Source organism: Camelus ferus, chromosome 16, assembly GCF_009834535.1.
Source record: "Camelus ferus isolate YT-003-E chromosome 16, BCGSAC_Cfer_1.0, whole genome shotgun sequence".
NCBI classification, from domain to species: Eukaryota; Metazoa; Chordata; class Mammalia; order Artiodactyla; family Camelidae; genus Camelus; species Camelus ferus.
Window position 1 is genome coordinate 50967203 of NC_045711.1, and position 144179 is coordinate 51111381.

Consider the following 144179-nt stretch of genomic DNA (forward strand, 5'->3'; position numbering starts at 1 on the left):
TCGGGATGTACAGCTGAACATAAAGAAGAGGTTGATACCAGGGTCCAGGTTGTAACCCTAACCACACTGAGTTAAGGCTACTCATCTATCACATCTTGGAAGTGATGGGACTCTGTTTACTAAAACTGCTGCTACTCAAACATGCGGTTTATTTATGAATGTCCAGGTCTTTCTTCTCCAAAGAGAGAAACAGCTTTTTTTTTTCCTGATTATAAGGCTAAGTTCAAGTCAAAAAAGTTTACACACTAAGTGTTTCCTGTCCAATTCCTGCACTCTACTCTTCATTAACAAGCTTGACACTATCTAACATAAGGAGAAGATACTTATTTATTTATTCCCTCAAATATAATGATTGTATTGGCCCCAATCTTCACAAGCTTCAAACCTGTTTGGGGAGCAAGAATTATACACAAAAAATGTTACAATTTGCAAATAAAACAAATGTTATTTTTTAAAGGTGCCATGTAATTATTTAAAAGAGCAAGAAAGATGTAGAAGGGACAGGCTATGGAAGGCCCTGTGAAGAGCATGAGAGCTGAGCCAGGTCCTGAAGGATGGAGGGGTCTGAAAAAGCAGGGAGGAACTGAGGAGACAGGCTGAGGAGAGGGCTTTGTGAGTAGGGCTGTCATTGTGAATAAGCAGAGCATACTAGAGGTAAAGACATGGGTGCAGCAGAGGGATCTTCCCGGGGGGTTAGTCAGTGGTAAGGTTATAAATGGAGAGTAGAGACAGAAAATGGAGGGTTTGATTGGAGAGCGAGAGAGATGGGCATCACTAACAGTGGCGAGAGAAAGCCAAAAAGTGAAATCAACAGATTTTCCTCTTTACATGTGAAGGATAAAGAAAAAAAAGTATCAAAGATGATTCAGACAATCTGAACTTCCATTCCTATATCTAACAGGAAAACACACGTGGAAAAGCACATATTTTTATTACTGTTAACACGATCAGATTCAGAGACCTTATCTAGTTCTATCTTTTGCACAGTGAATAGGTAAGGTTTTTTTTTTTTTTGCTAAATATTCCTAAAATTCCTTTACAACGACAAGCACTGCCAAAAAATTAAGTCCAAACCTCCTTCAAGATTAGACCCCCTCACTTTACCTTTCTAACCTCATTTTCCTCCACATCCTTCCACAAACCCTATTAGGGTCTGTCTACTCAGTGTCCCCTGAGCAAGCCATGTAACTCTCATGCCAGTCACTTGTGTATCCTGCCTTGTCAGCCAAGAATGCTTTCATCTCTCTCAATATCAACTGAATCTCACGAATCTCTCAATATGCAGTTCAAACACCACTTACACTTCCTGAAATTCCCCAGCTCCATCACTTTTCCTGTGTGTATTTCCACCATACTTCTCCTGGTTTTATTATGTTTATTTCATCCTATACTGTATAAAAATTATTTATATGTCCACATATCCGTTGCAAGTGATTGGTTTAGAGGTGGGCCCATGATTAAGTTTTGGACAGTGAGACTTAAGTGGAAGTCAGTTGGAAGGCTTCTGAGAAGATTCCAAACTCTTAAAAAGCATAAGAAAGCACTAACCACCACCTTCTGCTGGATGTTGTCTTGTCTGGATATGATGCTTGGAACCGTGGTACCCATCTTGCATCCATGATGAGGGTTGGCTAAAGGACAAAGCAGACACATCCAAGTGGCAGAGTAGAAAGGTGGAAAAAATGTGGGTATTTGATGATGTCACTAAACAACAGATTTAAACCAATCCTAGACTGAGACATCTTGTTACTTGTTCTGATAAATTTTCCTTATTTTCAAATTATTTTGAATTGGATTTTCTATCATTTGAAGCCTAAGACATCCTAATTTCTACAGTCATGTTGAGATACATATTAGACATCTAAGCAGACATGTCAACTAGTCAACTGGACAGAAGAGTGTGACGATCAGGAGAAGTCAGGACTGGAGCTATATATTTGGGAGACAGCAGCACACATGGAAAGAATCAAATTTGAGGGCTAGGAAGACAGTATAGAGAAAAGAAAGCTTTAGGGCACCCTAAGGGCAGAAGAAAAAAGGCCAACAAAGAAGAGAGAAGAAATTAACACTGATGTAAGACAAAAACACTCACCTGCAATGCACAGAAGCCAAGAGATTTAAAAAAATATTTTTTCAAGAAAGAAGAACTGGTCAACTATATCAAATGCTATTATAACACTAAGTAAGACACAGAAGAGTGACTACTAATTTAGTGCCAAATAATTCCTTAACATGAAGGCCCTCTTGTCCTTCCAGAGCCTCCTTCTCCCTGGAAAATCAGCCGTCCTGAGTTAATTAGTATAATGGTTAAGGGCTCAGACTTGGGCCGACTTCCAGAGCTACCACTCATTAGCTGTGGATCTACTCAACCCACTGGCCTCTCCTGTGAGAGGAAGCTGGGATGGGACTCCAAATGGAGAACAGGTCTGAGTTCAGTTTAAAGCGGACAGACCTGAGTGTGTTTAAATGCTGGTGGGAAGGAACACCTTTTACCACACACACACAACACACACAACACAACTCCATTACAAGAAAACACTTTGGAATCATTATAGTAGAAGGTTAGTCCACTAAGCTTTAAAAATTACATATAGAAGAAAAAGTATGATAAATACACAATCTTAAGCTCTACCTCATTGTAGAACATATCAACCAAAAGAAAAAAGATTATATATTACAATAATAGTCATTGTAAAAAGCCAATGAAAAGTGCCTAATTTTCTCTTGGTTACACTATGAAGATGATTCCAATACTAAAACACAAAGTACTAAACCAAAAACTTTCAGTTTTTTTAAAAGCTAAGGAAATCTATAACATAGCTACCTAAAATCATTTGGAATATCTTAAAACACTTTCAGTCTTTAATATAGTCTCAAGTTTATATATTCTGAAGTATTTTTCCCCTTTGGTTTGCTGAAGAAATATGCTATCTGGACATAAGCTTTCTATAGACTTGTGTACAACAACCACATAAGAACATACTAACACATTTTAATGTTCACTTCAGGAAATTCTAAAATTTAAAACCACTCCAAATTAAAATATGACCACTTCAAAGAAAAGGGGATAATTTCAAAGTTAAGACCAAACAGCTTTTGATACAAACCACTGCATGTTGCAGAAACAGTAACCTACTTTCATTTTGAGTATAGTGTTTGTTGCCCTCAAGGGATCTGCAACTTTCGAGCAAGATTTTTTCATTAAATGCCAGATAACAGGTAAAACAGAGGAGAAAAAAAAACCAATACATCTCAACTCTTCAGTTTAAGGGCGGAAAAGCATGGTCCTTAAGAACACATGCAAACACGTATCCATGTATGATATTGCAAGCTTCTGTTAGTTATTGGTGAGATAACACTACAATTTTAACTCAAGGCTCAACTGCAGTACCTGTGGCAATTTAACAATCTGCTTGTGAGGAGCAAAAATCCCTCAGCATCAAGCAAAATTATTCTTGGCTATCTGCTCTGTGGCCCAATAATTGGTCAGTAACAACCTGAGCAGAGAAAGCTGAATTCTTAATTACCAGTTCCCAAAATGTGGTTCTCTATATTGAACTGTGAATGACTGTGCATATTTCAGAGACAAAAATCCCAAACATCCACATTTCTGAGTGGACAACCTGTTTGTTCCAAGACACTCTCTCCCCATAAGCCCAAGAGAAGTTACTTTAAGGGTATAAAATAAATTAATTAGTCTAACAATACACACTTTAGACATTTATATTTTAACTGCCCTGGAATGTCTAAAAAAATGAGTCTATGAGCAGCAGAGGCACCGAGTCCAAGAGGAAGTGAACAGACTCCTGGCTTGCAGACAAATGAGTGAGTAGGTGGAGGAAACATTTATGTGGGGAGGATGATTTTTATACGATGCTTTGCTTAATCTAAAGAAAACCACAGCTCTTCACAATATATGCTATAAATAGATGTAATCGGTCAAAAACTTGAATAAATATTTGCCTGCCTGCTTGTTTTGTTTTTAAATAACTTTTGTCATAAACCAAATCCAGTGAGTGAGCAAGATAATCAAGACAACATGACCAAGCAGGTTGCCCAGTCAAAGGCCTGGGGACTGGGGACTAATTCCCCTTTGTTTATACTGAAGAAAAGATTTTAATTAGCATGTGGGGTTTTACTGTAATAGCTTTAAATATATTTCCCTTACCAAAATCACAGTTTTCACACTGGCTCACATCAATGCAAAATTTCTATCACCTACTTTTGGCAATATCTTAAGAAATGTGACTAGAGCAACCAAAGATAGTTTGATCACAGAAACATTGTTCAAGTAATTGCTCCCTCCTTCCCAGCTTCTCCCCACTAAAACCCACATTTACCTAAGAGTTACAAAGTTCCTGTCAAATAAGTGTTAATCTTTTATAAAGAGGAACTAAGGCCTGCGCCTAAGGACAATGAGAGGGGATTCCGAGGGAGGAAGAACTAGTTGAGTATATAACTGCTATACTCTTTCACCCTTCAAATAAAATCTAGCCAGAAGATAAAAGACTTCTTTTGGGACTGAAGGAGGATTGCTGGTAAAGAGGTAATTCCAGAGCTTCTAGTATTTTTACAACAAAATGTATTATCTGTAATAAACAAAGAAACTAATCCTGAACTTAAAAACTAAATGAATTCATCAAATCTATTCAGATTCAATACGTAAGATCTTCTGATGCAAGTGTTGCTGAAAGACAGTTGGAAAAAAGTGCAAACATAATTTAACCAAGCATAAAAAACACTTAAATCTACACCAAGCCTCAAATATCAGCAGATTTTTAGTAACATTCAACAAATTGAGCACCTACCATGGGTGAGGTGCCACAGACTAACTATGAGCATGACAGATACGCTCCCTGGTCTCAGAAACTCACAATATTGCCAAATAAATAGGGTGACTGTATATCCTACTTTGCTGGGCAATGTCCTGGTTTATACCTATTTCTCCCAGAGTAATTATTTAATAATGCCCCTCTCACATATCTCCCATCCTGGACAATAAATCATATGGTTACCCATTTATGCAAAACCAAACATACTACTGTACGTACATGCCAATAGGTTTGTAAACTATGTATCACTTCCAGGTTTTATCTTTTTTAAATTCATTGTATTCATTTTTATTATACATTATATTTTCTCAAATTATAAAAAGTAACTTATTTTGAGGGGGAGGCTATAGCTCAAGTGGTTAGAGCGCATGCTTAGCATGCACGAGGCCCTGGATTCAATCCCCAGTACCTCCTCTAAAAATAAAGAAATAATAAACCTAATTACCCTCCCTCTCCCCCAAGAAAAAAACTAAAAACAAACAAACAAAAACCCTTATTTTAGAACTTCATCTCATTCTGATATATACCTGTCATACAATAAAACCAAAGATCTGCTTTAATCAAATAAGGGAAAATCAAAACCTGATTTTATCATATCAAAATGTATACAAAGTAAATAAATCAAATGAATAAAAAATAAAACTTTTAAAGACTATAAGCCCCTGAGAACAGGTAGTTCTTTCTAAAATACTACTTCAACATTCCAGCCTGTGTCTAGCTCAGTACTGAGAACATATTATGGTCCAGATATTCCACTAAAAGGAAACAGGACAGGAAACACGTAAGTCTGGAACATTTTATCATAATGGGAAAGCAAGGAAAGCTCTCAACGACCACCAAGGTTGTGTCAAAAAGACTCAGAAGCCAGGCTGATAAGCTCCCTAACGGATAAAAAACAGGACAACTGAGTATTAACAAGGATTAATAACAGTAGTGGGTTGAAACACACCAAATAAGCTTAAATACAATGGTCACCTTTAGAGGCTACTAAGAGAACCAACTCATTCTTTTAAAACTGCTAAGTGAAGGGCAAGAATCAAGCATTTAGTCTGCCATTCCTATCAGATATGTACCTTAAGGAAAATAAAACTGTTCTTTCCATCAGTGATCCATAACAGTACCAAAAAAGAAACAACCAGTGCTATATGTCTCCTGGTAGAATTATAGACCACCACCAATTAGTCTGGCCCCACATCTATGTATGAGAAAAACTGAATCTTAATCGGATCAAGCCTGCAAATCTAAAAGCCAATTTACAGGAAATAAAAGAGACTGAGGAACATGTTAAATGATACCACGTGCATACAATCAGCACAATCCTGACTACTGAAAACTATACAACCAATGATATGGGTTCTTCAACAAAAACCACAAGGAAAAAGAAAGACAGGAATCGGGCAGGGGCGGGGGGAGGAGAGAGAGAAAAAAAAAAAAGGAAGGAAGGAAGGAGGATCTATAGATTTAGAGACTTAACAGACATATTTACCAATCACGTTTCTTTGGACCTTAATTCAACATTCCAGCCTGTGTCTAAATGTTGGAAAAACAAACTGAAAAACAATTATGAGTCAACTGGGAAGTATAAACACTGACTGAATACTTAATGATGTTCAGAAGTTTTTTAGTGTAAAAATGGTATTTAGTTGTCATTTTTGAAAAAGAATTCCCATAAATAATATGATATGATGTCTAGCATTGCTTCAAAGTAACTGAAGGGAGAGGGGGTATAGTGAGGGCAGATACAAGATTAGCCGTGTGTTAATAATTGTTAAAGCTGGAGATGGGCATATTAGGTTCATTATACTATTTTTCTTTTTTATATTTGAGAATCCTATAATATCAAAGATTGTTTCCAAAAGCTGTATTACTTCCTTTGAAAGACTAAAAATAATAACATAATTTAGAAACATATAGGTCACTATAACTTGCCAACAATGAAGAAAAAAATATTTTCTATTAACTATAATTGATTCTACATTAACCTTTTGATATGACTAGGAATTACAAAAGAAGTAAAATACAGTTTGAAAATCCCTCCATATGTATTATGACTACATTTAAAGCATGCGTTCTGGGCTTGTATTGTTCATTTTATGAGGGGGAGGTAATCAGGTTTCTTCATGGATTTCTGCTTGGAGGAGGTACTGGGGATCGAACCTCTGACCTGCTGGGTGCTGAGCATGCGCTTACCACTTGAGACATACCCTTCCCCTATGACTACATTTAATTTTCTCTTTTCACAACTTAAATTTCATACCTCTAAAAACTATAATGTAAGCAATATGATATATTTCTGGTTTAATAAACTTTAATCCCAAAATATGCCAACATACAATGATCAAAAGTATAAAAGAAAAGTTAAACTTGTTAGCAGTAAAACAACTTGCCTGGTGAGATCATCAGTCAAGATAAGAATCCAGCCTTCTAGATAGTATCCACTACTGTATCCCAGATACTCATTTAGCTTCTAATTTTTCAATGACAGGACAATAAAACTGAACCAAAAACTTTTGTCTTCATGTGGAACTTACCATGTAGATCGGGTAGGGTTTTAGATCTGATTGCTCTTAAGTACACAGCCATTGTTTTAGTAAGAACTGGAATTAAGGCTGCTTTATATGTGTTCTCCAGCTGACTCACTACACAGTATTCTCTGCTACCTTCATATATACAGGTCCAACCAAGAAAACCATTATCCAAACAAAGTACATGCATGTTTACAGGAGAGAGGCTTAAGGGTGAGCAGAAGACCATTTCAGATGGTTTTCTAAGCTGGCTGTTACTATGAGGTAACCAGGATTCTCTTCTTACTCTGTCAGTGCTGTGGCGCTGTGTTACCTTAAGCACAATGGGCTGAAGCATTTCGTTGTATCAAAATCAGATGTAAGCACAGACCACGGCAATGGTTCTTACCATTAAAAGAAAACTACCTTCTTCTTCCCTGGTTTGCTCCCTCCATCCTAAGTCAGCAAATATCATGTATTCTTAGTTCTAAACTGCACATTTCATTGTTTCTAAATCAAGAATGCTACATACTTTTCCTCAGTTCTAGGATGCTACTGATTTAAGTTCTTATTTTATGGTCAAGTTTATGGAAGATCCAAATGAAGCAGCTATAGTCTCTGACCTCACGTTTCCAACTACATGTTCATTTTTGGCTGTTCCCTCTGCCTTACCCCAATATCTAATGAACCAACAAGTCCTATTTTTAAAAACTGTCCTTCCTGCTCTAACTGCTTACATAACCTCCCAGTTTAGGCCCTAATCACCTCATACACAGATTACAGCAGTCATTCTGCCTCCATCTTTCAAATCACTTTACACAGAGATCATCTAAAATACATTTTTTCTAAAGAATTTGGATCATGTAACTCCCTAGCTACAAAACCTTTATTGGTTTCTTGAGCCCTGGAATAAGTTTAACTTCTTAGCAAAGTATTCAAAAACCTCCACCATCTGAACCCAACTGACTTTTTCAGTCTTGGCTCCAAAGTCCTCCTCTCCCACCTAACATCCTCATGCTGATTTCTCAAATGCATCTTGATTTTTTCCACCTTTAAACATTTGATTATGTCATTCTTTCCTTTTACCTACTCACTGTCCCCTCTACCACCCACCCCAATATGACTATAAGATCCTAGCCATATTTCAAGACCTAGCTTAAGTACCTTCTTCATGAAGCTTTTCTTGACCACCATTTTTGTTTCCTAGAATGCTTAGGAGGATTTTTTTGTTCTTTTAAAAAAAAGTGTAAGCTAATGGGGGGAATACTCAGAAGTTCCATTTAAGCTGGGAGGAAAGTGATTTTTAAAAGTCCGTATCCATATGATGTTGCAAATTTCTTCCTTCTCTTCCATAACTAAACTATTTCAAGAAATGATTCAAATTAATATAGTGAGTTTGGATGCCATGGGTTGCCTCGGGAGGGATTCTTTGTATTAGTAAGTGCAGAGTGAAAGATATCCAAGTACTACCCTATATATAATAGAACTCTGCCTTAAGATCAGCAGCTTTGTCTCCTACAAGAACTGCCTAATACTAATATTCTCTCAGAACCAGACACTGTAGACAGTGAAACCACTTGGCAGAAGTTAATTTCCCAGTAAACAAAAGGCAGCTATTTCCCATGTGCTCCTGGAGATAGGGACTGGTAACTACTGAGAAGGGTACCACTGTGCAAGAGCTACACTCATGATGTTATAAATCATGTTTCTGCATGGACAAAAGGGGGTGGGGGAAAAGATCTTCAACCCTACCCTAAAAGGGACTTGGCTGAATGTCTGTGAACATCAAGAGATAACTTCTGAAGACAATAACGTCAAAGACAAATCTGTCTAAACAAATATAAAGATCCAGATACATTATATATAGTACATACATATGTACAATGTATGACTAAAATTAATCTATGAAAAGATATTCAAGCTTAAGAATAGAGTTTAAAAGCCTGAGTTAGGATATTTTCAAATAGTAAAAGAATGTCAGTTGAAAAACTAGTGAAATTTGAATTAAATCCGGTGTTAAGCTGACAGTAATGTACCAGTGCTGATTTCTCAGTTTCTGTAAGACTTTATTTAACAATAAGGGAACTGGATGAGGTGGTATATATGTAGGTACTCTCTCTGCAACTTTTCTGTAAATCTAAAATTATTCCAAAATTTTAAATGTCTTAATTTTAAAAAAGAGCACTTACAAGATAACATAAATTGAGCTGTAATCAACATTAATAGATTTCTTTGAATCAAAAATGTGAGTTGCTTCATTAGTTTTCCTCAAAAGTGAATTTTTTTTAATTGACTTTTTAAAACTTTGATGTTTTTAAACACTCTCAAGTTTACTTAGTAAAGACTATCAATTAGCAAATGGGCTGGGTCTTTTTCAGCAGGACCCATGTACAAACATGTTTAGATATGTTTTATGGCTTCAATCTTAAGCTGGCAAATGCCAAGGTAACCTGACTGACTTCTGACATCAACTGGCATGGCTGACTACAGCTCAGAATGCTGTGTCAATATGGAGTAACCTTCCTTAGAGCCGTTCAGCGCTATTTTCCTAAGTGTGAAGTATGTGTATTTTGGGACCCAGCCTTCAGGAATTTCCCATTAGTTGTTAATGACACAGGATAAAAAGATGTGTATACAAGGGCATTCATAACAGCACTGTTTAATATAGCCAAAACCTGAAACAAATAATGGTACACACAGACACCGGCATACCACATAGCCATCTGAATTATGACATAGATTTATATTAACTGACACAGAAGTATGTCCACATTAAAAAAAAAAAAGACTAAAGAACATTGTGGGAATAGAAGCATGCAATCTCATTATGTATAACTAGGTACATACAATTATGCATATATAAGCTCCTATTGAGAGATATCTCAGGAGAGGGTTAAGGGTTGGGGAGGAGATCTTTTATTTTTCCTTTATATTTTTCTGTAATCCTTAAATAATTTTGGATAAGCATGTATAATTTTTTAGAAAAATAATGAAGCTATTAAAATAATAATGTTATATAGAAGCAATTTATTTCACACTCAAGTCAGATATTAAGGACAAGCACCCAAATACGTAACCTTAAAAAGTGATCCCCAGTCACGACTGAAAATGATGAAGTATCTGTTATTAAACTTACTGTAGACTATAACCCTAGAAAACTAAGAAACAGTTACAAAAATATCAGATATTATCCAAAAGACTCTAGGTTGTCAATGCTAACCGTAACATTAGGTGTATAATTTTAGCTTATAGATGGACACATGTTACAGTATTATTATGCTTAGCTAGAGCTAAACTATAGTTATAAATATCAAGTTATTTCATATGAATTCTATTTATAAATACATATATTGCTTATACTGTTTGTACTTTAGATGAGATCAGTCAATAGATTTTTGGGGGGCACAACCAAGACAAATCTGTCCTCTTGCCAAGGATTTCTCTCCATACCAACAAATTGAGGAGCTGCAAGAGAACTTACGACACATTCAATATTTTCTATTATATAAGAGATGAAGTAAGAAAGAAGCTCAAAAAAGTTACAAGGTTCCTGTAAAATCAACAGCTAGTTGATGGCAGAGCTGGGCCTACCACCTAGATTTTAGTCATAAGACTCAAAATGAATTAGTACTACATAGCTATTAGGATGGCCAAAATAAAAAATATTAACAATATCAAGTGTTAGCAAAAAGCAGAACAAATGGGACTTGCAATGTTACTGGTGAGATGCAAAAGAGCACACAGAGCACAGTCTGGCAGGTTCCTTTAAAGTTAAACATACACACCATATGACCAAGCAATCCCATACCTAGGTGTTACTCTGGAGAAGAGTAAACTTAGACTCACCTAAAACTGTAAACAATCCAAATGTCCTTCAGCTGATGAATGAATAAGCAATCTGTGGTACATTCACAAAGTGGAACATTACTTGGCAATAAAAAGGAACAAACTGATACACACGAAAACTTGGCTGAATCTCAAAGGCATTATGTTGAGTGAAAGAAGCCAGTCTCAAAAGGTTACATACCGAATGATCCCATTTATATAGCATACACCAAAGATAAAACTACAGAGACAACAGATCAACAGTCACCAGAGTGCAGGGTGGGGAACAGTGTGAATGCAAAGGGATTGCAGGAGGGAGTTTTTGGGTGATGAAATTATTCTGTATCCTGATTGTGGCAGTGGTTACATGAATCTATACAGGTACTGATACTCAAAGAGCTGTATACATGCCAAAATGTCCATTTTACTGTACATCAATTTAAAAATTAAAACAAATTACTTACTCAGTCTCTGGTTTCTAAAAGCCAGAAATACTTATGAATTTTTAAATTCAATTTTAAAATTAATTTTTCAATTAGCAAAATAGAATGATTTGATGGGTCTTTTCTTACAAAAATCTCAATGCCAAGAAAAGAATACATTCAACTTGGCAAGTTACATAACCTCACTTTGTCTTAATTTCCCTGTTGGTAAAATGGGGATAATACCTACTTCAAAGGATTCTATGAGGATTAAATGATAGACAAATAAAATATAGACATACACATAGTATACATAACTTTGGGTATAGAAATGGAAGACAACTCCAACCAGGGAACTTTTAAGTTTTGCCTTTTTGGAGAACTAGGTTCTGACAACTGCTTTTCTGAGAGCCATCTCTGAAATACAGTCCAAGCCCAGAGTCTGATTTTCACACAGAAGTAAAAAATTCACTACTGAGTCCTTGACGTATTTTTATTCTGTAGCACTCTACACAAGTACATTGTTGTTTAAACCAGGCTCTGTGTTAAAGGTTATGCTATAGAGTTTATTAAAAATCTCTTTGTATATATTCGTTAGTCCCCTCAATTCTATCTAACTTAATGAATAAACAGGTAGACAGTGCTTACGTGTGTGTGTGTGTGTGTGTGTATTTAGCAATAGTAAGTGTACAATTCCTTAGAAGAACATAGCTCAAATGCTAAGCAAAATGAGGATCCAAACTTAACCCTTCCGGAGTTTCAGGTCTTTAAGAATTACTGCTCTAAATGGAATAAGTAAGGTTATAAATATGATGATTTTCTTCATGCCACATTTCTTAGCTTTCTATTTTAAACTCATACCTCTAAGCACAGCATTTATCATTCCTCCTACCCCCATTTAATCCAGTAAACATTTGCTTAGCATCTACCTCAAGAAAATCAGTTTTGTTAAGCTCAACTTAGGGCAGTGATTTTCAAACTGCCTGGCCCAATTCAATTTTTTTTCCCAAATGAAATAGAATAAAATAACAGACTGTGTCACAGATAGTAAGGGTAAGTACTGTTTCATGACGCTCCTGTTTCAGTTATGGGTGCGGGTGTGTATGTGAGTGAACACATGTGGGCATGCACACACTGCTTCTTACTGTGGATCATGGTCCAAAAGTTTGAAAAATGGTGCTATAGGGAATTAAATAAACAACAGTTCTAGATTTAGAACAGTCCAACCCTGCAGCAGTTGGCTTCTGTGGACATGTCTTTTAGTACTCACTGTATCACCTGACCTTAGAGACATAAGTCAACTTTAAAGAAAAAAAATCTCACTTTCCATCTGAGGTGATGAAAAGGTTGAAGAGACTGAAAGGCAGAACAAACTATCTTTTGGGTATTGTCATAATTCCTGACAAGTTAAAATGGATGCAGAAGTGTATACCTTCTTTACTACAACCTGACAGGAGGAAACTAGCCATTTGAAAATAGATGATTTTTCTACCATACATGTATTTTCCATATTCAATTTAACCATTTTCTCACTTAGAAATATTAAGGTTTTTTTTAACTTACCATATTATACAAGATTTAAATATACCTTATGTCAAACAACCAAATGTCTTCTTTTATTAGAGCAGAGCAAGACACACATTAGTATCATAAAAGTAAAAATGTATCTGCTTTTGAAAAAATTATACTCCTAAAAGTTTTTCTTGTACTTTATATATATATGGGGGGGGGGGGAAGGAGGAGAGAGAGAGAGGGAGAGGGACTTTTACTCTTTGTGAATAACTTTTTTATATAAAAGCTGTATTCCAAAATAATCTGGCTTTACCCACTAGGAGACTATAAACAGCCAATTAAAAAACCTTATACTAAAACTAGTATTCATATTTAAAATCCTATTACTATTTAGAAAATTACCTAGCTCATTTCTTCTCTAGACTAGATAAACTACTGAGTTTCACATGCCAAATCTAACAAAGCCAATGCTAAAATTGCTACCTGTACTAGGTAGCATCAGTTTAGTGAAGCTGCTTTCCAAAAGGATTTCTCAGAATCAGCACAGCTGACATTTTTGACCCAATAATTCTTGGTTGTGGGGGGCTGTACCGTGCATTGCAGGATGTTTCGCGGCATCCTTGGCCTCTACCCACTAGGTGCCAGTAGCACACCCTGAGCACCACTGGTGACAAAGATGTCTCCAGACATTGCCAAATGACTTCTGAAGGCAAAAATCGCCCTTGGTTGAGAACCACTACTATACAGGTTTATATGTTAATCATTATTTCCATTTTTGGGCAAAAAGAGGGGGAAATGGCATTACTGTAATTAAAGCAAAAAATCTGATCAAATGCAGTTTTTAATAGAAACAATGATACCTCAGCAGTTACTACAGTGCATGGGTACACAGAATCACATTTCACCAGCCAACTGGTTGGCAGCTCTACCAAATTTCAAAATATTCAAGACAAAGTTAATTATATTTAAGTTTAAGTATAAGTAAGTTTTTCAAGTCGCTAACTTGTTTAAAAACTTGGGTTTCCAAAACATTCAAATATATGGCAGTTATAAAACCTGTATTAAGTAAAAAATTTTAATAACTAGCAAAATAAGAATTTCAATATTACGAAATGAGGCAGTAAAAAGAAATATTTAGCAGTTACAAAAACAAATATTTCAAGAGCTGCAATTATTTTAGCGACATTTTCCATCATATTTAACCCCCTTTCAAGGATAAAGAATATGGGGTTTGCTCTTAGGTTGACTTGAGAACTCTCTAAATATCATGAAAATCCAAGCTAGATCTTTGAGAATGTACTAAAAAAAAAAAATGGTTTAAAATTGCTTTGCCATACTGAATATTTCAATATTTAATTTGAAATAGGTCATTATAATTCTCCTATGGATCAGCTGGGGGATACTTTTTAAATTAAAAAAAAAATCCTTAGTAGATATATGCTTGAAGGATCAAAAATTTTATGTACAGAAGAGAATATAGTGACTAGAGGAGCATTATTCTAATAGCTACACCAGAAACAATTCAAATGTCCATAAATGGTAGAATGGAGAAATAAACTACATATATGCATACAATGGAGTATTATATGAGATAAACTAATTCCTGTTATACACAATGATACGGATGAATCTTATAAGCCAAACACAAATGAGTACATACTGTATTACACTTAAATATAGCTTAGAGATTTTCCACAGCCGTATATAGTTGCTTCACTCTTTTTCGTAGCTATACAAAATACATTCTATTGCATGAATATATCCTAACTTATTTATTCAATTCTATACTGATAAACATTTAGGTTTTTCCCAAATTTTTGCTGAGTTAATTTAAATGGCTTTATATGCTTGGTGTGCTAGAAATAAGATTCCCTACAAGGAGGATCTTTCAGGCAAGGGAACTGCAAACCCTAGCTTCTAGGATATTAACACGGGAAAAGCCCCTGGGCATCTGGGTCACAGGAACTGGGATAAAACACAGGTTAATCCACAAAATTGAGAATATAAACACTCTCCTTGCCACCCTCTCAAAAAACAAAACAAAATAACACTTTGCCATGTATTTCAACATAGACAGGCTGCTGATACTGCTCTAGATATGTTAAGGCGATATATTCAAAAGGGTGAAAACAATTCATAAGGGCCTAGTTATGAATCTAATTTTATAGGTTACATAACGTAATTAAGAAGTCATTTTCCATTGAATTCCCCAAACTGAATCAAAATTCCAAAGCTGAAAAGTATAAATGTGTTAAAGACTATATTCTTCAGCAGCATTAAAGACTAAAGGAATCACCTGACACTATATACCTTTGTGAAATCCAGCTAGTTATAACCCTCTGCATAGTAAGACCAAGAAATCCGGCTAAGGAGCCATTCTTTGCATCATTTCCATTTCTGTTCTCTTCCAACAATCCCTTCTCACCACACATTGACTGGTCTACCAACAAACGAAAGAAGCAACTAGCTATCTGCTAAACCATTTGACTCTAGTAAACTGGAAAAAATAATTTTAAAAAACAGCACCCCCTCCCAAGAAAAAGTTTACTTACCAAAATGTATTACAGTTGAGGAAAAAAAATATGTAACTCAATCACCTAAATTGTGTTTGTTAGTCAGTCTGGGCACACACAGCATTAGTGCTGTTGCTATTATACATGCTGGCAAGGTTGTTTTTTCAAGTGTTCTGCAAAATCTAAGGCAAGTCTAAGACCATTATTTGCCAGTCCCTCTTTATCAGCAATCCAATACTGATTCCACTGACAGGCAAGCCCTTAGGTGGCTCAATAATAAAAGAAAATAAGGCTTAGCAGATTCCCTTGAGGTAAATCCTAATGCATTACTGATGTGTCTACCTTACCTGAAAAGTCTCTAGCTAACTATTGTGGGTTCATGGACTTATCACTGCAAAATGGTATTTTGCAAAAATGACAAGAGTAACTTAATTCTATAGAGCCCAAGAAGTCCTATTTTAAAAGCTCTATGTACTGAATAAACCTATATACATGTCCTTGAATCTACTTCTCAAAGTAACCACTCTATTGAAATATGTTTAAAAGAGGAAAAAGATAATGTCATATTTCACCATAAAACTGCCTTTTTGAGTAAAAACAGGGCTAGGAACTACAGACACAATTTAAAGGTATAGGCCCAAAGTGGAGAGCTGATAAAATCTGACAGGTAAAGGGAACTTGCTTTTCTTCCCTTCACCCACCAAAGCAAAAATGCCTAACGCACTCAAACTTATAGCCCTAATAGCAGTTTATGATCAGAAGAGAAACGGGAATTCTTTAAGAAAAAAATGTTCATAAGTGTTTTCAAAAGTCAAAGATACCTGCTGTATAAAGAAACAGATTAACTAAAAGAAGCATCTGATGTCTTCACTGATTCTACCAAGCACTTCATGGCTTGCACTAACCATGAAAATTTACACAAGGCTTTGCACATGATTCAACCCTGGACACAGAACTCACTGAGCTACGTTAATGTCCTAAAACACCCCTTTCACCGCATAAGCTCTGAATAGGCTCAAAACAAGCACAGCCTGTGGGTAACACTGTAGAATTTGGAGCTAAGTTTTATTGTCTCCACCAAGTTCAGCCAGCCACAGAGCAACAAATCAAAGTTCCAACAAGCACACTGCATCTGCAGGACTTAGGTGTGCTCCAAGTCAAATATTTGCAATTTTTTCATCCCAAATCTGCACAAATGAGAGTATGCAGCTCGCAGCACCAGACCTCTAAGTCCTGTAAGCCAAAATGATCTGTAGTTTCACTCCCATGTCACACACATGCTACCTTTTACTGACTCCTTAACATGTATATGCGACAGGAATTGTTCCAGCAGTTTGCATATATTATATTTACTCCTCATAACAAATCCCACTCTGCTGATCAGGAAACTGAGGCTAGAGAGGTCAAGATGACTTGACCAATGCCAGAAAGCCAGTGGAGCTTTAGTCAAACCCGGCTCTGCCTGGCTCTAGGGAGATGGGTTGTTTCCCAGATCCCCCTTCAGCTATCGTCACTAACTGCAACACCGGCTCACCTTCATCAAAGTAAATCCAAGTGCTAACAGTCTGAAATGATGACAAGAGATGAGAAAAATATACCTTAAACCATAGCACAAGACCCAGGATTTCCTAGCGAGGAAATGCAGTCACCTTCTTTAGCATAACTAATTCCAAAGGCTATGGCTCAAAATAGAAGACAATCCACAGTTGGGTTTTTTTTTTGTTGTTGGCTGTCTCTCAACTGACTTTTTAGAACAAGGGAAGTGAAACGCAAAAGTATACTCACACTTTTGGCGAAATTTTCTAAAACTCTCGAGAAAAGAGTGATTTTTAAAAACAGTTTACCTTTACAGTTTACTTTGATAGGCTCCAGACATTCAAAAACAAACCAGCAGCAGCATTACTGTTGAAAGTTGAATCAGCAGCATTACTGATCAACTTTCTTCTACGGACTTGAAAAGTATTTTCTTACCACACTACAAGATTACTTCCTGTACTGAGAGCAGAAATGGAAACAGCTCTGGTTGTCACAAATCAGATCTTGAGGCCACAGTTGCAGAAAGTGCTGTTTCCCTTGAGTAGGAGCTGCTGATCTGAAACCTCCTAAGGGAAGGGTGTCTGAAGAAGAGCACTGAAAAAAACTAAAGCAAGCTGTTTGTACTAATGTACAGACAGTAGCGGTGGCTGGCACCACTACTCCTTAAGTGTTTCACTGCTTTGCAATTGTTTTCCAGCTTCCAAGCTCTGAATCTGGCAGAGAGAATGCTGTTCTCACAGTCATACGAGTTATATGATCAGCTGCTCTGTGGTGTGTGGGTGTTGACCTAGGTAAGTGACTGGTTACAAGAGGTTCTGCAATACTAAATCAAGGAAGTACGCTGTCCCCTGAGATTTTAACAATCTGTCACTATACTATGCTGACAAAGAAAAGTAACATTTTTGCAACTTTGAAACAGTTTGGGTTTAGGATTCGCAAATAACTTCTGACAGTAAAACCTTAGGCACTACATGAACAAAAAATATAACCTATAATATAAGCCAGTTCAGTCATGTTTATTAGATAATAAAAAATGCAATATTTGCCATCTCAGCGTGCTTTCAAAGTTCACAGGTCCACTGCATAATTATTACAATAAATGCTATTCTTCAGGTGTATAAAACACGTTCTATGCAAGATTCCAAAGCTCCCTTGCCTTCCAAAAATCTGTTAATGCCATAAATTCCTTGGTTTCTCAGAAGTCTCAAAATATGAAAAAAAAAAAAAAATGAAGTCGCCAAGGGATTCTTTAAGTGAAAAGTATCATCAGAACTATAAGCTCCTGGAGAGCTGGCGACTGTGCTTCTTTTATATCACTGTCCATCACAACACTATCACACACTGGAAGAAATGTCTCTTGATTTAAATATGATCAAAAGGCAAAGGCTGGATGCAGAGGGATTTAACGAATAGCTGATATTTATCCCCTGCTTACTGATAGAATGGTGCAACATTCATGCCTACTTCTAGATTTCAAACATGGAGACTGACTTCCCTAGTTATAATTAAAATTCTTCCATTAAAACAAACATTTTAAATGGATGATTCTGATGGTAATATCACCCTGAACAAAGAAATGAAATCATATTTAATAAAGCTGAAAAATCTTCAAGGAGCAGGTACTCTACTACAGGAATGATAAAGCCTTAAGAGATCAGATCAACCTCAAACAACACGGAACGATTCCAGATAGGCACCATAAAACAGACCACTGACACCCCTGCTGAAATCTGCTACATTTAGAATATAGTGCAAGGAACATACATTATCAATTGGTCAGATTTAGACCAAGTTATTTTGACTCCAGTTTTAACTTTTTCTGAAACTTTCACATACATCTTTCTACTGGAAGACAGGAAAATGGTGCCTTACAAATGTCTAACTGTAATCAAAGAACAAAACATAAGGATACATAGTTAATCTACTTTGCTGCTTACTGCTCAGGACCAGAGTAATGCCAATCCTTAACAGAAAAACAAAACAAAGCAAAACACGAAATTCAAATTCCTTTCACTTTTGCATAATATAGATCTTAAGCTGAGGTCCCAGGACCAGGCTCAAGATGACTGTAATTGCATACAAATTTATGTGTGTCTGTTTATTGAGAAGAGGGCCCTAAAGGTGTCCATGACCCCAAAGGAAGGTTAAGAATCACTGAACTAGATATTTCCAGGATCCCTAAAACTCAGCAGTGAACACTTTAAACAAAATTACACTAAAGGTAGTATCTACCCGAATACATGTGCACAGGTCCTGATACAAACAGCCAAGATACCTGCCAGCCCTATCACAGTACACCACTCTCAAATCAGCCCTATATGGGAACATCACCTGCATTCAGGGCATACACTCACACATGCCAGCCACAGCAGCTCTTCATTCCCTAAGCATACACATGTTGTCAACAAAGCATGTGCTAGTTCCCATTCCCAGAACAACACGGACCTAGCCATCTCTGGAAAAAAATACACAGACATTCTTCCCAAAATACTACCCTATGTATTTATCATGCCTTGACCATAGATGTTAAACATTACAACAAAATAAGTGAAATTCCCACACAGCATATGTATATAATTAACTGGGAAAAAAGCATCACTCAGGTATTACTCAGGGTCACAAGAGATGCATATAAGGGAAACAACTACAATAATGATGCTTGAACACGGGGACAATCTGCGGACAATCAAAGACAGACTCACACAGCAACGTCCTGATAACATGGTTGTGGAAAGCACCCTTCTCCAAAGGCAAAAACATATTCCTTTGATTGGCACAAGCCATTTCTGACAATGCATCCGCGATGAGAGACACTGTTCGGCAATGAGGGTGGGTGGGTGGGTGTGGGGGTGTGTGTGTGTGTTGTGGGGGAGGGATGTGCTAGATGTGATCAAAGACTGGCCCTCTCCAAGAAGAGCATATGGGATCTTAAATCGTGAAGACGGTCTTCGAGGGTGAGGTAGGAGCATTTATCATTTCTACAGGAGACATCCCTCGACAATGGACATGTTCTGTGCAGATGTAACTGGGGTGTCACTACCTTTAGTGGCTCCCAACTAAGAATCTTAAGCAGAGCCTGATTGGAGGGGAAGAGGAGGCGGGCGGGTGGACAAAGGTCTGCATTACCCTCTGGATGAGTGTTAGGCGGGTGTACACTGGACGCATTTTATCTCGGGCGGCACAATACTCCCGGGGGTTGGAGGTTTGGGCGCAACCGCAGGGCAGGGGAGGCAGTGGGTGCAAGCCACTAGCTGCAGGGCAGGAGAATGCTCGCAGGACGAACCGGTGCAAACCTCCCCTGGGCCCGCTAACCAGTGCGACCCCGGCCTCCCCCTGGGCATCGGGGCGAGCGGACTCTGCAAAACTGGAGCCTAGCTCGAGTCCGGGAAGGAGGGGACGAAGGGGCAGAAGCGGGCGACCCCGACCCAGGCTCGGGACTAGAAGAGCGCAGCGCCCGGGGCCTCCCCTCCGAATGGGGGCTGCTTCGGCCTAGCGCACGCAGCTGCCTCGGCGAAGGGTTAACCCGGCACCCAGAGCCCCGGTCGGCTCGGCGGGTGGCGGAGAGGAAGGGCCGCTGCCAGGCGCGCAGCAGCGACTGTGGCGTGTGCGTGGGGGGCAGGGGCCCCTACTCACCCGGGCCGGTCGCCTCCGCCTCCGCCTTCCCGACCGCCGCCTCGGGGGTCCATCCCTGCGGCGGGGGGCCTGTAGCCGCGGCGCTCGAGTAACAACCGCCGGCCGGGCCGGCCCCTCACCCCGCCCAATGTCTGTCCTGAGGGCCGCTCCGCAGACCCGGCCTCGGCGACCGCCGCCGCCGCCGCCGCCGCGGCGCTACGTGGCCGCCGCTCCGACGTCTCGCCACTGCCTTTCGAGCGCGCGAGGGCGAGCGGGGCCGGCGGGGCGGGAGGCGCGCGGGGAGGGAGGCGGGGGAGGGGGTGTGCGTGTGTGGTTCTGTGTGCGGAGAGGGGGGCAGGGAGGGAGGGACGAGAGGCGGCGAGAGCGCGCGCGCGCCCGCGGCCCCTTCCCTCACCAGGCCCCCTCGCCCAACAGGGAGCCCGATACCTCCCTCCGCCCGCCCCCCTGGCATCTCGGCCGCTGGGCGCGGCGGCTCGCATGCGCAGCTCTCGGGGCCGTCCCCGGCGCACCTTTTCTCCTTCCTGCCACTTCGTGAGAGCTCTGCCGCCCTTGTAACCGCCGACTCCCGCTCCACCCCCGCCTCCCCTAAGCCAACACCCGAGCGCCCAGGTAAAGGCATGGAATGCGCGTGCGCACCGCTCTCCTGGGGTCTGGGGGCGTGGTTGCTGAAAGGAAGCCAAACCGTAGAGTGCGAGGGAGCTTTGGGCTGGCTGTAGGGTAGGATTCCACAAAGTAGGGGGCAGTTTAGGATTCGGGAAGGTTGAGGTGAAGAAGAGGGGGCCAAAGTAGAAAAGTAGGCCCAAGTGATATTTAGAAAGTAAAAGAGATTTTTTGGTTTATGAAATACGGTATAAAAAAAAAAAAATCTTGACTCCTGATCTCGTTACTGGAAGGCAGTGTGAGTGACAGAGGACAGAAATAAAAGAGGCAAAATATAAGCAGTGTGGTCACTCGCCAGATGAATGGGACAGCTAATAAAAACTGGAGAAATTTAAAGATTGCCAAAGTGGTCAGAAAAACAAATTTAGAGACGCACTTGTTCTGTGGCCAGGAAGGGGGGGGGGGTGCGTGCTCATGCGCGCGCGCTTGAGCCAGAGCTGCTCAAAGCCTCCATTTAAGTATTACAGCTTTATGACTAATTAGCAATTAATCATTAATATAATTAATGGTCCTATTAGCTAACAAGTTAACATTTATCCAAGTTCAGAGCCAAGAGAGGGTGTCCATAATTGAAAGGGCTTGGAGTACCGAGAGGGGAAATGAACAAGGCAAGGTGAAGGCCTAGGGTGGAGTAGAACCAAGGCACGACCTTTCCCATCATAAACCAAATTTCCCTGATGTTTTCCGAATCTTATCGTAATTGGAACTCCTTATTCTCCCTCCATTATTAAAAGCACACTTAACAAGTGTTCCTGCACTGAGGCAGACCTCTCTAAACATTTTCTATTCAGATGCAGGTAATTCTCCCCAAAATAGCACCCCCCAAAAGAAATTCCTGTGGGAAGTAAAATAACCTGAGTCTGGGAAAAGGTTAGGGATGAGACTGAAACTTTATAAAGGGATTCAAGGACTGACTCTATTCTTGGCTCCTTCCAAAAACTGATGCTTGGATTTAATTACACTTGGACTCCAGACCCCAGGAATTGCAATTTAGCAACTGTGGGTCATGTTCTTCAATAGTGAGTGTCTTCCATGGATAAACACTAAAAATGATACCATATTTCAGCAGGTAGAGAGAAAATCTTCAGGCAGAAGAGGAGGAAATAAGCATAAAGTAGTACAAGGAAAAACTTAATTCAATGTGAAAAAGAACTTGGCATCTATGGGGGCCAGTGAGCCCAGAACATCTGAGATGTCTAGCTTTGCCTTCTCGGACATTTGATCCATTCCCCACCCTCTGATTGTGAGGGCCATCCTGCTTGGAAGGAAGGTATGCAGAGTGATGACTAAGGAAACAAGGTGATCTTCCAAATCTCTGGGACTCTTCACCCACAGGCCAACCCTCTGAAGGGCTCCTAGTAATTAGAATAGTAATATGATTACCTGCCCTTTGAGGAGTGCTTTATGGCTTTTGCAGAGAGGTTCTGTCCATTATCTCATCAGATCATCCAACACCCCCACAAAGCAGGCAGGACAGGTGGTATTCCCAATGAAGGAAGTTCAGGCCAAGGTAGGTGTATGGGCTCAGCCCAAGTCACCCAGTCCAGTCAACTGTGGAGGCAGAACAGGACCCGGTCTTCCAACTCCCAGGGTGCTGTCCTCTCAGAGGGTTTGAAAGGCTCTAGAAAATGACTGCATATTCCTGTGGAGTGAAAACAAGTAGTCTTGGCATGTGAGGGAGAATAATTCTAATATTCAGTTCTAAGACTGCATCTCCTTTATTTCATGTTTTTCCCCCCTCCTTTCTCTCTCCAGGACCCTGGGACTTGCCCGATGTATCTGAAGCCTTGGTGACTGGTTCTCTGGAAGGCCTTGGGCCTGGCAAGGCGATCCCAGTTCCTCTGCTCCCCCTTAACTCTTACCCTTCAAGAACCTACCAAGAGAAGGGCGTCATCCCTTGACATGTCACAAGAAGAGGGCGTTTGCTCTCAGTCAGCCTGCCTTCTTCAGCTGCGGGCACTACAGCTTAGCAGTCATGGCAGGCAGGGCTTAGCACCCACACTGGCCTTGTTGAAAGACAAGGCTTCTCTCATCCTGGTTTCCCGGCCCCGGATAGTTCCTCACCAGCTTTTTCAGTAAGTGTGGGCAGAAATCAACAGGACCCTTTTTTTTTTTTTAATTTAAAAGTTTTAGTAAAAAGTTCTGTATACTTTGACAGCTCTGAAAACTTCACAGATTTAACTGAAACAGCAGCAGAGCTATCTGGTTTCTATAAGGTGAGCTTGATGACCTGGTACAAGCTCCCTATTCACTGCATTTCTTTGCTCCCCAAGTTTCCAGGGGTGTACCCCTAGTCAATAATAGTTCTTAACACATGTACTTATGGAGGGGCAGTGGCCGTGGCTCCCTACCAACATCATTAACTAATATAACCCTGTCCTGCTGCCCCAGACTTGGGGCCAGAGCTTGGTCATGACCTTCTGGGTCCTCATACTTGTAGTGTTGTGACCTTTGTTCAATCACTTCATCTTTGAGGCTTTGTGAAAAGAGGGGATTATATGATTCTTAGAACCTTCCAGATCTGATACCTAGGATTCTACTCTAGAAAGCTGACTGTGTTTGTTAATACCTTGCAATTCCATTCTTTTCCTAAGAGTTACTATCCAATTCTCATCTCTAAGCCCTTCCTATAGGAAACTGCCCCTTCTACAGAGTGGATAAAGCTGTCCTGGTCTCTCCTTTCGTATTCACTTTCCCCCCCCTCATGTCTCTAAGTGATAGTGTTTAGAGACAGCCCAGAGAGCTGGACTCTTGGCTTGTCTGCCACAGGGCTTGTCTGTAGACGCACACATGCGCTCATGTGTATATGTGTATTTCCAGTCTTAAAGGAATGTGGTCCATGGGCACTTTCATTCTGTGCCCCTCAGCTCCCACCACCCCTACTTAAATTCCAGTGAAAAGTTAAAATAAATGCCAAGGTGCTCTAGAATAAAAAAAGAGGATTCACTAAAAGACCAGATCTGTGAGTAGAGCTGTTTTGCTTTGGGGATAGAGATGAGGGAGGCTACTGAGACAGCCAGTGTCACTTCCGTCTCAAGCTTGGTTTTGGCTGTAACCTGGACCCACCATTTGGTTCACAGCTCCCTACAGCTGTGGTCTCTGTACATCACCTCTTCCATTTGGAACATCTCAGAGCTTGGAGTATGATTACTCTGGTGTCCTTGTCATCAAAAATTTTTATAATTTTTTTCAAAACAACAGGTATGTGACCATTTGTACAAGTCTTTCTTCTCCAGTAGTTTATTTACTCCTTCCCTCAACCCTGGGAGGTAGGAAGGGCAGGAAATGTTCTTCCCACTATTTTTTAACAGCGAATTAAAACCAAGGTCCAGATTTTAAGGGCAGCATGGCCAGAACTAAAATCTGGGTCCCCGCAGTCCAAGTCCAGCACTTCTCTGTGACACGATACTGCAGCCCTTTGCTGGACACCATACAAAGCAAATTGAACAGATGTGGTCTCTGTTCTCTGGAAGTTTGGACTCAAATGGACAGCCATGATTCTGGCAAACATAAAGGGACAAAAGTGACTCACAGTCAACTCACCTATGCCAATAAATAAATGAGTTAAATAGATAAGGAAAGTCATGTTTACCTGGCCTACTAATTTTTTTTTAATTCCAATTGAGTAGAAAGGACAGTGTTAGTGAGGCTAAGGTTTTGGTCCAGTCCCATCTACCTACTTGCTTTGCACATGGAAAACTATTTGTAGCTGCACTGCATGTCTCTTCCCCTCCTTGTCTTCAATGTTCTATCAACCTTCCTGAAGCTTCTACCAAGTGTCTGTCGAGCAAGGTGGGAATCAAAGACCATTAAGAAATCATTTCTGGAGGGCGGGGTGGGGCCTGGGGGCAAGATGGTGGCCTCAAAACGAGGGAGAGCTTCCTCCACGCTGCATCCCTGGGTCCCTCGGTCTGCCGAAGATGCAGGCCTCCGAAGGATGGATTTTGCTCCTTTAAACCCCCTCCCACTACCCCCACCTTTTCCAAGAGTCCTGAGTGGTAATTCCACTTCTAAGTGGGACGAGTGTCCACTAACAGATGTAAGGAATTGATAAAACTTCCTCCAATAGAGCATGCTGGCTCCCTCGCGCCCTTCTGCCCAGCCCTGAGCCTCGAGCGGGTGGCTGCCTGTCTCCCACCCACCCACCCAGGGTAGGCAGGAAAATGCAACCCCCTCACCGTAAGCTTATAGACTCATTTTAGCATGAGCAAATATGAAGTGTTCAGAGATCAGGAAGGTTGCTAGTGGATGTTTAACTACCCCCTCAAAAAGAAATATATTTTCTTTGAAAAAAATGCAAAATCATCTCAGCCCTCAAGCAACATCTTTAACCATTTTCCCAATTCAAACCACTGTGAAAGCTTTCGCTAACCCTACATCAACCATCTCTATGGATGGAAGGACAGATCAACTCAGTCCCTGTCATGTTGTTAGAGGTCCTGCAATTCATCATTATCGATGCAAGATGGTCAGTTAAGACAGTGGAGAGGTGGGCTTTGGAATTTGAGGGATGTCGGTCCTACCCCAGAGAAACCAGGGCACCACACCACCTGCAATAGCTTAGCTTCCTGGATATCTAAGCAAAGGCGGAGAGGACCCCTGGGGTTAGGGAGCGTGGGCGCTGAGGGAGGCACCCACAACAGGAGAACATCTCCCATCTCTAAGTGGACTGTTGCCACCCAGTTCCTACCCTGGGGGTGCTGCCTCAGGGTCTGTCTACAGCAGAGTGATCTAAGGCAGTTAGGCCCGAATTGTGTTTGAGTCTTTAAAGAGGCTCAGAGATTCTTTTAGGCAGCACGATTAATTGTTGTCTTTAATTGATGTGACATATGCCCCAGAGGCATGCACTGAGGTCCAATTGAAGAGATGGTTTTTTAAAAATTGGAATTAATTAATTAAAGAAGGCAGCTGCACGGGACTGTGAGCTAGTGCCAAACTCCGTAACCCTAAACCAGCCAACCCACCCAACCGGCCTCGCCACCTGAAGAACAGGCCCAAAGTTCTCACAGAGGTGGGATCGGAGACCTGGGGTGCAGTGCAAGACATGGGGGCTGCAAGGGGAAAGGACGAGGTTCAGGGAACCCTCTCTTAGCTTTTATGACCCTGCAAAAGGCTCAGCCCTGGAGAACTATTTGGGCCAAAAACTGTGTTGGGGGGCTGGGAAACGGCAGAAAAGGGAAGGTACAGGGAGGGGCGGCAAGGGGGAGGGGGAGGATATCTGGAGTGAGGGGGCTGGAATGGGAGCTGGCGTTGCTAGCAGGATTGAAGAATGATGGAGCCGCTCCAGGGAGGGACTGGGAAGATCTGGTGGTGGAGGAGACCCTGTGAGCGGGGCTCAGAGGAGGTGGAGCCTGCATGTTGGGGCGGGAATGTGGTGCCTGGGGCCTCTGGCATTCAGAAGAGGTATTAATTAAACCCCTGACCTAAGGTCAACAAAGCTGTGGCAGCTTTTCACAGGAGCTGGGCTAAGAACGACAATAACAATAATAATAACAGCAATTAACCATAATGAGATCTTATCTGCAGCAGGTTGTTCCTGGAGATTTGTTAGGCATTAAGTCATTAATTCTCCTGGCCCCTCAGGGCCACATTTTTCTAGAAGTAACGGGAGGTGAAAGAGGACACAGTTCATCCTTGTGCAGTTCGGATTCTTGCCATCGGCTGGCAGGTTAGTTCACACACAGAGGGGTAAAATCCAGGGCTCCTTTACGTTTTCATAAACTGGTATCATCTTTTGCCTTTATTTAGAGTCTCTAAAATAATGCTTAAAAGGGGTGAGTACAGAAATGTAGGAGTCCACCACTACTAGATGGCTAAACCACTTCGATGGGAGATCTCAAGTCCCACCTGACAGCACCAGACTGCACAATATGCTGCAGTGGAGAGAGGCCTGGAGATGACCAGGAAGTGACCTGGAAGTGACCATCTGCTGGAACCCCTAACTGGTGGCAGGGCTGAGCCTCAACCAGCAGACAAGGTAAGTTGGAGGACTTCAGGTGTTTACCCCCCACAGAACAAGGAGGGAAGTTTGGAGTGAGGGCTAGAGGTGAGTAAGAAGAGGAGGGTCATTCTAGATTGGAGCAGTCACATGGGATGGCGCCTGGGAGCCAGACCTTGAGCAAACCTTAGTACCAACAGTGACTAGCCTGGCAGATTTCAACCGTTCTTTCCTGTGTGTGTTTCATGTAACAATGACTGCAAATTATACACACCCAATCTGAAGACAGACTTTCCTTCATATCCCATAGATGGTAAGAGTCAGCATCGTTATCCTAGTCAAGATCAAAGAGGTCTCAAACTTAAATAGAACGGGTATGCTGGTCACCATTAGGTTGTGGAGTAGCAGGGATTATGTGCCCCATTCATGAAGAGGAGCTGAGTGCCTTTGAATCTCAGAGGTGGGCAGGAGAAGAAATTGTCACAGCTGAAGTGCCATCACCATTCATGTCAAGGAAATAAGAGGGACCCATCCTCACTATTCTGACCCTTGCCGTCCCTCGAGAACCATAGCCTTCCCTCCCTTCCCTGTGTTACTACAAAGAAAGTCACCTGTAAGAAGGTCCTCGAACTTTCAGGGCTTGAATACCAATTGACCTTGTTAATTGCCTCAAAGAACATACATAGTGTTACACGGTGAATTTAGGGAATGGGATGTTCTGGTTAGTCAAATAATCTGGTTTTGAAAGTAGCTACTAAACATACAGTAACATTTGAGACATACTAAAATTGTTCATCACTTATCTGAAATTCAAATTTAACTGAGTGTCCTGTATTTTATCTACTTGCTGGTAAATCTTAAAGAGATCCATAGCCACTTTTTTGGAGCTCCTTAGAGAAAAAAGCAGCAGGAAGGAGAGAGATACTTTGGTAGCCTGCATTCATTGGAACTAGGAATCAGGGACAGAAAGGATAGGGGAGCAAGAAACCCCAGACCAGGCGCCCGTTGACTCTGAGAAGCACACTTACCATCACACTAGATGTGGCGGAGTCTTTGGCCCCACATCAAACTAAACAGTTCTTTTTTTTTTTTTTTTTTTTTTTACAGAGATCTCAGGGAAGAAAGCCTAAGACAGAACATTACCTACTCTCTAATATTATCCAACACTCAGATGGACCCCCAGCTGAGAGTGGGAACAGACAGGGGCAACTTCCGTCCCTCGTTTCATTTCGCCAGCAGAGAGGAAGAGGTGAGTGCTCCATTGAGAAACATCGTGCCGTTCAGAGGGGCTGCTGTGTTCCTCCTGTGCCAGAGAATCCCCTGGTGCCTGGGGACCTCCTTCCCTATCATGTTGGGTGTTGATGGTCCTGTGGAAATGGACCCCCTATGAAGCTAGGTTCTGCTCTGTGTGGCGTTGACCACGAATGTCTTTTTCCTGACTGGGTTGTGTTCTCAGCACGTACTGGGCACCAAGATGTTCCCAATTTATTGAGTACTTTCCACTGTCCTGTTTTACCTCTTATCCCACGCAGTCCTTCCAACTGCTCTTTGAGTAGGTATCTCCATTTCACAGATGAGGAAACCGAGAGAGAGAGAAATGAAGTAGGAAACGATGTAAGGTCACATTAAGTCTCACGTGGCAGGCTCAGGATTGAACCCAGGTAGTCAGACTCCTAAGCCTGCTCTTTTAACCATAATGCTATACTGCCCAGAACTCCAATTCCGTCACCGCACTCTCCTGCTCAGAATTCTTGAGGTGGGGAGGGTATAGCTCAGTGGTAGTGTGCATGCCTGGCATGCACAAGGTCCTGGGTTCAATCCCCAGTACCTCCATTAAAAAAATAAAGAATTCTTGAGTGGCTTATCCTGTGATAAACAGGTTAATGGAGCCCTAAAGATGTCCACATCCTAAACCCTGGAACCTGTGAATATGTTACCTTACCTTGGTGAAAGGGACTTTGCAGCTGGGATTAAGTTAAGGATCTTGAAATTTGGACCTTAGCCTGGATTATCCGATGAGTCCAATCTAACCACAAAGGTCATCCAAAGAGAGGCAGGAGCATTAGAGTCCTGAGAAGGAGATGTGACCATGGAAGCAGAGGGCAGAATGGTGTGGCTGCTGGCTTTGAAGATGGGAGAAGAACATGAGCCAAGAAATGTGGGCAGTTTCTAGAAACTGGAGCGGGTGTAGAACTGACTCTCCCCAAGAGCCTCCAGGAGGAACACATCCTACTGATGCCCTGATGTTGGCCCAGTGCAACTTCTGACCTCCAGAACTGTCAGTAAACCTGTGTTGTCTGAAGCCACTAGGTTTGTGGTTATTTGTTACAGCAGCAGCCAGAAACTAATACAGCTCCCCTTGCTTAAAGGGAAATCTGAACTGCTTTGCAAGGCAATCAAGGGCCCCGTGTTCTCTTCCCCTTGGCTGACTGCCTAGCTGTTAGCTCATGGCCACCCCACTCCCACCCCCACCACGCTCTACACACTGAACTTCGTCAGGATCCTCAGCAGGCCGTGTCCTTTCTTACGTCAATGCCTTCGCTTGTGCTGTCTCTTCCACCTGGAACACCCTCTTCTCACTTGTTTGCCTGGCAAACTCCTCATCCTTTATGTCTCAGCTAAAACAATACCTCCTCTGTGAAGCTTTTCCTCCTTCCCCCAAAGGAACGTAGGGCTCCTTTCCTGCATTTCATGCCTCTGCCTCATTTCATGTGCACTCCCATCAAAGCCGTATTTTAAGGGCCCATCTGTTCCCTTCCTGAATTATAAGCTATTTGAGGGCACAGGACCTCTCTTTCCACCTTTATTCTCCCTTAGCACCTAGCAGGGTCCCCAGCACCTAGCAAGGTGCCCAGCACATCAAATAAAGGTCTCCAGAGACTAGAGCTCCTTTTGTGACCTGTGCCCTGGACCAGTGATGCAGCTTCCCCAGCCCCATTTCTCCATCGATAACAAGCACTGGGGACATCATCCCTTCCCTTCTCTACTGAGAGATGAAGACAAAGGAAAACAGACATGGAAGTGTTTCAAATTCAAAAAGAAAAGGTGCTAATCAAAGTTTTGTAATATTCCATTTGTACCTGCAGTGTACCATGCTTCCTCTCCAAGTCTCAATTTCTTCAGCTGGGAAATGGGTCTAGAGGCAAGCTGCACTAAAGACAGGAACTGTGGCCGCTTCCCCTCCCTACTGTATCCCCATCTACACTGCTCTTTACTCTCGGGTGAATTCTCTGATGTTGGTTGGTGAAGACCCTGAGGGAAGTTTCTCCACATTCTTCGGATTCATGGTTCTGTCTAATGTACACGCCGATATTGGGTATTGTCTTGAGCGGAGAGTTCCCCACAGTCACCTTCTCTGTAACAGAGCTCTGTGACACTGAGTCACATGTGCCTTCCAAGCCTCCAGACTCACCTGAGGGTTCTCCCATGGACGTCAGATACAGGTTTCCCTCCGGCAGGAATTCTCTGACGTTGTGTAAGGTGGTTGCATAAAGATGGTGTATAAAGGAAGGCTTATTCACATTTATTACACTTACGAATGTTCTTTCCTGTTTGAATTCTCTGATGTGTAATGAGAAGTAAATGGCTAATGGAGGTCTCAATAAAGTCCTATTACATCTCCAGCCCTGGGCTGAGGGGCTCCAAGATATAAAGAATGGCCTCTGCCCTTTAGACACTCGCCAACTGACTTGGGGGACAAGATTCACGTACATGAAACAGCTGGGGAACACAAGACATTGTGTAGTCGTGCCAAGCTGTAGAATTTAGCAGAATTCAATGGGAATTCAAAGAAAGAAGCAGACAACTGGAGACTGACCAGATGGGAAACATGCATGGAAGAGGTGAGCCTGTAGCTCGACCTGAAAGGATGGTAGAAATGGTAGAATTGACATATCAGAAATTGACACATTGTAACTGACTATACTTCAATTAAAAAAAAAAGAAATGGTAGAATTGAGGCTGGAAGAGAGAAGAGGAAGGTGTTCCCATTGAAAGGTGGAGGGTGGAAGAAGGACAAAGGAAGGAAGGGAGGGAGGGAGGAAGAAGGAAGGGAAAGACACTCAAATGTAGGAATTTGCCCCTTGATTTAGGAAACTACCACAAATTTAAGGCAACAGCCTTTGAAAACTGTGCTTCTCTAGTGCTTTTCTTGTTTTAGCGCTCAAGCCACTTTCATTTCTACCAGGCACACCTAAAAGGGAAAGCTCCATCACTGCATTTTATATGCCAGCTCCGCCCCACCCGCCACCCCCACAGCATTCTTGGGGCCCATTCCACTTCCACAGCCAGGAGTGTCACCCCCCAGGGTGACAGAGGCACCAAAGTGGGGAGAGAACCCCACCTAGGTGAGGGTTCCAGGAAAGCACCCGAGAGGCTTATATTCGAGCAGGTGGGAGCTCTCTGTCCTCCACCCCACCCCCGCACCCCCACCATCACTTCCTCTAAAAAAATTTCCATATGGGATACTGACACTTAGAATGAGGGCCATCAGATCCGAAGGCCTTTCACTCATGTCAGTTTTATAGAAGTTTTGTGGAAACACTCAGAGTTTTCTTGTTTTCCCCATTCCACAGAGGGCGGCAGATGAGCCAGAGGGTGGAACTTGCAGTGTCTCGTCTTGGTTAGACAGTTGGAGGACTTTTCTGCCAATTACAGTGCTTAAACACTGACTCAACATCCAACAACTGCGTGAGGGGTTAGAGCCTTCATTCAAGGACAAGTTTCAAAATGAAACACAGGGGCACCACTTCTCATGGGCAATGTAGTCAGAGGACAGAGCAGAGTGTGGATTTCATCCTTAACAAGGCGGCTGCTTTCTGGAGAGGTGGTGGAATCTGGTACTTCCCAGCACAGTGAAATTGGGAAATGCCTTTGGCAGACCTTCTCAGCTTCATTGCCCAAATGGTTTGTACATGGAGTTTTAGGCTCTTAATTCTGTCCCTGCTTCCTGTGTCCACTTCCTTAAGAGACTGAATTCAAGAAGGGTGGGGCCTCGCTCCCCTGCCTCCATCTCGGGGGAGAACAGATTGGGAGCTGGTGCCTTGTAGGTCTTACCATGTGGACATCCTGTTGGAACAGTCTCCACTCCTCCCCAGCATGGCACGCTCTGCAAAGAATCCAGGCAGGAAGTAAAAGAAGTATTTGAGGACACTGTGGAAATGCCCAGACTCCCAGGGACCCTAGGTGGTTGTCCAGTCAGACCACATGCCCCATTTTCATCATTAGTGTCTGTCCTGCCTGTTGGTTCATGGGCTCCCCCAGGAAAGGAGGCCTGTCTGCCCTTGTCACCATCAGAGCCATCTCAGTCCCTGTCACAGTGTCTGATACACAGCAGCTGGTAGTAAATATATGTTGAATAAACCAACTATAAATGTGAAAGTGATTCCCTTAAAGAGCTCTCTGCTCTGGTTCAGATGTAGAGTTACACTATTAGATGGGGGCACGGGAGGGGACACTGGTAGGTAATAATAAAAAGAGCTAGAAATGCGTGGGAGGGCTCTGGAAAATAGCCCCCAAATTCCAGGTGTGTCTGCCAAGCAACAGGGGACACTGCAGATTCTTCAGCTCACGGACAGGAGGAGACAGGCAGGCGGGGGTGTTACAGGGTGTATTTGGTCTGGAACAGGGTAGGGTCCCTGGAAAAACAGTGCATCCTGGAGCAGCCTAATCCCAGTGGCAAGCTCAAAAAATGTCTTAGGTGGCTGAAGGGTGAATGTTTCAGCCAGGTGAGTATCAAGAAAGTGGTAAGAAAGGATCTGCTGTATAGCACAGGGAACCATATTCAATTTCTTGTAATAAAATATAGTGGAAAAGAATCTGAAAAGAAAATGTATATATGTATGTATATGTATAACTGAATCACTTTGCTGTACACCTGAAACTAACATTGTAAATTAATTACACTTCAATTAAAAAAGATTTTTTTTTTAAAGCAGCAAGAATTCCAGGAGCATTGATCCTGTGTGAACTCAGAGCTGGTGGTTGGAACAGAAGCGAGGGCCTGAGCTCACGGCCACAAATGGCCAGGGAGGAAGAAGATGCCTCGGGACTCAGCCCAGGATGCTGGCGTTGCCCTGTGTAAAGTGGGGCCGAAACCAAACAGGAAAATGTGTCTTTCTCCAGAGAGCGCCTCCTGAGGGCAGCGCCATGTCTGAGGCATCTCCACCCAAGGCTCCAAGCACAGCACCTTGAGCAGAGTAGCTACTTATTAAATTCTTGATAAATTGAGAGCTTGGCTGGTTGGCCGGCTCTGGGAGGCACTGAGGAGGTGAGAACTTGCGGAGGTCCCCGAAGCCCTGTTGACTGACTTCTCTCCTCCAACGTCCTCAGCCTCTCTTCCATGTTGTCCCACCTCAGCTTGAAGCCAGAAGATGCAGTCAAAGATCTCTACTCTCTAGATGGACAGCGCAAATGGGGAACGTGAGTCTAGCACCTACCAGCTGGGTCTCAGCCTCAGCTGGTGGGGCCACTCCCTCCCTTCTCCTTGGGTTCCCCACTGCCCGCAGGCATCTACTCAGTGGCCCCCCTGCCCTACTCCAGCCCCAGTCATCAGGTTGTCATTCATATCTCCTCCTTGTCAGTCTTTCTTTGATCTCATCTGGGCAGGCAGGGACATGTCACCAACGAAAGCCTGGCGTTAGCAAATGTACACACAAGCGCGCACGCACGCGCACGCGCACGCGCACACACCCCCTTTCCCCTGTCTCTGAGCCATCATCTGGCCCTCTGCGCCTGGCTTGGCTCATCCTCTCCGGGGTGCTGAATGCAGCCTCTGCCTCTGATGGGAGACAGTGGGACATTTTGCACAGCTGCGTCTGTGGCACTGGCCTCCCTCAGGGGCTTGGGGAAGCTCCACCCATGAGGAAGGACCATCCAGAGAGATGCGAAACCAGCAGCCTGACCTCATGATGCCCGAAGCACCTGGCAAGGAGGGTACCAGTTCTGTCATCCTGGACCCAACCCAGTTTTCTCTTCTATGATCCATACCTTCCCTGGCTCTCTTCCAGGCCAACAAGATCTTCCCCAATTGGGGAAGGATAAACGTGGTCTAGTGAGTAGGGGTTGGCAGGAGACGGAGGTCCTCCAGGACCTCGGTCAAGTCATGCCCTGGCTCTGTGCCTCAGTTTCCCCCTTGAGAAATTCTGCCCATGCTTCCAGGGTTAGGAAAGTCCCTGAGCTGACTGGGGAGGAAACCCACCATCATGTGTGTTCCTTTGCAACCAGGAGCCGCCCGCCCTGCCCCACCCCACCCCAGGAGGCCTTGCTAGCTGGTGACGCCCCGGCCAGCAAGGCAGGGTCCTGGAGGATGAAAGCTCAGAGAAGCCAGAGCAGGAATAATAATGATAATCATCAGCTGTGTCATCTCAACCATCCAGGAATGCGAGGCCCCACGCCCTAAGTGCCCCACACCCCAGGACACTCCGAGGGCTCCTCTCCCGTCGTTTTACTGAAGCGATCCCACACTCAGCCATTCCCAGCCCAACCCATCTGGGTTCCCAAGGACTGCAGTCCAGCCACCGGCTCATCCATCACCCAGGTTCCATGGGAAGACTGAGCTTGACAAGACCCAAGCCAGCAGCAGGGGAAGGTGTGGGCAGATTTGGTGTCTGGTGAGAGCCACAACTGTCTTCTCACTGTGTCCTCAACATGTCAGAAGGGGTAAGGGAATTCTCTGGAGTCTCTTTTATAAGAGCACACAAAAAAACATAAACATGTGAGGGGATAGAGGTGTTAACTAACCTTATTGTAGTAAACATTCTGCAATATATACATATATGTAATCATCACATTGTATAGCTTAACTTATGTATGTTATATGTCAATAATATCCAAAAAAAGATGGAAAAAATAAATTTAAAAAATTCTCCCCAAATTAGTGAACTCTGCATAGTTTCTAATCCTTGAGCTAAATAGAATAATTTATATTTGCTGAGTAAATCATGTATTACTTTTAATTTCCAATTTGTTCCTATGTAATCTACAGATTCAATGCAATCCCTATCAAATTACCAATTGCATTTTTTCACAAAACTGGAAAAAAATTAATTTGTATGGAAACACAAAAGACCCCAAGTAGCCAAAGCAATCTTGAGAAAGAAGAATGGAACTGGAGGAATCACGCTCCTTGAACCTAGAGGGTAAAGAAGAATGGGGTTGGAAAAATGCATTTGAACCAGACTCTCAACAGCCACATGCTGGACCACGAGATTCAGGGTTTCTCTTCAGTGAGCAAGGGGGAACCTTGGAAAGTTTAGGGGCAGGTGAGGAAGGGAACTCAAAGAAGTTAAAAACCAAATGAAACTTGCCCAGAGTCCTACGGTGAGTTAATCTGTGGCCCAGCCAGGACTTGAATTCAGATTGGTATTGACACAGGCAGAGCACCTGGACGTCACACTGACCAGACAGATGGGTCTGTGGGAAACTGCTTCAGGCCAGGGGCAGGCAGGTTTTTCTGGGAAACCTGTTGATTTCCTCTGATGCAGTAGGCAAGCCAGAGCTTTCACAGGAGGCTCCTTCCTGTCCCTGGCCAAGAGTGACAGGACAGACCAGGCAATGCCAAAGGACCCTTCCCCTCCTCGGCCCAAAGCACTTCTCACTCTCAAGTGCCACACGTTCCTCTGCTCCCCTACACGCCATACGACCCTGGCTTCCTTCCTCATCTCACTCCCCGCTAACTGCCTGGTCACACGTCTCTCTCCCTAGCTAGACAGAGCCCCGAGAGGCTCCCAATTTAGCCATCTTTGACCTACCCCACCCCCTGACCCCGCACAAAGCCTGGCACCATCACAGAAAGCAAACATCTGCTAAGAAGCAGCAACATCCACGCACCCCTCCTCTCGCACCGCGGAGCCAGCACCTGCCGTTCCATTCACTGCCCGTGCACCCTCTGTGCAGGGTAGGGGAGAACAGTGATTCATGTGAGGCTCTAACTGGGCATCCAGTGATGCATCAGACACCAGACTGCCCTCAGGGATGTGGGCCTCGGCCTGGGAGATAACAGTGTGAGGACAGCATGGCTGGAAACAGAGGCCTTGGGAAGAAGGCAAAGGGTAAATCAGCCATGAAGGCAAACAGGACGGCTACAGATTGGCTTCCAGTCACCCTGGGGACCAAGAAGTGCTGGGAAGAGTCCACCGAGGGAGCGAGGCACGTTGAGATTTATTTAAAACTGGATCACTACGTAACTCTGGAAAGACAGCTTTGTGCCTTTCTCCAAATTTGTACACTGTGTGTGTGTCTTAAGAACACAGGCACACCTTGTATTGAGCTTCACAGACTCTGCATTTTTACAAACTGAAGGCTTGTGGCAACCCTGCATCAAGCAAATTTATTGGTGCCATTTTCCCAACAGCATTTGCTCATTTCATGTCTCTGTGTCACATTTTGGTAATTCTTGCTCTATTTCAAACTTTTCTATTATTATTATACTTGTTACAGTGTTCTGTGACCAGCGATCTACGATGTTACTACTACAATTCACTGAAGGCTCAGGTGACTGGTTAGCATATGTAGCCACAAAGTAATTTTTAAAAATTGAAGTACAGTTGATTTACACTGCTGTTGGTTTCCGGTGTATAGCAAAGTGATTCAGTTATACATATGCACATTCCTTTTCAGGTTCTTTTCCATTATAGGTTATTAAAAAATACTGAATATAGTTCCCTGTGCTGTACAGTACGTTCTTGTTATCTGTTTTATATATAGTAGTGTACATCTGTTAATCCCAGACTCCTAATTTATCCCTCCTCCTCTCCCCTTCGGTGGCCGTAAGTTCGTTTTCTATGTCAGTGAGTCTGCTTCTGTTTCATAAAGTTCATTTATATCATTTTTTAAAGATTCCACATACAGGTAATATCATATGATATTTGTCTTTCTCTGACTTACTGCACTTAGTATGATAATCTCTAGGTCCACCCATGAAGCCGCAAATGGCATTATTTCATTCTTTGCCAAAAAGTTTTTTTGATTAAGGTATGTACATTGTTTCTTTAGAAATAATGCTACTACAGACTTAATAGGCTACAGTATAGGGTCAACAGAACCTCATGTGTGCGCTGGGAACCAAAAAATTCACGTGAGTTGCCTCATCACAGTATCTGTTTTTCCGCGGTGGTCTGGAACTGAACCCGCAGTACCCCTGAGGCATGCCTGTATATTTCTTTCTCTGAAGCCACATAAAACTCTTCAGGGAAAATATGCCAGGAATTATTACTACCTGAAGTTCAACTCCTTCTGGATCCCACAGCACCCCTTCCACCCTCTCTACTTGACCTGACCCACAGGCAAGCCTTACCTTTGCTACCAGTGATCACCGGCACATTACGTGGTCGAGAGCGGCAGTCAAAGATAATTGGTTTCTGTACCCAAGCGATGAGGAAGTGAGTCCCTTCCCCTACGACAATGTCCTGCACTCCACTAGGTCAGAGATGACAGCTCTGTGTCCAGCATCCACTAGGAACAAAGGATAATGATGGGTCAGAAAAATCCCCTCACTCTTTAACCAAAATGACCGTGTCTTTAGAAGATCCCTGATGCTTTCTGTTTACTTATTAAGTCTCCCCTCTCCTGATGTCTTCTCACACTTCTGGTCTCTAGAGGCTTCTAAACAGGTACAGAACTAAGCCACCACTTCCCGTCCCATGTGTCTTCCCAAGGACTCTGGTCACAGGATCTTCAGCATCTTTCTCCTTGAAACAATTGGCTGCTAGTTTTCTGATTAACCACCCCATCCCCAAACTCCCACCAACACATTTCCAGGAATCACCTCCTCAAACTTCTTTCTAAACCCACCAAGGTCTTCATTCTTACCACATCCCTTCCCGGTTCCAGTTTAACCCAGTGTTCCCAGAAGCAGCACCCTCACAATGGCAATCCTAAAATTTGGAAGGCCCCACTCTTTCTTCCCAATAGCCTGGTTTCTCTAAGGTTTTAAGGGGCTATGGAGCTGTCTTGTTGATCCAGAGAGGAATTAGTGATGGTGATTACTGTCCAGCTATGCAGGGGTGGCCAAAAAGATCAGAGTATAAACCTGTGCCACAGGAGCCAAGCAGGCTTTTCTGACCAACTGCTTTCTTTCTCTGCCCTTTTGGACTTTATAGTTGGTCCAAATTATCTTCCCACTGAAAGTAATCCTCCTCTTGTCAGAGTCACACTCGAGGTGGGTCAATCTACTGCTGCTTTCCAACAGTGAAGGTCAGAGACCATCAAAGTTAGAGGGAGTCTCAGACAAAAAACAAGTGCAACCCATTGCCTGACCAATGAGAAAGCTGAGGCATAGGGAGGGGGAAGCAACTTGCCTGAGGTCACACACAGAAGTAGAAGAAAAGCCGGCCTGAACCGCTGCCACACTGGTAAAAGCTGGGCAGTGCATCTCAAAGATATTTGCTCTGGAACAACCCAACCACAGCAGAACCAAAGCGCCCACTCAGGACAAAGTCACCAAAGGTCTAAAGCCCCTGCTGCTCCAAACACAGGCAGGAGAGAACAAACGACATCTCCATTTCAGCTGGCCAGTCAAATTCTGGCTCCCACCTGCAGCATTTGGGGGGTGCAGCATGACTTTAAATTAACAAGAGCAGCTGGAAACATCCAAGTAGGCTGGGAGGCTCTTTGTGAATAAAGGCTCTGAGTGAACCTATGGCTACAAGGACAGAGGCTCTGATGACCAGGCAACCACATGGCGCAGGAGGGCAGTAGGTGAGCCCTCTTGGTCACAAACACATTCACAAACAGCTGCTGCCAACAGGAGTGTCACATGGGCTCTGCAGACCAATAGAAATCCCCAGGCAAAGGGCAGTGACCTTACCATTATACAAGGCAGAGATCACCATGCCTCCTGCAATGGCTAAGGCCAGGCCGAACTTGCCGATGGACTCAAACACTTTGGCAGCCATGTCTCCTGCTGGACCCACTCACACCTAAAGGGGGAAAAACAAACAAAACAACTTGATCCCAAACTCCTCAGAGAAAGCCCTCTCTCTCTGCTGGCTATTTCTTCCCCCACTCTTGAGGGCTCTGAATCATCCACTGAAGGACATTTCATAAATAACAGTCTGCGGCCTGTAAACGTGTATTATCAATTCCTCTGCTTTCTTCTTTTTCTACCACTTGAGAAAAGGGGTCTGGGGCACTTAGTTCAAAAGGGGGAGAAGGCATGGACTTGATACCCAGAGAGAACTTAGCACCAAACCAAACCACCTTCCCACCTCCTGGACAGGTAAGCTCTGGGAGAGGCTGTGTGGTTAGTTCTGGGTGATTTTGGTTCAGAGAACAATGTGACTCCAACAGCAAAATAGCTAACCTTTATACTAGGCAGTCTTCTAACAGCAATTTGTGTATTTAATCCTCACACCAACCGTTATGAAGATTACTGCAGATGAGGAAACTGAGGCACACAGAGAGGTAACCTGAGGAACCTAAGATCACACAGTTATGAGTGAGTAACCAGGATTAGAACCTGAAGGTCAAATTCTGGAAGCACAGCTCAACTCCTCACCACACTGCTTCTCACATCAGGTATAAGAATGACCTGTTATCATGGAAGCAGGAGCTGGATGACGTTCTGGGGCCATCATACCAAGAATGAATCGGGCGACTCACAGACACGGAAAACAAACTTACGGTTACCGGACAAGGGGGGCGGGGAGCGAGTAGGGGGATAAATTGGGAGTTCAGGATTTGCAGATACACACTACTAAATATAAAATAAACACCAAGGTCCTACTGTACAGCACAGGGAGCTAGTGAAAGAATAATAAAAGGAATATATATATATATATATATATATATATATATATATATATATATGTATACTGAAACATTATGCTGTACGCCAGAAATTAACACAACCTTGTAAACCGACTATACTTCAATTAAGAAGAAATTTTTTAAAAGTAAAGTTTAAGCATTTAACTATTAAAAAAAAAAAAGAACAAATGGGCGAGAAAGGCTCTCAATAGCGGCACCGGGAGGGAGAGCCCTGGAGCGGGGGTGGGTGGGCGGGAGCACCGCTAACCTCGCTAGAATCCACCCCTGCACTTAACTTTGTCTTGCCCCGCTCCGTCGTCTGCGTCCACTTCGGTCTCCCCGCTTCTCCTCCCCAGACCGCAACTTCTCAGGCTACCTTGATCTCTCCCCGTGCACTTAAATATTCCTTTCCAGAGACCAGAACACCGAGTCCCCATCAGCCTTTCCTTTTTTAACACAGCTTCTGGATTATTCCTTACCCTGCCCCCATATACACCTACCTTACTCTACGCAACCCCTGGCTCCTCCCGGGCTCACTCCCTACCCCTCCGGCCCGAGGTGGACCCACCCATGCACCCCGACCGCCCAAACTCCATGCGAATGGAAGTGCAGACCGGGAGACACGTGACATGAGGGCATCCTGTGGACCTGGGCTACTTGTAGTCAGAGAGATGGTGAGGATGAAGGATAAGGATACTGAAGAAGGTATCTAGGAAGAATTTAATTGTGCTGAGGCAAAGATGAGGGGCAGAGCAGCACTGGTACACCAGCTTCAGGAGTGGACCCAATTTGTTGCTACACAGAGCATTTTCCCTTCCAGCCAGGTGTGCAGATTGGAGATGAGAACAAATACATCTTGAACTCTGACTGTGGACCAGTTGTTTCATAAATGCATAATTTTATTTAATCCTATTCTCATATTATCATTTTTGAAATGAAGAAATGGAGATTCAGAGAAGTCAAGTAACTTGCTCACAGTCACACAGCTGATAAATGGCAGGTATGGCTAATATCATAGACTGTGCTTTTCCAAGGTGTGGGAATGTGTGACCTGTAAGTAATATTTAAACAAAGGTTGATTCTACTTCAAGGCTCAGAGCCAACATGGGAGGGGTGGTAATTATAGCAAATAATTATAGACGAACATCCTTTTTTCTTCATTCATTTAACACATATACATTGGAGGCCTGTTGTGTCATGCTAGACATTGGGGATACAGTGATGAAGAAGATGGAGAAGGCCCCTGTCCTCATGGAGTTTACATTCTGGGATGACAGGAGGGTGGTATATACAGACAAAAGACAAGTACACAAAGGAATAAATGATATGAAATATTGACAAACTTCATAAAGGAAAAAAATAGGCAATAGGAAGACAGTGAACCAGGAAGGAAGATTTTGACTGCAGGTAATAGAAATGTGGACTCAACTGACTTGAACAATAAAGAGATATATCTTTATATATCAAATAACAAGTCCTGGGGCTGGTTAATTTAGTGGCTCACAAGGCCATCAGTGATGCAGACTCTTTCCATCTTTCAGCTTTCCCATCTTCAGATGTTGACTTTTGTCCTCATGCTTGCCCCCACAAGGTCACAAGATGACTGTAGAAGGTCCAAGTTTAATGTTCTCACACAGCAATAACCAAAGGCCAGGAGGCAGGGAAAGGGCATGTCATGTTTTTGGGCCCCTTTATGAGTGAGGTAAAGTTTCCTAGAAGCACCCCATCAGACATCCCTCTATGTGTTATTGGGCAGAATTGTATCATCTGCCATAAACCAGTCATTGGCAAAGGAATGGCATTGCCGTGTTGGAATCTGATGAGCCAAGAGTCAACCTCTGGGACTGGGGAGGTTGATTCCTCAATCACATGACTGCCTAACACACTAACAAATCAAAATTGGGGTTCTAGTTAGCAAGGAACAGGATGCAAGGGAGAATGGATGTTGGAATTACAACCAATAGTGTCTGACACAAGGGGTCTGTTTTGGTAAGCTGGTCAAGGAGGCCTCCATGAGGAGATGACATTTAAGGCAAGATGTAAAGAAGTTAGACATGAAAGGTGGGGTGGGGTGAGGTGGGAGGAGAGCATTCAAGCAGAGGGAACAGCACGTGCATGGCCAGCAGGACGCGAGGCATGACTTATAGATTTGGCTGGTAAAGAGATGAGGAGCCCTTTTTAGATTCAGACAGTTTGTTACATAACGCAGACAGCGAAAGAAGAGTAGCCAAAGGTGGCAGCTCCTAGTGACCCCTGTGTAGGGTGACACTGAAACTAATGGGGCCAAATGACTGCAACACACACCCTGTTCCTAAGGAGCCAGTGCCCTGCTGCAGCTAAGCTGTATTATAGTTAGTTGCTGTATCCTTGGTTTGTTGCTATATCCTTGAGGGTGGGGGCAGGGACAGAAAGCTTCAGACCTCATCAGAACCCGGAGCCTATGAGAAGCTGTCTCATGACAACTTTCCTGGTAGACAGGGAAGCGAGAGAGAGAGGCCCTTGTAGTAGCTCCTCACAAGTCCCCCTTTTGTTCCAGGAGGATCACAAAGTGTTCTGCAAGACAGATTCAGCCAAGGTTCCGGGCTTGCCGATATGGACAACGCTGAGATGTGTAAGGTCGCCATGGTGCCATGGTGGCACCGTTTCCCGACAGTGCAAAGACCTCGAGGTGGGCCGGACCTTTATCTACTGAAGGAACTGAATGTGACCAAGCATACAGAGTGAATAGGATGGGAGAGTTACCCAAGATGACAGTGGTGAAATAGGCAAGTGCCAGATGTGGGCTTTGCTAAAGATTTTTAAGTGCAATGAGAAATCCCTGAAAGTCTCTAAGCAGGAGAAAACTCGACTGATCTTGACAGAAAATCCCCAAGGGAAGAGCCCCAGCAGGCGCTTTCCTTGCACATTGGTTCTTAAACCTTTTGATCTTGGGTCCCTTTTATGTTCTTCAAAGTTACTAAGCACCCTAAAGAGCTTTTAAAATATGGAATACATGTCAAAATTAGAATAAAACAACCTAAAAGTATTTACCTACTCATTTTAAAATAACAATAATAAACTTGTTGTATGTTAATATATTTTTGCAGAAAACTATATTTTCCCAAATAGAAATATTTAGTGATAAGAGTGGCATTGTTTTACATTTTTGCAAGTCTCCAGTCCTTCATTCATTCTCGAGTTGTCCTATCAAAGGTCTTGTAGCCTCTGGAAAACTGTACTGATACTCAGGAGAGAATGAGAGTGAAAAAGGTAAATAATGACTTAGTATTATCATGAAAATAACTTTGACTTCAAGTATCCCCTGAAAGGGTCTCTAGGACCCCCAGGGTTACCTGGGCCACACCTGGAAAGCCACTACCTTAGAGTGAAACTCACCACTGGACACTCATATGAAGCTTCCAACCAACTTCTCAGTGCTTGTATTAGTTGAGATATTAGAGCAAAGTCTAATTTGCTGTACCAAGGAGAGCCCAAAATACAATGGACTAAAGAAGACAGAATTTAATTTCTCTGTATTCCACAAATCATTCACAGACCTAGTTTCCTTTCATTGGTTTGTCATTCCCTAAAATTTTTTCCTTGTTTAATCATGGGCCATCTGCATTCCAGCTTGCAGGAGGGGAAAACAGGAAAATCAGGGCAGCAATCTTGCCATAAGCAAATGAGGCAGAAGCAGCACATATAAATTCCACTTCATTTTATTGGTGAAAACTTGGTTGCATGACCTCATCTGGTCCCAGAAGAGGCTAGAAAATGTATTCTTTAGCTGCGCTGCCAAGTACCCAGGAAGAAAGGATTTGGGGGCTAACCAGCAGTCTGCCGTACCTCACTTTCAAATATGAACAGACAAGTGATGTTAAGTCCGTTTGAAAAAAGCCATAACATGAAAGAAAAACAAAACAAACAAAAACAACTAAGCAAAACAAAACACAAACAAAAAAGTTGGCAGAACCAGAGACAAGGCAAAGAGCATGGAAAATCTAAACCAAGGAACCAACCAATCCTATAATTGATATCCTCAGATAAAGAGAAAGACCCTACCATTCATGAAACTAAAACAAGATGTTATTAAGAAAAATAGGTGGAAATAAAAGATGTTTTCACCTAAAATCAAGAACAGGGCAAAGATGCCCACTCCCATCACTTCTGTTCAACACTAGGAGATCTTTGCCAGGACAACAGCTACAACGGGCAGACACACACATACACACACATACACAGGTATACAGAGCAGAAAAGATGGAGTAAAACTGCTTTTATTTATTGTGTCTGTAGAAAATCCTAAAAAATTTTAAAAGAAGCTGTTATGACCAGTAAGTGTGTTTAGCAAGGATGCAAAACATAAGCTCCATATACAAAAATCAGCAACAAACTGAAAGATGGAATTTGAAAGTAAAAATACCTTTTACAAAAGCATCAAAAACATGAAATACTCAGCAATAAATTCAATACCACCTGTATGATTACACTTACAAATATTGCTAACAAAATTTAAAGAGGACCAAAAAAAAAAAAAAAAAAAAAAAAAAAGGAGAGATATACCATACTCATTAAAGAGTAAATTCAATGTTCTTAAAATGTCAGTTCTCCTCACATTAATCTATAAATTCAAAGCAATCCCAAGCAAGATTCCAGCAAGCTTTTTTGGGGGGCAAAAACTGACAAGCTAATTCTAAAGTTTATATGGAATTGCAAAGGACCTAGAATTGGCAAAAAGACAATTTTGAAGAAGATAACAAGGTGGGAAGTTTTAGTGTATGTGAAGGATGTGGTGTCCACACAGTGACAGTAATCTAGAAAGTGGTATTGATTCTCAGTGGAACAGATAGATAATCCAGAAATAAAGCCACACATCTGTGGTCAGTTTTGTTTGTTTGTTTGTTACAAAGATGACAATGTTATTTAATGGCAAATGGATGATCTTTTCAAAAAGTGGCATAGGAGTAAGTGGCTATCCATGTGGAAAAACAAAAGTACTTGACCCTTATCCTACTCCATACACAAAAGTTAGTCTGAAATGGATCATGGACCCAAACATAAAGTCTAAAACTATAAAACTTCTAGAAGAAAAGAGAAAAGCAGGAGAGAATCTTCATGACCATGGTAAGGATTTCTTACATAGGACACAAAAAGCACAAATCATAGAAGAAAAAACATTGACAAATTAGACTCCATTAAAATTCAAACTCTGCTCTTTGAAACACTGTTAAGAAAAAAAATTTAAGCTACAAACTGGGAAAAAATACCTGCAATGTACTTATATGACAAAGGACTTGTATCCAGTGCATGTAAAGAACTCTTACAACTGAATAACAAACATAAAAACCCAATTAAATTTTTTTTTTAAATAGACAAAACATTTGAGCCGACTCTTCATCAAAGAATGACTAACAAACCCATGTGAAATGCTCAACAGCGTTAGTCATCAAGGAAATGTGAATTAAAACCATAATGATTTCTTGTAATAATATATAATGGGAAAAAAATCTGAAAAGAAAAAAAATATACGTATGTATATGCATAACTGAATCACTTTGCTGTACACCTGAAACTAGCATTATAAACCAACTACATTTCAATAAAAAATGTTTAAAAAACCCCCAAAACATAATGAGTTACTACTATACATCCTCTAAAATGATTAAAATGAAAAGCCTAAAAATATCAACTTTTGTAAGAATGTAGCATAACTGGGACGTTGCTGGTGGGACTCTAAAATAGCACAACCACTTTGGAAAGCTGTTTGGCATTTACTTATAAAATTAAACATATATTTACTATACAATTCAGCAACTTCATTCTATTTATCCCAGAGAAATGACAACCTATGTTCATACAAAGACTTATATACAAATGTTCACAGCAACTTCTTCCTAATAACGCCAAACTGGAAGCAATCCCAATGTCTGTTGTGAGGTGAACAGACAGAAGTCTGTGTGGTGTGCTGTGGAATACCACTGAGCAATGAGAAGAAATTGTGACACAGCAATGGTATGAAAGAATCTCAAAACCATTATTCTGCGTGAAAGAAGCCAAGTGCAAAAGAATGAAAATTGTACGATTCCATTTATATGAAACTCCAGAAAAGAGAGGTCTAATCTGTAGTGTCAAAAAAGCAGATTGCTGAGTACTTGTGATCAGGATAAGGGGGTGACTACTTGCAAAGGTGGCTCAAGGGAACTTTCTGGGGTGATAAGAATTTTCTGTATTTTGATTGTGGTGGTGGTTACATGGGTGTATTAATTTGTCAAATTTTAACCTACTTAAATAGGTTCACTTTATTTTTTTAAATTTATTTTTGTTTATTGAGGTTTTAATTTTGTTTGTCTTTTGCAGGGGGAGGTAATTAGGTTTTATTTATTTATTTAAAAATAGTTTTAAAATTTATTTATTGTTTTCAGGGGAAGCAATTAGGTTTATTTATTTACTTATTTATTTTAATAGAGGTATTGGGGATTGAACCCAGGATGCTAAGCACACACTCTACCACTGAGCTATACCCTCCTCCTTAAGTTCGTTTTATTGCATGTAAACTACACCTCAATCAAGTTAATTTGAAAAAAAAAGAAAAAAGGAAGTAGAGAATAAATAAGCTCTTAAGGGCAGAGGTTTTTGTCTTTCTTCACTGTTATATCCGTATCACCTGTATGTAGTAGTTACTCTGTAAGTATTTGTTGAGCGAATTACTGAAAACATTAAAAAGCTCTAGGAGATTAAAATTTTGAGATAAAATTTAAAATAAAAAATTCAATAGAAGGACTGGGAGATAAAATTACCCCCAGGAAAAAAAAAATAAAAGAGATGGATAATAGGAGAGAAAAGATGAGAGAATCAATTCAGGTCTGACATCCACTAATAGGATTTGCATAAAATAAGAACAGAGTAAACAGAGGAGGAAGATATGATTACACACACTCAAGAAACTAAAAATAGACTTACCATAAGATCCAGCAATCCCACTCTTGGGCATATATCCAGAAGTTTAATTTAAAAAGATACAAGCACACCAATGCTCATAGCAGCACTATTTACAATAGCCAAGACATGGAAACAACCTAAATGTCCATCGGCAGATGACTGGATAAAGAAGTTGTGGTATATTTATACAATGGAATATTACTCAGCCATAAAAAAGAATAAAATAATGCCATTTGTAGCAACATAAGTGGACCTGGAGATTGTCATTCCAAGTGAAGTAAGCCAGAAAGAGAAAGAAAAATACCATATGATATCACTCATATATGGGATCTAAAACAAAGACACAAATGAACTTATTTACAAAATAGAAACAGACTCACAGACATAGAAAACAAACTTATGGTTACCACTGGGGGAAGGGGGTGGGAAGGGATAAATTGGGAGTTCTAGATTTGCAGACAGTAACTACTGTGTATAAATTAAACAACAAGGTTCTACTGTATAGTACAGGGAACTGTATTCAATATCTTCTAGTAACCTATAGTGAAAAAGAATATGAAAATGAATATATGTATGTATATGTATGACTGAACTATTATGCTGTACACCAGAAATTGACACAGCATTGTAAACTCACTATACTTCAATGAAATTTTTAAAAAATAGATAATACAGTGAACTGAAGGACTTGAGTTTCAGATTAAAAGATCACACAACACAAGTAGAGCACAACAAATAAAAAAGACTGACACCTAGACTCATCAACAGGAACTTTCAGAACAATGGGGACAAAAAGATTCGAAATGGTCCCAGAGAGAAACAAACTCGAATGGGTGGTCTGGACGTCTTGCCAGCCCCAGCGGGACTTAGAGCACAAAGGAGCAATGACTTCCGATTCTAAGGGAAACTGGTTTGCTACCTAGTGTTCTACACCCAGCCGACTGATCCTGTCGGAAATCAAGGCGTTTCCCTCCCGTGCACCACTGCTCAGGAAGCTACTTAAGGATGAGCTGCAGCAAAAGGAGACTTCTTTTTTTTTTTTTTTTTTTAAGAATTCAGGAAATAGGAGATCCAACCACAAGAGAGGCAAAAGGGATCTCTGGAATCCTGTTCAAGGAAGCTGACAGGAGCCCAGGAAGCACCCAGACCAGATGGGAGCAGTGATCTAGGGAGAATGTTGTGGAGAAAAAAAATTTTTTGTTTGAAAAATACTGAGAGGAGATTTTAATCTCTGTCGGAGAGTGTGGGGATTAATTAGCACCAAGTACATGGCTTTGGGTGTAAGTGGAGGCATCACCATCGCGAGAGGAGAAAGGAAGGAAGGATGGGGCTGTGCAGGGCCGTTAGGGTGTTGTGGGAAAGGCAGAGTCACGTCAGGCGGTTTCTCAGTTAAGTACGTGTAAGGTCATCGGTTGAGAGGAAGGCAGAGGGGGAGGCATGAGATGTCTTGTGGAGTGGAAGCAAGACTACCAGAGAAACACAGCAGGACTGCTGGGCGGAGTCTGTGAGTGTCAGTACCTGGTGACCCTGGTCAGCCTTGGGATTCTCTCCAGCCATGGCCGGCTACTCAGGCCAGGCTTGGAGAATGCGGATGGTTGACTGCATCCAGGGTTGGGGTTTTGCCAGGTGGGTTATGACAACAGAAAGAGGAGAAGGGTGGAGGGATCGCAAGGGGTAGACCTTAGAATCTAGGCTAGGTGAGAAGGGGAGAGTCAGGAAGGGCTGAGGGCTGGTGAGAAAGTGGTACCCCACAAGGAGGTCTCCGTGAGCTTGCAGAGGTGTGGCCGCAGGAGGACCTGAGCAAGCAAGTTGGAAGGACAGGAGGTGGGACTCAGGGGTGGTATTTGGAGTTAGAGATTTCAGAGGAGGTGTAGTTTCCGGGGAGGATGAGGTCGAGGGAGTGGGGGGGGGGTCAAGAAACAGGTGTAACGAGCTGGGGAGAAGGTACATGGATCACGAGAGCTTCAAAGGACCTGAGATTTTTAAAGAAGGGAAGAAGAAGGAAAAAGAGATGGGAAGCAAGGAAGACTCTTAGCCCTTCTCTAAGCCCCAAGGTGCTCAGGGTGCGAGAGAAGGAAAGCCTTCAATTGAACAGGTTTCAGGAGAGGCTGCCAGGTGGGGTGGGTGTTCCGATAGAGGGGAAGATAGGAGGGAGCCTGCCAGTCACAGGCTGGGGACACCAGTGGACCCTGTGCAAAGGCTGGGAGGGCTGGGGTTTGGGGCAGGTTGGAGGTGGGCAGAGGGATGAGAGTCAGAGTGACACGGGGTGACTTCTGGTGGGGATGGGGGTGAAGTGGGCAGTCAGGCACGGGGAGACCGGTCTGGGGGTCTTTGGGAAGGGGGCGGGCCCGGGTCTCTTCCTGTCCTGATGCTTTTGGCAGCTGGGCATTCCTCAGCAACAGCTCTCCAATCTCACTGATGGGGATGCCCAGACCCTGTCTCCTGCTCCTCCTCTCCCACTCACCTGTCTTCTCTGCTGCAGTGAATTCTGAAGTGCCGTGCCTTCCCCACGGATCGGAGCTGCCTTAGCCCTGGATCACTTCTGTTTGGGTTTGTTTGGCCCCCTCGCCCTGAAACCTCTGGAGGCCACGCTGATTCACCTCTGAGCCCCCTGTGCCCAGACCATGCTGGGCTTGAGGCGATGCTCCCCAGGCCCGGGCTTGATTGAACTGAACTCAATCAGGAGGGAAGAGGGGAGGGAGGCTGGTTGATGAGCGCCCTCTGTGTCCAGGCACATGCTAGATCATTTTAAATCTCGTCTGTGGTTTCCCTAGCAGAGAATTGGCACTCAGCAAATGTTAGGGGTTATTATTTACATCTAACACCTCACTGGATAGATATTATTACCTATCCTAGTCTTTGTATTCACTTAAGTATTTCTCGAGTGCCCGCTAGGTATCAGGCGCTATGTTAGACCCCGGGAATAATACTAAGTGTATATGAACGTGCTGGCCCAGCTTAGTTTAACCCCAGATCCCCAGATCCATTCTCTGTCCTGCCCTGTAGGTGGGGAGGCCAGTCCTTTGGCCCGCATCAACCCCGCTCACTTGCCAGCGACTTCGAGCCACATTAGGCCAATGAGAGGCACTGGTAGAAGATGGAGTGGGAAAGAAATGGAAGTATTTCTTCCTTGCTTCTCCCTTGCTTTAGGCTGTGTTTCTGGTTGTGGCAAAACTGCAGCCTCTTTAAGTCCAACCCTTCCTTGTGGTCCTAGCTCTCAAGGGACTTTGGTAACAATATTGTCCTTCCCTCTCCCCACCCAGCATCCAACACACCCAGAGTGGGGACACACTGTCCTGAGCATCCCAGGGCCCTGGGCCTATGTTAAGTCCACAGAGGCCTCCCTGGCAGTGGCCTAGGGCCTAGTGTCCCTTTCTCCAACACAGCACAACTGTGTGCCCAGCACGTGCCGGTGCCAGTGCTCAGGATAAGTGACAACGTGTGATCTGACCTTCAGAGTCTAATGCCTGATGCACAGAGTGCAGAATTTGTTGGAAGGAGGAAGGAAAAGGGAAGAAGAAGAGGGGAGAGTGGGTTGGACTTGGGTCCAAGTCAGTCCTGTGAATCCATTCTCTCCAGGTCACCCAGCCTCAGGTCATAAGCAAACATGTCACAGATCATATAAAGGGGGCAACTCTGTTGTAGGGAAAAGACCTTGATCTTGAGAATCAGGAGGCTTTAGGTCTCAGCTCTGTCACTCCTGCCAATTCTGTGGCCTCGAACAATCCATCTGCTTCAGTTTCCTCCTCTGCTAAATGGATGTGGGGGAACCTCTCATGTTTGAAAGCCACACAGAAAAGCACCTCAGGACTTGTGCAAATGTGAGTGGCTGTCATAATCACACCCAACCCCCGTCCCCCGGGAGGATGCCCTCACACAGGACCCTTTCTTGCTCCCTCAGAAATGCAGTCACGGCCAGGAGTGATGACAATATTTCACTCTAATTGGATACCACACACAAATAACTCTTTACATAAAACGGAGAGGAAAAATCATGAAAATTACACCACCCCAGTATTGTTGAATACACAAAAATCTTCAGCTTTTAAAAGACCATGTGGGAAAAAAACCCCCACACACATGGGGTCTGGGAAGTGTTGAGGAAGCCCTGAGGAGGGCTCTGACTCACTGGGCCCTCTGAGGTGGGGTGGAGGGGCAGGGAGGAGATGGGGAGGGGCTGGAGCCCGGAGGACTGGGGGCTAGGTATAGACCCTCAAAGACAGTTGGATGTGCTGTTCTGGGACGTGCTTCATTTCCATTGAAGGGACCTGGCACCAGCCATGCAGAGTGGACTGCTGAGTGGTGCTCTCCAGGGAGAGGGAGACTTCTGTAGGTGGGGAAGGGAGAGCCTCAGAGGTCTCCAGGCCTCCCCCAAACACCTCCCCTTTGACCCGGGCTCTGGCTTTCTCCTCTGTCACTCAGGCTGGTGGGGGTGTAGGGTTCCAGGTTCTGTGGAAATGGTTAGATTGTGCGTAAATCAAAAGTAAATCTGCAGTCACCTCCCCAACCCAGAGTGGGAGAAACTTCAGGGGGCATTTTCAGGCAGTTCACTCTACCCATCTGATCCTCAGCTTCCCCATCTTTAAGATGTGAGGATCTGATCATCTAGATGATTCCTGAGGCCCTCTGCTACAGTTAAAGGAAGGATTCCATCACCAAGGGGATCATGCCATCCCTGGTTCCCGGCACTGCCTTATCCCCTCTACCCTCAGCCTTCACTGGTTTCTGCAGGTGCTCACTGCAGAGCTTCCTGCCCCTTCTTCCCCCTCCCCAGCCCCAATTCAAGAACAGTCCTCAGTGGGAAGTGGGGATGTTGTAAGATGTCCCTGGGAGCCTGAGGACCTGCGTGGAGACCCACGCTCCTGGCACCACCTGGGCCTCTCTCTCAACCTGCATCTCATTCCCAAGCACAGCCTGGTTCCCAGCTGTCAGCCAGGTGTCTCTGCCTGCACCCGAGCACAGCCAGGCTGAACCCTCCACACCCACTCTAGGCTGCTCTTGCTCTTGGGCTGTCCCTCCTGGTGCTTGGGTGGGGGGACTTTCTCTGGGAGTCCCCTTCAGGCCTGGGGAGAGGATACTGGTGGCAGAAGTGCCTCCCAAATGCTTGTGGCTGGAGTGGGCCCTGGCATCAGTGGGAGCAGGAGCAGGGCAGGACGGTGCAGGCCCTGGAGTGAGGGAGGGGGTGCTCTTGCCATTTTTTGCCGCCCTTTGTCCAGGGGAGGAGCCTCGACACCAGAGGCTGCCCACAGCCTGGTCCTGTGGGTGTGTGCCCGGCCAGCCTGGTGGGGGGGGGGCTCTTAATTACAGAGGCAGCTCCAGCTACACTTCACTGCAAGGCACGTGGGCGGGGATGGAATGTTAAAGGGAAAACAGGGAGACAAGAAAACAGAGATAGAATGGGCCAGAAATAGCACGGGCCAGGGCAAGATACCAGGGGCCCGTGGTGGGGGAGGGGGAGGAGGGTCAGGACCTCTCCAGAGAATGTCTATTCCCGGGTCACCCCACCCCTTACCTGCACCCAGCCCCCAAGGGTTCCATCTCAGAGCTTCAGGAGCCCATCAGGGTGGGCCCCAAGCATCACGATTCTTGTATTCTGGAGCTGGGTCTCCGAGCAACCCCTGCCCTGCCCTGCCCTGAGTGGCTTGAGGGGATGGCGAGGCTCTGTCACTTGAGTCATCTCGCTTCCTGCTCCTGGCCTGGGTGACTCCACCCACAGGCTGACACAGCTGGGCCCCCACCACCCCGCTGCCCTCCAGCCTGCCTGCCCCTCCCTCCCTCAGCAAGCCAGGAGAGGTGCCTGTCCTGACAGGCGCCCTTCTCACGGAGAGGCCACCCCTCCCCTGCCTGTACGCCAGCCTGTGTGAACCCATGCATGCGCATGTGCACACACGTGCACACACACACGCACGCACGCACGCACGCACGGCAGGAATTTCTACCCCACCTGTTGAGAGCCCTTGTGAAGGAGGAGGAGTATTCTAAATCAGGGCCCCCTTCTTTGTGTATGTGGGGAAACTGAGCCTGGAGCCAGGAGAGGAACTTCCCTAAGGTCGCACAAGCACACTCCTGGCAGTGGGGGTGGGGAGGCAGATGAGAACCAACTTTGTGAGAAGTCAGCTGGAGGTGTGACTTCAGGCAAACCTCCAGATTAGAGAGCCAGGGCTGGGGGAGGGGCTGGCCAGCCCTCCTCCTGGGGTCTAAATCTGTAAGCTCCCCTCACTTCCTCTAAGCCAGGAGGGCACTACACAGACCCACAGCGATCAATTGTGCAAAGAGACTTCCCCCACCTCCTCCCGCCCTCTGGCCTTTCTCCCTGTCCCAGACTCCACCTCGGTGGGAACTGGGGCCAGGCTTTGGAGGCCCCCAGCCTTGTACTTTAATCCCAGATTCCCTAGTCCTGTCCCGCGCACCCCAGGGAATTTGAGAGTTGAGATCTCTGCATATTTCATCAGCACTTCAGCCTCCAGTTGAAGAAGCAGCCAACGTACAGCTCATGGATAATTTATGGCCCTAGCGGAGAACCTGGAAGTCGTGGGGGGAGGGGCAGGGAGCGTGGGGGCCAGTGAAGCCTGGAGCTGGCTGTTGATGAGGGGTGAGGAGCCAGCTCCTTCCAGAGGGTGTGTTGGGGCAGGGGAGGAGTTCCAAGGCTAGGGACATTTCCATTTTTGAGGATACCAAGGTATTACCAAAATCAAAAAAGGGTTTTCAAAATAATTGCACTAAAGGTTAAAGTTACATGACAAGCATTTTCTGACTTCAATCCTTGTGCCGGTGTCTCTGTAACTGTGTGCATAACCTCACGTGGAGATAACAAATTTTAATGGGATGTCCTTCATGACTGTGAAGCCTCCATAAAGCTCCCTGCTTCCCACACCACCTGGGGCCTGGGAATGAGGCTAGACTCCCAACTTAGATTGACTAAACCTTGCTCCTTCCTAGCTTCCTCCTCCAAGAAGGCCACCAGGATTTAGCCAGATGGTCAAGAGAAAAGGAAGGAATCCGGAATGGCCACCACTTACTCTGCTCCAGGCATACAACATTACACTCTTCTTATCAAAAGAAAGGTGGAAAAGGTGACCCAAAATAGAAAATGTCAAGTTCTCTTTGGCCTCTTCTTTGCCAAGTGACCTACCTGAGTGAGTTCCTCCGCAGATTTAGAGGATCAAATATGTGGGGTGGGGGGTAAACAGGCAGCCATGTCCTCCTCTTACCTCAGTTTCTCCATTTGAGTCATGGGTGTGAGAGGTGCCCCCACCCCAAAGGCTGTTTGGGGGTCAGAAGAGATGCTATCCAGGCACCCCGGCACCAGCTGGGACAGAGGCACGTGGTGATTATGGGATGATGTGTCCACAGGTTGGGCCTGGCATTTGGGCTGGGGCTAGCTGTGGTGCCCTCAGCATACTCGCATCGGATCCCCAAGTCATCTGGGAATTTGATCATGGGAAGAAGCCAGACAGGGCTGCACCAGCCTAGTTTAGAGTGAGCCCTGGCATTGGGCCCCAATCTAGTCTCCCTGGGCCTCAGTTTCCCCATCCATGAAATTGGGGCCATCTGCTGGAGCTGTCCTTGGAGAGAAGTTGGAAAAGAAGGCCTGGATGGAGGCCCCTGAGTGGGGAAGCTGTGTGAGCCTTGGGCCCTGCAGCTGCCAGAACACGACCCCCTCAAGTAAGGTTATGAGGTTGGCCCCAGTGCCAACTGGACACAGCCTTCTGACACAGGAAGGGGTTACTCTTTGTCCCCAGGGGAACCCTACTCTCCCAGAGATGGGGAACACTAGGGTGAGACTTCAAGAACTATTTCTCAAATCTCAGGAGGAATTTCTTCCATTGGAATTTTGGGTGATCCCATAGGACTCTCCCTTTGGCCATCACTCCTCAGGATCAAGAAGAGGCTGGTCTAAATGACCCCAGCAAGTCTGTCCCCAGGCCCTCTAATATCTGGTCCAGCCCCAGGGAGCTGACAATGGGAGGTGGGACCAGGCTGTGGAATCAGACCTGAGAGTGAGTCTTGACTGCTTGCTCTTCCTTTCCTTTCTCTTTTTCTCCTTTCCTCGCTCCTCCTCCCTCCTTCCTTCTATCCCTTCTGGAACTCTCTGCCTCCCTTGGTGAGCTGTTGCAATGTGGGGGCTTTGTCTCCACATCTAGCCCTCACCTTCCTCCCCTAAGGCCCCACCTGACATCCTAAAGGGACAAAGCCAACTCCAGAGACTGGAGAGAGACCAGGGAGTTCTGTGCTTTCTCTCCCTTCTCTGAGCAGCACTGATTTAGAGAGAAAAGTTTCAAACCCAGCTCGGGAACCACCTTGAGGAAACTTGGACAGGTTGCTTCTCATTTATCAGCCTCACCTGTTGCAGAAGGGAATTGCTATCTAGGTTGCAAGACTGTTTTGAGGTAAAGAACCTGTGGAGTGCCTGCACATGGTAGGCATTCAATACATTGTAGCAGTGATGCTTTCCTCAGGATGCAGTCTTTCTGGGTCCAGGACACCTCTATGGCATCTGAGTCTGGGCTTTCTGTGTTAGGAAATCATCCCCAGTGCCGTTTTCGCTGTCCCTAATCTACTTATTATGCTACAGACTATGTAGGACTGCTGAGATGCTGGGTGGGGGAGTTGGGGGCGGGGTAAGGAGAGGGCCCAGTGAGGCAGATGTGGAGGAGGCAAGGGCGTCTGGGCTGGGTGGGGTTGGGACAATGGGCTGGAGGTCCCCAGAGGGCCCACGCTGGGACTCGCTGGAACTCGGTCTCACCGGTTGGGGGAGCTGACCAGGCAATGGGGAGACGCTGGCATCAGGGAGATGTGGGAGGGGCTGGTGGCTGCCGGGGATAGAGGAGCTGGGTAAGGGACGCTGGAAGGGGAGGGCCTGGCCTAACCGGCGGGATGGACGTGAATGCCTAGAGAGGGGCAGCCTCCTGTTCCTAGGGGACACCCTCTGACACACACCCTCACACTCAGATGCCATTCTCAGATGCACACTTGGACACACACATCAACACACTTCTTAAACTGCACCAGCTCTCCTGGTCTTCTCACCCTGCTCTATTTTTACATCTCACTTATCTATCATAGCCAGATAACTTATAACATTGTTTATTGCCTGTCTCCTTGCTGGAATACAAGCTCCAGGAAGGCAGGGTGCTTGGGTAGGCGCTCAAATAGATAACGTGCTGAGCGAAAGAACAGAACCTTTGGAATCACAGTCACGAATGCGCGCACCCTCCGGGACGCGTGTGCAAACATGCTCAGTCGCCCACGACGCTGCCACGGACGTTCTCAGATGCGTGCACACAGGCACACGCCCACACCCAGACCCGCACATCGCCACAAGACAGAAGCCCACAGCCCTCCTCGCTCAGGCATACAGGCGCTTTCAGACTCACACCCAGCTGTCCAGATTCCAAAGCTCCTACTCACGCAGGCACGCTCTAGCACGTCCCCGCTCCCCACCCTCCGAAGGACCAGCCCCTCCCAGAGACAGGGGGCGGGGTTTGGGGGAAGCTGACAACACAGCAGCATGAGAGTGCTGGGGTGGGGCAGGGCCAGCCTGGCACCTGAGAGCTCTCTGGAGACGCCACCACTGCAGACCCACCTATAGGAGGGAGGGAAGAGTGAGATCACCCACGCCCCCAGCCTTGACCTGCCTGTGCTCTAGACTCAGACTGTGGCTTTCCTTCACCAGAGGCCTGGGAAGCGCGTGGGGTGGGGCATGGAGCCCTGGGCACAGAGATGGGCAGGACCCAGACCAGGTAACCTAGCACATCTGGGCAGGGGTGTGGATGGTGAGAACTGGGCTTACCAGCTTCAGCTCCACCCGTGGTAAGAGAAGCCTCCTCTACCACCCTGTCCCCGGGAGACCAGAAACGTGGGCAGTGGGGCAGTGCTGTCACCTAGCTGGCCTTGGCCAAGGGTCCCTCCCTAGAGACTCCTTTGCCCCCATCTGCCCACTCTGGAACATTGTTGGGGACAGGGTGGTAGCCACCTGGCATCACCCTCACCCTACCTCCAGACTCTGCCCCCTAGAAGCAGTGCAAGATTGGGCAAGACAGTCTGGCAGTCCCACTGCCACTGTGAAGTCTCCTGTTATCAAGCCGTATCCCTAGGGCCCTTCTGGGTCCTGAGAAGGCAGTTCCCTACTGTGGAATGAATGGGAGAACGGGCAGAGAAGGCAGGACAGGGCAGGACATGCTCGCTCTGACTGGAAGGAACCTGGGTCAGTAAATGCTTGTAAAGTAAAAACCGGAAGTAAATGTTCTTGGTCCCCCTCCCCCAGTCCCTGTGGGAAGCGATGTTGACCTAGGAAAATACAGGACATCCCATCTTAGAAATCTGAAACCACCATCTTCCCAGGACTCACGCCCTCTGGCGGCAGACTGCAATTTCGGGCTGCTGCTCCTCTGTTCACAAACACCCAGGGTTTAGAGGCCAAACCGTGGCCCCTCGCCCACCTCTGCACTTACTGATGAGAGGAGATGGGTGCAGAGGGAGGGAAGGACCTGCACCCTCACCACGCCACCCAGGGGAGACCAGACCCCAATGCTGTGATTCTCCCAACAAGAAATGTTTATTGAGCACCCACTGCCAGTGTGCCAGCAACCTCTGGACTCCTAGCCCAGTGCTCTTCTGATGTCAGTAGGCCCTCTGCTGTCTCTTCAGTTCAGGCTGAGACCCCAACTAGGAAGAGCTGGACTCTTCTCCTTCAGGAGACTGGGTTGGGGGGCATGGGGAGGAGGGCAGGCTGTCAGCAGCTGCAGCACCATCATCCTGTGGTCCAGAGACCCAGAAACAGGCAGGAGGGGTCTGGGTGTTACTGAGTCCAAACTTGTTCTGCTCGCCACACGACAGGCCAATAAATCAGGAGATGAGGTGTTGGGGCAAGGAATAGTGACTTTATTTGGAAAGCAGGAAGACCAACAGAGAGGATGGCAGACTAGTGTCTTGGAGAATCACCCTCCCCCAGTCAGAACACAGGCTCCTTTTACACACAAAAAATGGGGGAGGGGGTGTGGTTGGTTGTTGCAAGCTTCTTCCTGCAAGAATTCTTTGTTCTTGCAGCCATTCCTGTGGGTCAGGCCATGGTGTCCCTGTAAACCTCCAACAAAACAAAGGTTATTCTCCATTTTGCAACTTGCCAACTCTACATAGGTGCAGAAGTGCTAACTTCCTTAAAGGTCAGATCCTGAGAATAGGCTCTCCTGTATATTTCAGGCTAAAGGCAACATAGTTTCACAAAAGGTGCAGAGCCAGCAAGACTAAGCCTAGAAAGCAGGGCACAGTGGTTAAAACTAAAGGAACTGATCCAACATAGTCAGATCTGCTTTCCTCTATTACAAAGTTATTTGTGAATCATGCATCTGATAAAGGCCTAGTGTTCAGAACAGGTGAAGAGCCCGTATAACTTGTATCCATTTCCTCAGGCTTCTGTAATAAGTGCCATAAAGTGGATGGCTTAAAATAACAGAAATGTATTATAGTAGCTCCCCCTTATCCACAGGGATATGTTGCAAGACCCAGTGGATGCCTAAAACTGTGTATTACAGTAGCTCCCCCTCATCTGCAAGGGTATGTTCCAAGACCCCCAGTGGATGCTGTCACAGCAGATGGAAACTTGGACCCATCATCTGGGGTGTGCATGAAACATCACATCAAATTATGTTTCAGACACACATTTCATCCACATCCTGCCAGACTGGAAGGAAGTTCCAGCTAAGCCTTCACCAGGACGCCCCTCCCTCCCTGTCTGAGCTCACCCTGCCCCGACTCCTGAAGTCCTGCAAAGGTGTCAGGAGTCTTACACGAAGCTGACCAGGGGGCCATCTCCTGGCTGTGTGTCCCCTTCCCCTCACTGCTGATCTGTTGCTTGACTGACCCCGTGGTCCTCCAGGGCTTCCAGGCCACCCTTGGGCAGGCGTGGGGACCTTATCAAGTCTGGAGTCCTTGGAGGCGCCCCCGCTCCTGGAACATCCTTCTTCCTCACACACCCGTGCCTCCTTCCACTTTCCAGTCTTGAAGAGCCTCTGTCCCAGAGTCACCTGCTGCCTCTCTCCTTCCCAGACCCTGCTGGGAGGCCCTGGCTGGGTTTAGAAAGTAGGAAGGGGAGTTTGTGTTTGGGCAGTTTCTGCTTTCAGCCCAGCAACCCAACAGTTCCCAAGAGGAGGGAACCACAAAGGCCTGGGCATTTGGATGGGAGGGAGCACGTGGGGTTAGAGAACGGCCAGCAAAGGGAAGATCCCGTCCGCGGCCTTTCTGACCTGGCTGCTGCGGGGCAGTGGGCTCGAGGGCTCATCCAGCTGGGAGACTCAAGCCAATTTCAGAGCATATCAAAGCCACTCACCCAGCCAGCACAGAACACTCAAGTGCAAGCTTGAGAAGGGGGCTTCGGGATGGGAAGAGTGGGGAGGTAAACCTGGCCTCTGGCCTCGTCCCATCAACAGCCTTTCCATGGCCACCCCCTCCTCCTGATTTTGGCTCTGTGGGTGGAACTCTTGACTTATGCCGAGGGTGCACGGTGGGTGGTGGAGGGGGACAGTGTGGCAGCTGGAAGCAGCCAGAAATCACATCAGCCTTTTCCCGACTCTGGGCACCACAGTGTGGGCCGTGTGGACAGCCCTGGGCTTGGGAAGAGAAAGCCGTACTGACCAGCCCTCTCCCACTCCTCTCCACTCCAGATCCCGGCAGGGCCCTTTCGGCCTGGCCTGGCTCCGAGGTGCCTGCTCACCTGCTCTGGCAGACTCTCTGCATCTGCCCTACTTCACGGGCTGGGCCCGGGAGGCTGGCAGTGCGCCAGGTCTGGGCTTACGTCAGCAGCCTCCCTGGGAAGGGAGAGGGCAGAGTCTCCAGAGAGGCCTGCAGCCTCGTGGGCTGAGAACAGGTGAAACCAGGGCATCTCCAGGCAGAGAGGGGAGATGGAGGTGCGGGACCTGTCCTGAGCCTGGGAGACCCCACGAAGAACACCTTGGTGCCCTCTCTCCATTAGTTCCTGCCTCACCAGACTTGCCAGAGGTGCACACCCCACTCTGAACCTGCATGCCCATGCAGAACACCTGCATGTGCCCCCCGCTCCCAGTTCCCACCCTGGGCCCTGGTGCTCAGTGAGTTCAAGCCTCACCCAGACCGACCCAATGTGTGGGGCCAGGGCTCCCAAATACCAGTCTACTGACTACACAGATGCTCTCGGAAGCCTCAAACAGTTGCAGAGTCCTGACTCCACCCCAGAGCTGCTGATTCAATAGGCTTAGGGTGGAGCCCATGTAACTGGTATTTATTTTTAAGTACTTGAAGTGATTCTGATGTATGGCCAGTCGTGGGAGTCAGTGTTGTGGGAGAGAACCCCTGAGCAGGGTTGGAGAGCTCTGGATCGTCTGCTTATCTCTGGGGCTAATCTCCTGTGTGCTGTTGGAGGGAGGGCTCCATGGCTCTGGGCGTCTGTATCCTCATCAGGAGTACAGGGCTGACCATTCTCCCTGCGCCTTCTCTGTAGGATGAGCATCCCGTCAGATGAGGTGAAGAGATAGCATCTCCTGGGCTCTTGGTACTGCATTAGAGTTAGGGTTCCAGGCTGCTCCTCAGCCCCGCCCCGTCATCTTGCCAAACTCGCTTCCGGCCTCCAGGAATGTCAAGGAGGGCATGTGGATGGCTCTGGGCAGTCCAGCCCCACTTCTAGGAACAGTGACTTGGGTTCACTGGCGCTGGCCCAGGGGGCACTTTCTTTGTATTCTCAGAAGGGGAGGAGGGGGAAGGGGAGTAGATCTGCATGGGGAGGGGGCTCCCCCAGGGCCAGGGCTCAGAACGCTCCTCATCCTCAGCTTGTGTCTCCCCGCTGCTGGCCCATGCTGAGCCTCTGTGTTTCAGGTCGTTGTCACTGCCAGGGAAGATGTACCTGTCTTCGGCCCACCTCTGCCTAGCCCCCCTGTTTTCCAGAAGTTAAGAAACTCTCCTGCCTCTCTCATGTTTGAGACTCCAGGTTGCCATGCCTGAGTGGCAATGGTTGCAGGGGGGCCGAATTGGGCTGGGAGCTTGAGAACCTCCTTTACTTGGTGTCTGTCCCCACCTCTCCTTGTACTGCCAGCCTGGCCCAGCACAAGGCCTCTTGTCAGGGTGTTTGACACTGGGGTTGTCTTTCTGCTCAAAGGAGGGTTTTATGCTGTACGCCAGTCCCAGGTGCCTTGGGCACAAGTGGCCTCCCCTCCCAGAAGTGCTATGGCGGGTGTGGAAGGTGGATTTGCCAGCACCAGGGCAGCTGGTTTCCATGTTGGCATCTTAGCAGGTGGGCTTGGGCTGGGCTAAAAGTGATGCAGTGTCAGAAGTAGACCCTCCCCCCAGGCCCCCTGAACTGCCTGCCTCTTACTGTGGTTAAAGCCCTGTGGTAGCAGCTAAGGATGGAGCATCTTGTCTGTTCCAGGGCCCAGAGTTCAGGGAGTTTCTGCTCACCAAGCTCACCAATGCAGAGAGCGCTTGCTGCAAGTCAGACAAACTTTGAAGCTGGAGGTGAGCACGAGGTTTCTGGTCTTCCTCCTGCCCACTGGGCCAGCCTTTCTCGAGGGTCTATTCTTGGGGGCTATTTAAGGTGGGAAGCACCATCTTTGCCCCTCTAAGCCTTCAGCATTGTGTTGATGTGGAGCTCTTTCTTCTTGTGGGAACTCCATCCAAACTTTAGGTCTAATCAACCATTCGTTGATCATTTATTGAGCACCTGCTGTGTACTGGGCTCTGTTCTGTTCCCTGGGATACTGGGAAAAGTGAGACACAGTTTCTGCCCCTACAGAGCTCACAGGCTGGTGGAGACAGGTACGATAGAGTGCCCTGGACTATGACGGAGGCCAGTAGAGGCTGTGGCTCAGGGTAGTGTCTGCTTCTGCCTGTGGGGAATGGAAGGTGTGTTCAGGGGAGGCTTTTTGGAGGAGGTGGCCTTGGAGCTGCCAAATCTGGATATCTGGTGAGACTTTTGCCAGGGGGAAAGATTGGGGAGCATTATTCCAGGCGTGGGAAACAGCATGAACAAAGGCCGGGCAGATTCAGAGCATGACTTCGTGAGGGAGCTCCAGAGGGTTGGATGTGGCCTTGAGAGAAGGGTTCATGGCAGGGATGGAATGGTGGGAGGACCAGCTGCAGATGCTGGTTGGGTCAGATCAGGCTTTGAGCTAGAGGTGATAAGGCCCTAATAAAGTACAGGAGGAGGTGGTAGAGGCGGCGGGTAGACTGAAAGCAGGAGGGCAGGAAGGAGGGCAGGAAGGGGGCCAGCTAGAAGCTATTACAGGAGTCCAAGAGACACAGTGACAGCTTGCTTCCACCAGGCACAAGAAGTGCTCAGTCAGGAAGACTTGATGGACTCTTGTATATAAGAGTGGGGAGAAGTGGAATTGTGGGGAGCCTCCTGGGCCTTTGGCTTGGGCTCTTTGCTGACATGGGACCACTGGAGTTGAATTCTGTCTGGATCTGCTATTTGGAGGTACCGGCAAAGGCTGGGTTGCTGAAAGGGCTGGTCCTGGCCTGTGTGAATGGCGCCCCCTGGCGGCTGTAGACTTGGCTCTGGATGCACACCTGGATGGAGAGGAGCTATGAGCAGTTGGGTACATGGAGGTGGTGCCTGGGGCAGAGATCTGGGCTGGGAGTCATCAGGGCAGAGCCATGGGAGGGCAGGATGGCCCAGGGAGAAGGGACAGAGAGAAGGGAACAGGGGGCTGGGCACGGAACTGTAGTGTTAGCTGCAGCATTTGTGAGCTTGGAGCCCAGCCTGGATGTAGGTCCACACTGTTGCTTGGATGCAGTTGGCCAGATTCACAGCCCTTGGGCCAGGTGTCTGGAGCCTCCTGGGGGAGGGCACATCTCTGCTCTCAGTGCCAGCTTAGCTACCCCCACCCTTCTCCTTTCCAGGACCAGACGAGGGGGGCCCTCCTGGACAACCTTCACGGTGAACTCCATGCCCACACGCAAGCCATGCTGGTACTGGGCCCAGAAGAGGACAAGTTTGAGAATGGGGGCCACGGGGGATTCCTGGAGTCTCAAGGTACGAGCACAAGGGTGGCTGGGGAGTGCCAGGGGAAGGAGAGTGGGACAAACATGGGAAACCAACATGACAAAGTCCACATGATCTTGAGCCCAGAGTCCAAGTGCCAGCCAAGGTGGCAGGACCAGCCGGGGCATTGCAGGTGTTTGCAGAGGGCAGGGGCGTCAGGAAGTGTGAGTGGTCAGAGCAGCCATCGGCGTCTGGTGTCTTCCACATCCTTCTTTGCTCTGTACTGTCTCTGGCCTGGGAGTCTGGTAAGCAGGGACAGGGAAAGAGTTAGTAGCAGGAGAGGAGCCCATGCAAACCGAGAACATGCCTGCTTTCATCTGCCTCTTCCTGTGGTTGGGGAGCCCAGAGCAGGATGGCAGGAGCAAGGACACAGCAGTGGGGGTCTTCAGCCTCCAGTGTGGGAGACTGCGAGGGTTCTTCCAGCTGGCAGGGCAGAGGAGGTCCTGGCCAGGGCTGGTGGGATGGAGTTACAGGCAAGTCCTTGTGGACTTTGCAAAGGGAAGAACTTTGTAACCAGAATGAGCTACTAGAATAAGAAGTGAGCATCCTGTCCCTGGAAGTATTCAAGGGGAGCTTGGACAGACACTTAGCTGACAGGGGGTAAAGAAGGGTCATCACGATGTGCTTGCCAAGGGATTGCTGGTCCACCCAACACTTGCATCCAGCATCTGATTTGAGCCTGGCTGTAATCCTGTCCTGTCGGCAGAACCTGGGCCTTGTTATTTCCGCTCACACATGAGGGGACCGGCTGAGAGAGGCTGGAAGGCTACTTAAAACTGTAACACCTATAGGAGAGGTAGAGCCTTGTTTCAAAGCCAGGTTTTCTGGGTTTTAGGTCAATGTTCTGCTAGATTGCCCGTTGCAGAACGATTTGTAAAGCTACTGTTTGGGGGCGGTGTGTGCAGAGTTAGAGTTAGACCCTGCCTGTACTAGAATCCCAGCTCTGTGCGGTCCTGGGCATGGTCTTTGAAGTTTCTGAGCTACAGTTTGCTTATCAGCAACACAGGGACGATCAACAGAACCTCAGCCTGCAGTCGATGGGAGACCTCACTGAAATAAAGCCGGGGAAAGTGCGCGTGGCTGGAACACCAGAAATGCTCCGTAGAAGTGGTTATTGTTGTTCTCATGGAAAGTGAAAGCTTAGCATGTATCATCCTGTCTAAAGCCTCACAGCTGCCCTCTGTGCCCCTAAGGAAGACTGTTGCTATGGGCACAATACTTTTCACATGATAATTCATACCCAATTTTAATAACGACGGGTGTGATTTTACATGTGAGGAAACTAAGTCTCAAAGAGACAAAAGTAATTCGTCCCGAGTCACCCAGTAGACATGGGAGTTGAATTCGGGTCTGCCAGATTCCAAAGCCCGTGTTCTTAACAGCCATGTGACACCGCCTCCTGGTTCCTGACTCAACTAAGATTCCACCCACAATAGCCCGGCCCAGGCAAGCCTGGGGTCCGTCCCTCACTGCCAGGCTGGACCGCAGCGCAGGGCAGGGCTCTGCTGGCCCTAGTGCGGGCCGGCTCCGAGATGCCTCACGGGGGTGGGGGTAGGAGCTGAACTGCTTGCCTAGACTGATGGCAGATTCCTGGGGCCTCTATTTCAGGCCTGATGGACAGTGGCAGCCAGGGTGAAATAGAAATTGGGAGATCAAGAAGAGATGAGAAGAAAAGGGAGGAAAGAGGGAGCCAGGATGGCTAGCACAGCCGAGAGAGGGGTGAATGTGAGACCTGGTAAATTCATAGGCTTTGCCCCACATCGTAGTGAGCCCATCAGACTCCTCCCACATCCTGCAGTCAGTATAATTTGTGTCAGACTTGAGCTGCAGCTGACTAGCTAACATCCTGTTCTATTCTGTAGACAGGTGATGAAGTGTCTGTTGCTTTTAGCTTTGCAGGTTTCTTTCTGTATTTTGGAGTTAATAATTTTGGGGGGATTTCAAATATCTTTATAACCTGGGGAAGCTGGTAGGCAGTGGAAACCATGCCCATGGTGCTCAATGGATAAAATGGCCCAGCAGCTGTGGACTTCAGAGCTCTGCCAGTTGTGATCAGCTTTTTTGCAATGCCCCGCTGGGCACACAAGCTCTCTGGCCCTGTCATTCCCCCTTGTCTCCCAAGCTGAGGAGGCTGGGTGCAGCAGCATGCAGCCCAGCGGCCTAGGGGACTCTGATGTGTGGGCCATGCCTGTAGCCAGGCCGGTGGTCTGATCCAGCTCAGGAAACCATCTCTAGCTTTGATATTTCTTCACAGGTCACTAGGGCAGTGCTGTGGTGTCACAATTATTGGCATTCCCTTGGAGTTCCTCCCCAGACCTCCAAGAATTTCTTTTGAAAGTAGGGATGTGTGAAATGACTCCAGAAGAAAAGTTGCATGTTTCATCTCATTGTCAAAGTTCTCATCTCACAGACACAGGGAAACACAGTTGAGAATTCCTAGAGCTTAAAGCCATCTCTGCCATCTGTCCCCTTGCCCCTGAGACTGTTCTTCCTACACAGCAGCGAACCCTTGTCCTTCTCCTAAGGAGCAGACCCGTCACTGCCCTGGGCTGTGCTGCCTGGCATCTCACACCACTGAGACTAACTCTCCTTCACAACTTGCTTCAATCCCACTGGCTTTCATTTAAGCTTTTCTCCCATGAGAAACAGAACAGGTGCTTAATGGACATCTAGACCCACTTCTCAAACAGAGGCGCTTGCAGATATAATCTAAATATATATATATATATATATATATATATATATATATATAAAATTATACAGACTAAACTCACAATTAAAAGACATTTCTATGGAATAAGTAGGTATATTGCAGGTGCTGTCCATGGGGACCACTGGTGGTTGGGAGTCTGTGGACATACTCTTGGAGTCTTGCAAGGAGAGTTTCCTTTATAAAGGAGTGTATACATTACCCACCTTTGAAAAATACCCATTTCTAGACTGTTGTTCTCAAATGCCATTCTCAGCCACTGCCAGCTCTTGAGGAAGTTTGAGTTGGTCCATAATGAAGTGAAAAAGAGTGATGTTACCTGATGTATCCACATGCTATGTACCTAAAGCACGTGTGAGCCGAGGTCTAGGAAGCACTGAACGAGCCCTGCCCTCTGACTTCATCATGCAGAAGGGGTGAAGGAGGACCAGGGAGGATGAGGCCAGTGTCGTTGGAACTAGGACCACAGTGAGCAGGGGGTTGTCAGGTAAATTTCTCAGGCTCTGAGGGACTGTGATGGTTGATGCACTGGTCTGACCTGACCCCTGGTGGCCAGAGAGGGCGCCAGGCTGCAGAAATCCCCCGCAAAGTACCTGCACACAGTAAATGCTTATGATTAACAATCAGAGTAGCCACATTTATGCGTGGTTATCATGTGCTGGGTCCTCTGCTAAGAACTTTCTATGTAAGCTCACCCCATCCCCATGGTGTAGAGCTCCTCCATCCCATTTCATCAGTAAGTCTCAGAAAAGCTGCGTGACCTACCAGGGGCACCCAGCTAGTGGGTGGTGGAACAGAGAGCCTGGATAGAAATCCTGGCAGTCAGACCCTGACACCCCATGCTTGTGACCGCTAAGCTGCATTGTCACCTGGCCGTATTATCGAGTGACTGAATGAATGATTAAAGTGAAGTGATGGGAGGGTTTGGCGGTAACTGGAGAGAAACCTCCCTTCCTAGAGCCTCAGGTCATCTCTGAAGGCCTCCAGAACCAGGGAGCATCGTTCTCGTGGTAGGTGGGATCCTCTGGGACCTCCCTTGTCAGGAAGTCCTCCCTTAGGTCGAGTGAGAGCCGCCTCGCTAGGACCACTGCCCCTGGGTCCTGTTCCAGGGCCATGTGGACCTGCAGAACCACCTGACAGAGCGGTCATCACCTCCCAGGTCCATCCCCGCCGAGGCCTCAGCAGTCTTGATTTTAGCCGTTCTTCTCATCCACGCATGCGCTGTGACAAGCTCTTGACCATCCACCATTTCACTCTTTGCCCATGTGCCCTTTGCTCTTCAGTGGCCCTAAGTGGGCTGAGCGGTTCTGTGCCTCCTGGACCCGGCACCTCTGCCAGGCCTGAGCGGGCGTCTCCCCCTCCAGCAGCTGTTCCAGGCTGCGGGTTTGTCTTGACGTCTTAAGCCCCTGAGAGCATGAGGGAGGCTCAATGTGAGGATGAGCGAGAGCTCCTTACCCAGCTCAGTGAGGCGAACGTATTCTACGTTGTGCAAAGCACACTTTGGGATGATGGCAGAAGGGAGACTAGTCTTTAAATATAGATGCACACTTAGCTTCCTGCAAAAAAAGAGTCCACTTGGGGTCAGGCACATGACTGTGTTTAATTCCCATGTGATCCTGCATGGAACACATCATTCCCGTTTTACAGATGAGGAAGCTGTAGCTTAGAGAGGTGGTAGCTAGACCAGGGTCACCCGGGTTTGGGGAGCTGTCCAAGCCTCACTTTCCTTACCTGGGGCATCGGGGATAACAACCTCTGTCCACCTTGCAGGGAGCTGGGGCCCTAACCCCTCAGACTCCCTCTGGCCAGTGTCCTCCCTCACCTCTGCCTGCACGGAGCCACTCTGCCCGCAAGAAGCATGAGACAAAAGTATGTTAAATTTCCCTGCTAATTGTAGTGATTATAGTGTGGGCCACAGAGAGAGAGAAAGAGAGAGAGACAAAGAGAGAGAGATGGAGTACGTGTGAATGTGTGTGCACCTGCCAAGGGCCATGTCTGCAGACCCCGTCAAGCAGGTGGGGTCATCTGGAGGGGCCAGACTCCAGCCCTCAGGCCACTGTACCCTGCTGTCCCTGCAGAGGGCCATCCGCTTGCACAGCCACTCGAGGAGACCATGGTGAGCAGCCAGAAAACTCAGCACAGTGGGGGCACGTCCCATAACAGCGTGGGGGTCACCTAGACCGCCTTCTCGGTGAGTGCCGCAGGCCTGGGGGCAGCATGTGGGTCCCTGGAGGGTCCCTCAGGCTTCAGTGGGGGAGGCTGGGGCCAGGTGACTAGAGCAGGGATGACAGAGGGAAACTGAGGCTGTTCGAGGGGTGAGCCCAGGCCCGGCCCTCTGAAATGGTGCCTCCCTCCCAGGCAGCACCTGGGGTTGGCCCAGACTAGATGCTCTCCTGTCATCCTGTTCTCTGAGTTTGCTCAACAATTGGGCCTCCTTCTCAGGGCCAATCCTGCAAAATAGTCCTGGGATGAGTTTCTCTGCCCCAGGGGCTTAGGACCCGTGACTGTGAGAGTCCTCGCTTTGTTATTATTAATGATAGCAGTAGCTGCCCGCCCCCCTCCCCTTGCTGCACACCGGGCACCGAGCTAGGGAGTTTGTGCACATTATCTCATCCGATCCCATGACAGTTGTCGAGGTAGGTACTCATGGGTTTGTTCTCCATGTTTCATTTGAGGAAAAGGAGGCCCAGAGGGGTTAAGTGACTTGCTACAGGTCCCCCAGCCAAGCGGAAGAGCTGTGGTTTGAATCCAAAGTCTTAGCTCTTAGTCACTGTGTAAACAGTTTCCAGGGAAAGAGCCTGGCAGGTCTGTGGGTTTGAGTCTGGCTGCTCACATCAGGGGTTGGCCAAAGAGGGACCCACAGACTTAATCCTTTAAAAAGCAAAATGACTTTGGATTTGTATAGACTAGCGTTTCCTTTCCTCTTTTTTCTCTTTTCTCTCCTCCCCTCCCCACCACTTCATAGCAGAACACACTCACCATGATACTAACGATTATTATTATAAATGGTCTTGCATCATTCATTTAATTTACCAAAGATTTTGATAGTTATTATCTTGTTCCCCAACGAAGGTCTGTGAAGTGAGCGGGGCAGGGCAATTATCCCCATTCTGTGGATGAGGAGACTGAGACCCAGAGGGTTTTGTCACTGGCCCAAGGCTGCCCAGCATGTAAATGTCAGAAGTTGGGGCCAGATCAGTGGCGGGGGTGGCTCTAAAGAGTGGCTGTAGGCTCTCGTCTCCCCCTCCTCAGTCTCCCACCCCTCCATGGTCCCCCCGTGTGTGACTAAAGCAGAGCCATGTTCTTGGTGGGCTCCCCCTGCGTGGGCTGCTCTCAGTCTTTCTTATTATTGTGACACCAGCTTGGACCCGTTTCTTTGTGAGCAGTGGGTGGAGAGTCAGGAGCCCTGGGCTCCCCTGCTGGTGATTTGCTCTGTGACCTTGGCCAGATCTCGCCCCTCCATTCAGCTTCTTCATCAGTAAAGCGAGAGGTCAGACCAGGTCTCTCCCAGGGCTCTTGGCTTTGTGGTTCTCAGTCTGTGACCCCTGAGTCACCCTGTCCTTCTAAGTATGCGGGGCTCTCCTTAGGGTGGCCCTGACCCTATGTTCCACCAAGGATCCTGGTTCTTGGTAGATCATTACCTGGGGCCCCAGGTTCGGCTTAAAACACCAGGCAACAGGCTGCAGGTGGCTTGAGTCTCAGGCTGTCAGCTCCGGTTACGAGATCCCAACCTTCCTGGCTGGCTCACTCTCTTCTGGGATCTCCTCCAGGCCAGCTGGGGGGTTGCAGGAGCTATTTGTGGACCAGAAAAGAGGGTGAGGGGAAGAGGCGCTGGCTTTGGGGTGTCGGGACTCATTCTGGCAGTTTCATCGGCAGCCTCCAGTGGCAGCGGCAACGGTGAAGAACCAGTCGCTGAGCCCCATCAAGCGGAGGTAGGGGCTCTTCCCCCGTCTGCACACGGGATCTGAAGGCCAAGGGGACAGCCGGACACTACGGTAATTGTCCAGTGTGGGGTTCGTCAGCTCCCCCCACTGCTGCACCCACCAGATGCTGACCTTGAGGAGGGCTTCCTTCTGACCCTGGTCCCCACTTCAGGCACCTGAACGTCCCTATCACCCACTGAGCTCTGTATCCACACAGGCAGATCTGGCTGGTCTGTGCATGGGAGTTCCCAAAATTGTCGCATTTTGACCCAAACTAGAGATGTTGCTTGGATTCTTTTATCTCCCTTTCAATACTTACTCAAGTGTCCGCTCTGATGGACGCCTTCCCTACTTCTACCAGGTGGAGTTCAGCAAACCTTCCTCTGGGCTTCTACACTGTTGTTTCTTTCTTTCATTCTTTTCTTTTTTCTTTCTTTCTTTCTTTTTTTTTTTTTTAAAGCAACTCTCATATGGCATCATACTTAACCTGTTCCTGCTAATGGTTGGTCTTTCTGATCCTTTCATCAATGAGCCCACTTGTGGTTTAATTCGTCCTCCTCTCCTCAGTGACAGTAAGTGCATCCAACAACCCCAAGACCCTGGATGGCGGACACTCTTCTCAGGAGATAAATTCTGACACCTCATCCAATCCCAGCACTCCGGAAATCTGCCCCAACAAGGAGAAGTAAGAGAGTAGGGGTAGGGGAGGGGCTGGCTTTCACTGCCTGGGGCCTTGGGTTGTGTTCTCATCTCCAGGCAAGCTGAGAGCCAGCATCTCTTGCCTTGGGAACTCTCTGGAACACAGAAGCCAACCAGCAGGGGCCTGGGGGCACTGTTGGTGGGCAAGCTCATGTCTGCTAGGCCTGCCTTGCCCTTAGTCCCAAGGAAGTCCTGGGCGGGGCCTGGGGTGTGTCTCTATGTGACCAGGGCCTGCCTGTCTTCCTGTTCCCTGCAGAGCCTTAATAAAATTGAAGGAGAATGGCCGAGCCAACATCTCCCGCTTGTCCTCCAGCACCAGCAGCTTCAGCAGCACGGGAGGGGAGGGCGAGGCCATGGAGGAGTGTGACAGTGGAGTTGGTGTGGCCCTGTCCAACCCTAGGGAGTAGGGAGAAGGCACCCTGGGCCCAGCCAGACACAGCTTCATCATTAAAATAGCTACTGGGGGTAGAGCCCCACGCAGGCTTTGCAGGTAAAAGAGGAAGCATGGAAACCAGGGGCCTGGACAGCCATCCCCACCCTCTGGGAGCAGTGGTTCAGTGTGGCTGGGTGTGGTCTCCCTGGGAGTGGCACAGGAGCAGCAGCAGGGTCAGGGGCCACACTGAATGGTGTCCCTGCCCTGGGGTTTTGGGCTGGAGAGGAGTGCGGTCAGCCCTGTCTATGGGGCTGGGTCAGGGCACTTCCTCAGGGGCAGGGGGAGAGGCTGGAGCCAGGGTTGGAGGCCACAGAAGGACAGAGCAGGTCTAAGTTGGGAGAGGGAGGCAGTGGCTGCCCTGGGCCTCTGGGGGGACCTGTCTCAGGCCTGCCAAGGGTGGGGCTGGCCTCGCTCACCTGGCCTCTCTCCCCAGAGCAGCCAGCCATCCATAACCTCGCCCTTCAAGCAGGAGGTGTTTGTCTACAGCCCTTCCCCCAGCAGTGAGAGCCCTAGCCTGGGGGCAGCCGCCACCCCCATCATCATGAGCCAGAGTCCCATGGGTCAGTGGCATCTTGTTTGTGGCATACTCAGTGGGGGTGGGGCAGTGGCCTGACTACTTCGTGGGGCACACATGTCCCAGGGACGCTAAACTGGCCTGTTTCCATTCCAACCCCAAAGTGTTTGGGCCTTCAGCTGTGCCAGCCCGCCGCATCTGTTCATCATCTTTCGGAGGCCTGTGTTCTTATTCCCTCCTTATTTATGGGGAAACTGAGGCTGAGAGCTCAGTGATTTGCTGGAGGAGTTGGGATTGTGTGATTCAAAAACTGAGGCTCTTTCCCCTGACCTCTCGCCCCACCCCATCACCGACCCAGGGCCCCTTGGTCACAGTGATCATCCTAATACAGAGATAGGGGGTGAGAAAGTGATGTGGGTGGATGGAACAGCAGTGGAAAGCCCTGGAAGATCCAGAGACCATGTTCTGGACCCGCACATGGTTCAGTGAGGCTGGAGTACATGGAGGGGATGGATGACAATGGTTAGAGTAACTGGCTGGGGCCACCACTGGACCCTGGTGAGGATTCTGTATTATCCTGCTGGCAGTGGAAGCCACTGGAGGGTCTTAAGTCTTTGTAGGTTCTTAAGTAGAGAAGACTCATCTGGACGAGAGAGACCGTTTTGGCAGCTGCAGGTGCTTGGCTGAGCAAAAGGATTGCTGGGGAGTGGGCACAGGAAGGGAGATCATGGTGGGTGGTGAGGGGTGATGGGGCCATGGATCTGGGCTGTCTGGGGCAATGGGAGAAGGCATGGATTCAAGGGCGGGCCAGGCTCAGTAGTGGGAGCTCAGGGAAGGCAAGGAGTTGGGGCTTTTCAGGGTTCTGTGATCCCTGCAGTTGGGCAGAGAAGGAGGAGCCAGCTCTGGGGAGAGGGTGAAGGGTTGGAGCCCGAGGGACATCCAAGCGGTTGTGTGCGGTAGACACCAGGGGTGCTGTGGGTGCCTGGAAATCAGAGCTTTGGTCCTGTCCCTGGAGGGCAGCCTGGTGCAGGGCAGACTGGAGTCTGGGTCCAAATCCTGGATCTTCCTCTCACTAGTGATGTGCCATTGGGCAAGGTTCTGAGTCTCTCTCTGTGCCTCAGTTTCCCCAAGTGACAAATGGAAGGAGGGGAATAGTTTCTACCTCATGTGGTTGGCTGGTGAAGAGTGAATGCGTTAGCTTATCAGAGACCTAGAACTGTTAACCTAAGTGTTTGTTAAATAACAGAATAAAACAATAGTGTAATCAGTGGTTCTCAACTGGGGGCAGTGCTGCTCCCTAGGGCACATTTGGCAACTTCTGGGGAATTTTTGATTTTCATGGGAAGCGAGTGTGCTGCTGGCATCTACTGGACCGAGGTCAGGGATGCTGCTAAACATCCCACAGGGTACAGGGCAGCCCCCACAATGAAGAGTTATGTGGCCCAAAGTGTCCGTAGGCTGAGGTTGAGGAACTCTAGTCTAGATGACAGAAACAAAGAAAGGGCCAGTGGGCCAAAGAGGTGGTTTCAGCCACAATGCCTCTGGGGTTCTCGTGGTGAAGGAATGTTGGCAAAAGAGGACAGTGATGCTGGGGGTACGGGAGGATCACGCTTCACAAGCAAACACGCCCGTGTTAGTGGGGCAGCCCCTGTGGCAGGGCAGCTGTGGGGCTGGGTTCTGATCCCTGTGCAGGGTTGGCAGGCTCACACCTCTCTGAGCCTCAGTTTCCTCATCTGTAAAGCGGGGTAGTAATACAAATTCCCTGATGATTATTTTTTTTTAACAAGGCTTAATTAAACATTGAAGGGGTGAATGAAAGAATCTGTAATCAAGCCTCGGTCCTCCTTGGTTGGTGTTAAATGAATATCAAAATAAATAAGGAAGTTGAGAGTATGACTTGCTGAAGGTCCCCCAGGCAGACAGGGACATGCAACAGGCCTGTAACTCCTGCCCGGTGCTTATTACCACCACCACTTTGCCCGACTCCATGGAGTATTTAATCCTGAGGGGCCACATCTCATCCCCAGCCCCACAGGAGTTGTGCTGGGCACCCTCAGGGCCACGGTGGGCTTGTGGAGATCTGGAAACTCCTCGGTTTTAGGCTGTTCAGCTGCATCTGGGTTGAGACAGGGCTGAGGAGAGGGAGGTGGCCTGGAGGGTCTGGTCTTCCATTATTTCAGGTGCCCTGGTCATTGGTCATTTCACACCTGGGCTCCCTGGGGCCCTGAGGGGGGACTGTAAGGTCACACCAAGAGGTATTCATTAGCACTGAGTGGAACCCTGTGATTCAAGTTCCAAGAGTAAGTCAGCAGCCTCCAGGTGGAGTATACTGAGCTGTAGACCCCTGGGCCAGAAAGCTAAGTGGCCCCCCTGCCAGTGGAGAGCTAGTAAATATTTAACATTTAGCTCTCACCACACACACACAAACACACACAAACACACACGTACGTACGTATATGTTTACTGTAAATTTACTGATGTAAAGGATCTGAAGCACACAACTTATGATAAAATATCTAATATTCTTTACTTATAAATCCCACAGAGCCCATTGGTTCTCAAAAAAGGCTTTTCTTGGCATTTGTCCGACCTCTGTATCTATAGGCAGCAGGAGGTTCCAGATGATGAACACCTGTAGTTCCAGCACGAATGAGGATTGGTTATTATTTTGTCAGTGACGTGAGCAACTTCTTTGCTGAATCAGGTAATAGTTTTCAAATACTGGAAGGGGATTGTCTCAGTTTTTTGTGCCCTTCGCAATGCAGTGGCTAGAGACATAACATATATGTGGCGTAGGGTTGGGAAGAACTACCAGTCAGATAAAATAAAGGATGTAAGTCACCTTAGGAGAATAGGTAATAGTGAGATGTAGTAAATAACTAGGAAGTGATGACTCTGAGAATTTATTACCTTTGATGAATATAATTCATTTCATTGTAAGCTTATCTGTTTTTTAAAATGACTGTGTATAAGAGATTCCTAAAAATTTAAGAGTTGGCTCTCAGGAATCGGGGCCAGGTCAGCCAGAGTGCCTAGTGGAGATGAGACCGCCTTCTCCTGGCCTCCCTGTCCACGGCCCCCCTCCGCAGCCCCTGGGTCCCTTGCAGCCCCACCCTCATTTCAAGGGCATTCTTCTTTTTCCTAGACGTCAAAAGCAGAAACTCCCCGAGGTCAAACCTGAAATTCTGCTTTGATAAGCTCAGCCATACCAGCTCCAGTGCGGTAAGGGTCATATCTCCCACATTTCAAACTCCTCTTCCTTCCTGGGGTTGGAGGAAGAGGACGCCTCACACCTCACACGGAGGAGGCCTGGCGTGGGTGTGGGTGGTCAGGTCTGGGGGTGATGCTATCAGTCACCAGCCAACCTTTGCCACTGCTAGTATGTTAGAGCCCCACTCTTGGACACACGCAGATGTGAGTTGGGAAGTGCTGGCTCCTGGGGCCTCATGTCCCTTCCTGGGCTCTCTGGAGAGTTGAGCCCTGAATATACAGAAGCTGCAGTCGGTGGGGATTATGTTGTCTTGTGACTTAAAACTCTCACATGGATTTTTCATGAAACAGTCATTAATGTGTAACGGAATCTTTGCCCGTCCAAGGTGGGTTGAGCGTTTGTCCTGCTGTGGCCACGATGGAAGGTGTGTCACTAAGATCATGGTACCTGGTGGCCTGATACCCTGAGAATGGCCAGAGATCCTGACCTTCGGGGAGGGCCAGTCACCTCTTCCCCAGAACCTCTATGACGGAGCGCGGGTCTGGATGGGGAAGAGGGCAGATGGCCTTGGCTGCGGATGGGAAAGGGTGCCTGATAGGATGGGCCAGACTCACCGAGTCAGTCTCCCTTCTCCGGGGAGCTCATTCCAGCAGGCAGAGGGCAGTAGCCCAGGACCTCACTTCCTCACTCAGTTGGCTCTCTTGCCTCCCTGTTTTGGCAGCCTCTCCTGCCCTGTGTATTTGGCCAGAGTTCTGGGATTAACAATTCCAACCTCCTTAAGTAAGAAAATGTGTTTTGTGCTTTACTCATAGTAGGCCCCCAGAAAATGTTGTAGAAATAGTCACTCTATGCTGCCATCCCCTTCCCCAGTTCAAAATATAATAGTACAAATGATGTGCTGCAGAAAGGAAAAGGACCTAGTACTCGCTAGCAGACAATAAAGCTTACACTTTTCATTAGTAATATACATTCTAATGCACCAGGTTAGCGGTTCAGCTTGGATAAATATAGAGCAGACACTGCAAGGCTTTTTTTTCCCCCAACTGAAGCAGGGTCCCAGAAAGAAAGAATTCTAGACAGAAAGAGCCAGTGGGACCCAGAAAGAGGATCCTGAAAACACACCAGTAGTAAGATTTAGAAGAAAAAAGATCCAAAGGAACATCACCCATTAATATGTGTTAATGATGAAAGATGACGAATGTAACAACGGAAGAAGGAAACACGAAAAGGTGAAATGATTAAGTAGGCAAAGAGGTACAGTGATCTGGGCACAAGCAAATGAATGATGGGGATGAATTAAAGATGAGTGAACTTGAAAAAGAATTGCAAAAGGATAAATGAGGAAAGAGAGATACTTTCAAGGAGCATTGCGAGGATTTTGACTAGATGGTGTAAGAAGGCTATGAAATGACTGTAGTAAATCATGGAACAAGAAGGGGTTGATTTCGAGGACCAGAGACAGGGAATGTGGGAGGTAGTGAAAAGTATGAGCTGGAGAAAAAAGATAATAAAATTTGAGAATTGTTAAGGGAAAGAGTCAGAGAAGTACAGAGCTGAAGCAGAAATCAGTCAAACAGATGGAAGTTGAAATGAAGAAAGACAAGGGTGATTAAAAATATTCTTTCATTTTTCACGAAGAAGTTTGAGATAATGGTTAAAATTTGCTCTAAATGAGATATGGTGGAAATGGGAGATGAGAAATGGAAGGATGAAAGCAAAGAGAGAGGTCACAGAAGGACCAAGTGAAGAGACGTTTGGAGGTGGAAACAAACCACTGTTACTGAGGACCTGCTGTGTCCCAGAGAGTACTGGGTTCTTCCATTTATACCCAGCACCCCGCTTATAGGGAAGAAAAAAAAAATTAAGGCTCAAGAGAGTTGGTGAATCGATAAAATTAGCCAACTAGTAAGTGTTAGAGAAAAGAATTTGAATTTACAGCAAGGAGAGGTTTCTGTGTCAAAGAAACAGCAGTAAAAGAAATATTTCCAGTGATGCATTTTAGAGACACCCACAATAAAAAGGAAAAGCTTCAAGATTGACCTTCACCTGGTAACTGATCCTGAACCAACAGATGAAGTTGGGCTCTGCGCGGTTTACGACGCGGAGGGGTTGGCAGAGCTAAATCAGGAGTGTCGGGGTGGGGGCACGTAGCTGAGGGGAAGGAAACAGTATACTGGCTGATAAATGGAGTCGAAGTGCTTCAGGGAGTGGGACCGGATTAAACACACGAGGTGAATTACAGAGAGGGCCACGGCTGAAGTGAGAGAAACAAATGGTGGGCATGCATGGGTATGAAGAAGACTGATGGAAGACTGAGCTCAGATAGGGTAGGGGTGGAGATCACAAGCTCTCCTCCTGAATTAGAGTTTATTTGTGTTCTAGACATCATCTTGAGGCTTAAAGAAGAAAGCCTGTTGACAAAAATCACCTGACTCATGGAAAACTGGGAAGGGAGGAAAGAAGGAAGGAAGGAAAGGAGGAAGGAGGGAGGGAGGGACAAACAGATGGACAGAGGGAAGACAATGCACTTATGAAAAACCAAAAGGATGGTCTGTTTTCTTCACTGCAGAATTATGGCTAGTACAATACCTGTCTTAGAGTAAAAAGTCAATAAACGCGTGATCATTCCTTAGCAAAATACAGCTTTTATGTCTCTACCCTACGTCAGTCACAGTGCTAACTTGTACGAACACGGTGTTAAGCTAGACACATGTGGTCTTTGATCTCTTGAAGTTCCCAGTCTGGTGGAGAAGATGCATCAAGGAAATACACTAATTAATGGAAAATCATTAAACTATGTGATGAGTGTAATTACAAATATATCATAAGATTTAAAAGAATATACTGGGAAGGCAGAGAGGGGCCAGCTTAGACTGGGGTTCAGTCATAGTAGGGAAAGTGCTCTATTAAGACTGACCCGTAAATAACAGGTAGCAAGGTGAAGTCTGGAGGGAGATCCCTCCAGGCAGAAGGAGGAGCCTGTGTGAAAACACTGGGGATACAAGAGCTTGAAATACTCCACGAACAGAAAAGAGTTCTTGTATAAAGTTAAAAGTAGCCTTTGATGGTCGAGAATCCCCTAGTGTTAGGAAGCATATCTTAGCTTGTTTTAAGTAATTATAAGTCTCTTCTCGTCTTTTATCTTGATGTTTTAATCTTTCTTTTGGATTTGAAACCCTGAAACTAATGGTATATTTTAAATGGCTTACCTTAACATTTTAATTGTGAAAAAGTTAAATCTTATTTACCGAACATTTTAAAGATAAAAACAGAAACAAGGAGCAGCCAAAAGAAGAGTGACTTGTCTAATTTAGGATGTGGTCACTCAAAGCACTGAGCATTCTTGGCTTTTAGTAACCTTGTGGTTTAGTATTTATGACATTAATATGTTGTTTTCACTTTTAAGCTATAGTTTTACCTTCCTTTGACTACTATGTTATGTTTAAAACAATTTAAATTGTTTTATTTTAATTTCCAACGTAACTGAGGATTCAAAGCATCTGAACATCTAAGGTTTAGACACTAATCAGGTCGACATACAACTGGCCATAAAAGTATGTAATAGTGTCTTCTTTAAAAATAAAACCAGTCATTCCTGTCTAGTATGTTTAGAGTGCAAAAGTCTCCAAAGTCAGTCAACTTAAGTCATGACAGTTCATGTTTAAAGGGAGCAGGGATTTGGAACTAAACATTAAATAAAACTGTCAAGACAACCACACAGCTCTATTAAGTTTTACCAGTACCTAGTATTCATTCCCATGTTAAACTTTAGTGACTAGATTTACAGAAAATATCGTATGTCAAAGTTTGTATAAAATTAAAAATTGGAGAAGTTAAAAAATATGGTCCAACATAAGGTACTTATAAACAGATACTTATTCAAGACAGTTTCTGCTATAATTTGCAAGGCACCCAGAAGCCTGGAGTATGGGGTTCTATGTAAATAGAAGCTACTTGTTATTCAGAGAAGAAGGTGGTGCGAAAAAAGACAGCTATTTTCTTTCTAAACACTCATTGGTGTTGAGGTAAACAAACAAACAAAAAGCACAGTGTAAGCACATCAGAGCAGAGCAACAGTCTCTAAGTGATAAAAGGTGGGGGAGAAAAAAATGTCTGTGTTCTAACATTTTAAATAGGGGGCTGGGGGTTTGAAATGAAATTGGTTCTCTGGCTTTTATACCAGATTCATCACTTCCACATTTTATCTGCTTTGTCTTGACTCCCACTTCACCATATTAGGAAGAGGAAAACATGTGCCCCCAAGATTCCTATGCCAAATAAAATTACTTTTGGAAGCACCATAGCTCACCAAATGAAGGAGAACATTGGTAAAACACTAAGTAACAAAAGGACTGAATTATCTCCACTACCGAGTGATAACTATAGGTGCACAGTAATGTAAGGAGCATGAAAAATACTGCAAACTCTAAATATAAAGTGTTGCAAAAATTTCAACTTTCACAAAAAAGCTGAAAGAAAAAAGAGAAATAAATGAAAACATTGCAAAGGAGGGGCACTGAGAAGGAAGTCCAGCTAGTCAGAAAAACATAGGTCAAAAGTGGGGGGGAGGGGGAGGTAGTGCAGTTCTTCTGATCATCCCCCTACCAGGAGGTGCTTCTAACAGCTTCAGTACAATCTCCAGGAGACAATTTCAGGCATCCTCAAGCAGACTGATTCAAGAAACAAGAAATGTGCTTTGAGACAGGAGTACTACAGAGATAATACTGAAATTTCTAACTTCAAAAAGACAGCCATGAAATCCCCAGACCTTAATTCCCAAGCTTCCTGTAGAAAAATATCAACCATCCTCAGACATAGAAGCCAGCACATTTGAAGTGACCCAGCAAAGTTTTCAGCTGGCCCTCACTGTCTCTTAAATCGTCCTTCCTCCACTTCCCTGCTGTTCTTTCCTGGCACACAAAATATAGGCCAATGAGCGGTGGATGGGTGAGGAGGATGTGAGAGAAAATTTGAGAAGAAAAAAGGGAATCAACTGAACAACGACATGAATGAGACGGAAGAGTCCAATAAAGGTAGGCAAACAACAATCACAATGGCTAAACAGAAAGGGCTTCCTTGGGCAGCAGTGAGCGCTCAGTATTTGCAGGGGTTTAGGCAGAGGCCAGGCTACCTACCACTTGTCAGAGAGGTTGTAGAGGGGACGGCCGCTTTGGGTGACCTCTAATGTCTCTTCCGATTCTGAAATGTCCAGATTCTTATTTCATAAAAGCGAAAGCAAAAGTCATAAAACCCACCGCCTTACAGTCCTTTTAAATAGGCAGCCCTGGCTGCTGCCTCCCAACCACCACTCCCACCTCTCCCTCCCACACGTGCCCACCCCGCCCCCTTTCCATTTTTCCACCTCCACGTGCGAAACGCCTCGCGGCAGTCGCCCCACAGCGGATAGGCGCCTTCCCCTGCAAAGCACCAAAACTCTGCCCCCTTGGGAGAGGCGAGGACTCCACTCCCCAACCCTGGGCGGCCAAAAAAGGAAGTCTTAAATCCAGCCTTTCCACCGCAGCCAGAGCTGGGGGTGTGGGGAGGGCAGGACGCAGAGAAAAACTTTCTTCTAAAATTTTTCTTTCAGAAAGCGGAGGGGCAGCGAGAATCCCGGTGAGTCGGGGACTGAGGAGGGTGGGAGGAGGAGAACTTCCAAATCGCTTAACGGTTGCCGGGGGGGGGGTGATTCCGGAGATTGAGGGGGCGTGGGGTGGAGAAGCAGGCCTGGGAGCGGGGTCAGGGAGCTGCAGGGGTTCCTGGGGTCGGGGAGCTGCAGGCGCCACCCCGCCACCTGGCACACAAAGCAGCTGCCGCGCTCGGCTCTCGCCAGATACTTTGTGTTTTCCATCAGGGCCTCATGGGTAGGGGTTGTTCGTGCTCCCCGGGCCCGCGGCGCCCCCTCCCCGAGCTGGGGGCAGGCGCCTCGGGACTACGGCGATTACACGGGGGCCCCAGCTGGGCCCAGACCGGTGGCGGCTGCGGCAGCCCCGGATTTCCCCGCTTTAACTCGGGTGGCCCCAGGATATCAACATTAGCATAGCCCTCCCTCCCCAGCGCGCCTGCGCCGTGACCCGCGCCCCGATTGGCCCACTTCCCTACTTACCCTCCTATCTGTTTCCAGCGTGGGACCCTCTGCAGGCTCCGTACTCCAAGGGCCGTACCAAGACGAAGGGGGTGGAGAAAAGGCAACTGGGTCTCGTGTAAGTCGAGTGGTTAAGGGGTCAGGAAGAACCACCCGGAGTATTGGTCCTGCCGGAGGAACTCCCACACGGGGAGAGGCTCGTGAGGGGAGTGGGCATTACGCAGGGAGCGAGTGCCGGTATCCGGCTCATAGGCTGCGCAGGCTCCTTCCAGCCTCCTGCGGCCTCCTACGCGGTGGAAAGCCAGGGCTTCGGCGCACGCGCAGTGAGGTTCCACGTGAGCGCTTGCGTTCCTTCTCAAGCCGAGAGATGCCGCCGGATCGGAGGAGCCGAATGAGACTGGACCGACGAGCCAGAGCGAGACCAGCCCGGAAGACCCAAACGAAGCTGGACCGGAGAGCCGGAGTGGGGCCAGGCGGGCGGGCCCGAAAGTCTGCTCTTTCGTCCCAGCGGAAACCACCGGCCCCACGGCGGGCAGCGGCCGCTGCGATGGCAGTAGCGGCGGAGGAGGAGAGACGGCTCCGGCAGCGGAACCGCCTGACGCTGGAGGAGGACAAGCCGGCTGTGGAGCGGTGTCTGGAGGAGCTGGTCTTCGGCGACGTCGAGGAAGACGAGGACGCGCTGCTGCGGCGTCTGCAGGGCCCGCGGGTGAGGGAGGTCGCGGCGTGCGGACTGGGTGCCAGGTGGGCGGCGAGCCTCCGGGGCGGAGCCCGGGCGACCTGCGGCGCCCTGGAGCGCTCAGGTGGGAGAGAGCGGGGAACGGGGGAGTCGAGGGGTGCCAGGTCGAAAGTCTCCGGAGGGTGGAGGCCGCGCCTTTCTCCGCCCCCGAGGGAGCGGCTAAGCCTCGTATGCAGCAGGCGCTCAACATATTTATTTACCGAAATGTAGTTGTGAGCATCTTTTCGTGGCTCAGCCTCACAGTCTTCTCTCCAGGCTCAGTGTTTCGTCCCTTTTGGTCGTTCAGTTGCCTGCCTCAAAACCTTGCCGTGATTCAGGGGTTCTACTTGGTTTGTGGAATCAGAATTCGTGGGCACGGGCCTGGGAGTCTGTTTTAACAGTCTCTTAAAGTAGTTGACTGGCTAGCTTTTGAGAACGACTGTGTTCAACAAATATTTGTGAGCCTTCTTAGTGCCAGATTTCATTCCTGGCAATGAAATCCCTGCGTGATTGATTATAATTTTTTTGCTCCCTTTTTTCTTTCTTATACTTGGATTTTCTTCCACGATGGGGAATTCCAGGCATTGTTCTAGGCACTAGAGAAGAAACAGCAATGGATGAAAACTGAAAAAATCCCTGCCGTTTTGGAGGTTATGTTCTAATAGCAGAGGCAGAAGATAAAGTTCAAGTTTGTTAGTGATGGGCTGGAGAGAAAAAAAAAAAGGCATTTGAGAAAGGGAGATAAGTTTGTGTAGAGGTATGGCCTGTGAAATTTTTCGTAGGGTTGCCAAGCGTAGCCTTACTGAGAATATTCAGTTTGGTAAGTGAATATTTACCGAAGTATCATTTGATTGCAAGACTACCTTTGGGTGCTTATGGGAGAGGTTGCAGAATTTAATTGGGAGAGAGAAATACGACTGGAAAAACGCTGAACTGTGTGACAAGTTTCCTAGTCAGGAAAAAAGCCAGTCTAAGTGAGGTGGGGTTTGTTGGGCTTATAGGCCAGTAGTGGAGCAAATAGAAATCATTTGGACATTTCTGTTGTATAGTTCTGGGAAAGGTTAAGTTGACTTCACTCAAGGTCCAGTTCTGTCAGGGGGTATTCTGTGGTCTGGATTCAGTTTTGATTGTGTAGTTTCTTAAGGAGGTAGGGGGTCAAGAACAGTTTAGAAAAGTGGAGAAGAGATATTTTAAGTATGTGAAATACGATTTAATTATGACAGTCATGTTATTTTGTATTTGATGCCAGTCTGTTTCTGGTCCCATGATTTCTGTAGTTCTGTGATTTTTCCTGTGGGCCCCCCCCAGCGTCAGCTTACCTCTTGTTCTTGTCTTACTTGGTCTTTTCTTTTCAGCAAGTTGACTTTCCCTCCTTGGCAGTTCCATCTTCCCTTCCCTGTCCAGCATGTAGTGCCGTTCTTTAATTTACTTTTCTTTTCCGTCTCCAGCATTTGCTGTGTTAGCATTGAATCCCATTGTTTCCTCAGAGGGCTATGAAAACAAAGCATGCTGCAAGCCGTATAATAACTACAAGGTGTGTGTCTGCCACCACGGGGTATGAGAAACTCAGTGCTTGTGGGCATTTTGTCTTCCCTAGGTTCAAGTACGGGAAGACTCAGGTGACTCAGAAGTGGAGAATGAAGCAAAAGATGATTTTCCACCTCAAAAGAAGCCAGTTTGGCTGGATGAAGAAGATGAAGACGAGGAGATGTAGGTTGCCTAAGTTTTTTCTTGGAATCTCTCCGGATACTTTAAAAGTGATTTTGTAGTTTTAAGAAAATTCTTTTTTTGAATATATGATTATGTGAAGATTTGAAGAATACTGGAAAAGTTATTCATAGTCCCAACCATTGTTGCCATGTTGGCATACATCTCTCTCTTACGCTGTATAGAAAAGCTGTGAGCACAGTGTCTGGGGTCAGACGTGAGTTTGCCACCTAATTTGGCTAGTTCCTACACCCTGGGCAAGTTTAGAACCTACCTTTTCTTGTTTGTAAGATGGAAATACAGTAGCTATATCAAGAATCTCAAGATGAAATGAAATAGTATATGTAGACCTCTTAACACAGTGTCTGAAATTGAGAAAAGGCTAAAAAAAAAAAAGTTAGCCAGCCTGCACAGTGTGTACTTTAATAGAGGAGAATGTATTGTATTGCAAGCATCTTATTTTTCTTTTTAGTAAATTGGTATTGAGGATCTTCATGCATAAACTTTTTCCCACTTTTTAAATTATTTAAGAAAGTTTCTTTGAGGTAGAGTTACTCAAAGAGCAATTTTAAGGTTCTTGGTAAAGACGGCCAGGCTGAACCTGAGGTTTTACCAGTTTACCTTCCCAAGGAAAGGTATCTGTTCACTTTATTTTATTGTTTCCTCAAAATACGAAAGGCAACAAGTTTTATGTTGAATCTTTAAAAGTCATTTAAAGCATGCTGTTCTGTTTTTTATAGGATTGACATGATGAACAATCGTTTTCGGAAAGATATGATGAAAAATGCTACTGAAAGTAAACTTTCAAAAGACGAGCTACAAAAGAGACTTAAAGAAGAGTAAGTGTCCTTTTCCATTTGTTTTAACAAGAGGTATTTGTAACCAGTAGCTTATTTTGATTTGCTCAATCTTTGGCCGTAACAGCTTCTTGGGTAGTCAGGTTTCCACTGAAACATTAAGTGCATTTGGAAACATGATTACATTTTAGTATTGGGAAGGATGTATAAAAAATTTTTGGGAAAAAACTTGTAATCCCACCATCCAAATATAATCAATAACACTTTTTTACTTACTTGTTCATTGGCATTTGGTAAACCATCTCTATTCCACAACTTCTAGGCTCTTTTAGTTGAACAGAGCTGGGAAATACATATTTCAAAATAATGATTTTATATTGATACTTTTAATTCAGACTTACAAATCTTTAAAATTATTTAAAATTATTTTTATTTTTGTTTGTATTGAGAATATTTTTTATATTTCTTGCATTTTTAAAGAAGGTTCGTTGAGGTATAGTTTACATACAGTGAAATTCACCCTTTTGAAGTATCAGTCAGTGAATTTTGTTCAGCACATACAGTCATGTAAGCACCAGGACAGTTAACACACGGGATCAAGACATAGAACATTGCCTTCACCCAAAATGTTTTCTTATACCCTGTGGTAGTCAGCCCTTCTCATCTTCTAACCCCTTTAGCCCCTGACAACAACTGATGTGTTTTCCGTTCTTACAGATTTGCCTTTTCCAGAATGCTATTTAAATACAGTAATATAATATGTAGTCTTTTGAATCTGTTGAACCCATTTAGTGCACTTATTATTTCAGATATCTTCTAGCTTTAGGAAATCTTTCCAACTAGATCTTTTGTTTTGTTTAGTTCTTATTTTCCTTTTATTATTTCTTATGTTCGTACTTCCTTTGAGTATTTGTATTAGCTATTTTAAAGTCCTTGTGTGCTAATTCTGTAAGGTCTGTCACTTCTGTGTTTCTATTGGCTGCTTTTTCTTCTGATTATGGCTCATGTTTTTCCACTTCTCTGCATATCTAGTAATTTTGATTGGATTCTGGGCAGCGTGAATGTTGTTCAGTGTTGATTTTGTTTTTTGCTTTTGGTGTTGAACTTTGTCTTGGCAGGCAGTTAATTGATTCAGAGATCAGTTTGATCTTTTCAAGATTTATTTTTAGCTTTCTTCTAGAGTAGCATTTATTTTAGGTTGGTTTAACCCCATTATTAGGGTATGACCTTTCTGGGATCTCTTCTGAATGCCCTGAGTGTTCAGTAAGGACCTTCCTTCTGACAGGTTGAACTCAAGTGTCTGAGGTTAGATTCTGTGCAACTTACAGCTCCCTAGTAGTTCTTCACTTGATCTCATGGAATTTCATCCCGTAAGAGTGCAGCTTAGTATTCTGCAGAAGTGTCTGTGGACCCCTATACAGATTTCTGGAGCTCTTTCTCTCTGCAGTTGACTGTCCCTCAAATTCCTGTTGTCTCACCCTCTTTCAAGTCTGATCTTTTTCTCCTTTGTTTCTGTCAGGGTCTTATAAAATTGCCTTGGGTTGGGGAGTGGTATAGCTCAGTGGTGGAGCACATGCTTACCGTGCACGAGGTCTTGGGTTCAATTCCCAGTACCTTGAGGGGTGCTTGGAACTCCTTGAGGGGAAAGTCCCAGTGATGGCAGGGCTCACCTTATTTCCTTTCTTTTATGAATCATAGTCCTGTGTTGCCTGTTGTCCAGTTTCTGAGAATAGTTTCGTATATTTTGTTCAGCTTTCTAGTTAGTTACAGCTAGTGGTCTTAGTTTGGTGGACTTGTCTGTATTTCTGTGTTAAACAGTGAAAATGACTGTTGGCGCTCTTCCATAGGCCAGCCCTGTGGAACCTAACTGTCATACTTCTCCTGAAGGTTACTTTTTCTGGGGTGAAATGCTCCCACATATTCAAAGGATATATGGTGAAGTTCTGTGTCTTTTACTCATCTAGTCATTTTCTTTCAGACATGTTGTAGTGTTCTGTTGTGTACTCTGTGTGCTATAGCACTGATGTATAATTACAAAGAGGTTTCTTTACAGTGCCAAGATCTGGTGTGTTGATATACACAAATAAGGCAGGTATATAACTAGATGTAAATAATTAACAACAAATATGTATGCAGGGCTAGTTTCAATGGTTAGAAGTTCATGACAGGGAATTTGGAACTACCTTGTGTGAGTAACTTTTCTGTTCTCAAAGATAATAACTTTTTTGAAAGAGATTCTGTACATACTTTTGAGGGTGATCTGTCCTGTACTCTTTAAATGTATCAAGCTCTCTGAAAATACAGTGGTTACTACAAAAAAAAAATTTTTTTTTAATGTCTTTGCTTAGATTCCAGCATGCCATGGGGGGTGTACCTGCCTGGGCAGAGACCAATAAACGGAAAACATCTTCAGATGGTGAGTGTTGACACTTTTAAGTTGGTAAATAGATCCTTATTCCTGTTCTGTTGTGAATTTGAGCTTTCTTACGAGGCTCATTGATACCTAGTGTTTGAAATATGTCTTTTTTTTTTTTTAATGTCTGGTTTTATAGTCTACCATTCATTTGTGGGAAGCCCTTTCACAATACTGTAAGGCTTTTAATACCATATTATCCACTGTAAAGACAATAATGGATGAATTTTATGATTTTTTTTTCTTAACAGAACTATGTTGCATTATGGCATAGGATTAAGTAAAAATGAATAGTAGTAGTATTTCTTGATTCAGAGCCCCTTCTGAAGACATACATGGCAGCTAATGTAGCTGTCCTCTAGGAAATGGAATGTCTTTCAAAGGAGTATATGTCACGTCAGACCAAGATGATTACTCACTTTATAAAAACCTGTCTTTAAACTCTAGATTTTAAGTTTGTCTTATTCCAAAACTGTTTTCTGCTTTTTAGATCTTTGACTTTAGATATTTTAAATATGGATGATTTGGCCAAGATCTGATTTGAGTGCTTGGAGTTACAAATTTTAGACTTGGAATTGACCTTGAGATTCTTGAGGAACTCTAGAGTATATCTTCCCATGTAATGAAGGAGCTCCTTTCTTAGCACCGTTGATACCTGATGAACTTCTGTTTGATTTCCACCATTACCTCTCCCTCCTTTATCCCTACCACTGTCAGTCCTCATGGTGTTCAAGTACAGGAAGCCCTTACGAGGAGCCAGTTGTTTTATAGAATTCTGTTAGAAAACTCAATTTGTTATTAGGTAGAACTTTACTTTCTGGTTTCCAACCAGATACTTTTAGAGGTTGAGGGACTCTTCGTGCTGTGGCCTGACACTGCAAGAACCTCTTCTGCAACATCTGTCACATGATAATTTAGCCTCTGCGTAAATATTTCAAATAATATTGTACTCTTTATTGAAGTATCTCTTCCCCTTCTCCTCTTTACTTAAAGAACTAGTTGTTCTAATTTTTTTTTTTACTGTTTTGAAATTTAATCTCCCTACATTCTGTAGTCCTACCTTTTGAAGAGGTATAATCTTACCTCTCTTTCATATAAACTGTTTGTTATTTGAGAAATGTCTTTCCAAGTTCATTTTTTAGTATATTAATCATTTCTTGTCTTTTAACCTGTTTTTACTTGACACAATTTTCAAACCTTGGTCACCAATTTGCTCTCCTAGATGAAATATAATTTTATTATTCATTTTAGAATACTGCATTCATAGAACAACAATATTTTAGATCTGTTTAATTAAAGATAGGTTTATGCTTGTTGTTGAAGCAGAAAACCTTAGATCCCAGGATAATTTTTTTTTTCTGTGAGTAACCATAAAATTGGAGTGGTGGGAGGGTGATGCTCTGTGTCAGGGACCCAGGTTCACAAAGGTTCTGCCCTCTTCAGGCTGGGTTGTCCACAGTTGCCCGAGATGTGACTACAGGAGAAGACAGAGGGGCTCACCAAGGGAGGTCTTCACTGGCCTGTCCTGGTGGTGGTGCATGATAGTTTCACCTGCGTTTATTGGCCAGAACTCAGTCACGAGGCCACACTAACTGCATGGAATACCAAGAAATATAGTTTGTCTTTGTGCCCAGGAGAAAAAGGAAATGGATTAGGTCAACAGTGAGCCAGTCTGTTACTATCTGGGATATCAAGTCTAATACCTTATTTTATTTATTTTTAGGGGGAGGTAATTAGGTTTATTTCTTTTTAGAGGAGGGGCTGGGGGTTGAACCCAGGACCTTGTGCATGCTAAGCATGCACTCTGCGACTTGAGCTACACCCTTCCCCTCAAGTCTAATACCTTAATCGTACAGATGAGGGGAGTCAGGTTCAAAAAACTCGAAGCGACTTGTCCAGGGTGTACTTACAGCAGGGTGGTGACTACCACCCCGCTTCACAGTTAACTCCAACATGTTGGTATTTTTACCTATAAATACTACACTGAGTATCTTTAAAAAGAGAAGTACTTCCCCTTTAAACATAATTATAATGCTTTCGTCATACACTGTCAGAAATCAGTAGTAATTTCTTAATATTGTGGATTGTTTTAGTGTTGCTGTTTTGTTAATTTAATCCTCCCTCCAATCCCGCCTCAGTCTTTTTAGTTTGCATTGTATTCTGCTTGGTCTTTATCGTGCTCTTTGAAGTTTTGGAAATTCTTGTCCATTATGTCTTCAAATATTGTTTTTGTTTTTTCTTTCCTTCTGAGATACCAGTTACACATATGTTAAATTTAAAAAAATATGTATATCCTGTGTTCTTTTCTGTATTAGCTATCTTTTTGCTTTCTGTACTTCAGTCTGGATTTTTTTTTTTTTGGATCCTTTTTTCAGACCATTAATTTACACTTCAGGTAATTTTGATATCCTGTTAAAAACATCCAACTGGTGTTAAGCTTAATTACTGTATTTTCAGTTCTAAAGTATCCATTTGGTGCTTTTTTTAAATAGTCTAGTTCTCTGGCTCAGTTCTGAGTCTTGTCTCTAATTATCTTGAATATGTTAAACAAAAATTTTAAACATAAAATTATTTTTTATTATTTTTCCTTCCAAATTTATTAAGATATAATTGACATACAGCACTGTATTATAAGTTTAAGGTGTATAGCATGATGATGACTTATATATATCATGAAGTGATTCCCACAATAAGTTCTTTGAACATCTGTCATCTCACATACATACGAAATTAAAGAAATAGAAAAAAAAATTTTTCCTCGTGATGAGAAGTCTTAGGATTTACTGTCTTAACAACTTTCATATATAATGTACAGCAGTTATACTTACCATGTTGTACATTATATTCCTAGTAATTATTTATCCTATAACTGGAAGTTGTACCTTTTGACTGCCTTCATGCAGTTCCCCCTCACTTTACCCCCTAGCCTCTGGTAACCACAAGTCTGATCTCTTTTTCTATGAATTTTAAACATAATCTTTTTAAAGATCTTTGTGTCTGGTAATTCCATTATCTAGATCTATGAAAATTGTGTATTTTCCCTTAAGTTTTAGGTCAGGTTATCTTACCCTGTCATCATTGACCTGGTTATATTTCATTGGAGAAAAATACTGCTGATTAATTAGAGGTCTAGGACAGTGATGTCTTTGGCCAGAGGATTTGTGTGTTTGTTTATGGGTAGGTGGCCAAGGAGCACTAGCAATCCCTGAGCATCTTATTCTAGTGAGGGAGTGTGAGGATTCATAGTTGGGTTTCAGCTGCTGGGAGATTTTCTCATAATTCTTTGATTTCACCTTTAATTTTATGTTACCCTTTTGTGGCAACAGTCCAAAGCCTAGTGGTTTGCCAGACCCTTTACAGACCTTAGAGGGCTTTTGATGCTAGTTTTTGCCTCCTTAACACTACAGGTGTTTTAAAACCTCTGCTTAGCGTCTCAGCTTTCTTTATTGGAACCATCAGTCGTCTCCAGGGGAAAAGCAGCCCTGTTACCTCTCGTTGGAGTTCAGATACACGGTTTGCTGACTTTGAGCTCTCAGTCAGCTAGAAGTTCTAGTTCTTTTCCATGTGAATTGTTAAGCTAGATCTGCTGTTCACCCTGTTGCCAATTTTGCCACACTTTTAAATTAAATGCTTTTTAAATTAAATGCTGACTCTTATTACAACTTTATTTCGTTTCATGTTGTTTTAGTCACCATCTGTGAATGTGCATCTTTGGTTCCAGAGTTAGGCTTTGATTTTAACCATGTATATTGAGGTCTTTGTCATCATTTCCTCTCCTTCAGATTTCTTTTGCTGTTTTACTTTTACCAATTGCAGATGAAATAAAATGATTAAGGTTGGGAGACTCGGAGGGGAGGTGAAGTTTTAGTTACAGATGTTTGGTGTAGGTAATGGCCATCTCATTGATTCTAAAGATCAGCCTGTGGATTTGTTTGACTTAGATGAAAGTGAAGAGGATGAAGATGATTTGTTGCAAAGGACTGGGAATTTCCTATCCACATCAGCCACTCTTCCTAAAGGCATCTTAAAGGTGAGAGTCAGTGAAATTGGACCTCTCTAGCTAACTAACTTTGAAATCCAATATGCTTCCCAGTTACAAATGTGTTGACTCCCTTTTTCTGGGGAATTAAATGTGCTTGCTGTCATTTTTGCCTTGGTAAATATTTATGTTAGGTTTTTTCCTTTTGCAGAAGTGATGGGTAAGGTTAAATTATGTCCTCAGGAATCTTGGGAATCTGATTTGATTTTTCCTTTTGCATTTCTTGTCCTTTCTGTTAGTACCAGCCTAGTTCCTACTGCTGTCATCTCTCACCCAGTGCACTGCAGCTGTGTGACTAAACTCTCCATTTCCAAACTGGTCTTTCTACAGTAACCTGAGGGGTCTTTGAAAAATAAAACATCATGTTGTGTCACTTTTCACTGCTCTTTGAAAATTTGTGAATTCTGTACTCTAGTCTACACTGCCTTTCACACGATCTGGCTTCTGCCTCATCCCTTTCCTCATTCCTTACTCAGGCCACACAGGCCTTCTTTCTGTTTCTTGTACATGCCGACCCCTTTTTCCCTCTGAACTTTTCCTCTTGCTCATTCTTCTGCTTGTCTGTTCTTCAAACACTGCCAGTGGCCAACTCATTCTTACCTTTCTGCTCAGATGACACCTGGAAACGTCTTTCCTGGCCATCCTATCTAAAGTGGCCTACTAGTTACTTTCTACTTCATCACTGTCTCTCTTGTTTATTGTGGTAACCAAGTGCCTACTCAGCACTTGCTTTGATATAATATCAATGACCAGATTTCTCTCTGACATAGGTATTTTTCCTCATTATAAAATGGTGGCATGTGTATTGGTGGAGATGGGACCCTATTATAGTAAACTGTTAGAGTTATTTTGCTCATCCTATGAAGATAACTCGCTTAATTCCATATAGGGTGAATTCACCCCTGTTAAAAATGCAGTCACCATTTGTAAATTGACTACATGTCAATAAAAAATAAGAATTAGAGTGAGCTAAAAAAGAAAATAATAATCACCATAAAATTTAACTTTGGTGGTTTCCAACAAAACACACATAAGTTTTTTTATATTAGTGAATTTTTAATGCAGAGGGGAAGACATGTAAAAACAGAAAAATAACTGAAAATAGTCCAAATGATGCATGAACTCATCACTACTTTAAACTGGCAACCATGTACCCTGAGAGAAGAACACAAGGAATTGCCAACCGTAGAACTGTGGGGATGCCTACCCAGTGCCTCTTACCTCTGTACCATGAATGCACAGATGCCAGAGTAGGAGTTTTAAATAAAATTTCTCTGGGCATAAAAGTCTCCTAACCCGAATGGATGTATGGTGGGGAAGTAACTATATTGTAACTATATTCTGGTGTTCTAAGGCCTTAATGATTTAATCCCTTTCTTTGAAAGATGGTCAAAATGGATTCTTTTATAGCAGAATGACTTGCTGGTTGGTAGCAGAGCTGTGGTCTTCTGGTTACCATTGCAGTGCACTTTGTTCTGCATTGCAAACTACTTTATAATGTTTTTTCTTCATGCTTTAAAGAAAATAATATTAACCCGTTTGAATTGATAAAATTCCAGTTTTATTTTTCTGTAGATGAAGAACTGCCAACACGCTAACTGCTGAACGTCCTACCACTGCTCGGGTCTCGTCTGTGCAGTTCCATCCCTGTGCACAGGTTGTGATGGTCGCTGGACTAGATAACGCTGTATCACTCTTTCAGGTGGGCATTTTTAAATGAAGACTTGTAGTGAGAAGTGTTTATAGTCAGCATACAGGGTTTATGGAAGTAACCAAAAGAAACATTTTGTACTTCCTTATAGGTTGATGGAAAAACAAATCCTAAAATTCAGAGCATCTATTTGGAAAAGTTTCCAATCTTTAAGGCTTGTTTCAGTGCTAATGGAGAAGAGGTTTTAGCCACGAGCACTCACAGCAAAGTTCTTTATGTCTATGATATGCTGGCTGGAAAGCTAATTCCTGTGCATCAAGTAAGAGGTAAGGTTTCTATTGAACACGTAGCTGAGTCCTCACCTGTCCCCACCCTCCAGCCCACAGCTGAGTTCATTTAACAGTACTTACAACCACTTTTTTTTCCCTCCCCATAGAATTCTTAAAAATAAGTTTCTTTGGTTTTAGTATTTGGAAAATATTCTGTTATTGATATAATATGGTTGAATGAAAACAGTGAACTGACTTTTTTTTTTAAACATTTATTTTGGTGGGGGTGATTAGGTTTATTTATTTACTCATTTTTATGGCGGTCCTGGGGATTGAACCCAGGACCTTGTAATTGTGCCTGCTAAGCACATACTCTACCACTGAGCTATATCCTTCCCCTTGAACTGACTTTATTAAGCTCTTAGGAGAAAACCATAATTTGAAGATAAATATTCTCCTAGACCAGAAAAGCAGTTGCAAATACTTGGCTGTAAATTAGCAAATTGCTACACCAGAAAGAGCATGAGCCTGGGAGTTAGAAGACCTGGGTTCTAATCATTTCACTTTTCTCATCTTCAGGAAATTTGGAAACCTCCAGTTCTATGTTTGTTCTAATAGAATTTTGGTTTACATTTAAAGGAAGTAAAGCACTGCTTTTGGAGGTTGTAACGTGTTTTAAAGAATGAGCTACTTAAAAAAAACCTTTTTTTATCAGATGAAAATTTATCTTTCCCTTGTGTTCTCCTACCGCTTTTACCACAAAATATAGAGACACCTTCATGAATCCTTTGGGAAGCAGAGTCACTGTAATGAAGTTGGTTGGGTTAACGTTATAAATCAGGGCGCTGGCGTCGGCATGTGCTGCGGCTCCCTGGCAGTGTCCCTGTTGAACTGCACATGTGTGGGGCGGTAAAGGACAGGACTTGCTCTGTACAGCCTTTGTTCTACTAGTGGTTTAAGTGAGTAAGGCCAAGTTTAGAAACATTTATGCTGTTTATTTTCAGTGTTTGTGGTCTTTTCTTTCCTGTGTTCCTGACACTTTTAGTGATCCTTTTGAAGTAGGTTCTTAATTTATCTATTTATGCTTTAAACTAGTGCTTTTCAAACATGAATGTGCATATAAATCACCTGGGGCTCTTGTTAAGGTGCAGGTTTTGATTCCGTTGTTCTGAGGGGGGCCTGATTCTGCGTTTCTAACAAGCTCTCGGATGGTGCTGATGCTGCTGAGCCACGGACCTCCCTTTGAGTTTACTACCTTAAACCATCTCATTATGAAACAGAAGACAACATGTAGTAGTTATCATTCTTAAATATTATTCCACTAATCAAGAGGAATGGGCTTTGGTCCTTCCTGCATTGCATCTTCCTGGGAAAAGCAGACCAGAGATGGCTGAAATCTGGTAGTTACCGGTGTCCACTGTGGATTCACGAATGTGCAGGGGTGTGTATTTGACCACCAGCTTCTTCTAAGACATGGCAGTTATCTTTCCCTTCTAATATTTTTTCTTTTCTTCCCTCAATAAGCATAACTTGGTAATAATGATGATGATAATAATAGTAATGATAAATCAAATGTATTTCTTTTTTGGTGATACGTTATTGAATATAATCGCAGTTTCTTGTTATAAAACACTAATTCAAGAAATTAAGGACAGCAGAACAAGGGGGGAAAGTTGCTGACAAGTTAGGATATACAAGCCTTATATGTATGCAAACTCTTGGCTGTCATAAATGCAAATCTGAAAAATGAAGAGTATAGAGTTGATGCATTCTGAAGAATTGTAAACTGATGATTCATTCCATTAACCTGTCAGAGTTCATAAAGTGGGGTTCATGGACTCTTTAAAATTCAAGGGTCTGTGAAGTTGGATAAGAAAAACATTACATCTTTATTTTCACTAACCTCTAACTGAAATTTAGCATTTGCTTCAGTTATGAAAGTTTTAAACAACTGTTGGTTTGAGAACGGGATCAGAACGCTTCACCAGACTGGTACCCAGAAAGGTTAAGAAGCACAAATTACCAGTTCAAACTCCAGAAGCGGTGTCTGTTCCCTCATTTAGAAAGACAGTTCTCAAGAGAGCTCTCTTGTTCTGGGTAAACATAAAGAATTTGATGGTTGGGGAATAAAGTTTTTGGTCAGGCAGCCATTATGATTTCTAGGCATTTTGGTATGGTCATCACTGAGCTTCAGCTTTCTTTCTGTAAAGTCGAGGGTCATAAATATTAAAAGAGAATTTTTGAGAGCTCCTAAGCTAAGCACCTGCCCCATGGTAAATATTCCACCATGGGTAACTACTGTCATTGTTAAGAACAGCGTATAGTCTATCTGATGATAGTCAGTCCGCTTCCCATCCTGTGGAATTTGACTCTATTTTAATTAAATTGGCCATTCTTTTTCTTATCAGTTGCTCAGCTGTTGACCTAAAAATCTCATTTCCTAATCTATAAAAACATTTGTATCTGACATCTTTAAAATTCTGTCTCTTGTTTCTCAAGGCCATATTGTAAATTTTATCTTACTTCTATTTTGAAGGGTCCAGCATTTATAAAAAGCACTTATAATATTGATATTAGCATTTATTATCACTATTTTTTGTGAGGTTAAAAGCAAAATGCTATATACACATAACTAGTAAAATACACTGCAAGCTTTGGATGAAAATATGGGTATCTTTCTTATTTTTCCAATTAATTGCTAAAGCAACTACCTGTCCTTATTTGTTGGAAGTCTGGTATTTCCTTCTTGAAGACAACTCCCTCTCCTGAATTGCCCAAAAACAACGGGCTTACTCAGGCCAAAAGGACAAGGTCTTTCACTGAAGGCAGAGAGCAGTGGACTGTGTGATGAGTCCTCTGGCATTTTGCCTCTGTTGCTGCCACACTGGTTCTGTGTTCACACTGGTCCTGCACAATGTGAGGGATCTTTGTTTACTGTTGTCCTTACGGTATCTGTGCCGTCTGCAGTCCTCCAGGACCATGGTGGTGCCCAGCTGTAGGCTCCAAGGTGAACACTTAGTTCTGTCTCGTGTTCCCACTGCCTGGTGCTGTGCCATTAGGATTAGGTCTGGAGGGGTTTGCAGCTGTAACCTCGCACTGTGCTGGATGAGCCTCCTTTCCCTGCTTCATCATGCATGATCCTTTCCTTACAGTTGGAGTTGTTTCTGTATACTGCAGTCACTACGTAATATGTGCCCCAAATTTGGGATGAATATTTCCCTTAGTAGGAATAGAATCACTGTGAAGAGGATTGGTCATCCTGCAGAAGTAACGCCAGTAATTGGAAATACATGTCTGGATTGATTCCAATCAAGAAACCTAGGGTGTAGGCTCTGGAGGGGGGGCTAGCATGGGAGGCCCAGTTTTGCAGTGCTGTGAACCATCTAAAGACTGTTAGAGGCACAGAGTATGTCTGTGGGACCTTTAACCATCACTTTCCTTTGGGGGAGGGGAACAAGTGTTCATCACTGAATTTTTCTAAATTTTCTTTTTTCTGATTAATATTTTAACTTAGAAACTTAAAATTTTTTAATCCATTATTTTTGACTGGGCCTTACATTCACATTGTATAAAGAACCCAGTGCGTACATGGGATAGTGAAAATTCTCTTCTGCTGTCACCTTGACTACCTACTTCCCTTCCCTGGAAGTGTAGCCACTTACAGCCTTTGTTTATGTATCCTTTCTATCAGGCAACTCTTTAATAAGTAAGTTGGCTCTATAAGCATTAGAAGGAGTCTCCTGCATAGTCAGTATGAACCTTTTAGGCATAAAAAAAAAAAGTCCTTTCATAAGTAAGTAAATTGACTGTCTGGTCTACATACTTAGCTCGTGTGATTTGGTTACATGAGTCACGTTTTGAGAAGCTAATCAACTCTTGAATACACTGACACGTGGTTTTGTTTTGTTTTTTCTTTTTGGATCCACAGAATTAAGAATTAGCGTCCCATTCATCATGGGATGTTTAGTAGGTGGCCAGCAGCTAATTTCTGCATATTATCATGTTTTAGCTGTCTGTATTGGCAGTGTATTTCCCTTCTGGTAATGAATGTTGTGACAGAGAAGTATAATTTATCCTTTTAGTTAATTACAGGTATTACTGTTTACATTTGGAAAATTAGTCAATAAGTTTTCTGTTTGGAGAGCTGGATCTCTGGCCTGCAATTAAAATGGTGAATGTTAAGCAAGACAAAGAACAGAAGGTTGCTAAGCATTTTGTGGTGACCTTATGTTTGGGTCATACTTGATGATGCATGGGGTCAGATCTATTCAGAGTCTGAGCCTAGGTTTTATTTAATGTGAGGCTGTTAAGATGTTTTAAAAAAGTAAGAAACTCTCAATTGTGAGTGAAAAGTAGCTTTACTGCAAATCATATTAATCCTTATTAATTCATCTCTCTTCTTAGGTTTGAAGGAGAAGATAGTGAGGAGCTTTGAAGTCTCCCCAGATGGGTCCTTCTTGCTTATAAATGGTGTTGCTGGATATTTACATTTGTTGTCAATGAAGGTGAACCATTATTGGTTGTTGCTTGTTCTTTAGGATAAGATTTTAGTGTTGGGAGAGTCTTAAACCATCACTCATGGTGTCCTTAAGTCAGCATCTCCAGTAGAGGAACATAGGGGAACTTGGGGAGAAGTTGTGGCATTTGGGGGAGAATTTTAGAGTATAAGGAAAAACAAAGTTGAATACGTGCCACAAAATAGAGAACTAGATTGTATTTGACACATTGTGATTCTCCTGTGAACCTCCTAACAATTTGATAAGTAGTATTTATCATTCTTTCAGACTAAAGAACTAATTGGTAGCATGAAAATTAATGGAAGGATTGCAGCATCCACATTCTCTTCAGACAGTAAGAAAGTATATGCCTCTTCAGGTAAGTTAATGACAAGCTTCCAAGAAGCTTCAGATGTGTTTAACTGTCAGATTTCACCAAAACTGTTCTTGATTTTAGACTTTTTTTTTGCTAGTAAGAAAGTCATTTTTATTTTAGGAATTTATTTTTTGTTGCCGTTTGCCTTCTCACTTTCCAGCTAGTAATAGTGAAGGGTTAACCACTTAATGTGCGCTGTTTGGGGAAAAGATAGGAAGAAAATGCATATTTAGACGATGATTCATTCTATGACTTTCTTACTTTCTTTTTGAAAGTTGCTTAGAATCATCACCCCTTTTCATTTAGCCCCTTTTGACTTGAGTAATATTTGGAATTTTCTTCATTATTGCCTGAAAACAGTTCCGATCTCATCCTGACATTTCTGTAGTACTGTTGACCCTCTTTATTACCCCTGATGGTTTCTAATCTTGTGCTTTTCTGCTGGCCTTTCAGGCTGTCCCATGTCATCTAACCCTTTTCCTAAAGGGGCCATCACAAGCTCAGCATAGCTTTGTTTCCTTATGGATTAATCATTGCTGCTTTTGCTGTAAGTCATCATCAACTCATGACCATTTAATGTACTTACTTTAGGTGATATTCTGCCCTTGATCTATTCCCTTCCCACTTCAGTCTGTTGCTAGCTAGCTAATCTTTAAATACCTTCCTGTATTGAACCATTACCTGCAGACAGACATAAAGGTTTTAAATTTTGACCCTACTAAATTTTTTTCAAATTACATATTTCACTTTCAGCTAACCTAAACCCTTATGCCAGCTTTGGACATTTTATTTGTTCATGAAGTAGTTGAAACAGTGAGATTCATTGAATTCTCATTGGAAAGATAGTAGTCTAGAAGGGTATTGAAGGGTGAACCTTAGAGCAGTATCCACAGAAAAGAAAGATGAAGGAGATGAGTGAGGGAGCACCTTTGAGGTGGGTAAAGGAACATTGTACAGGTGATGGGTGTGAGAAGGAGGGTGATCATCAATATGGAGTCCAAAGGAGAGAAAAGAATAAGGACTACTTCTGGCAATTAAATGGCCGTTTCATGAAAATATTTGTGTTCTCTTCAGATTTAATATCCTTTATCTTTCATACATTCTCCCTTCTCTATACTGTTTGTGCTTATCACTCACATTTAGCATTTCTTATTATTTAAATGACTTGGTGATAGATAACTTGTGCACACCTTCCTAATTAAATTGTAAGTTCCTTATGGCCTTGATCAGTTCATTCTTTCACTTCCTTCTCCGTTATCACGTTCATCGTTAGTTTGGTATCTAAATCACCTAGTCTTACGTATAAGGTGCTCTAATACCTATTGATAGATATTGGCAGACCTGTGCTGGTGGGTAGTTTGGTTTTTGCTTTTTCAAGTTTTGTCCAGCAGTTTTTCTGAGTGAAATGTAGACACGTCTTTAAAAGCTCAACTCAAGCCAAGAGTTTGTGATTTTCACTTCTAAACCTAAAAATACTGTTTATTAATGACAAATGAGGATGCAGTTTTTCTGTATCTGGGAATGTACTCAAGAAGTATTTTTAGGCCAGTTTTCCAGACCTTGGACATTTATATGTAGGTCTTTATTTGTAGTCCCTTGTACTACTGAAGAGGGACTAAGAATGGTCAGTTCAGTTGCCGTTCAAGTTTAAAGCAAAATTAACCAGACCCTTTCTTGACTCTTTCATTCAGGGGATGGGGAAGTTTATGTTTGGGATGTGAACTCTAGGAAGTGCCTTAACAGATTTGTTGATGAAGGCAGTTTATATGGATTAAGCATTGCCACATCTAGGAATGGACAGTATGTGGCTTGTGGGTAAGTAAAAAGAGATTTCTGGTAAGCTTTAATTACCTTTTTTGCCAATGAGAAGATACTGAAGAATTGAGTATCCTATTTGGTGCTTGAGTAGTTCTGTTTATAAACTGTTCAGTAATATGAAATTGATAAACCGAGGTCTGTTACATTTTATCATCTTAATAATGTTTGTTAATATTTGTGTTTAATAATATTAATGGCAGTGTTTTAGTTCTTTAGCAAAGAAAATACCAGACTACCTTAGTACACGATTGTATTTTTTTCTTATGTTTGAAATGCTCATTTGATTACATTGAATGTTCCTGTTTACTATTTTACCTTGTCATTGATGAGGAAGTAGAATAAGTTAAACTTAGGGTTTAAGTCTTACAGATACTTAAAGCATTTTCCCTTCATCTAGCGAGGTGATAAAACCAAAAACATGTTCCTTGGGAATACTGTTAGTATTTTAGAGACTTTGAAAGTATTTTCTAGAACATGTTACTGTGTCATTGTTGAGAAAAATGTTTATTGCACTGGGAAAAAGATGGCTTTATTCTAAAGATGCAGAGTGGGAGGAGGAGGTATTGGATACAAACTATTTTACCTACCAGATCACTAATCAGCACCTATAATTTTAGAACTTCCAGAAGTGAATCTTTATGACTTTCTTAGGTTAAGCACAGTTGATCCATGAAGAGATTTCAGTCAAATTCTTGCTTGGTTGGAGGGTCCAGTGGGTCTTGCTGTCCAAAAGCATAACTCACCACTCTTTCTTCAACTCCCTCCTTCAAAGGTTAAAGTTGGGGAAACTGCTTATAAATATCCCTGCCACCTTTGGAAATTGGTCAGCTGCTTCCTTGGGGCCTGGGAACCAGGCAGTGGCAATTGGAGGCCAGGCTAACATCATGTGGATCTGCTGTGGGCAGTGGGACAGCGTGAGCCCAGCATTTGCAGAGTAGTGTGCACATGGCAGCAATTCATGATGAGCAGATGTGAGAATAAAGCTCTTTTAAAATGAAGACTGGTATTTAAACTAATTATAAGTAATTTAAGCAGAACTGCTTTTGCCTTTATATGGGACAAGAACAACTGCACAAAAATAACCTTCACTTAAATTTGTGAGGTTAATCTTTTTCTGATCCTTGCCTCTCTTTTTTTGTATCACTTTTTGTTAATCCACTTTGAAGGGCTCAAAGAGGAAAGAATCTGATGTTAGTAGTTTAAACTCATTTGATTTTAATTGCCTTTCAGTGTAATTGAATTCTGATGTGCTTGGTCAAAGACCATTATTAGGTTTTTATTCTTAAACCTGTAAAGAAAGACCTTAACTCTTAGAGGAATTTCTCATGTTATCAGGCAGGTGGGGAAGAGTTACTGTGAAGTCAGGGCAGAGGTAGGAGAAACTGAACCCACTTAGCTGGTTGGCTGGCTGCTCCTTCCCTTCCTCCCTCCTCCCTCTCTTTCCCCTTTCCATGTGCTGGTGTGAAACCCCTCTGTCCTAGCCTCTGCTGCTGGGAATTAACTCTTCCTTTGATCTCAGGATTTGTCTGCTGGTATCAGTTAACTCTTCTCAGTGTCCTGGCATAAAGTGGATGCTTTCTGTTTACAGGTTTTCTCTGATAGGGAAATAGGGAAGCTAAGAATATTGTAAATGGTGAAGTCTTTTAGTTTGTAGTGTCTTTTTTTATGGCTTTGGTTAATCTAAGGATTGCTACATAATTTTAGAAGATTTTCATTTCAATTCGTACAATGATAGTATTAGGATGTACTTGGGAAATCATTCTGGAGTAACCCTTCCTTATAGATGGCGGCTGATGTGCCAGAGTTCTGTAAGACACAGTTGAAATCATTGGTCAGGTAGGGTCTTGAACTCGGTCTTACTTTTCCAGGTGCAGTGCCCTTCTCACTTTATTGGGTGGAATCTAGTTAAGTTGTACCTTTGCTGCATCTTCTGTAAATGCAGTAGTGGGTTTTGTTTTGTGATTTCTTAGCTGATCTGGAGGTCAGTCAGTTAAAAAAAAAAAACGTTGGAATGCAGGTTATGTACAAAGCACTGCTGAAGAATGGGGAAGAGCTGAGACATGGCGTATTCTCTCCTTTGCACGTGACAGCTCTTTGAATACATAGACCTCAGAAGGTAGCTCACCACATTCAGGTGGCCCCATAAGGTGGCTTAGAGAATCCCCTTTGTTTTGTTGCTGTTTCTTTATTTTCTCTGCTTAGTTAAGAATGTCTTGCTGTGCAGCCATGGAACAGGTCACTAGCTTGGGCTCCTGCCTTTACTGGGGATGTGCAAGCTGTAAACCCCTTTGAGGTCTTTCCATTTTGAGAACTGTTGGTCAAAGCCATAAAACCCATTTTTGTATTTACTAATCAAAGTTCTATCAGGTAGTTAGATATTTGTTGACTTTTGTCTTCATTAGCTTCTTAAAAATATACAAATTGTCTTTTTACTAGTTTCCATCTAGTTTCAGACTGTGCTCTGAATAATAATTACAATGAAAAGATTTATAGTGTTAATAGCAAATTCTTTCAGCTTTTACTATGTGCCAAGCAACTGTTGTTTTTCATATATATCTATATATATGTATGTGTGTATATGTTAAATATGTATATATGTACTTATATAAACATGTATATAGATATTTTTCATATATAGTCTAACCTAATCCTCATATCCTACTCCATGATATTGGTACCCTGATCCCCACTTGACAGGTGGGGAAGCTGAGGCACTGTGATTTAAGTATGTTGGTTAGGGTTACATGGTAGATGGCAGAGCCAAGATTACAACCCAAATAGTCTGGCTCCAAAGCCTGAGCTTTAACCATTCTATTGCTTTTTTAAACTTTTTTATTTTTGTTTTTTATTTTATTGAAGTATAATTGATGTACAATATTATGTAAGTTACAGGTGTACAGTATAGTTATTCACAATTTTTAAAAATTACGTTCCATTTATAGTTATTATAAAATATTGGCCATATTCCCCATGTTGTACAATATATCTCTTAGCTTATTTTCTACATAATAGTTTGTATCTCTTAATCCCCTCCCCTGGTATTGCCCCTCCTCCTTTCCCTCTCCCCACTGGTAACCTCTAATTTCTTCTCTGTATCTGTGAGTTTGCTTCTTTTTTGTTATATTCATTAACTGCTTTTTAGATTGCACATGTAAGTGATGTCATACAGTATTTGTCTTCCTCTCTCTGACTTATTTCCCTTAGCATATTGCCTTCAAAGTCCATCCATGTTGCTGCAAAATGGCAAAATTTCGTTCTTTTTTATGACTGAGTTCTGCTGCCTTTTTAAAGGTACATCTCTGTGTATTTGTGCTTTTAGATAAGTACATGGTACAATTAGGAGGAGTTTTGCAAATTAAGGAGTCTTACACGAAGTAAAGAATGTTTAGTCCAGTTTCTCTTGAGTATGAATCCTTTTGTGCCATCCTGTATAATCCGTTTGGAAAATCAGCTTCAAACATTCTGTGCTTTAGTTTTTATGTAGCTTTATCTTCAATCTTTTTAAATCTCTAAATATACCTTGGATTGCTATTTGTTGCTAGTTAAATCTGGGTTTTATACCCTTAACATAAACTTTGCTTCAGGATTTTTGTGATTTCAGTAACCTATGTGGATTTGGAGAACATGGAAACTGGTCTTCTGTAACTTAGAAAGCTAACACACAACAAGTTTCTCTTTCATCTTTGTATGCAGGGTGTTTTCATTGTTAGTTTATTCTGATGATGATGTTCTCTCTCCACTTGTTTGTATTTGTTTTTTATTTTTTTCCTTTTTAAAAACAAATTTTATTGAAGTGTAGCTGATTTACAAGGTTAATTTCAGATATACAGGAAAGTGATTCATTTATGTATATATATATGTATACATATATATTTTTTCTTTTCAGGTTCTTTTCCATTATATGTTACTACAAGAAATTGAATATTACGTCTCTATTTTTAATTTCTGGGTGGTCTCTTAGTCTAACCCTGCATGCCCATCACAGTAACTACCAGCTACATGTGCTATTTGAATTTAATTAAAAAAAAAAACAAACCTGTTTCTTGGTGACACTAGTCACACTTTAAGTGTTCAGTAGCCAGATGTGTCTAGTGACTGTCATATGGGGCAGCACAGATTTGGAGCATTTCCATAACTGCAGAGAGGTGTACTGAGTAGTACTAGTCTAATCCAATTATTTTATTGATAGGGAAACTGAGGTGTAAGAGTTAAGTAATGTAAGTGTTGTTTATTGGTTGTTACTCATCAAACCGGTTATTAGCAGAGCTAGATTTTGACCTCATATTGTGTGGTTTACAGTTCTGTATTCTTTCCACACTGCCACCCCCCAAATATTTTGTTTTTATTTTAAAAGAATACTGAATAATTCAAGGTTAAAGAAAAGTATGAAATTCATTATGATTTGGGGCCTGGAATTGATAGTCCCTTAATTTTAGTGCTCTCATTGAACCTATAAAGTGGGTTTCATTTTGCTTCATCTAGAGATTCTGCAGGACATACATGCTTTTAAAAAAATTATCTTTAGTTTTTATAAAATTATTTTCAATTTACAGTTACTACAGAATGTTGGCTGTATTCCCTGTATTGTGTAATACATCCTTCAGCTTATCCTACACCCAATAGTTTGTACCTCCCATTCCCCACACTTTTAATTGTCCCCCCGCACTGCCTCACCCCTCTACTGGTAACCACTATTTTGTTCTCTAGATCTGTGAGTCTGCTTCTTTTTTGTTATATTCACTAGTTTGTGGTATTGTTTAAATTCCACTCATAGGTGATGTTGTACAGTATCTTTCTCTGTCTGACTTATTTTACTTAGCATAATGCCCTCCAAATCCATCCATGTTGCTGCAAATGGCAGAATTTCTTTTTATGGCTGAATAGTATTCTATTGTATATATACACCGTGTTTTCTTTATCCTATTCATCTGTTGATGGACACTTAGGTTAGTTTAGTGTCTTGGCGATTGTAAATAATTGTAAATTGTGGTGTGTGTGTTTTTTCAAATTAATGTTTTTGGGTTTTTTTGGATATATAACCAGGAGTGAAATTGCTGGGTCATATGGTTAGCTCTGTTTTTAGTGTTTTTAAGACACTTCTGTACTGTTTTCCACAGTGGCTGCACATGGCTGTATACGTTCCCACCAGCAGTGTACAAGATTTCTCTTTGATCCATATCCTTGCCAACATTTGTTATTTTTAGACTTTTTGATAGTAGCCATTCTGACAGGTGTGAGGTGATATCTCATTGTGCATTTCCCTGATGATTAGTGATTTTGAGTCTTTTTATGTACCTGTTGGCCATCTGCATTTCTACTTTGGGAAAATGTCTATTCAGTTCTTCACATTTTTTAATTGGGTTGTTTGTTTTTTTGATGCTCAATTGTATGAGCTCTTTATATATGTTGGATATTAACCCCTTACAGCCATATTATTTGCAAATATTTTCTTCCATTTAGTAGGTTGTCTTTTTATTCTGTTGATGGTTGCCTTTGGTGTGCAAAAGCTTTTAAATTTATTAGGTTCCCATTTGTTTATTTGCTTTTATTTCCTCTACTTTAGGAGATTGATCCAAAAAAATAGTGCTTTGATTTGTGGTAAAGAGTGTTCTTCCTGTTTTCCTCTAGGAGTTTTATAGTGCCCAGTCTTACATTTAAATCGTTAATCTATTTTGAGTTTATTTTGTATATGGTGTTAGAAAATGTTCTAATTTTATTCTTTTACATAAAGCTGTGCAGTTTTCCCAGCACCGCTTATTGAAGAGACTGTCTTATCTCCATTGTATATTCTTTCCTCCTTTGTTATAGATTAATTGACCATAAGTTCTTGGGTTTATTTCTAGGCTTTCTATCCCGTTCCATTGATTTATGTGTCTGTTTTTGTGCCAGTACCATACTGTTTTGATAACTGCAGCTTTGTAGTATAGTCTGAAGTCAGGGAGTATAATTCCTCCAGCTCTGTTCTTCCTCAAGATTGTTTTGGCTGTTTGGGATCTTTTGTGTTTCGTTACAAAATTTTAATTTGTTCTAGTTCTGTGAAAAATGCCATTGGTATTTTGGTAGGGATTGCATTAAATCTGTAGATCGCTTTGGGTAGTATGGTCATTTTAACAATATTGATTCTTCTAATCCAAGAACATAGTATATCTTTCCATCTGTGCCATCTTCAGTTTCTTTCAACAGTGTCTTATAGTTTTCAGAATACAGGTCTTTTTACCTTCGTAAGTAGGTTTATTCCTAGGTATTTTATTCTTTTTGATGGAATGGTAAATGGGATTGTTTCCTTAATTTCCTGAATTTCTCTTTCTGATATTTTGTTGTTTGTGTATAGAAATGGAACAGATTTCTGTATATTTATTTTGTAAGCTGCAGCTTTACCAAATTCATTGATGAGCTCTAGTAATTTTCTGGTGGTGCCTAGGAATTTCTATGTATAGTATCATGTTATCTGCAAACAGTGATAGTTTTATTTCCTCTTTTCCAATTTGGATTCCTTTTCCTTCTTCTCCTTGTCTGATTGCTGTGGCTAGGGCTTCCAAAACTGTGTTGAATAGAAGTGGCAAGAGTGGATATCCTTGTCTTGTTTCTCATCTTGGAGGGAATGCTTTCAGCTTTTCACCATTGAGTATCATGTTAGCTGTGGGTTTGTCATATAATGGCCCTTATTATGTAGAGATATGTCCCTCTGTGCCCACTTTCTGGAGAGTTCTTATCATAAGTAGATGGTGAATTTTATCAAAAGCCTTTTCTGCATCTGTTGAGGTGGTTTTTATTCTTCAGTTTGTTAGTGTGGTGTATCACTTTGATTGATTTGTGATATTGAAAAATCCTTGCATCCCTGGAATAAATCCTACTTGATCATGGTGTATGTGCTCCTTTTGATGTGTTGTTAGAGTCATTTTGCTAATATATTGTTGAGGATTTTTTCATCTGTGTTCATCAATGATACTGGCCTAGTAATTTTCTTTCTTTGTGTGATATCTTTGTTTGGTTTTGGTATCAGAATAATGGTGGCCTTATAGAATGAGTTTGGAAGTGTTCCTTCCTCTGCCATTTTTTTTTGAGATAGTTTGAGAAAAATAAGTGTTAACTCCTCTCTAATTGTTTGGTAGAATTCACGTGTGATGCCATCTGGTCCTGGACTTCTGTTTCTTGGCAGTTTTTAAATTACTGATTCAGTTTCAGTACTGATAATTGTTCTGTTCATCTTTTCTGTTTCTTCCTGGTTCAGTCTTGGGAGATTGTACTTTCTAAGAGTTTGTTCATTTCTTCTAGATTGTCCATTTTATTGGCATATAGTTGCTCAAGTAGTCTCTTAAGATCCTTTGTATTTCTGTGGTATAGATTGTAACTTTTTTCATTTCTGATTTTCTTGATGCGTCTTTCTAAAGGTTTATTTTTTTTGTTTATCTTTTCAAAGAACAAGCTTTTAGTTCATTGATCTTTTCTATTGGGTTTTTTTTTTTTTTTAGTCTATTGTTTATTTCTGCTCTGATCTTTATGATTCCTTCCCTTCTACTGACTTTGGGTTTTGTTTGTTATTTTATTTCTAGTTCCTTTAGGTGTGAGGTTAGGTTGTTTATTTGTCACTTTCCTTTTTTCCTGAGGTAAGCTTGTATCACTATAAAATTCCGTTGTTTTTACTCTGTCCCGTAAGTTTTGCATTGTTGTGTTTTCATTTTCATTTGTCTGTTGGTTCTTTCTAATTTTTTCTTTGATTTCTTCAGTGATTCATGGGTTGTTTTGTAGCATATTGTTTAGCCTCAATGTGTTTGTGTTTTTGAAGTTTTTTTCTCATAGATTTCAAGTCTCATAATGTTGTGGTTGGAAAAGATGCTTGATATGATTTCAGTTGTCTTAAATTTATTGAGGCTTGTTTTGTGGCCTAGCGTACGGTCCATCCTAGAGAATGTTCCATGTGCACTTGAAAACAGTGTATATTCCACTGCTTTATGATGGAATGTTATTTATAAATCAGTTAAGTCCATCTGGTCTAATGTGTAATTTAAGGCCTGTTTTCTTATTGATTTTCTGTCTGGATGAGCCGTCCATTGATGTAAGAGGGGTGTTAAAGTCCTTCTACTATTATTGTGTTACTGTCAACTTCTCCTTTTATGTTTGTTAATATTTGCCTTATATATTGTGCTCCTGTTTTTGGTGCATATATATTTATGATGGTTATACCTTCTTGGATTGATCCCTTGATCATTGTATAGTGTCCTTCTTTGTCTCTTATAACAGTCTTCATTTCCAAGTCTGTTTTAAGGCTGATACAAGTCTGTCTGATACCAGTATTGTTACTCTGGCTTTCTTTTGATTTCTGTTTGCGTGGAATACCTTTTTCCATCCTCTCACTTTCACGCTGTATGTGTCTCAGATCAGAAGTGAGTCCATTGTAGGCAGCGTATATGGGCCTTGCTTTTGTATGCGTTCAGCCACTCTGTCTTTTGGTTGGAGCGTTTAATCCATTTACATTTAAGGTAATTATTGATATGTATGTTCTTACTGCCATTTTATTAGTTGTTTTGGATTTATCTTTTAGGTTTTTTTCCCACTTATTCTTTTTGTTCTCTTGTGATTTAGTGACTGTTATGTTTGAATTCCTTTTTCTCTTTTTGTGTGTTTCTCTGTTATAGATTTTTGGTTTGTGGTTACCATGAGATTTTAGTATAGCCGTATATTTGTGTGTGTGATGTGTGTGTGTGTGTGTGTGTGTGATTGCTTTAAGTTGCTGATCTCTTAATTTCAAATGCATTTTAAAAACCCTCCGTTTGTACTCTCCTACCTCACGATTACTCTTTTTGGTATCATATTTTACATTTAATTGTTTTGTGTATCCATTAACTGCTTATTGTGATGATTTTACTACTTTTGTCTTTTAACCTTCTTACTAGTTTGTGTGTGGATAATTTCCTACCTTTACGGAATGTTTGCCTTTGCTAGTGAGCTTTTCCATTTTGTAGTTTTCTTGTTTCTAGTGGTGGCCTTTTCTTTTTTGTCTAGAGAAATTCCTTTAGGATTTGTTGTAAAGCTGGTTTGGTGGTGCTGATTTTTTTCGCTTTTGCTTGTCTGTAAAGCTTTTGCTTTCTCCATCAAATCTGAACAAGAGCCTTGCTGGGTAGAATATTCTTGGCTGTATGTTTTCCCCTTTCATCACTTCAAATATATCATGCCACCCCCTTCTGGCCTGAAGAATTTCTGCTGAAAAATCAGCTGATAGCCTTATGGGAATCCTTGTATGTTATTTCTTCTTTTCCCTTGTTGCTTTTAATATTCTCTTTATTTTTTATCATTTTAATTACAATGTTCCTAGTTGTGTTCCTCTTAGGTAGGGTTAATTATGTATAGGACTCTGCTTCCTGGGCCTGGGTGACTGTTTCTTTTCCCAGGTTAGGTAAGTTTTCAGCCTTCTAGTTCACTGATCCATTCTTCTGCCTCATTTAGTCTACTGTTTATTCCTTCTTGTGTATTTTTCATTTCAGTTAGTTTTCTTCAGCTCTGTTTGGTTCTTTATATTTTAAGCTCTTTGTTAAAAACTTCTAACATCTCACTCTGTGCAAGTCTTCCCAAGTTCTTGGATCATCTTACGATGATCATTACTCTAAACTCTTTCTTGGGTAGATTGACTGTCTCTGCGTCATTTAGTTCTTCTGTGATTTTACTTTGTTGCTTTATCTGGAACATATTCTTCTACCTCCTCATTTTGTCTGAATTTCTATTTGTATTTTTATGTATGTGGTAGGTTGGTTATGTTTCTCGACCTTGGGAGAAGTGAGCCTCTGTAGGAGTTGTCCTGTGCATCTCAGTTCTCAGCAGTGCTCTCCCCTCTCATCACCCAAGGGCCAGAGGGAGCTGGGCCCAGGGTAGGGTCTAGCCTGTGTTTATGGACTCATTCCACAGGCTGCAGGATCATAGTTTTCTTGCTCCTGGTGTCTGCCCCATGGTAGGTGAGGGTGGCCTAGAGGCTTGTGCAGGCTTCTTGGTGGAAGGGTCTGGTGCCTGCCCACTGGTGTATAGAGCTGGGTTTTGGCCCTCTGGTGGGCAGGGCCATGTCTATAGACAGGGCTCAGAACTCTCACTCCTGTGGGAGAACCTCTGCAGTATAGTTACTCTCTAGTTTGTGGATCATGCAACTTGGAGCAGGGGACTATGCGATTTGATTATATCACGAGTGTTTCCCTGCTGCCTTCTCATGGTATTTTCTTTGTGTCTTTAGTTATGGAAGGACTTTTTTGGTAGCTTCCAATTTTTTTAATCAGTAGTTGTTCTGCAGTTAATGATTTTGGTGTGTTTGAGAGAGGAGGTAAGCTCTAGCTCCTTCTAATCTGCCATCTTGGCTTCCGGCCAGTTACGGGGTTCTTAATGTATATGAAATGTATGTGAGAAAATGTATACATAGTTATTTTGAAGACTTAAAGCAGTAAATAATTTAGCATACTGTTTGTGTGTTTGCTATAATTTCAAGCTGTGGAATCTTGTGTGTGCACTGAATTTGTCTTGTTTTTATGCATTGTTCCTTGTTCATTGTAGGCAGTAAGTATTAAGTGAGTAAGTGAGAATGTTTGACTGGTAAGAGTGAGAGGACACTTAGTGGAATACATGTGTGTTACCCTTGTGAATTTGAGGCTTAATTTCTCACATCTTTCTGGTTTATACTGCATTTGCTAATTAAGTTTGAATTAAATATTTTGAATTACAAGGACCTTATTCCTGTTCCTTATAAATGATGCTTATAACATTAGGTGATCTGAACATTGAGGTCTAAGATGTTTACTGAAAGTTCTTGTCTGTGAATGTTTCTGTTAATTACAAGGTCAGTAAGATTTACTTTTTACAAGTATTGGGTGTAATTCATTGCTGGTAAATATTTCAGTAAACTTGGAGTGGACGATCATTTGCACAACTCTTGGCTTGTAGATATTCCTGATATAGCAAGAAACTTAGATATGTGCTGTTACAGCTGTTGTTCAGCACTGTTTTGAAAGTTCTGATAAATATAATACATAAAAAAAAGAAAGGAGGAGGTCTAAGTAGCTGAAGGGCAGCTCTCATTGACATATTAGAATGTTAGGTTGGCCATAAATGCCATGAAAGTGTCAGTCTTGTTGATCTTTGCAACCCAAGCACTTAAATAGTGCCTAGCATAGAGTTGAAATTCAATAAATAATTTATTGACGGAATGAATAATAAAGATTCTGTGCCTTCTTGGATTTTCTAGCTACTCTAGTAATTGAAAAGCTGCAGGAGTTAACAAGAGCTGAGCAAGACTGAGGTTGAACTGATAGAATGTGTCTGGCTTTTGCCTTGGGATGAACTCTAACCCATGGTCCCTGTGTAACAGGTTATACTTCCTGTAAATACCAGTTTGTGGGATTAAATCTGTGTTCACTTAGGTTGTGAAAGCCCTTTTGCTTGCTTTTAATCTGTTACATGCCTGTTTCTCTTTGCAGTTCCAATTGCGGAGTGGTAAACATATACAGTCAAGATTCTTGTCTCCAAGAAACAAACCCAAAGCCGATAAAAGCTATAATGAACTTGGTTACAGGTGTCACGTCTCTGACCTTCAATCCTACTACAGAAATCTTGGCAATTGCTTCAGAAAAAATGAAAGAAGCAGTCAGATTGGTAATATTTTTTTACCCTTTCCTTTTAGCATTTTAAATTTTAAGTTGGAATTTTAAAATTTAAGTTGAAAACACAGAAAGATAATAGAAAAGTGTTGGATTATTTTAAAAAGAGTAGCCTCTTTTGGTATAGAAATTGTTAGTATTGCAGCTTTTGGGTGTGATTGTAGAAATGATGCGCAGTGGCCACCATCTTTGTATTAATATCTGTTCTTTTTGGAAGGCTGTGTCTATTCCCAGCATTCCTTAAGTGGTGATCTTCATTTTCAGAGCTTTCAGCACATGTATGAAGGAATGTATTTAAAGCAAACACTTTATTCCTCTATAATTTTCTTTCATCTGCCTTTTTAAGGCCTTTTGTCAAAATGGAGTGGAGGCAGTTCTTAAATTTTGAAAATAAATTGTGTAAAAAGATTGCAATTTAAATAGCTGGATAGTACTTAGAAACGTAGCTCTGTGCCAGGGGTCCCCAGGATCTCCCCGAGCTTTGGTGAATACAACAATAAATAGGAAGACTGGAGGATGCAGTATATGGTCATACTCATGGCTCAGAATTATTGCAGGGAAAGGATACAAAGCAAAATCATCCAAAGGAAAAGGTGACTGGAGTGAAGCCTGGAAGAAGCCAGGCACAGGCTTCCAAGAGTCCTCTCCCTAGTGCAGTCACACGTATTTCATCAGCTTTAATAGTGTATAGTTTACAAAGATTTATAAAGAATTCTACAGTATATAATGGAATATCACTCAGCCATAAAAAAGAATGAAATAATGTCACTTGCAGCAACATGGATGGTCCCAGAGATTATCATACTCAGTGAAGTATGATAGAGAAAGACAAATATCTTACTTATATGTAGAAACTAAAAAAAATGATACAAGTGAACTTATTTACAAAACAGAAATCAACTCACGGTCATAGAAAACAAACTATGGTTACCAAAAGGGAAATGGTGGGGAGGGATAAATTGGAAATTTGAGATTAACAGATACACACTACTATATATAAAATAGACAACCAATAAGGACCTACTGTACAGCACAGGGAACTATATTCAACTTATAATAACCTATAATGGAAAAGAATCAGAAAAAAATAACATAATATTATCACTCGGCTATACCCCAGAAACATTATAAATCAACTATACTTGAATTTAAAAAAAATTCCCCCAAAATTCTTGAGCGAAATAATAGTCCTCAGAGGATCAGCTCACCCCAAGTTGTCAACAGCTGGTAAAGCGCAGTGAACTGTGATGCTTTGATTCCATATTCTAGCATTTTAATGGTTTTCCAGCTAAGTTCCTTAGAGCCTTAGAATGTGTATAGGACTTCAGATGGCAAGTGGGACAAGTAAGAGGCTCAGCTCCTACCTGTATCATATAGAGCAACTTCACTGTTACTTGTGGTATATATTGGCATTCTGCAGAAGATTTTCTTTGAGGGAAGAACAGGTTCTGCTAGAAAAGGAGTTTGAAAAATACAGCATTGTGTTTTATTGCCTCTCATTGAATGAATCATTTGATAAATGAGAGGTTTCTAATTCAGGTCAGCTTCAAAATCCTCTCTCCTCCAATGGGAGTGGTGGACTAGTACATATTAACCTTTTATCATTTTAATGTTAGTAAATTGTGTTAGAAAACCATAGGGTCTCTCTCCGTTGACATAATGTATTCTGCAAGATGCCTGGTAGTTAGTTCTGCCTAGTTTGCTTCAGTGATCACAGCAGCATTTATGGTTTTTTATTTTGGCAAAATCACACAAGGAATTCATTAGTAACAGCCAAATCCCATTTTTTAAATGGTAGTCAACCATAATATCTAATGGAAAGAAGCCAAGCATAGCAGCTTCAGAATGCCTCCGTGAAGCAGTGTTAGTATCCTAAATGCAGTCTTTTATAGTGATCCAAACAGTTCTGTTATCCCAGCACAGAGCATTGAATAGAAATCTAAGCCATTGCTTGAGGAAGAGACCCAGAAGTTAAATTGTTGTTCCATTTACAACCTTGGATGTTGTAGAAAGTTGTGGAACTTCTTATTCATTAAATTAAGGATGAGAGAATTTTATTTGTTGAATTTTGATATCTGGTCCCTTAAATGTAATGACAGAAATTATGCTGGAGATAAAGGTAACTTTCTTAGTTAAAGAAGTTGGGTTTTTATGTTTTTTTTTCTTATTAGTTCAATTATAGCTTTTAATACAGGGGTCATAAAGAGAGGTTGGAGCACAGCTGAGTTCTGTCCAGGTGAGGATCATTGGTCTAAGGGAGGACGTACTACCACAGTGAGAGGTTACACCGGGGAACTTGGCAGGTGCATCCAGTTGAGTCTTTTAGGAGGACATTGTAAACATGTGTTTTTGCCCCTGGTATCGAAGTCAGTAGGGGAGATTAAATTTAAAAATAAATTGTCGATAAGTTGGTGTTTATCCTCCATCAGAAAGGACACACCAGCTTGTTGTGTGAAGCCATGGCCATTCTGTATGGTTGTGTAGGTGTGTGGTGCACAAGGGCACCACATCTAAAGGGATACCATTTACATCATAAACTTTTGTGTTTGTATATATTGCAGTATTTATGGTAATTTGGGTAACAGAATTGTTCTGTTTATTTAGCTAGAAAAATACACAGCTACCTTTTGATAAAAGTGGGCTTTAAAAAATTGCTGTGTGTCTTGTGCCCCGGTTTTTGTCAACTTCTTAGTTTTAATGGGTCAAGACCACTTCTCATTGGCACTAATACCTTTGCATTGATGCCATGCCATGCAAGCAGGGCCTGCTTCCTGGAGAAGTTGAGAATAATTGAAAATGGCTTAGAGATTTACTGTAAACTTTCCTTTCTTGACAAAATGGTCAATATGTATATATCAGGGGGAGTAGGGCCTAGTCACTGACTGAAACCTGTATAAAAGACAGATGTATCTAACTGCGGGTTTTGCCAGGTTCTTGTCTATGAAAATCACTTTGAGTGGTTTAAAGTCTCATCTAAAAATGTGAAGGATGGTAGACTACCAAGATAAATAGCAGGATGATAATTCTATATGTATTTGAGTGTGAGGTGCTGTATTTCTTGTGTGAGAATATGTGAAAATGAGCATTGTTAAAGTCCTAGTCTGCTTAAGGCAACTGCTTCTGTGCGTGGCTTTCATTCATCCACAAACCAGGTGAGGACTTGTCTTGCCTATCTTGGATTTAGGCACGTTTTCCTCGGAAGTAGACTTTCCTGGAGAGAGAGACCTGCCTCTTTCTCAGTCAGAACACAGTTTCACTGTGAACCAGGTTTTCATGATTTAGCCTTCCTTGAAGCGAGATTGCAAAAGGCGAAGAATATACCACATGGTTGAAAAAATTGAAAAGTGAAAAAAGGCAGTTATATGATACTGGAAGATTTGGTGTGACGCTGTCTTGGCTTCAGACTCTTCATAATGTTTAGAGTATCTTCGTTGTGATCAGATTCTAGTATTCTTTACCGTGTTACTAAGTTAGAGCATTAATGGGTACTGGTATTGATGGGTACTTTCCACTTTATTCATTCATTTATTCATTTGACTCTCCCAGGCACCATGCTAGGTACTGCATTAAAAGCATCAAGAAAACACTTTTATTCTCTTCCCTCCCTTCCTTCACAGTTAATAGCACACCGAAAATCAAATTTTAATTTTGGATCACTGTACTTCATGTGTGCTACAGTCAAAATGAACTTTCTGTTCTGGCAAAAAGAATGAAGACTAAATGTTAAGAAAGATGAGTTCCCAGTTGTTGCCATTTAAAGCTTTTAATTATTTCCTGCAGGTCCACCTTCCTTCCTGTACAGTATTTTCAAACTTCCCAGTTAAAAAGAAGAATATTTCTCTTGTTCATACCATGGATTTTTCTCCCAGAAGTGGATATTTTGCCTTGGGGAATGAAAAGGGCAAAGCCCTGATGTATAGGTAGGTAATATTTATGCTTAAAAGTCAGAAATACCTCTCAGCCTCTTTTGAAAATGTGAAGATACAGTTGCTACATTCCCAATTCTGCAGTTATGTATAATTTATTAAATCTGTAATTTATTAATTGTAATTATTAATTTATAAATTGTAGAGTGTTTATTCTGACTGTCATCTTCATATCTAACAAAATTGCATGTTTCTACTGCAAAATGTCACTAGCAGTAAGTTTACCTGGGAATTTTTTTGTGTGGGAGGGTGTTAAGCTGTATTTTGAAAATGTCAAATTGAGGAAACATTGCTGCTTTAATAATACTGCTCCTTTCTTGGTGCCTTATGTTTAGATTAACCTCTGTTGATTCAACAGTGCTCTGTTTATTCCACTGGATTTAAGTGATTTTTAAAAGGTATTTCTTTTCCTACAGCTGTAAGCTGTAAATAAGGATGTTAACTACAAAGACATCCAAAAGTTATGCTCTGTCCAGGCATCTTTTCTGCGCTCAACATACTTGGCTGTAAAGCAGGAACAAATAAAATCTAATGACAAGGTGGCTCTTCGGGGAGAACTTGTGACTTAAATCACAGCCCCCTTTCCTTGCTCCCAGTGTTGGCAGTGAATGTTACATAGAACCTGTGCTTATGTTTGTATGCTTCAGGGAAGGTCTGCTTTAAAAGAAACTGAAATCTGGGGTGAAGAAGAGGAGGAATATAAATTGGTTTTGAGGAGATAGTTGTGAAAAGAGAACATAGCAAACAACAACATGGTTTATAGTTTTACTTTGAAAGGAAAATGGGTGAAACCAGGAAAACTGGTAATTCGATCCTTTTCATTTCAGGTCATTTTTGGAGTGATTTTTTTCAGTTTAGATTTTATAAAAGGATGCAGATTCTTACTACACTTAGAAATTCTTTTCCATAGCTTTGATTTATTATAACAACAGAATTTTTTTCTTTTCCTGTAAGCCCCAAAGGCCATTAGAGTTTCCACCAGAGCATTGATCTCTAGTGAGACTGTCTAGCAAGTGGGTTGGACTGACATTACTGTTGGATGTGGTTGATCAGAGCCTGACTTAATGCTTTGGAACAAGCTGAAGACTTTTATCTAAAATCTGACTTATTAGCATTAGAATCCTTCAGAATGTCAGCTTGAAGAGTCTTATGAGAATGATTGTGATTACATTTCTATACCTACAGTCTTCCTAAGTGCCATTCTGTGATCTGATTGACGATACTCTAGGGTAATCACAAAGTTTTGATGATTTGTCTTTTACTTTTTCAGGTTGCATCATTACTCAGACTTTTAAAGAGATTATTTGAAGTAAGAAAAATTTTTTTTTTAAATCGATTCTACAAAGTTGAATGGTTACACCCATCACTATCAACTGGCAGAGTGACCACACTGACTGATCTTTGTTTCTTTGCCTCTGGGTTGCTGCATCGTCAGTTAAGGGAGTGGGTTGGAAGTAGATCAGGAAGAGCCTATCTGGACTTGAACCTCCCTTGGGAATTTCTTATCGCAAATCATAACAATCTGGCTCTGTTCTTATGCTAATTCTGTGTCCATAATGGTCATCAGAATTTTAATTACTGAATATTTAAGCCATAAAGGAGATTAGACTTAACTGAGAGAGTTAAGTATTTTTAGACATAATCATAGCTTCCATGAGCTCAAACCCTTTTATTTTGTATGTTTCTTGAGAGATTATGAGTGACTTGCTTTGTAGCTCGTTAATGGTGGCTTGTCACAGAGCCAGTTAAATGTCTGGTCGTTAGTTTTGCTGCCATATACATATATGCATATACACACACACACACAACACACACACACCATATATATGTCCTTTTTCTCCCAGTTTTATTGAGATATAATTGGCATACAGCACTATAAAGTGTACAGCATAATGACTTGACTTACATATATCATGAAATGATTGTCACAGTAAGTTTAGTGAACATCCCTCATCTCATGTAGATACAAAATTAAATCGAAAAAACCTTTTTTTCTTATGATGAGAACTCTTAGGACTCACTCTTTTAACAGCTTTCACATATAACATGCAACAGTGTTAGTTGTATTTATCATGTTGTGCATCACATCCCTTGTACTTATTTATCTTGTAACTTGAAGTTGTACCTTTTGACAGCCTTCAGCCAATTGCTGCCCAATATTTAAAACAGTAGGATGTGCTTCTCTTCCCACGGCTTGATTTTTTACCTGAGATGTGGTGGTGGTTCTGAGATTGAGCTTTGCAATTGGCCTGTTCATCACAGTTGGCTAATTTGGTCTTCTCTGAGATTCATAAATGTTGAGGAGAGACTCTGGGAGTGTATATAGATTTAATTAGGGAAAAAACATCTTCGAAGGTAGCAGAATTTTGAGCAAAACATTAGCCAGGAGGGGAAAGCAGTCCAGCTGTCCAGCCTCCGAAAATGACACTGCCAGTACATGTTGTTGTCTGATGACCAGTGGCTGTAAATCAAGTATATAATTTCTTCTGTTCTTTCCTTAGATCGACTTGAGCCGCAAGAGAAGCTGGTCCTGATAAATCTTCTCAGAAACTTCCCTGAATGCGTGATAATATATGGATAATGATGTATTGAGCCAGCTATGCATATTTAAGTTAAGAGAAATGTTTTAATAAACCCGTAGCAACTTTTGTTTGAAACTAAGTGTATGTGGTTCTTCCCTCTCCACCTACACACATGCTAATTTGGGTGTATTTCTTTTAAGACTAAACATGAGAGATTGGAAGCACCTGTCCTAGCCAAAAACAATACAGGCAGATAGTCTTAAATTTCACAGTTAACCTTGATTACTATTTCCCCCTTTCCCAGTATAGATCTCTCCGTGTTGCTGTGTATCAGCTAACAGATGATGAGTTATGGAGGTCAGGCGACATTTATGAGAGTGATGAGAGCCAATGGAATGGATTTTGAACTTCTAGGTTCCCCTAGAAAGATAGTTGTGGAAACGAAAAGACTCCTGGGCTTAGTACTCTGAATGGTTGTCATCGTTGCTTTGTGGGAAGGGGGGCATATGAACATGTGGTGCACTTGCCCTGCTAATTATTAGCCACTCCCCTTCCTGGAAATATTTATCACACCATCTTAAAAGTTTCGTCTGATTTAGGTTCCAAGTTTGAAATTGGTTCTGTAATTCTTTAATCATGGTATAATCTTGCTTTAGATTAGTCCCTACATGTCTTAGGAAAAACTGATTCTACGTTATGTGTTTTACCCCACCTCCTTACTAAAACATGGAAAAGAAAAGTCACGTTAGAAAAGGAAGTTTTTTCAGTGAACAAAATAGTTCTGGCTCTGCCCACAGAGGTAATAGACCCCACTTACTTGTACAAACAGGTCAGTGCAGGGAATCTTCAGTGTCTTCAAGGCCCTTCCAAGTCTACACACGATGACTCGAGCAGCCCCGTAGGTGTGGATTGTGGAAATACATCCTAGTGTCTTTCTAAAAGAACATTTTCTATTAAGACGGGCTATTGCTGTATGTTATGGAGACCCTTCCTATGTGCTTGCCTTTTTCTGCAGCAGCTTCCATAGTAAATAATAATAATGCTAAAAATTTCAGAGTCTTGAACCCAGTTGGTTTGTTAGTAGTATTTCTCTCTGGAGTTGCTAGAGGGCAGCAATGAATTATGTAAGTAATTGAAGGCGATGCTTTTGTAGTTTTTTATCATCACATTGTCTTTAGCTTCAGCGAAATGACTGAGAAGTGGACACCAAGCTGTATATGTGCTTATTTTGCATATGGGTTTCAGAGTGTGAAAGATTTATAGAATTTATCGTTCTAGAAAAAAATGATGGAAGCAAGAGTTTAAATTTTAACTGTACTTTGTTAACATTTCTGGATCATATTTATACTAGGGGCAGAATAAAGAATTCCTATTTCTAATCTCCAAGATAGATGTATGTGCTATTTGTTCTCCAGACAGAGAGGCTACTACCAATCCTGTGTCTTGTCTTTTAATTTTTTTATTTATGTCCCTTTGATGGGAAGTAAGGATTAGAGTCGGGCTCTCATTTCTTCTCTTTGTAACCAGTGCCAACCTAACTCTTCAAGGAGATGAAAGCCACAGTCATGAACTTACTCACCCAGTTCTCTATTGACAGTTGCTAAGACAGTATGAATATAGCTTATATCTGTTTTAGGGGGGACTGTTCTGGGCTATGAGGCAATATTTTGCCATCAAGAGCTATAGAGGATTTATTTGGAGTGATGAATAGCCAAGTTGAAATCTTTAGTGTATCCTGCTCGTCTCTCTCCCTTTCCCTGCTTGTATTCAATGAACTAAAGAATTACTAGTCTCTTGAAATTTCTTCAGTTGTTTGAACAAATTACAGGTGAGAAATCTCTTGCTTTACCTGTGCGCCTGTTAAATGTGGCTTGGTGTGTGTTTCTGGTGAGGGTATGTAACCTTTTCTAAGCCTGCACAGGATGAAGTGACCAGCTGCAGGGGTTGTGACCAGCACTTCTGCACTTCAGCTTGGAGATGGTATGGAAGCAAGCAGATGCCCATGAAACGAAGTGCTTGCACACGCCTGCAGTCAGCTTCTGAGCCACTTGGGATTCCACTTAAGTGTGTCTGGATTCACTGTACAAGAAACAAGAAATGTCTGTTCTGGTGTTCTAATCTGGAGGAAATGGAGGCTGGGCCAAGAGGTGTGGGGAGAAGGTAGAATGTGGGGTGGAAACAGCTTTTCTGAGCCCCTGGCACTGCACTTGGCCTCATGCCTATATCTGTATGTGTCTCTCTCTGTATCTCTAGCTATATCTCTCTCTATAATCTATATCTCTGTACAGAAGCTCATGACATTCTCATTCCTCTATAAGGAAGGTAGTATTTTCTTTTAGCGTGGACGTAAACTGAGGTTCAGAGAAGTTGGACATCACAATCCTAAAACCATCACCTTTACATAGATCAGTGGTCCTCAAAGGGGAGAGTGTGCGTACTCTTAACAGTGTGAGGTAACAGCACATTAGATTGTGAGTAGGAAATACTAGAACTTACGTGCCAGAGTGTTTTTCGTTTCATGATGTATTTCTACTATAGATCATGTAGACAGTTTATAAACAAATATGTTTAAATTGAAGGTATGTTCTCTGAAGGGGCCACTGACTCAGATGCCGAGCCTACTGCCACACCAAACGTGACACGTCCAAAACTGAACACATTTCCACACCCTTCCTGTCCCTGTTTCCCAAACCTGCTTTTGTATTCCCTATGTTAACAGTTCCTCTGTTAACTGAGTCACTTAAGCTAGTTCCCTAAAACTGACTTTAAACCTGAGAATTTTCTCGACTCCATCCCCTACCACAGACTAGTTACCAAGCAATTTTTTTCCTCTCAAAAAGTTCTTTTTTCTAAACTGCCACTTCACAAGCTCTCATCAGCTCTCACCTGTTAATACTTTAGCTTCACATTTTCATTTGGATCTCCACATTGCAGCCAGAGATTTTTTTAAAGAACATTTATTATGAAAACTTCAAACATATACAAAAGAAAAGAGATTAGTATTATACCTCTTATAATCACCACTCAGCTACAGCAAAGATCAGATCCTGGGAATTTTTATATTCCCACCCACAAACTGGTTATTTTGAAGTAAGGCCAAGATGTCTCGTTTCATCTGTAAATATTTGAGTATCTATAGAGATGTGTTTTAAAAATATAAATCTGCTACTCTTGCTTAAAATCCTTCAACAGCTCATCTCTCCTAAACGCTTTGAGTATTTCCGTCTATGGAAAGGCCTTGCAAATTGACCTGCTTTGTAGGACTAGCTGTTAAGAGTCTGAACAGCACCTGGTCCGGAGCATACTCTCAGTGAATGTTAGCTGCTGGCGTTGTCATCATCTTGACCACAGTCAGGTTTGAGATGGCTTTCAAGCTCCCATGCTTGGGAGAAAGGCCCATTATTCCAGCCTCTTCCCATCTCTCCAGCTTTCTCACTTACCTTATGCTCCAGAAATCTTGAACTACTTGAGATATTTCCCTGAATAAGCCGAGCTGTTTTTCTCCCCCATGCCTTTGTTCCTGCCGATGCTTCCTCCATGTCTTCACTTTTTCTGCCTTTCACACTCTGCACATCTAACAAGGCTGAGGTGGACTTCTGTTACAGTTCCTATACCCCTTGTTGCTTTTGTTTTTTTACACAGTCTTTCAACGGAAGATTTGAAGTGGCTCTCCAAAATGCACAGTAAAGGGGGAAAATAGGAACCAGCGCCTGGGAAAATGAAGAAAAAGATGGGAGAAATCAGAATTTCAGTATGTAGGTTGTATGTGGTTACTAAATATGAACTGTTATTTTATTTTTTCAATTTTGACCTAAACAGTACTCATAAATTCGGAGGGAAAATATATTTCAAGAAAAAATGAAAGTCCTCTATTCCTTTCCTATCCAAGGAAACCTCTATTAACAGTTTGATAGAAAAAAAAATGTATATATATTTTTTTCTTTTTTGGTCATTGAGTCAGTTTTGTGTTCAGATGCAAGAAACAAAATAGTGGCTTAAATCACAGGGACATATATTGTTTAAGTCTAGAAATTGCAGACTGGCTAAAGAATCCATTTGGTGGCTGAGCACATCTCTGGTCTGTGTGTCTGTGGTTTTCTCTGACCATTTCTCATGGCTGCAAAATGGCTGCTGTACCTCATTTCTTAACATCATCACACAGCCCAAGAGCATTCCAAGCTGGAAGGAAGGCGATAGGGAGAAAACGGCCTCTTCCCTGGCAGGGCTTTCCTCTTTCTTTTTTTTTTTTTTACAGTTTTATTCAGAAATAATTGACATACATCACTGTATAAGTTTAAGGCACATGGCCATGATGGTTTGACTTACATATATTGTGAAATGATTATCACGATAGGTTCAGCAAACATTCATCTTCCCATGTAGTACAGTAAAAAGAAAAGAAGGAAACAAACGAGAAATTGTGATGAGAACCCTTGGGATTTACTCTCTCTCCTATATACCATATAGCAGTGTTCGCTCTACTCCTCGTGTTGCACATTACATCCCTAGTACATATTTATAACTAAGTTTGAACCTTTTGCCCACCTTCCTCCAATTCCCCCTCTCCACCCCTCACCCCCTACTCTGGTAACCACAGTCTGATCTCTTTCTGTGAGCTTGGTTATTTTATTTTTAGATTCCACATATAAGTGAGGTCATACAGTATTTGTTTTTCTCTGTCTTGACTTATTTGACTTAGCATAGTGCCTTCAAGGTCCATACATTTTATTGCAAATGGTAGGATTTCCTCACTTTTTTATGGTAGAGTAACATTCCCGTGTGTGTGTGTGTGTGTGTATTTATATACACGTATATATATACAACTTCTTTATCCATTCATCCGTCAGTGGACACAGGTTGTTTCCATGTCTTGGCTTTTGTAAATAATGTAATGCACATGGAAGTGCAGATATCTTTCTGAGTTAGTGTTTTCTTACCTTGGCTATACTCCCAGAAGTGGATTTGCTGGATAACATACAGTAGTTCTACTTTTCGCCTTCTGAGGATCCTCCACAATGTTCTCCACAGTGGCTGCACCAATTTACATTCCCACCAACAGTGCACAAAGGTTCCCTTTTCTCCACATCCTTGCCAAGGGCTTTTCTTCTTGATCGAAGGAGAAAGGCTTTCCTAGAAGTGTCCCTGCAGACTTTCCCTCATGTTTCCTTGGCAGAACAGGGTCACAGGCCCACCTCTAGAGCAACTGCTGTCAAAGAACTGGTTTTTCCATAAAACCAAGCACGCTTCATCCCAGGGGTTGGCAGTGGGGCCGGTGCCCCTGAGCACAGAGAGCATCTGCCTGTGGGTACAAGGAGGAAGCGGGAGGAGGGAATGACTATTGGGAGAAAACCAGCAGTGCTTGCCACAGGTACATGTGTGCATGTTTAAAAATTTTTTTTTAACATCACTGGACCCAAGTTTTAATTTCTCCAACTCACTATTTTCACTTAATTTCACTTAATTCAGCAGATGTAGCCATGCATATGGATTTACCTCCTCTCCAACTTCACTACACAGTGTCTCTGACTGAGGAACTTCGGAGTCGTTTCCTGTCCTTTACTACTGCGAACAGGGCTGCAATTAACTTTCCTATTCAGGTCTCTTTGTACACGTGTGTGTTTCTCCATGAGAGATACCTGCAGGTGGAACTGCTAGGTAGAGACATTTAAAATTTTGATTTGAAAGTTTGATAAACATTGTTTTCCAGAAAGACTATGGCAGCGACGTTCCTGCCAGTGTGGCTGAGCGTCCCTCCCTCCTCTGACAGCTGAGCAGGGAGGAGAGACACCACTAGGTACTACTGTTCATAATCTAATGAAGAAAAAAATGCTATTTTAGTTTGCTTATGCTGTGATTTTGATTCCATTAAAGACAATTCTATGATTCGCATTGTCCATAAGTAGTTAATACTAGCTTCCCGCAACTCATTCTTGACATGCATTTGTTAAAATATTTCTCTCCTGCTAGTACTTTATTAATCTTTGTATCCAGCATTTAGTTCAGTGCTTGTTCCATATATTAGACATATAATTTTATGAGTAAGAAAATCTGACTTGATTACAGAGAGAACAAAGGGTAAATATAAGGTAATAATGACTGAAAGCACATTTTCTGAATCCCAAATCAAGATGCATGGATTTACTGAGGACTAACGTGCCACTTTCAGATGTGAGAAGGCGTCTTGGGGATACAGTATGAACGTAGAAATGACGAAACTTCTGAGCTGTCTTGACGGTTTATACAGACAGCAGATCAGAATATCTGGAATTGGGACTATTTTGGAGGTTAAGTTGTGGAAAAGAGCTTACGAGAGAATGCTGAGGCATAGGAGAGATGAACTGTAGATAGCTGGAGGCGAAACGCAAGTCAGTTTTAAAAATAGGTAATGAGTTGAAAATAAACTGTGAAGCTTTGGATCAGCTGGCAGTTGGCAGATGCATTTTCTCCTTGACAGCTGAGTGGTGATAAAATTCCCTCATTGTAGGGCCTGCCTCCCTTCAGAAAGCATATATGGACATGGCATAGTGAAAGGAAATCAAATTCTCGAAAGTAAGGTGAAATACTGTTATTTTTATATGCCTCTGTTCTACCTCAAACCCTTGCTTCCTCAACTGTAACATCTTCCGCCTTTTGCCCTCATCTGGATTTTTAGATCATTCATTCATCCTTCCCCCATCCATCCACCCACTGAACATTGGCTGAGCTCCTGTGGATGGATGTCAGGTACTGTGTTGTTCATGCTGGATTCCCAGTACTTGCGGACAGATACAGGCCTTCCCTCAAGGAGGGGAAGTCACACGTCAGACAGGTAATTGCAAGTTCAGCAAGTGTGTTTGAAGGGGACGGGCAGAGTGCTTTGGGACATGAAGCAGCAGGGAAACTTGACCTGGTCCAAAGGGTCCTGGAGGGCTCCCTGAGGAAGCCATGCTTAAGCTGAGTTAGGAAAAGTGAGTGGGAGTTAGCCTCGTCCCTCCCTGCCGCCTCACCCCATTTCTCCCCGAGGCCTGCCCTCCTCCATCTGTGGGATTCCCCATCCTGTAGGGAAGACTCCCTGTGCATTCTCTGACTGCTTCTTTTTGTTTGGAACCCTGGGTCCTCCCTGAAGGTCCTGGGTCTCCTGCGGACCTCTTTCTCCTCTTTGATGGCTCTGCCCATCCACCTCCTTCCCCTCTCAGTTTGGTGAAAGAAAATGCTAGTTTCTCTTTCTTCTTAGATAATGCTCTAATAAGGACATAGAGTAATCATTTTGTCTTATTTCCAAGTCTGGATAACTTTTCTTTCCGTAACATAAGGCACTTTAGTACTAGGTCCAGCATGAGTAAACTCTTGATATATGTTATAATGCTATTGTAATTTAAAACAGACTCTGACAGTGTAGTGCCCATAACAAGCACTTCATACGTGCTGAGCCCCCTCCTGCATCCAAGGGCCCCATGACCCAGGCCTGGGCAGAGAAGGAATCGTGTTTGGTAGGGATTACCTTAGAGGTCATCTGGTCCTGACTGTGGAGTAGTTTATCCGAGGGCACACAGCTTGTTAATGTCAGCACTAGACCTGGGATCCAGGTCTTGATACTCCAACCCAAGTGTCCTGACTTGCATTTTAATGCTCTTTCTACTACTGTACCCCATGCTCTCCTCTCTCCATGGGGATGCTCAGTGGGGCTTGCTGTCTCTTCGCTGGAAAGCCTTGAGTCTGTGCTCAGAAGGCTCCTCTTGTCTCCCCTGCACAAAGTGGACTGTCCTGTGCAACCCTGGAAACTCCCAGGAACTCTCCTCTGGCTGGCTCAGAGGGAGGGGTGGGGCAGGAGAGGATACATTGCCCCCTCCTGCTATTTCTGAGTCTGTCCTGTCTTGAGGGTTTTGAATGACATATTCCCAAATTTCCCTACATTCCTCATTTTTTGCTTGGAGGTGTCCTTGAAGCATCCCTTCTGCTTTGCTTGGGGAGGCATTACATTACAGGTGGCAGTTGGTACCTACTGTGTGTCTTCCTGTTGTACGGTTTTAAGGACACAGTGTCCCTTAGAGATGAACTCCAGGAGGCAGCACAGCATCACAGTTAAGAGCACAGAACCTGGAGTCAATCTGCTTGCTTTAAATGTCAGCCCTAACTTGGGAAAATTATTTGTACTCTTTAAGTCTCAGTTTCTTCACCTGTAAAAGAAGGGCAATAATAGAGACCCCTCCAGAGGGTTGATGGGAAATTAAGAAGCACTGCAGCATATAAAGTACGTGGCCTGTTGCCTGGCATGTGGCAAGCATTCAATAAATGCCAGCTGTCATTATTGTCTCATCTGACCATGGGCAGTCTTGTGAGGTTGGCAGGGCAGTTGTTATTAACCCTTTTATACCCCTGGGAAGGCTGAGTTTCAGAAATGTTAAATGACTTGGTCTGAGGTCCCAAATCCAGCAAATAGCAGTCAGGACCTCAGGTGTCCTGCCTCTGAGTCCAGGGCTCCTTCCACTCTCAGAGTGGCCTCTGGAATGAGTGCTGTTTCCCTTGGGGACCTGCCTGACTCACGTTTGTAAATTCTCTCTCCTTCCAACTGCTCCTCCCTGTGCCAGAATTCTGCCTGGTGCAATTCTCCGTAAACCCATGGGCCAAACTTCTGTTGCTCAGAGGCACCGGGATGCAGGTCTGTCTCAGGAGGGACGAGGAAGGGCGTGCAGCGGCTGTGAAGCTGGTGGGTTCATCCGTGCAGGGGGTGCACTGAGCCTTCAGTGGGGTGTTCACTTAGATGTCTATTGAGTGGAATTACTTTGAGTCCCTCCAACTTGAAATAAGACCTATCATCTATTTATGCATTAGAAAACTGCAGAAGCACTTAATTCTTATCACAGGTATTGTAATATGATATTGCTGAAAAGATACCAGTGCGTTTTTACACCTGTTGCGCTTTCTACAAAGGATAGTTTCTCATCCACCGCTTCTGGGCTTCTTTTTTTTTTTTTTTTTTTTTTTTTGCACCAAACACATTTGCATTTATTTTCTTTTTTTAAGCAAATAACAAAGACCCAGTTTACCACCTTTACTTTTTTAAACCTAAGCTTAACATTACATATCTAAACAATTTTCAAAACTTACTAAGTTGCCAAGCATTCATGCACAACTAGAAAACATCCTCAATTTATATTAAACCAGAAATGTGTTACCATTAACGCATGAATGTCTTTCACTACTGAAAATACTGAAGAAAACTGGAATTACTTTTGTTGAAGGTTCGTCCTGGCAATGTTAACTTCACAGCAGGCTGACACTACTTGGCTCACGCTGCAAGCACAATGGGAAGCAGACCCGTGCTAGTGTCAGTGTACGAAAGAGTCAAGGCCGCCTTAAGTTATGTTTAATAAAAAAGCAAAGTGCATACAGAGATTTACAACAATATTAAAGACAAAAAAAAGGTCCTATCATGTGGTCCCAACAATAAACTCAAAAGTCTATGACAAACAGGGCTCCGATGAGCTGTGTATAAATACGTTAGATCAGGTACAGTTATACGAAAAGGCTGAGTTCGTCTGAAACCTACCAGGCCTCGGGGCGCCTGCTACATGGCACGTTCCTGTGCCGCGCGGGCCGGGAGCTACTTGTTCTCCAAGCGCAGCAGCTGCTCGTTACCATTTATTGTCAAGGACTTTAACTGGCCGTTCTCTTCAACTTCCACTCTTTCCTGATCGTTCTCGACAATCCTCTTTGTAGTGATTTTTCTGCCGTTAACCATCTTAGCAGAAGTTGATACAGATTTGTAGTTGCCCATTCCACCGCCACTAGAAAACCCCCCTCCAAAGGCAGGAAATCCACTGAAAGCAGAGAAGAACAACCGTGTGCCTCGGTTCCGGCTCCCACGGGGGCCTCTTTGATTCCCGAATAAGTCCTCAAATGGGTCGAAGAAGTCGAATGCAAATGGGTCCCTTCCACCAAAAAATTCCCTGAAGACGTCATCTGGGTTTCGGAATGTGAAGCCAAACTCAAATGGACTGTCAAAGTGACTTCCACCTCCACCACCACCGTTTAACCCTTCTTTGCCGTATCTGTCGTAGATGTCCCGTTTGTTAGCATCTGATAACACCTCATACGCCTCAGCCACTTGCTTGAATTTTCTCTCCGCTTCTTCTTTATTCTCAGGATTTTTATCTGGATGCCATTTCAGGGCCAGTTTCCGATATGCCTTTTTAATGTCCTCGGCTGGGGCATGTCTCTGCATGCCTAGAACTCGAGAGCCGGCGGCGGAAGCCGCGGCGGGGTGGCGGCCGGGTCTCCTCGGCTTCAGCGCAGTGGCGGTGGTGGTGGCGGCGGTGGCGACGTTCCTCGCCCTTTTCCTGGGCTTCTTGCTTTTGCATATCACCAAGAACATTCCATTTTGTTCAGTAAAAGCATTGGGTTCCTTTCTTTGTTGTTCATCCCCGTTGTCAGGGTAGGTGCTGTTGCTTCTTTATTCTCTTACCTCTGGAATATGAATTTATGAAGTGAAAAAAGCTCTTTTACTTATTAGCCCAGTGACACTGGTAAGTTCCTGAACCTCTCTGAGACTTAGCTGCCACATCTGAAATGATGCTAATTATCTGACAGAGATGTGTAAAGGGTTCAATTGTACTTACAAAGGGCTTCATTAGCACTGTCTCTGACATTTATCGGGTGTTTGGTCAGCCTAAGTTTATCTTTACCTTGTGTTTCTATAGTCCTTCACACTTACTCATCCATAGTCAAATTCATTGTTTTGTTTTCTTCTGACCCTGTGAAGCACATGAGACCAATATTATCTTGAAATATAGATAGGTATGGCTAAATTTATCATTTTATACTTCAGCTGCCCCTATGTGAAAACCCCTGATTTATGTTTTTTTGTATTTTAATTTATTTATTATTATTATTTTTTAATGGAGGTACTGGGGATTGAACCCAGGACCTTGTGAATGCTAAGCACACACTCCACCACTGAGTTATACCCTCCCCTCCTAATTTATCGTCTTTACTTAAGCATATCACACATTTTTTAAAATTGAAAAATAAAGCACAGATACCAAAACTCACACATAACAGATGTACGTCTTACTGAATTATTATAAGGCAAACACCACCCAGGTCAAGAAATACAACTTTGCCATCTACTGCAGGAACCCCTCCACTTGTCCTGTCCCTGTCCAGTGCCCTCTGTTCCTATAAATAACCACTCTCCTGACTTTTATGGTAATCACTTCTTTGCTTTTTTAGTTTTATTATGCAAGTGTGTGTCCTGAAAAAGTATCATTTAGTCTTACCCATTTGAAAAAAGTGTGATAATTCTTTTTAGTCCCTTTTAATCTGTAAGTTCCTCCTCCAGCCTTTCTTTTTCTTTACAATTTCTCTGTTGAAGAATTCAAACCATTTGACTTGTAGTTTCCTGCAGTCTGGGTTTTGCTGACTGCAATCTCATGGTGCAGTTAGGCAAACTCCTCAGTCCTCTGCGTTTCACAAATTGGCAGATAGATCAGAAACAGGATCAGAAATCAAGGTCAATCCCTTTGGCAAAACCACAGATGGTCTTAGGCATGACTATAGATGCTGTGTAATGTCTGGTGGTCTTTTTATGCTGAAGTCCATCAGGGGTTGCAGAATGGTGGTATTCTAATTCTACCATTTCCTTTTCACTTATTAGTTGGAATACTTTTATAAAGAGATACCCTCATTTATTATTTGGTTACCCAGTGGTGAAATCATACAGGACAGGTGGGATAAATGCCAGATAATTTCTCTTTACTTACCAGCTTTTTAAAAAAATTGAAATATAGTTGATTTACAATATTGTGTGAGTTTCTGGTATACAGAATAGTGATTTAGTATTTTTGCAGATTATATTCCATTATAGGTTATTATAAATGAATGGCTATAATTCCCTGTGCTGTACAGTATATCCCTGTTGCTTATCTATTTTATGTATAGTTGTTTGTATCTGTTGATCTCATGACTTAATAGTTTTCAGGATGAGTTAGTTTCCTATCCTTTCTGAGGGTGACCAACCTTTTTAAAAAAAAACATAGTCACAAATCTGTTGGAGGGGATGGGGTGGGTAGAGCCCAGGCTTAGCATGCACGAGGTCCTAGGTTAAATTCCCATTAGTACCTCCATTAGAATTTTTAAAAAACCTACAGGTTTAAATATATTTGATGGCTTTTAATCTGCTGCAGTTATTGTCATAGAAGTTCAAGTTGTCCTATCTTTGACCAGTGGAAACTTATTCAGATTTGTTCCTGAGTCCTTTGACATGACTCTAGTGGTTTTTATAGTTTCCTTACAATTCAGTATGGCAAAATGTTCCAGGCTCATCTTGCATATTTTCTCTCCCAGACCAGGAACGAGCCATTTCTCTGAGATCACTGTTTTCTTTGAATGAGAAATTGCATTTCAAGACCACACTTTCTGGTGATGATCACTGCTACTGAAGTTGCTTATTGTATCTAGACCTTTTCAGTAGACAGAAGTGGAGCTGGCTTGGGAAATTTATTGCATGTTGATAACATTTGTCTATGTCTTTGAAGGAGGAGGTCATCAGGAGGACATGACCGCCAGTTGACCTGTGAGCGGGACTTGGGCAATAGGAGGCCCCTCACCCCTTCCTCGTGCTTGGGACTTGCATTCCACCTACCTCCTCCGCGTTAGAAGCTGCCTCAAGGATGCAGCCTTGAGAGAGTAAGAGTTGCTGAAACCAACTAGACTAACTACGTGACTGAACTAGTTAAGGCGTCTATATAAACTTTAGGATTTTGGCAGGCAGGTGAGAGATCTGCTCATCTTACTTAAAAGACATGCCTTGTAGGTAAGTTCCCTGCTTATTAAAACTGCCACCTCCCAATCTGGAAGGTCTGTCTCTTTCTACCAACTCTCCTTGCTCTCCGTGAGTGGAGGTCGGTTTCAGATTTCACCTGGGGAACTCCTGAGATTGCAAACAACAGCCTTTTACACTGGAAGGTCGGTTTTCCTAGATGTAAAATCTTTGGCTCATACTTTCTTTCCTTGAGTATCTTAAATATGTTATTCTGTTTCCTTTTTAGCATAAAGTATTGCTGTTGAAAAGTCTGATAATAATTTGAATTTCTTTCCCTTATTAAGTCATATACTCATATTTTCAAGGATTTTTTCTTTTTCTTAGAAGTCTAGTAATTTTTCTAGAATGCCTTGGTGCTGGTCATTCTGGATCAGTATTCTTAGGTTTGGGGTCTACTCTTTGAATATAAAGTTTCAAATCGTTTTTTTTTTTTAATTTCAGGAAAGTACTCTTGAATCACAGGTTTTTGTGCCTGTTCTAGTCCCTTGTGGTTTTCTTCCTTAGAGACTCTGTTATCATGATCTTCTTTGCCTATCTTCAGTATTTGTCAATTTCTCTTGATCTTTTTTTATCTGTTCTTCATTTTTTATTTAAAAATTTCCCCATTTTCACCTTCTATTCCTCTTAAGAAACATGTTGTGTTTATTTTGAATTTTTTTTCATTTTTCAGTTTTATTAGGTAGAATTGTTACAATTTGACTGCACATATACAACATATTGCTTGTAAATACATGTACACAATATACTGCACATATTTTAAAAATTTACATATATTTACTATTCATTATTTCTAAGAATGTTTAGAGCTTTAGCTTTTTAAACTTACATAGTTATCAAAGGAATAAAGCCAATCACAAAATAAGAATTAATTCAAAAAGATACATACTCTCTGCTATTAACAGCAACATTCTTTATAATTGCCAAGATATGGTAGCATCCTAAGGGCACATCAGTAGATGAATGGGTAAAAACATGCTGTGTTTATTTGATCTTGTGTTTTATCTAGTCCAAACTTTATTTCTGAAATGATTTTTTTCTTTTATTTTCAGTTCTTTCCTGAATTCTGTCACCTCACCTCTGAGTTTTTCTAATTCTGAATTAGAATGTCCTTTCAATTTCAAAAAATATGTTTGAGCTTTTTTTTTTTTAAACAATACATTGATGTCTTTCTTTCTTTTTTTTTTTTTGTGGTGAGGAGATAATTAGATTTAATTAATTAATTAATTTTTAATGGAGGGACTGGGGATTGAACCCAGAACCTTGTGAAATGCTAAGCACGTGCTCTGTCACTGAGCTATACCCTTCCCCCTGTTTGAGCTTGATTTGAACAGTCATAGTTTTATTTTGTTTTATGGACATGTCCTTTTTGGTGTGTACTTTCTCCTGTGTGTGGGGCCCAGTCCTAGCAGTAAGCCCTCAGTATTCACCACAGACCCTTTATCCTCATGCAGTATTGGAGACGGCCAACCCCTTCCCCATTTTGGCTGCTGTTTTCCAATTGGCCCTCCATGTTTCCTAGTGAATACCTGTGGGCTGTTCAGGGTTCTGCTGATCTCAGATGCTGCCCCGTTGCTTCTCTCTGCTTCCTTCCTATATGGATGCTGCTAGTGCTCAGGTCTTGTGGCTGTTGGTGGTTTGTCCCCACTCATTTGTATTTTGGGGTTTATGAGTATACCTTGCCACATTTTGACCATTTCTGCCCATTTTTTGGTTTTGTTATCTCGTTGCTCTTTTTTTTTTTTTGATTTACAGATATGAGAAATTATCATCCCACTGCTGTCCATCTTCCTAGAATCCTCTCTATAACAATATTAAAATTGTTGTGCTATAGCATATGCTGAAATTAGGCCTAATATATAAATGTACATAATAGATATAAAATATGTCAATATTTATAAACTATATAATAATAAAATATAATATATAATCATATAATAAATGTACATTTGTATACAAATATATAATCCACCACTACAACTAAATGTAACAAAGAGAGAGAAAACAATTACCCCAAACCCTCAACGCATTACCTGTTTTACATTCTTCCTTTGTCCATCAGATTTATTGTTTTGTATCATACTTCCCTTAGATTTAAAAATTTTTGTCAAAGCAATAATGTGCATGGTTAAGAAATCAAGTGGTATGAAAGGTCTACAGTGAAGAAACAGTCCCTGCCTCACTTTTCCTAGCCCTCAGTCCTACTTCTTAGAGGAATCCCTCTAGCCCTTTCTTCTGGTAATGGCTTCCATAGCTGTAAGTAATATCAGGCTACTATTCCGTGGTCTGTCCCCTTTAGACCTTTTCCTTTACTTCCTGCTGTAACGAATAAGGATCATGTCTGTTGCACCAGTCTCCCCTCCCCAACTCAATCCTCCCAATACAGTAATTTACTTATTTTCAGTTACATGGTGTTTCCATTATTATGGCTGAGTAGAAATTATGGACAAGAAAAAGCAGCAGTGTATTTTGATTGCATTTAAGTTATTGTATTGCCTTCCTTTATATCCATCTTCTCTACCCCCAGCCCAAGCTGTGCCATTAGATCAGGTGTCTGTTTCCTGGAACCTTTCTTGCTGCCCTGTCTGGACTCTGGGATTTGGCTTGACTGCTCTCTTGGTTGTTATCCTCTTTTCTGGTCCCTCATCTTCCATTTTCTTGGTTTAGTTCTTTGTTTCGCTCTGGCACATTCTCAAATAACTTCCTAAAATAAGGTGTATTGGAGACAAATTTCTTAAGAACTTGTATATAAGAAAATATCTACTTGAGTCCAAAAATTAATACCCTTAGAATTCAGAGGCATTGTTCTTCTGACATACAGTGTTACTGTTGAGAAATCTTTTTTTAAACATTTTTTATTGAGTTACAGTCATTTTGCAGTGTTGTCTGTTGAGAAATCTGATAATATTCTTTTAAAAATTTATTTGTTTATTTATTTTTATTGAAGTACAGTTAATTACAGTGTATCAATTTCTGCTATCCCAGTCTTGCATATACATACATATATTCATTTTCATTTTATTTTTCCATTAAAGGTTATTTCAAGATATTGAGCATAGTTCCTTGTGCTATACAAAAGAAACTTCAAAAAGAAAATCTATTTTTATATATAGTGGCTAACATTTGCAAATCTCAAACTCCCAAATTTATCCCTTCCCAACCCCTTTCCCTGGTAACCATAAGATTGTTTACTATGTCTGAGAGTCTGTTTCTGTTTTGTAGGTGAGTTCATCGTGTCCTTTTTTTCCCTTTTTCTTTTCTTTTTATTTTAGATTCCACATATAAGTGATATCATATGGTATTTTTCTTTCTCTTTCTGGCTTACTTCACTTAGAATGATGATCTCTAGGTCCATCCATGTTGCTGCAAATGGCATTACTTTATTGTTTTTTATGGCAGAGTAGTATTCCATTGTATAAATACACCACAGCTTCTTTATCCAGTTATTTGTCGATGGACATTTAGGTTACTTCCATGTCTTGGCTATTGTAAACAGTGCTGCTATGAACATTGGGGTGCATGTGTCTTTTCTCATTAGAATTCCCTCCGGATATATACCCAGAAGTGGAATTGCTAGATCACCTGGTAAATCTATTTTTAGTTTTTTGAGAAATCTCCATGCTGTTTTCCATAATGGTTGCACCAAACTACATTCCCAACAGCAGTGTAGTAGGGTTCCCTTTTCTTCACACCCTCTCCAGCATTTATTGTTTGTGGGCTTTTGAATGATGGCCATTCTGACTGGTGTGAGGTGATACCCCATTGTAGTTTTGATTTGCATTTCTCTGATAGTTAGTGATACTGAGCATTTTTTCATATGTCTATTGACCATTTGTATGTCTTCATTGGAGAAATGCTTGTTTAGGTCTTCTCCCCATTTTTGGATTGGGTTCTTTGTTTTTTCCTTATTAAGTTGTATGAGCTGTTTATATATTCTGGAAATTAAGCCTCTGTCAGTCGCATCATTTGCAAATATTTTCTCCCATTCCATAGGTTGTCATTTTGTTTTGCTTATGGTTTCCTTTGCTGTGGAAAAGCTTATGAGTTTAATTAGGTCCCATTTGTTTATTTTTGCTCTTATTTACATTGCCTGGGTAGACTGTTCTAGGAGAATGTTGCTTAGATTTATGTCAGAGAATGTTTTGCCTATGTGTTATTCTAGGAGATTTATTCTGTCTTGTCTTATATTTAAGTCTTTAAGCCATTTTGAGTTTATTTTTGTGTATAGAATGAAGGAGTATTCTAACTTCATTGATTTACATGCTGCTATCCAGTTTTCCCAACACTACTTGCTGAAGAGACTGTCTTTTGTCTATTGTATATTCTTGCCTCCTTTGTCAAGATTAATTGACAATTGGTCTGTGGATTTATTTCTGGGCTCTCTATTCTGTTCCATTGATCCATATGTCTGTTTTTATGCCAATACCATGCTGTTTTGATTACTGTAGCTCTGTAATATTGTCTGAAGTCTGGGAGGGTTATTCCTGCAGCTTCATTCTTTTTCTTCAATAATGCTTTGGAAATTGTGGGTCTTTTGTGATTCCATATACATCTTAGGATCATTTGTTCCAGTTCTGTAAAAAATGTCCTGGGTAATTTGATAGGTATTGCATTAAATCTGTAGATTGCCTTGGGCAGTATGGTTATTTTAATGATATTTATTCTTCCAGTCCAGGAGCATGGGCTATCTTTCCATTTCTTTAAGTCTTCTTTAATTTCCTTAATCAGTGTTTTGTAGTTCTCCATGTATGTGTCTTACACCTCCTTGGTCAGATTTATTCCTAAGTATTTTATTGTTTATTTTAAAAGGGATTGTTTCCTTACTTTCTTTTCCTTTTGATTCATTATTAGTGTAAAGAAATGCAACTGATTTTTGCATGTTAATCTTGTACCTTGCTACCTTGCCAAAGTCTTTTATCAGCTCTAGTAGTTTTTGTGTGGCGCTTTCAGGGTTTTCCATATATAGTATCATGTCATCTGCATATAGTGACAATTTTACCTTTTCTTGTCTAATTTTGATCACTTTTATTTCTTTTTCCTGCCTGATTGCTGTGACTAGGACTTCCAAGTCTATGTTGAATAGGAGTGGTGAGTGAGCAACCTTGTCTTGTTCCAGATTTTAGTAGGAAGGCTTTAAGCTTTTCACCATTGAGCACTATGCGGGCTGTAGGTTTGTCATAAATAGCTGTTATTATGTTGAGATATGTTCCCTCTATACCCACTTTGGTGAGAGTTTTTTTTATCATAAATGGGTATTGAATTTTATCAAATGATTTTTCTGCATTTATTGAGATGATCATGTAGTTTTTGTCCTTTCTCTTGCTGATGTGGTGTATCACATTGATTGATTTGTGTATCCTGAACCATCCTTGTTGTCCTGGGGATGAACCCAACTTGATCATGGTGTATGATCTTTTTTATGTGCTGTAGGAGTCTGTTTCCTAATATTTTGTTGAGGATTTCTGCATCTATGTTCATCAGTGATATTGGTCTGTAATTTTCTTTTTTGGTAGTGTCTTTGGTTTTGGTATTAGGGTGATGGTGGCTTCATAGAATGAGTTTGGGAGTACTCCGTCCTTTTCAATCTTTTGAAAGAGTTTGAGAAGGACCAGTATGAGTTCTTTGTATGTTTGGTAGAATTCTCCAGTGAAGGCATCTAGTCCTGGACTTTTGTTTGCAATGAAGTTTTTTATTGCTAATTCTATTTCATTTCTAGTGACCAGTCTGTTCAAGTGGTCTATTTCTTCTTGATTCAGTCTTGGTGGACTGTGTGTTTCCAGAAACTAGTCCATTTCTCCCAGGTTATCCATTTTGTTTCCATATAGTTGTTCATAGTATTCTCTTATGATATTTTGTATTTCTGTGGTATTGGTTGTAATTTCTCTATTTTCCTTTCTTACTTTGTTTATTTGTGTGCTCTGTCTTTTCTTCTTGCTGAGCCTGGCCAGAGGTCTGTCAATTTTGTTTACTCTTTCAAAAAGCTAGCTCTTGGTTTGATTGACTTTTTCTATTGTCTTTTTTTCCTCTCTATTTTATTTATTTCCTTCCTGATCTTTATTATTTCCTTCCTTCTGCTGACTTTTGGTTTTGTTTGCTCTTCTTTTTCTAATTCTTTTAGCTGGTAGGTTAGATTGTTTATTTGAGGTGGTTCTTTTTTGAGGAAGGCCTGTATCACTATGAACTTCCCCTCTTAGGACTGCTTTTGCTGCAACCCATAGATTTTGTGTGGTTGTGTTTTCATTGTTGTTTGTCTCAAAGTATTTTTTAATTTTTTCTTTGATTTCATCATTGATCCATTGGTTTTTTCAGTAGCATATTGTTTAATCTCCATGCTGTTGTTTTTTTTCTCCTTTGTTTTTCTCTGGTTGATTTCTAGTTTCATGGCATTGTGTTCAGAAAAGATGCTTGAAATAATTTCTATCCTCTTAAATTTATTGAGGCTTCTTTGTTGCCCAAGTACATGATCTGTCCTAGAAAATGTTCCATGTGCACTTGAAAAGAATGTATGTTCTATCTTTTAGGGGGATGTATTGTTCTGAAATTATCAACCAAGTTCAATTGTTCTGTTGTGTCATTTAGTTCCTCTGTTGCCTTGTTAATTTTCTGTCTGGAAGATCTGTCCATTGATGTTAATGGTGTGTTAAAGTCTCCTACTATGATTGTGTTCCTATCAGTGAGAAATCTGATAATATTCTAATTCGACTTACTTTAAAAAATCTTTTCCTTTAGAAGCTTTTAGAATCAATTTTTTTTTCCTGGTAAAACAAGACTTTATTACAGTGATGTGCCTAGATATGTGGTTTTTTGTATCCCATGTTCTGGGTGCTTGGAACTTTCCATCTGGAAACATTAACTCTGGGAATTATCTTGAACTATTTCATTGATAATTTCATCCCCTCTTGTTTCTCTTCCCTCTTTATAAAACTCCCAACTCAGTGGTTAGACTTTGGGCTTCTTACACACTTGCTGGGTCCAGGGACACTGTTAGTTGCTCAGGATGGTGAGGAATAGGAGGGATTTTCTGTCCTTAAGGGTCTCACTGAAGGTATAAACCTTTGGTGAGGAATTTATGATCAGAAGTATCTTCCTGGAAGAAATATTAATAGGAAAACCCAGCAACTCAGCAGATGGCTGTCTCATTGGTTATCTCATTTAATCACCACAGAAACATTAGAAATTATGATCTGCATCTTTCCTTTTGCTTAGAGAGTCAAGTACTAAGAATCAGAGAGGTAAGTTCAGGATCCCAAGCCAGTAAGTGGCAGAGATTTGGAAAATGACTCTTTTTTTTTTTTTTTTTTTTTGAATAAGAAACAAAGGCTTTATTCTCATGGGTTCTCAACTTAATTTCGCCACCGGCCAGAAAGGAGGCTGGAAACAGGCTCGGGAAAATAAACATGGTAAAAGGACGAACGAAAAGGACACACGAGTTGCCAAAACTCGTTTTTCATTAAAGCGTTGTGAAGAGAGGCTCGATCATGGCTCCAGTCCAGAGAGGCCCGGGCCGGGCCGCGCACAGCTCAGCCTGTGATGCGCACGTCTGTGCGGCAGCTAAGCCGCCGGGCCCGCGCCGCCTCGGGTAGGATGGCGAGAAGCCGCTCCTGCACCAACATCCTCACAATCTGCTCTTCGTGCGGATGTCGGGCCTCAGCCACTGGCGGGAGAGCTCCCGCAGCTGCCGGAATGCCTCCCTCGGGCCTGCCGTGTCCTGGTAGCGGAACTGCTGGAATCGCTGGCGGAACGTCTCTGGGCCGGGCCAGGAGCCGCCAGGGCCTGGCGGAGAATGTAGAGCGGCTTCGGCAAGTGGCGCGGAGCCCAGCGGTGCGGGCCCGAGGGTCAGCTCCAGGGCCGCGGAGGCCGCCGCAGGAGGCGTAGGATTTGCTTCGGGGACCGCGGCCGTTGGGGCTGGAGGACTCAGGAACAGGTAGTGGGGCCTCAGGAGTCGACAAGGAGCCTGCAGAGTCACGCTCCGGGCCTGAGTTCGGGCCAGCCCTTTCCTCTTTCCCCAACGGTGGCTCTGGGCTCCCAATTGCCACCAAGCCCGGCTCAGCCGCCTCGTGTCTCCGGGTCTGGACGTCACTTTTTGTCCAGCAGCTGTGGGCGAGGCACTCTGGACGTTGACTCTTAATTCTGAAGCTGTATCATGCCTAGTACATTTCAGCTCTCTCTGATGACACCTGTTCAACTCTGGAATCTTCGCCAGTTGGAATAGATGTCTTTGGGGATTCTCAAGATCTGGTATGAAGCATTTGATATGGAAGGATTTCTGATCCCATTCCTCAAGAAGCAGTAAGTCTGAGAGTATCTCTTTAAAATAACTTCCAGATATTTTCATAGTTGGAAAGGATCAACTATTGATGATTCTGAAGATCCCACTGGGATTCCATTCTCTAGCTCTCAGGAAGATGATTTCTTCCCGGGGCTTATTGTTCACTTTTTGCATCTATGATGGGCAGGGATGCCTCCCCACATCCATCCAGCCTGTGAGACACACTGAACTTGAGGGAAGATGCTCTGACCTGTGATTTTTGTGATTGGTAACTGATTATTGCCAACTGTGGGGAGCCTGAGGGAGGTGGGTAGTGGGTGACAGCTCTGCTAAGAAAGATGAGATGCATATAATTCCCACTGACATTTGACACTGCTGTAAATCCTCTCAAAGAGACCCCACATCCCTGTGGGGATGCCTTCATGGGGAGATGGCATCCGACTTGATCAATCAGCTGTGGCTTCATTACCCTCTCCCTGATATTTAATGGTAGCTGATACCTGCCCTTCAGGGGCCAGTTCAGGCACCAACACCAAAAGGAAACGAGTCAGGCTGCAAGGGCCCAAGTCAACAGGGAGGAGGCTGATTTTCTTCCCATCAGGAGCAAATCTATTCTCACACTTCTGTACTGAATCTGTTGCTACAAGGAAAGATATATATTAAATATAAAGAAAAAGAAGTAAACAACAAACACAGATCAAAAGACAACTGGCAAGTCAGGGAAAGAAAGAGAGCTGGCATTTAAGGAGCACTCAGATCCCTCCTGAACTCAACTATCTGGATTCTTCAGGAATTTCTGTCGAGACCGACCCGTCACCTCATTTAATCCTCACCAAGGCCCTTTGATTGTCTTCATTTTAGAGAGCAGAAACAGAGGCCCAGGAAGTTAAGGATCTCGCCCAGTGGCCTGGATCTAAGGACTGTGGAAAGGCAAAGTTTGTGTTCTTTGTTCTGTTCCCACATAGCCCAACCCATTATTCAAAATCAGAGGTGGGCAGACGATGGCACAGGCTGAATCCACCCCACTGCCTGTTTCTGTGTGGCGACGATCTAAGAATAGGTTTTACATTTTTAAATGGTTTAAAGAAAATCAAAAGAACAGTATTTTATGCCACTTAAAAATTACATGAAATTCAAAGTTTGGTGTCCATAAATAAAGTTTTGTTGGAACACAGACCTGCATTTGTTTACAGATTATTTGTAGCTGCTCTTTGCCTTCTGTGACAGAGCTGAGTAGTTGCAACAAAGACACCCTGGCCAGCAAAACCGAAAATATTTACTGTCTGGACTTCTACAGCGAGAGTTTGCCAACTCTGTTCATACAGATTCCTGGAGTCCTGAATGACAGAGAAAGAGACAAATTGGATTCAGACATGGATGCACACTTTATTGATAACTGACTTTGTTAGATATAATTAAGCACTCGCAATTTCAGAAACATCGCTCTTCCACTGCCAGCCAGCAATGGCCCCGTGAGGGTTTTAGGATTTATAAGCATCATTAAATATTGCAGTAGAGATTGTTCAGCCACTTCAGTGATTTGCCTTGAAGGTACTTAATATTTTCAAGTAAATGCCAGGGATAGGGCTCTGAATGTAACTTAAAGACTTTGCTAATTTCTTTGTCCTTTGATTATTGCGCATGTGTGATTTCTACAAAAATATTTACTTTCTCCAAAGTTGCTCGGCTCAGGCTTTGTGGCTGTCTAATTTATCAGTGTTGGTGGTATATGTCACATTTGTCCATTTCAGGTAAGAGGGGAAGCAAAGGAAAAAAAAAAAAAAAAAAAAAGACAACCCATTGTGGGTTCTTACCAGGTCACCAGTTTTGTTGCAACATGCTTTTAAAAGAACATGCAAGAGCGGGTTGTCTCACTCTGCAATCCAAGAATGTTTGATTCCTCTGTGGTGAAAAATTCCCTGGCCTGACAGGAAAACACCCAGAGAAGAGCAAGGGGAGAGAGGAAGGTTCTTTCTCTTTTTCTTTTCCAATGTGGCTTCTTTTGATTCAAGAAAGTCCTCCATCCTCAACATCTCTTTCCTGCTCATGGTCCCCAGGAAGATCACAGTTAGACTGCTTTTGCCCCCTGCCCTCTTTAAACTTCACCTCTCCTGTCAACCTCCTGGACTCCTGGTTAAATCTTCCTTCTCACTGTTGCCATTCTATCCTAACACCCTCCTGCCTTATCGTAAGGCACATGTCCTATCACAGGACATGTTCATCTTGCTAATTCCCCCCCGACCATGGGCTTCTTGGGAGCTGCTTTTTTATTTTTTTACTTCTGTACCCCAAGAACCCAAACAGTGGCGCAGTGACAAAGAGAGTGAGTGCCTCCATTTTTTTGTGTTGTCTTCTTTTGTTTTGGGTAGGGGGAACAGTAAATGTGTGAGAATGTGGTGATTATCTGCATGATTCAAGATTATGAGTCGGCAAGAATGGAAAGTGTTTAGATTTTTCTCTGAAGTCACCACTATAGAGAGAGGTAGATCTCGAGAAGGAATATCTGTTCTTGCAGGTTTTAGAGAGAAGTCTAAGTTTGAGCTCCCACTTAGCTGATTAATTACATGTCAGACAGTTTAGACAATCTTTCTGAGTTTTTTTCCCCTGTAAAAGAGGAAAGAACACCCACCTGACGGGGTCATTACGAAGCCCAGGTGGGGCTGTGGCGACCATAAGGCACTGAATGCAAGTGCGTCTTGTTACTCCCAGTGGGTTTGCAGGCTTATTTTAAGCCTCTATCCTCACATTCACCTTTTTAGATGTTTCCTCTCTCCTCTGTTCAAAGGGGCACTGTGGTCAGCAGAAGACCTCCTCAGAGGCCTGATAAGTACTGTCCCTTCTCTCTTATCCAGAGGAGAAAGAAGTGACGCTTTCCAGTCCCAGAATTTCAGCCCAGTGGCAAGGCCCACCCTACCCCCACCTTATCCGTTCATTCATCCTATAAATATTTACTGTTCTCCCCCAAAACAAAACAAAATCCAAACCTGATGCTCTCGTGCTCTTTGTCACAGGACTTTTAAATATAAATTTAGTTTTAAATGTAATTTTAATAGTAAATTATACATTTAACAGTTCACAATTGTTTTAATTATAGAGGCCTGCCCTGCAGGGATGGTGGAAAGAACTAGGAGGGTAAAGAGCGTTCTGACTTCAGGGCGCAGAAAGATTAACGCCAGGAGAGCCAAATTCAGTCATCAGGTGCAGGCACTAGACAAGCAGCTGAGATGGGGGCAGTGCCTGAGAAGCTGCTGGGAACTGGGACAGAGTGGACATGGAAAGTGAGGTCACAACCCAGCCAGACCCTCCCACGTGGACCTGCAGGGCTGCTAGTGGGGCTGCGGGTCCGCGTTGGGGGGAAGGGTCGCCTCCGCACCAGCGCAGGAGCCTGCGCATGTCTCGTTTCTATGGAATCTAGAATTGGGCCTGGCACCTTCTTGGACAGAGAGGATGTGGCCAGGGTTTGGAGCACAGTCAGGGGAGCAGTTATAGGGTTCAAATTGCACCGAAAGACTTGGGTGGGGTTTCTGTGAGAGGTTGTGGAACCTGGCCTTTGTCTGGCAGGGACACGGGAAGTCCAGGACCACTGCTCCCTCTGGATCCCTGGGTACCATGCTGGGCGCACAATGGGTGCCAGGCTTAATGAATGGCGCCACCAGCCGTCCAGTTCCCCAGACCCCCAGTGTCTGTCTCGGCCCCTCCTCCTTCCACCCTCTGGCCAATGCTGGTGCTGTGAGAGCTCCTAACTGCCCATTGTTCTCCCCTGTGGCCTCGCCCTAGTCCGAGGTAACGTCACATTTCTCTGGAGTCCTGCTCTCTCTCATTCCCTGGGACCTGCGCCTTCTCCTACTGCCACCATTCCCAGCCTGTTCTCTACCCTGTAGCCAGGGACCCTCTCAAAATGCAAATCTGATCATGTCCTAGGGGCCCCTAGCCCCTCAACTTACGCCCCATTCTTTAGATCTCATCTCAAATGTCACTTTCTTCAATCAGGTGAGGTCCTTCTATTATTTGCTCTTAAAGCATCAGGTACTATTCCTTCCAAGCCCTTATCAGAGTTTTTAATTATATATTTTTTGGCATGTGATTAATTTCTTTCTCCTCCACTAGACTTTAAATTCCATACGGAGAAGGTCTGTGTCTATTTTTTGCTCATCTGTGATCGTGTTTCCCAAGCAACCAGCCCAGTCTATGACTTGGTGATTGTTAAATAAAGAAATAAATGTATAAATACATTTTAGTGAATGAGGGGATTAACAAACAAATGGGTGGATGATGTGACAGGGAGTCACGACTCAAGACAGCCTGCTGTGCAGGGATCAAATGGACAAAAGAACAAGACAGAACCACAGGCCGAGACCTCTTGCCTCCCACAAGAAGATACTCATTTTTGAAACACTTACTTAAAAACATGTTTCATTATTTTCAGATGCTTCCCTAAATGGATGTAGTGAACTAAAAGTGGGAATCACATAATGTAATCTGACACACAAAAATGAAGCAAATTGGTTCCTCGCCAGGCAAAAATAAACAGACTAGAAATTATGACGTTCATGCGTCTTTTAGCACTGAGAGTGTTAGAGCAGGCAGATAGCTAGATATGAGCAGAGAAATGGGGACACAGACCAAATGGCAGGAATTGGGCAGAAAGGAGGGGCACAGGCCAAATGCAGGAAACCACACATCATGTAAGCACCAGGGGTCCCTGGGCAGAGAAAGAAAAGCAGGAACCTTTGAGCTGATAAGGGAAAATGCCTTTTGGGGTGATGAGTGGCCTGGAGACAAAGAAAGGTGAGAAAACGCAGGACTTTCCAGTGTCTGAATGTAACCTTTTGCTCATTATGCCCTCATTTCAGTAAAATTAGCCTTGCAGATCAGAAATACCCATCATGCACTGACCCCATGACAAACAATTCTAATCCAGACTAAATAAAAAATCCCTCCTCCTTTTGGGAAGGTGGAGTTAGGATGATAACCAGGGCATACGACCCCAAACCCTTCCCTCCCCAATGAATATTCTGCCCATTCATTTTTACACCCTATGTGACTAACTTGCTAAAAAAACTCAGGGCAGCCGCTCACCTGAATCCTCACTACTTTTTCAACCACTACGTATTGTCTCCGAATTTTTTCTGGGATGGGACAAGAACGTGGTAATGCCAGTTGCATCTACCAGCAGCAAGAGGAGGGGCGAGTGGAGAAGGAAAGGCAAGAATATAAGATGAGCTTGTACCATCTGAGATGAATTTCCCTTAGCCACTTGCGGCTTGAATGATTTTGGCTTTGGACCTCTTGCCTCACTGAACCTTTCTCTCCAGAAACCACCTCTTCCTCTGCTTGTGCATCTGCAGGTTTAATTGCCTCCAGGGACAGCTGAATTGACCACACTTGAAAGATGGGACCACTGAAGCTAAGTGAGCACAATAACTAGGCCAGAGGCGACAAATACATGCTTTCTCTGTAGCCCAAACCCCTCCTTCATCGGGTGCATCCATGTCACTCCATGAGTGAAAATCCACTCTTAGCTGTGGCCTGGATCCATCATTTCTCACCATAGCTGGTGGAGACACTTACCCCCCAACTCCGCTCTGCGTGTTGGTGCCCAAAAGACCAGTCTAGCCCCCAGTCCCTGTTTCTAAGCTCCTCTGAGCCAGTGCTTCAGGAGCAGGGTGGGGAGGGGTGGGAGAGTGGAGGTGGAGGGCTGCAGGGAGGGGGGCAGAATGTGTCAGTGAGTACTGATGGTGTAGCGGGAAGATTCCAGGATTTGGCGTCAGACAGACCTAGGCCCAGATCACAGCCCATCTTGTAGCAATTTACTAAACCTTTCTGAGCTTTCACTTTCTTACCTGTGAAAAGCAATTAATAATATCCTCCTTGCAGGTCACTGTAAGCAATGAATGTGAAGGTGGCAGCGCAGACACTGTGCACACAGTTGGGACTCAGTAGGGTTTTCTGCCTTCCCTTTCGTTCCTTCCTGTGGGCAGTAGCATGGTGCAGAGGATGAGTGCGACTTTTGTAGTCAGACAGACCTGGCTGAAATCCTGGCTCGGCCATGGACTAGCTGCATGGTCCTGCACAGGTAACTTAACCTCCCAGAGCCTCCCTTTCCTCATCTGTAAACTGGGGGCAGCAGG

The 144179-nt window shown here is 43.2% G+C and overlaps 2 protein-coding genes, 3 long non-coding RNA genes and 2 pseudogenes across 6 annotated transcripts; 3 read left to right on the plus strand and 4 right to left on the minus strand.

Moving 5' to 3' along the window:
- Window positions 1-1512: 1512 nt before the first annotated feature.
- On the plus strand, window positions 1513-15981 carry LOC116669183. The gene is made up of 4 exons (XR_004326534.1): window positions 1513-1597; window positions 4654-4662; window positions 5189-5190; window positions 15836-15981. It is a non-coding gene; the product is annotated as an uncharacterized LOC116669183 (long non-coding RNA).
- Window positions 15982-20955: 4974 nt separating this feature from the next.
- On the plus strand, window positions 20956-35067 carry LOC106729023. 2 transcript variants are annotated; one of them, XR_004326536.1, is made up of 6 exons: window positions 20956-21386; window positions 23193-23512; window positions 27021-27105; window positions 27186-27414; window positions 28483-28624; window positions 33309-35067. It is a non-coding gene; the product is annotated as an uncharacterized LOC106729023 (long non-coding RNA). The 2 variants fall into 2 exon arrangements; XR_004326537.1 differs by lacking the exon at window positions 20956-21386 and adding an exon at window positions 22327-22707.
- LOC116669178 lies at window positions 22843-52769 on the minus strand (annotated as a pseudogene).
- A 5141-nt stretch (window positions 52770-57910) lies between these two features.
- Window positions 57911-80803, minus strand: LOC116669190. The gene is made up of 3 exons (XR_004326545.1): window positions 80643-80803; window positions 69401-69551; window positions 57911-63291 (listed from the first exon to the last, which is right to left on the minus strand). It is a non-coding gene; the product is annotated as an uncharacterized LOC116669190 (long non-coding RNA).
- UTP18 (UTP18 small subunit processome component) lies at window positions 80015-117115 on the plus strand. The gene is given in 17 exon segments (XM_032498111.1): window positions 80015-80029; window positions 80127-80152; window positions 80982-81327; window positions 82934-83046; window positions 83784-83882; window positions 86189-86256; window positions 90195-90283; window positions 91868-91891; window positions 91893-91994; window positions 92095-92269; window positions 96617-96717; window positions 96997-97087; window positions 98776-98899; window positions 110353-110527; window positions 114313-114452; window positions 115729-115767; window positions 116960-117115. Coding segments are annotated over 14 exon segments (1665 nt in total). The 5' UTR covers window positions 80015-80029; window positions 80127-80152; window positions 80982-80988; the 3' UTR covers window positions 115754-115767; window positions 116960-117115.
- A 9406-nt stretch (window positions 117116-126521) lies between these two features.
- On the minus strand, window positions 126522-127197 carry LOC102511792 (dnaJ homolog subfamily B member 6). Its single transcript, XM_006179702.3, has one exon. The coding sequence runs from the start codon at window positions 127182-127184 to the stop codon at window positions 126564-126566; it is 621 nt and encodes a 206-aa protein (XP_006179764.2). The 5' UTR covers window positions 127185-127197; the 3' UTR covers window positions 126522-126563.
- A 9865-nt stretch (window positions 127198-137062) lies between these two features.
- LOC102513757 lies at window positions 137063-141441 on the minus strand (annotated as a pseudogene).
- Between the last annotated feature and the right edge of the window lie 2738 nt (window positions 141442-144179).

Coding starts and splice junctions, on each gene's coding strand:
- LOC102511792 (XM_006179702.3), bottom strand. CDS start 127,184: ATGCAGAGACATGCCCCAGCCGAGGACATTAAAAAGGCATATCGGAAA.